Source organism: Myotis daubentonii, chromosome 2 (genome assembly GCF_963259705.1).
Source record: "Myotis daubentonii chromosome 2, mMyoDau2.1, whole genome shotgun sequence".
In the NCBI taxonomy this organism is placed as follows: domain Eukaryota; kingdom Metazoa; phylum Chordata; class Mammalia; order Chiroptera; family Vespertilionidae; genus Myotis; species Myotis daubentonii.
In genome coordinates this window covers 167,145,999-167,290,177 of record NC_081841.1, presented here as the reverse complement: position 1 = coordinate 167,290,177, position 144,179 = coordinate 167,145,999, and the positions used below count along the sequence as shown (strand labels likewise).

The window sequence follows — 144,179 nt, the reverse complement described above, 5'->3', positions numbered from 1 at the left end:
TGGTAGGCTTTTGACCTATATAGGTCCTAAAAGATAAAATTTTTAAACAAGTTTTATTATACATATTATACTATTCACCAATTTAAATATACAATTTAATATTTTTTAGTAACTTCACTAAGTGGTACAACCACCACCATAAATAAGTTTTAGAAAACATCCATCTCCCAATAAGATATCTCATTTATAATTACATGTCAATCTATTTACAATTAATCCTAATTCCAGCTCCAGCCCCAGTCCCAGGCAGCACTGTTCTGCTTTCTGTTTCTATAAATTTGCTTTTTCTCTACACTTCACATAAATGGAGTCATACAATACAAAATAAAAAGTGAATTTTATAACTGAGTTTTATAATAGGCACACAACATATTTTTCACTTATTTAGGTCTTTGATTTTTATCATCAATATTTTATATTATTCAACCTACAGATCCTGTGCATGTTTTGCTTGATTTCTTATGTGTGTGTGTGCATGCGTGTGTGCGTGTGTGTGTGTGTGTGCGCGTGCTTATTGATACTTTGTTTGCTTTAAGAGTTGCCTGAGATGCAACTACAGCAAGCGTTACCCAAGGCTCTAAGCATCTATGGACATGCAACAAATCTGAGCTTTAGAAATGGTGTTTTCATTCACATTCTCCAAATTTTTATGTGAAAAATTATTTGTAAAATAGTATTTCAATTTGGTTGAAAATGTAATTTTAAATAAGAACTGTACTGTATTTACAAGTGCTTGGGATGATGTGGAGAAAAGGTGCACTATTGGTGGAAATGAAGACTTGATGCAGCCACTGGAAAACATCATGGATTTAAAAATGAAATTGCCTTTTGTCCCAGCAATCCCACTTTTGTAAATACATTTTAAGAAACCCAAAATACTAATTCAAAAGAACATATGCACCCTTATGTTCATTGTAATGTTATTTACAGTAGCCAAGACCTGGAAACATACCAAGTGCCCATCAATAGGTGAGTGGATAAAAAAGCTGAGGTACATTTACACAATGGAATACTACTTGGCTGTAAAAAAAAAACCCAAACAAACAAACAAACAAAAACAAACAAAAAACAAACAAACACATGAATGAAATCTTACCTTTTGCAACAGCATGGATGGACCTGGAGATTATTATGCAAAGCTAAATAAGTCAGTCAGATAAAGACAGATACCATATGACCTCATGTACGTGTGGAATCTAACGAATAAAATTAACCGATGAACAAAATAGAAGCAGAGGCATGGATACATGGAACAGACTGACAGCTGTCAGAGGGAGGGGAGTTGGGTGACAGGATGAAGGGCTTAAGCCTAAGAACATACGTACATAACACACAAACACAGACAACAGTACGGTGATTGCCAGAGGAAAGGGGTTGTGGAGTAGATGGAAGTGGACAAAAGTGGGGGAAATGGAGATAGAACGAGAATTTGCTTGAGACGATGGGCACAGGATGCAATGTGCAGATGATGTTTGATTGAATTGTATGGTTTTTGCTAACAAATGTTAACCCAATAAATTTAATCTAAAAAAGGAAAAGATATTAAAAGTAAAATGATTATTATTTTTAAATATTAAAAAAATATATTCTTAATTACAAACTATAGAAATATATGTATGTGTGTGTATTTAGAAATGTTATATATACTTGGATAATATACTGTAATGTAGATATAAATAAAAACACTATATATATAGCCGGAACCGGTTTGGCTCAGTGGATAGAGCGTCAGCCTGCAGACTGAAAGATCCCAGGTTCGATTCCGGTCAAGGGCATGTACCTGGGTTGCGGGCACATCCCCAGTAGGAGATGTGCAGGAGGCGGCTGATTGATGTTTCTCTCTCATCGATGTTTCTAACTCTCTATCTCTCTCCCTTCCTCTCTGTAAAGAATCAATAAAATATATTAAAAAAACAAACAAACAAAAAAAACCACTATATATATATATGTGTGTGTGTATATATATATATATATATATATATATATATATAGATATATATATATATATATACTATAATATGTATGCACATATGCATATATGCCTTATGATTTCATGTAACATATCAGTACATTTAAACTAAACATATATATAATTAAAATTCTTGAATTAATATCTTATTGATGTATTTGATAGTTTCCTTTGGGCAATAGTTATGTGTTAATCTTTTTAAAAAATATATTGTTATCGATTTTAGAAAGGAAGGGAGAAAGAGTGAGAGATAAAAACATCAGTGATAAGAGAGAATCACTGATTGACTGCCTTCTGTACACCACACACTGGGGATCAAGCCCACAACCTCGGCATGTACCCTGACCGGGAATCGAACTGTGACCTCCTGGTTCAAACATAGGTCCACACTCAACCACTAAGCCAGGCCAGCCGGGCTGTTAATCCTTTTAAAAAATGTCAGGAATTATTTTTCTGTTTATATTTAAATTATGTTAAACTGCCTACTGTCAATTCCTCATTGGCAATAACAACAAAATGGTAAATTGACATGTTGCATAACTTTTATATTGAAATAATTTATGGTTATAATTCTAATTATTGAAATTACTCTTATGAATAGAAATTGCTGTCACCGTTCATCTCTCTATTCAATTTTTAAAAGAGCAAGCTTCTGTTTACAACTGTGTGCATGGTGGGTGAACAGAGTTTTACTTATGCTATTGTCCAAAGTACAAGAAGGATTTTTAATTGTATTAATATAAAACAATAAATAATGTTTTGCTGAAATAGATTAGCTCACTATGTAATTCAAAGAAATCTGTGCAGTCTTTAGATCACAATTAAAAAGTAAATAATAAAAAAATTCTCCAGCAAAAGAAAATTACCAAGAACAAAGACACTATGACTTATCCAGCTCATATTAATTTGGTTCCAAGATTGAACATAAAAATATACACAGTCATAAATTATGCACTAACTGAAAGTTTATTGTCAACATTTTTAATTAATAATACATTTATTATTTCTACTTCAGATACACACAAAATTTTTAACAGCTTGAAAATGTAATGCCAGAAAAATTCTCACACTATTTTACAATCATATATAATCATAGTAAATACTACAATAGCCCTTTTTACCTATATATTTTGACTGAAGTTGTAATGAGGTTTCTTGGCCAGAGTCTAGTGAAATTATCATGTTCTTCTTAGAACAATGATGGATTTTGAAAGTCAAGTAGTAAATTATAGTCTCAGGAAAACGCTAAAGAGAGAATCCTGCACAAATAATTTGCAACCTTTAGGTTCAATAAAGAACAATGTGAGAGTCTAAAAAAAGATTAAATGTCAAAATGATGGGTAAGCTCCCTGACACCTACACAATTTCTATTTTTAGGCACTCTTAAAGAGATAAAAGGCTGCTAAGATTAAGTTTCTTTTTTAGGCAGCTTTCTTTCCCTAAATTAGGGGGATATTGCAGATCCTTTTGTTCTTAGTGCAGCTTCCTTTGTGATGCAAATTTTTATGGTCCCAATAAGTTTTCATTAATTAGTTAATGATTAGGAAGATATTTCCAAGAGATACTTGGTGATTATATTAGTATAAGTCATTCAATTTATATTTTTAAAAGATATATCGGTGTGACATTGGTTAATAAAATTGTATAGGTTTCAAATGTACATTACCATAATACATCATCTGTATATTTCATTATGTGTTTACCACCCAAACTCAAATCTCTTTTATATATTTGGTAACTGGAGGGAAACGGGCATGGCAGGAAGATAGCAAAGGGTAAAGGAGGTCATATATTTGGTCTTTATTATTGACATCTGCCTCGTAGGCCTTGTGGTATATTTTCATTTCCATTGCTATTAACGTAATTGAAGAAAGAATTAAAGAGAAGCCAATAATAAACCACACTCTTTGGTAAATAACTTAGATTTCCTGTTCAATCTCATTTCAGTCTTTGTTCCTCTCGTACAATAGCATTCATTTAAAAAAAGAATGATCATAGTAATATTAGAATTTCTCATTTAATATTCTAAAGCCTCATAGCAAGTTTTAGAGACATGAACCAGATAAAACCCTTAGAATTAACACATGATAGTACTAGCAGTTGGATTCAGGTGCCTAATCCTAGATATGTAGAGAACATAAACCTGGAGATAAAGGTATTTAGCAAATTTTAGCCCTCGCAGATGGCAGCTTTATTATGTTAGTCTCACACCAGAGAAATATTTGCTCCCTTACATTTTCCTTAGCCCACATTTCAAAAAATAAAAATAAAAAAGTGAGAGAGCAAACATTTTTCACAGGTCAAAGGCCCACTTTTCTACATCTTTCTATAGTGTGCATTGACGAAATCCCTTCATCTTTTACAAGTTCCTAAACCACAGTTCCCTGCACTCCTGTTTATGGGAGGATCTTCATTGTCAGTATTCTCCACCTTGTTTTCTTTTCTTACTCCACTGCACTGCTTTTCTGGCTTTTATTTATTTATTTTTTTCCTTTTCTGTATTTTCCCCTTACTGGTAAAAGAAAACAAAGCAAGTAGCCTGAGAGAAAAATAAAACAATAATAATACTAATCAAGGTATAGTTTAACTTGAAGCAGCATTGCTTATATTGCTTACATAAATGCATTAAAATAACAGATATTTTATCTTTTGTGTTATATTATCCTGCTTGTTGGCCTGAGATGGCAGGAATTATTCCATGTATTAACCTATGTATAAATTCTTCAAACACTATAGGTGGCACACACACAAGGAGTCTAAAGTGGTAGTGAGAAGAGTGAATATGATGGTCATTATTTTATTATTGTTGTTACAAGTAGCATTATTATGATTATTATTACCTATTCGAACATTAACAACATCATACTGAGATTGATAATATAAAAGCTAGGAAATCTAAATTTCCTATGACATTCTTGAACAAGTAAAGCAAACAAAGAAATAAGAGAACAAAAAAGGTTATAAATCAAAGTGGAATATTACTGAAACATGAGCTAGTGGTCTAGTAGTCAGTTATTTAAACAATGAAAAAAAATGAGTATATTTAATTTTATGTTGTTTTATATTTACACTAGTGGCCTGATGCACAAAATTTGTGCATATTAAAAGGGAATTAATTAGAGGAAATATTTTAATATTACTATTTGCCCTTTCTTTATAATAGAAGTGTCAGAAATGAAAGAAAAATTAGCAAAATGTATATGAAAATCTCCCTCCTGTCAGAGTCTGGGGCACACCATGGGACCTAGAGTCAAGTCCCCGCCCATCACCCTCAAGTGCTTCAAAAACGCAGGAGGCCCAGACCCAGCTGGCCCCACCTCCATTGGGTGAGACTCAGACCTGGCCAGCCCCACCCCTGTCAAGACCCTCCGGGCGGGGGGGCCCCGCCTCAGGTTCCCCAGCTTGGTGCCAGGCGAGGGGCGCAGCCTAAGGTCACCCGGCCTGTCACCAGGCAGGGGACACAGTCTCAGGTCCCCTGTCAAACCCCGCAGGGCTGGGGGTGCAGCCTCAGGTCCCCCGGCCCAGCACTGGGGTGGGGGCCTGGCCTGAGGTCCCCCATCAAGCCCTGCCGGGCAAGGAGCACAGCCTGAGGTCCCTTGCCCCAGCCAGGCGCCATGCAGCCTCAGGTCCCTGCTGTTCGGTTGTGATGTTATGGTGTCTCGGCTATTTTGCATATTGCTGCATTATATAGATAGATGATATATATAGTTGTTTTGAGGCAAAAGGTAGATCAAAATTTTAATGAGTAAAGCATTTAAAAATTCTTTCTAAAAATTGAAGGCCTCTGGCAGAGGATGGAGGCAGGCTAGAAGGGTCAATGGGGGGAAAGGGGACATATGTAATACTTTTAACAATTTAATTTTTAAAAATTAAAAAATAAAAATGGAAGTTTCTGGAGAGCAGAAAAGCTTATTATTGCCATTATGATCTTGGAATACCAGTTTAAAAGTACGTGATGAGCTCTACATTTTCATTAATACAAATTGTAATTATGAAGTAAGAAAATGTAATATTTTTCCATAAGAAAATTTCTGGAAAGAGTTAATGAAGTTAATATTAGATCCTTAAGCATCAGCCAAAAGTGATTAAGAAAAATGTAGGAAAGAGTAAGATCAAACACACATCTAATAGTGGTTCAAAGAGTAATGAATTTATAGGATGAAAGTGAGTCACTTAAAAAGATAATGTACCTGGAAATTCAGATGAATCTTCAGAGTGAAGAAGCGTATCAAGCCCCAGACCTATACTTAGATAGACCATAAAAATTTCTCATAACCAAAATTGCACATAATATTTTTAGAGTTTTCCTCTCAAGTATTCTGAATTCTAATCAAAACGTATCAGCAGAGGTGATAGATACATGTGAGGTGCACCTGCTCCTTTTCTCGAGGCTCCAGTCATTTTGGCAGGTGAATCACCTGGTTTATGAAATGCATAATATTCCAACACTTTCTTTTATATCCAATTTTGCAACATTTCTTAAAGCACATAGAGCTATATTCAAAAACAGATATTAATGCGTGTTAAGTACTGATTGATAATGAACTGACAAACTGCAGATCACTACCACTATGAAACTGGTGTGAATTATATACCTTCGTGAATTAACAATAAAAGTTAGCTCTCAGTACTCATTGAGATTTTTGGAACGTCAGGTAATGCTCTCAGGACTTTGAAACCTCATTCACATTTTCCAATTTTTTTTTAAGTGAGGGAGACACGATGGAGGCAATTTAGGATAAAAAGGGAAAGAATTACAGGTGCAGTCATCCTTTGTTTAGAGGCTAATATTGAATCGAGAATTGGAGAGTATTATGCTAAGCGAAATAAGCCAGTCTAAGTATCATATGATCTCACTCATGTGGAATCTAATGAACAAAATAAACCGATGAACAAAATAGACCCCAGAGACATAGAAGCATGAAACAGACTGATGGATTTCAGAGGGAAGACTGGGGTGGCGGAGACAACTGTAATATTTTCAACAATAAAGATAATTTAAAAAAAAAAAGAACTGGCTTCACCAATGTTTTAAGACTTTCTAATATTTCTGCATTATCTTACAATGATACTTGCATATCAACTGTTTGGTTACTATTGCTATGTGACAAATTACTTTGGATGGTGTCTACAGATTCTTTTGGTTTGCTTGTTTTTTGGAAGGAATTGTTTATGGGGGAACCGGAGCAAAGACATATTTAGTGCGGACCGCCACATTATGGTAGAGACATGAAGTGCTTACCAAATATTTCAGTCCCCTTTACATTTCCCAGCATCCTTCACAATTAGTTTGAAGCCACCAAATTCATATGGCTAAAGGATGGTGAATGTGACACTTCCAAGCTGAGGCAGATAAAACCAGTGTGCCTGACCTCTCATTTCTCCTAACAGTGCCTATGGTGACCACCAGATGGTGGAACCATAATTGTGAAGTACTTTGAAAAAGCAATTACTGCATGGAATACAGGTGGTTTGTAACGTCACCTCCTAAACCAGCTTTCTCTGATGAGAAATATACTTTGATTTTGTTATGATACTGAAATATTAACATTTGTCTCTCTCTCTTTTTTAAAAATATATTTTATTGATTTTTTACAGAGAGGAAGGGAGAGGGATAGAGAGTTAGAAACATTGATCAGCTGCCTCCTGCACACCCGCAACTGGGGATGTGCCCACAACCAAGGTAGATGCCCTTGACCAGAATCAAACCCGGGACCCTTCAGTCCACAGGCGGATGTTCTATTCACTGAGTCAAACCGGCTAGGGCAACATTTGTCTCTTAAGGAAGTTAATGTTAATTATTCTGATTAATACAGACCTTTAAAGTAGTGAATCTAAAAAAATAGTCCCAAATTTGTCCACATTTATAAAAAAAAAAGGTGAACATTTGATTACAACTTAAAGTTACCAAAAGTGTTACCTTTATATAGTCTACATGTTCTTTCTAAAATTTCACATATTTACAAAGCTTTTACTGCATTTACAACAGCGGTTCTCAACCTGTGGGTCGCGACCCCTTTGGTGGTCGAACGACCCTTTCACAGGGGTCGCCTAAGACCATCCTGCATATCAGGTATTTACATTATGATTCATAACAGTAGCAACATTACAGTGAAGTAGCAATGAAAATAATTTTATGGTTCGGTCACAACATGAGGAACTGTATTTAAAGGGCCAGAAGGTTGAGAACCGCTTTACAATTATGAGTGTTCTTAAACTGTAAATACAAGAAAAAAATTAATGAAAAACAGATATACTTTGTCTTTTAAATGTCTTATTAAATGATGTTTTATTTTACACACAAAAGTATATAATCCATAAATTGTCTGCTTAATACATTTTCCCCACTGGGCACTGTCATGTCACAGCACTGTGGTCACCACCCAGAGCATCATTCAGCATCTCGGCGACCCCATGTGCTCCATGCCTGCCACTCACGGTCCCTAAAGGTAACACCTATGCTGGTGTCCTCACTGCAGTTTAGTTTTACTTGTTTTTATATTTGATATACATGAAATCATACAGTATGTACGCCTTGTGTTTAGCTGCTTTTCTTCACAGTTATATTTGAAAAATGCATCTGTATTTTTCCAGAAAACTGTAGTTTGTTCAATAACTAGATTTTTCTTATTTTATAACTACTTTTCTAGATTAGTCATAGGCACTTGGCTGAAACTAAAGAATGTCTGCAGTGGTGTGGAAAAGGACAATTTGTTTTCATGCCTTTTAAAAATCATAACTTTAATAATAACTACAAAAATAATCTAAAAATGTACTAAGTAGGACAAACTAAAAACTAAGTAGTTTTTCACAGTGCTATTAGTTTAACATTTCTAAAAAAGCTTTCTACATGTTGTAGAACAATGTTGGGGTAGTTTTTTCATTGTAGGAGAAGAGCGGCACAGCAATGGAATATGGGAAGGTTAGAAAGAAGCTGAGGTGTTATATTGGAAATCAGAGTTTCAGTATGAAGTCGTGATTTTAATATAGCCATATATATAAACATATATGCATTGCTTTTGTAAATATATGTGCATACATATGCATATATGCATGTATATTTCATAACTCTGCTGAAAAGGGTTAGAAACCATGCCTTCCAGTAATATTAATAGCAATGAGAATACCTAGACCCTGATTTGATTTCTAAATACCTTTATGTAATAAAAATAACCAAGCTACATACCTTGGAGAGATAGATGATGAGTTTAGATACCACACAGAGAAAGTATGAGCTGCAAATGCAATAGTCTGTTGTGCCAGAAAATAAGGGAGTTGTCAAAATGTATGTGCATTGTCAAAATGACACATGAGCTAGGTTAAAGGGGCTTCAGCTAGACAAATCTAGGACAAATTGAACATTAAAACAAATATCAGCAGTTTCAGATTCTAACCCACTGATTAAAAAATAAACCCATGAGTCCATCCCAATAATATATAAATGAAAGCAAATAAACGATAGATTAACATATACAGAAAAGCGAAAAAACAGCTTTCATTTAGAGTAGGATATCAACTATTAAATGACTAAAAAAGAATGATGTTAGATATAACATTTTTGAAACCATAGTAGTAATTTATTTACACATTAGTTATTTATAAATTTTAATTAAAACTTGTGGGCTGAAGAGTAACGAGAAGAATATTTACATAATTCCCAAGTGCATGCATATATATGTGTGGGGGTGTGTATATATATATATATATATATATATATATATATATATATATATATATATGGAGAGAGAGAGAGAGAGAGAGAGAGAGAGAGAGAGAGAGAGAGAATGATTAAGAAAACATCACAATTTAACAATTGGCTATGCTAATAAGGAGTAAATATTTTTGTATAATCTTGCAACTTTTTTAGGTTTAAACTGATGTCAAAATTAAAATTTTATAAAATCACTTTGTAAACTTTGCTATCTACATTTCACATTGCTTTACAACCCAGGTTCTAATTATTGAAAAAAGTAAACAGCACACAAAAACACATTTCTATCAAAGGCCAATGAGTTAGAGACAATCCAAATTAAAACACTAAATCAGGGATTGTGATTTGAAATATGCAAACACACAAGATGAATTTTTTGTTTATGCTCTTTAGATGATGAGGTAGGACAGTTTTTTAATAGGTGTAGGTTATATTGATGACTCGCTCCTTGAGAACAGCAGTGATTTTCTCACATTTGAATGATTAATATTTGCATTAACTACAGGTTCAATAACATACTCAGTTAATTTTGTGCTCCACAGGATTTTAGATTTACTTTACACTGTAGTTTCTTTGATTTATTTTCTATTAATAGCAGTTTGTGTCATCAAGTTTAATAAAATGGGTTAAGCTAGATATGCTCCTCCTCTAGAATATATAGTTTAGCAAAGATTTATAGGAAACCATGTCTGTCTTCAAACATATTTAAAATTCAGAATGTCATATAAAGAATTATTTATTGAAATTCTGTAATTCTTCAGAGGCTTATTTGATTGTGTATTTATTTTTTGGAAAAATATCTCATGCTCACAAATGTCACTTTTCCATTTATCTTTACTAATCCATTACTCTTTTATATACAAACTAAGTTCTATGCTATTTTCCCTTATGATTTTCAAAATTATTATACACCCCTATCATAATTAATAACCTAATAAAATACTTATATTGGATTGAAGTACGATAAGAACAACACAGTTATTTATAAATACTAGAGTCTAGGCATGTGAGAATTTTTAAAAAAATTCTCCTCCCTTTTTAACTCTTTTGAGCAGTCTAGAGATAGATCTGGTGTCCTTTAAACAATTTGTAATGATTATTTGAATTTAATTATGTAGACTATTAAGTTTATAGGTATATAAAGTTTATAGATAATTAACTAATAATTACTTGCATATTGACCTATTATTTTAGAGTCTACTAACTGTTACTCACATGCTCTGTTACTTAGTCCCCCCCAAATAACTTACGAATTTCTAATCTGTTCATCTGTCGTTCAGGAGCTGCTGGTCAGCCCTGGCAAATTATCTGTGTTTTTATATAAAAGTAAAGAAAGTGAGAAAAGTGAAAAGTAAAAAGTGCTACTTGTCCAATGACAAAGATGAGCTTGGACACAAGTTTTGCAAATGATAGCCTGTAGTGCAGTAAGCTCAGGACTTTGGATTCAGTTTCTTCAGGGACTTAATACTACATCGCTATCAAACAGACAAAACTCTTGCTATTACTTATTCTCGTCCATATTTCCTCCTTATATTTTCTGGGCTCTGTGTTGTCCAATAAAATGTTTATCTTTCTTTTTTTTTTTTAATATATTTTATTGATTTTTTACAGAGAGGAAGGGAGAGAGATAGAGAGTTAGAAACATCGATGAGAGAGAAACATCGATCAGCTGCCTCCTGCACATCTCCTACTGGGGACATGCCCGCAACCCAGGTACATGCCCTTGACCAGAATCGAACCTGGGACCTTTCAGTCCGCAGGCCGACGCTCTATCCACTGAGCCAAACCGGTTTCGGCAAAATGTTTATCTTTCTTCTTCCTGAATCTGCTTACTACATACGATTCCCGTTACATGGGTTTAACATTTTGTATGCACTCTCACTGAATATTCTTTTCAAATCTTATTTTGAAATCTGAGTCTTTATTGAGAAAGACATGTCCAGACAATTCAATTCATCTCATGGCTTTGAGCCATGTATTGGTCTCTAAAACTCTGCAATCAATGTTATATCACTGATTTCTTTAAAGATTGGATCTCCTACCCATAGTCTTCCTTAATATCCTGATTTGGATACTACTTTGAAATATTTGAAAATAAGGTGATTCATCTGGTTTTTTGTTTGTTTGTTTTACTTGAGGGCCATCTTTAAAGCAGCCAATGTAGCTGGAATGATTTAAAATAGCTATTTTTTCTGATTCTTGGCTGGGTATCATGAAGTTAGGAAATGGACATCCTGAAATAGCTAGCTCTATAGTGGATATTCTGATGAAAACTTAAACCATTAAAGAAAAGTCCTTGTCTTATTTTTACATTTCCAAACTTTGCAGACTCATCCTTCTTGCACCTTCCCCTCAGTAACTATAACAACTTGCCATTTTGGAAAGGATCTATTATCTGGAAAAATGATACATTCTATAAAATTCCCTAAAACATTATCCTTTATAAACACCCTCTAATTGTTAGCTATTGCTATTTAACAGACCATTCTCAAACTTTTAAATTAAAAATAGTAACCATTTGGTTTTCTTTCCCCCAAATCTGCCATTAGCCAAGCAGGTCTACTGATCTTGACAGGCTCATTTTTGAATATGCAACCAGAGATTGGGTGGTCCTGGGATCCTGGACTACAATGGCCTTGAAGGCTTTCTTCAACAAGGTCTTCAGGCAACAGCAGACTAGCACAGGCATTTTATTGTGGCATTGGCAGGGGTCCAAGGAAGGAAGCAAAAACATAAAACCAGTTTTGAAGCCTCTGTTTACACCAAATTTGCTACCTCCACCTGCCAAAGAATATCTCAAGGCTAAATCCATAAGCAGTATGGCAGGATACCACCAGAAGATAGAAATGCAGGGATGCATGAAAAATTGAGCCCACTCTTAAAATTAAAGTCCATCACTGTTAAGTTAGGTGGCTCAGGAGGCGGTGCAAGAAATAGAGAGTCCAGTGAATCAGAAAAGAAAGGAAAGGAAAAGGTTTATTTCTGCGTCCCTGGGAGACCCACGTACCCCAAAGACAGGGCACGTGGATTCACACCAACAGGGAGGGGGGCGCTTTTTTTTATACTGCGGTTGGGTGAGGGGCGGGGACATGAGGAAGTTTCAGCTGCAGGGGTCAGCCAGGTATTCAGGAATGAGTCAGTATCTGTGTGGGGGTCGTGGAGAAGCCAGTATCTGTGTCTGGCAAGTTGATCTGTGAGAAATGCCAGGGGAAGTCCATTGTCTCATCACATGTCTGCATGTATCTGATCCTGGGCTCTCTCCGACCTAACAATCACTAGACACATTTTTTTTTAAATTCTTACTAAATTTGTTAATACATTGTTAATAAATTTAGTTTGAATCACCAGACTTTGAGGATGAGGTTCCTTAACTTGACTATTATGACAGATTTGAATTGACTTAATTCAACCTGAAGAACTAGAATTTAGCTACTCAAGGTTATATGAGATCATGTAAATATTGTATCTCCAAACATATGAGTTGCTTCAAAATTTTCTATTGGACCACAAAGAGATAAAAAACCAGTTTGGGAGTAAGAATTTGGCCGCAGGAGGAGTCTGTAATTGACTCTATCTTGTATTACATCAACTAGCATAGCAAGTCAACAGGGAGACAATTGAGAACTAAGATTACAAAAATTAAAAAGAAGTAAACAAACAAGGAATGTAAGGAAAACTTTCCCCTTGTCTATAATACTTTGAATAAGAACCAGGACAAATTCCCTGTCTCAAACACTCAGTTCACCCCTGGTGAAGAGTAGAATGGCATGGCATTCCAACTTCCAGGAAGGCCAAGAGCAAGCTTTCTTCTTTCCGCATGTGTAACAGTGCTAAGTATTGGAAATGGGGTTTGAGGATACTATAGGCTATAACAACTATTACTGTTTTTATTGTAGAATTGTTACTTTTTATCTTTGTTTTGGTCCTGTAAGCACATTGTGACTGTCCACTACATATTTTGTTACTTGAAGCTATCCCCAAGAAAGTATCTTTATCTGAGATTTTTCCCAAGATACAGAAAACTTAAATGACAACTTAGGTAAAGATAAATAATTGTCAGAAAAAAAAAATTAAAGGTTTATTTAAGGTACCTGCGATAATATTAAGGCAGTGGAGTATAAAATCATCTATAATTGCTTAATTCTAGAATATCTTTAAATGCAATGGGATGAGGATCCCAGAATAAAAAAGCAATTCTAATTTTACCCACAATAAACATCATGCAAAATCTTAACTCTTAGTTTTTTAATTTTCTCATCTTTAATTTTCTTAAATTTCTAGAGTATATCAGTAAACCTAACTTGTGATGGTTGCTTAGACCTTATCATGAGAAGCAACTTATATACTAGTATTTATAAAATATTACATTAAACCTCTGTGGTCATTAAGCAAAACTTTCCATTGTTTCAAATTGTAAACTAAGTTATATCTACTAAATCTATTACTTGATCTTATCAAGTCATCTAATGCCCTTCTAGAACCCTCTCCATTACATCCCCATGTTCTTATCTCATCTGTCTCTACTTTTCTTCCCCAGTCTCTTGAGGTAATACAGTGCATCACTTACTCCACTCTTTTTAAAATTCTTACTGTTAATACATGTTTATAGTTTTCATCAAATCCCTTTACTATTGTGCCTGGTTTACATGCCTGGCAAAACTCCAATGCTGGCTCAATCCAGCCATTTGTTTTCCACACCTAAACCAAGGCTGCTTTCCACAACTGTAGAAAAATCACAAATCTATGAAGACAAATTCCTCTTAAAAAACACAAAACATAGTTTATAAACTCAGTTAAATACACAGTACAACCTAGCTAGTATTATTCTGCTAGATCACCTATGAGACAGTTATCTCAAAAATTTTCTTATTTTAATGTGTCTATGTATAACTTAAGTTTACTGAATCTTGTATTCCATATCTGTAGAACAGAGATAATAACACTGACATTAGTGTTAATTATAAGGAGGTATTCGCAAGATTTTATACATAATGACATTTTTAGGTGTGAGCTGAATTTATATCCAAGGTTAAACCTTAATAAATGTTAAGGTTTGAAGAGTGATGTGGGCTGTGAAAGAATTCACAACTAAGAGAAAAGATGCAGAGAGGAAATTTATTTTACTTTCCAAGGGAGGAAAGGGACAAGTATTGCTAGTTAATACGATAGGGCAGGGAACAAAGAGTAGCTTCCACTATTAAGCAGTTGCTGTTGCTAAGCAATAAGGAAGTGGGGATTGGGGTTGGGGGGGAGATTGTGTTGAAGTCTACCAAATACCCCAGACTGGGGGAGAGAGGGTGTTGTCTTGAAAAGTTATAGTTTATTTGCTTTCCGGGAGACAGTTCTACCAGTAAAGGTCCTAGGGAGGTGTCTTATCAGTATTTTCCCCAAGCCTGTAGAGCAAGTTTAGAGCAAAAATTATAAAAGGTTCAAAAGACTCCTTGGTGTGAATTATCCCAAAGTTGTTAAAGCAGCAGGGAGGAGGGGGATGCAAGAAGGCAACCTTGAGAGTCTAATCTTATCTTGTCCCTCTGTTTGAATAGAGGAGCAGCTTGAATCAGGGGAGTCAACAGTCTTCCCACTGAATTACCAGATCCTTCTCATAACTTGTGGAAGGCCACAGCAAAGAAAAGAAAAGGTCTGTTTTCTGTCCTTACAATAAATACATTGAAGATGAAGATGACACGCTATGGAGTTAGGGAAGATGCACTTAAGTTACACAAACATTGAGTTGCTTCTAATTAAGAAAACAATGGGAAATATGGATGGTGAGAGTGAAATAGAGAAGATGGATGTAAGCAAGGAGGAGCTAAGTATTACAAGAATAGCTGCAAAGGGTTTTTGTGATTGGGGGTTAAGAAAATATTAATAAAAACAATATATAATTTTTAATGTTTTGTGTGTCTATGTGCCTTGGAGATATTAAGCAATGTTTAAAGCAAAGTTGTGAAAATTTAGCATCAGAAAGTCCTATATTCCCAGACTGGCAACCTAAAAACATCATGATGAAAGGGTTAGCTAGCTAGCTTAATTAGGAAGGGTTAGGGAATAAAGAGGGTCCATGGGAGAGGAATGCATTGAAGATGCCAGCATGCTTATCTTACTTGTACAGAGGATAGAGAAATGCCACAGGCAGATGGAAACATTTCTGGCCTGAGCAATTAAAACAGCCATAAAAACCAAGGACAGAGTTATTTCTGGCCTGAGCAATTAAAGTGACCATAAGTTAGATCGAAAGTAGCCCTGACTTGAGCAGCTGGGAGAGCTATAAGATAAGACATCCCCAGGCCAGCACAATTGGGAGAATGCTATAAGGTAAAATCAAAAGTGACGGCCAACCTAAAAAGATAAGATGACCAAACAGAGGAAAAGTACAGATGTTGGGGGGTTCATGGGAGCTGATTACAAGGCTAAGGTCCCAAGGTAGAAAAAGGAGGGTCTCCAGCCTATTTAATGCCTCAAGAAAAAGAAAGCAGTGGTTACCCTTCTTAGGGGCTCCCCTGTCCCTCCAGGAGGAACAGAGCCTTAGGATTCGGAATTTACAGGACACCTTTCTTACATGGCTCCTCTGTCCCTCCGCACCAAAAGGGACAGAGTTTTAAGCTTAGAATTTAGAAGTAAGGTTTTAGAGGTAGCATTTGCTTGCAATAAACTTTCTGCATTTTTCATCTACCACCTTTTGTCCATGGCTTCATTCTTCGAATCCATCTGGACAAGAACTGGGGAAAAGAAATCACCCTTGCATCTTGCTCAATGAAACAGCTCAAATCAATGACCTCAGAACCAAATGACTTGAACTCTGAATTAAGGGAGTAAATGGAGTCAAATATACATTAAGTATTCTTAAAGTCCATGCATACATCTGGAAGACACATTCTTTGTTTAATGATTAGATAAACTTAGAAAAACACAACATATGTCAAAAAGCTCGTTGGTAAATGTATAAAATATTATTACAAAAGGATCAGAGAAATGACAGCAAAGCCAAAATAATTTGAAAATACAAATACTTTCCATTTTCACCCTTTCAACATGCCAGCATCAGCCTGCATGTTAAAGACCATCTGCTTAAAATTATCTTTTGTCACAACTAAACTACAGTCAGAATGTAGAAAAGCAACATGGTTATTCTCTTTTATGATATATATTAGTTGCAGAAAATTTTAGTGTCGATGTCTTTTTGTTTACTTGTCAAAATGACTCCCTCATGTACACAGATAGAATCTAATTTTATTTTTCAAAATACCAATTTATTTTCAAGCATAAGCTAGTCAGAGAAAGATAAGTACCATATGATTTCACTTTGTGGATAAAAAAAAAAAAAGAAGACCACATGATAAACTGACTAGCTCAGGGAAGGCCTGCATGGCGATTTTGCAAACTCAAAAACCTAAAGTAACCACAAAGGATGGTCTGAAGTTAAAAAAATTCAATTTAAAGCAGTTTATAGTAGGTAGTCATTTCCTAGGCCAGTATTTTCCCTGACAAAAATCAACTTCGATCTTTACTGAGCCTATTGTCTTTGTGCATCGAAGATAACATACCTGTGAGATGTCTGGGTAACTTGAACCTCCCTTTTTCAGGACCGCTCAGGGTGCAACAAATGGCACCAGGGTGGAAACCACAAATTTTTTCATTTTTATTGGTATCATGTTAATTGTCGACTGTTAACTATCCTGTACCCACCTATGGAAAAGAAGCATGTGTCCATCATTTCACTTTTTATCTAATCCCAGAGGTTTCCCCACTTTGCTTTCTCCCACCTCCCTAATTATCACCAATGGATTTCATGTAACCAATTTATGTCTCCTTCTTTGATGGTAATTTATAAAAACAAAGTAAAAAACAACAATACGCCATTCTCTGGAGCATTATCCCAAAACGTTGAGATTCTGCTTCCCAGTGATTGTCAATAGTTTGGCTCAAATAAACTCACAAAAATTCTTTACAGGTTTTAATGTTGTTGTTTTTTAAACATTTACATTACCATTACTTCGTATATGTGGAATCTAATGACAAAATAAACTGACAAAGTAGAGACAGACTCATGGTTTCAGAGAACAGACTGACAGCTATATGAGGGGGACGGGGGTTGGAGGTTGGGTAAGAAGGGTGAAGGGATTAGCAAAGAAAAAAAAAGCAAAGACTCATGGGCACAGACAACAGTACGATGATTGCCAGAGGGCAGGGGAGTGCTAGAAAAAGGCAAGAGAGGATAAATTGCAATGGAAGGAGACTTGACTTGGGGTGGTAAACAGACCATACAATGTGCAGATGCTATCTAGTAGAATTGCATACCTGAAATATGTATACTTTTATAAGCCAAATTCAATTGAAAAATGGTACCCTAGTTTCCTGTAAGAACTTTTTTTTTACCTTTTGTAGATATAAAAATGGCCTAGCAAGAAAGTGCATGAGCTCAGCTTGCCAAATTACTATATCAAATAATAATAATGAACATTTATTTGATCCCCCACAGTGAGGGACCTGTGCCAAAGAACAGCTGCATAAATGCATTTTCTTCATGGGGCTCAAATAAAAGAAAACTGATACCTGCAATTCCTCATCAGAAGACCACTGCTGACTAATCTGATGAAGGAGGAAGGTCTGTAGAGGAATGCTGATCGAAAAGGTAAAGTACTCACTAGGAGGGGTATACTGTTTCCTTTAAATGTGTGGGAAGAAACTTACACACTTATTTTTCTTGTGGACCAATATGAGAGAATTGGGGCAAGCAGTGTCTGATCTAGACATTTCATTTTTACCATAAAAATTGGAAGTTTGCTTGTTGCCCTGTTTCAGTGTAGTTATTTTGTTCTGAATGTTAAAATGCTGATATCTTGAAAAAGAGTGGTCCGGAGTAATTATAATGCATTAGTAACATTAGTAAACACTCTCACTTTATTCTATAGCATAAATTATAATGGAAAAAAAAACATAAAATAAAATGTTTGGCAGAAAAGGAATGGTTATAGTATAAAATAGTATAAGCTTAATATGGGGTATTATAAGCAATTAAAATAATAACTTGAGATGTTAATGTATTAAAATTTCTCACTTGATATTATGGTAAAAAACATATTTATATTGTTAAAGTGAAATAAAATGGAGACCAGGCTTGAAGATTCCCCACAGGTGAGCATCCTGTTATGTTTTATGATGAGCCCTGATTGCTGTTGGCCACATCAGTGGGAGGGATTTACCCTTGACTGATCAGCTGCAAGGACTGGCTGTGAGCAGGATGGAGGATCAGCTTTCCTGGGGCCTACCCCACAGACAGGACTTACTTCAGCAGGGCTCTGGTGTTTACTGAGCCCACCCGTGGGTTTGTTCCTCCTGGAAGTGGCTCTGGGGCCTCTTGAAAGATGTTGTTGAAGGTCGGTTGCCACCTGTGTCCTCCCCAGGGCCTGGCATGAGCTACAAAGTGATCTTCAGATGGCTGCTACTTCTGCTGGGCTTGGAGGTGTTCAGGAGAGGCCAAGCTACAAACCATGGCCAGCTCCTGCGAGTGCAGGGCCTGGGGTTGCTTAGCAAGAGGTATGCCATACCCAAGGCCAGATGCTGCTCTTTTGAGAGGCTTTAGGGGAGTCTAAAGCATTAGCCAAGACAGACCATTTTTACATAAAAAAACAATGGAAACAGCTTGGGTGGGCCCATAAGTTGGGTGGGGCAGGGTTTCAGGGAATCACCAGGACAGAGAAACAATGTTAGCTAGGTTGATAGAGATACAGATAAGACACCAACTTTTGCATTCTATGGGGAGAGGGCTCAGAAAAAGTATAATAATGCCTCTTCCAGCACTTCTGTTTGGGAGAAAGCTGACTCCAGATCTCACCCTGATGCCAGAAAACTCAGTCCCTCCTATGTGTCCCTGGTGCCTTTTGAGCTGCTGCCCCAGCGCTGGAGCTCAGAGTGAGTGAGTCCATGCACAGACCTTTAACAGGAATGCCTGGAACTCCAGAAGCCCTCTGTCTCACTCAGCCACAATCCCAGCTGTTTTCTATAGCCAGAAGTTATGGGGACTTTTCTTACTGGTATGGGAACCCTGGGCTTGGGGGCCTGGTGTGTGACTCGCATTTCTTAATTCTCAGGGGGGATCGCCACAGTGGAGATATCCCTCTTGATTTTTATCCACCACACATGGGTGTGGTACCAGCCCATTATGCATCTCCACCCCTGCTACCAGTCTGGATGTGGCTTATTCTCTATATCCTCAGTTGTAGGACTTCTGTTCAGGTAGATTTCAGGCAGTTCTGAATGATGGTTGTTCTGTGATTAGTTGTCATTTTTATGTGGCTCTATGAGGATTCCAGTGCTGCATTTACCTACACCACCATCTTGACTAGAACCAAAATAAAATTCCTATTATATAAAGTTAATTCATTATATATTAAACTAGAGGCCTGATGCACGAAAATTTGTGCAAGAGTAGGCCTTCCTTCCCCAGGCTGCCAGCAGTGGCTTCCCTCTGGCCCCAGCTTCCTCAGGAAGGACGTCTGGAATGATGTCCAGAAGATGTCTGGTCTAATTAGCATATTACCCTTTTATTATTATAGATGATTATTTCATATTCCTTGCTTCATGTTATTATGTAATAGAGTAAAATGGAAATGAAGAAACATTGGTGTTGTGCAATGTAGTAATACATGGGAGAGAAGCAGCAGTTTAAATGGGTGGGTAGAAGTAGAGGCTGCCCTGAGAGCCAGACAATACATCAGAGGTAGAGTTGAGGGTCCTTGATCCCATCCTGGAATCTGGCTCCAGATCTTTGAAATGCCCCAGCACCTCCTGGTGTGTCACAACTGTTTTTTGTTTTGAGCCAAATCTACTGAGATGCCCAGGTGTCTTTTCCAAATTGCCAAGGTTTTATTAGGGACACCTGGTAAGGTGAGCATCCTGTTATGCCTATTGTGTTTTATGATATTTTTCTTCAAATAACCTATAAAGAACAGAAGGCTTGTTTCTGAGTGTGTGTGTGTGTGTGTGTGTGTGTGTGTTTTGTTTTAATTCAAATGTGATAAAATCTTACTGCCAGAGCCTCTTAACCCTAAAAGGAATATTCTTGTTCAGACTTTCTCTTGCCCTAAATGTGTACCCCTCACTCCAGCTCTGACCATAATTGTTAAACCAGAGAGAATTTCCCCAAAGAGGGGAAGGAGATGTATGAGTCCTTAGATTCAGCAGCAATTAAATTTACCTAAACCCCCAGAGTCTATGTATGACACAATTGTTACACTGGCGCCTCTCTCTCTCTCTCTCTCTCTCTCTCTCTCTCTCTCTCTCTCTCTCTCTCTCTTTCTCCTTTCTCACACACAGAAAAGCCCTTCAGAAGTTATAAAGTTATAGAGTCTCTCCATGTCTCAGATGGGTGAACTTATCTCAAAGACCTTACCAATTTTATTTCCAGACTTTTTTTCTCACTATTACAGCCCCCACTACAAATAAGCTTCATAAGGAAAACAATTTTTATCTCTATTTTTTTATGCTGTCACTACAGAACTAAGGACCATATTTAATACATGATAGTTTCTTAATAGGTATTAGTTGAGTGGTTTGATGAAGAAATGTCTCCAAATTGAGTTAAAATGATGTATTCTTGGGGTGCAGAAGGAATATAGAGAGAGAATTCTATGACCTGGAAATCGGAGAACGTTTCAGAAAGCAGTTATTAGAGATTTGTTCGCCCCTTAACATATGTTTAATTTTAAAATTCATGTTAACCATTTTACAGTTACTTATATACCTTTATTCCACTCTTAACTATTGAAACCTACCTTACTACTTTTGTATGCATTTCTCAAATATAATGTCCATTAGAATATGCCACCAACACTTAATTTTTCTCAAAATATAATGTTCTTCAAAATTCTATTATATTCACACCTCACCTCCTCACTTATAATCCATATAAATTGCCCACTCATGGTTTCTGTATCTGGGTTCTTGCTAAATACATTGCAATCATTTAAGAGCTCCAGTTGTTGAATCTGAGAGCCTCTGAGCTTTCATTTGAACCTGGTCTGGATTCACAGAGGGCCTTAAACCTCCCAGCTCTGTGAGTGGGTGGATAATGACTTGTTAAACCCTATAAAATTGTAATTGCTGAAATTTTGCGTGATATTTTGGGACATATGGAAGAGAAGGGTAATCTTCAAAGATAATATATTCATTGTTATCATATTACCTATAAATTGAGGTCCCAAATATGTGTTTGTTTCAACTATCCCATCTAATAAAAGAATAATATGCAAATTAATGGTCACTCCCTCACACTGTCACTCCCTACTCTTTCACTCCCTCACTCTATCACAATATGGCAGCGGCCACAGAGCTGGAGCAAGCAGGAGGCTTGGGTTGCCCCAGCAATGTTGGAAGCCAAGATTCTTGCCTGCCCTGGCCAGCCCCAGGCTCCGCTCAAGGCTACAAAGTTTCAACAATAGAAGATAAATAAATCCCAGATACCTGCTTCTAGCCTGCGGGCATGGCCAACCTGAAAATGGCCATCAGCCCCTCACCCAGGCTGGCCATCCCGTAATGGGGTGAGGGTCCCCACTGGGGGGCTGGACCAGCCTGAAAACAGTCATCAGCCCCTCACCCAGGCTGGCCAGGTACCCCAGCGGGACCCCCATCCTGATCCAGGAAACCCTTCAGGGCAAACCAGCTGGCCCCCACCCGTGCACCAGGTCTCTATCCTATATAATAAAAGGGTAATATGCAAATTGACCCTAACAGCAGAACCACTGGGAATGGCTGGTCACTATGACACACACTGACCACCAGGGGGCAGACGCTCAATGCAGGAGCTGCCGCCTGGTGGTCAGTGCGCCCCCACAGGGGGAGCTCTGCTCATCCACAAGCCAGGCTGCTGGCTGCCGATACAGAGGTGGTGGTGGGAGCCTCTCCCGCCTCCTCAGCAGTGCTAAGTATGTTCGACTGCAACTTAGGCCTGCTCCCTGCTGGCAGGTGGACATCCCCCGAGGGCTCCCGGGCTGCCAGAGGGATATCTGACTGCCAGTTTAGGCCCAATCCCCCAGGGAGCAGGCCTAAGCCAGCAGGTGGACATCGCCCAAGGGGTCCCTGACTGCGAGAGGGCACCGGCCAGGCTGAGGGACCCCCCCCCCACGATTGCACAAATTTTTGTGCCCCGGGCCTCCAGTCTCCCTATAAGTCTTAATTACCATTCTATCTAATAAAGAGGGAATATGCTAATTGACTCCCACACTGTCGCAAAGATGGTGGTGCCCATAGCCAATAAAGAGAAAATATGCTAATTGACTGCTCTGCCTCAAAGACGGTGGCGCCCAGTCCCTCTGGAGTCCCCCAGTCCCCTCAGCCTCCCAGCCGCCCAGGGCCATCCTGAGGCACAGGCAAGCCTTGGATGGTGGCTGCCCAGATGCCCAGGGTCACCCGAAGCTCAGGTAATGAGGGCCAGCCAAGGCTTGTGCTGCCGGCAGTGGTAGCAGCAGAGGTGTGATGGGGCGTCGCCTTCCCCTGATCGCCGGGTCACCTCCCACCCCTGAGGGCTCCTGAACTGTAAGAGGGAGCAGGCGAGGCTGAGGGATCCCCTTCCAGTGCATGAATTTTCATGCACCAGGCCTCTAGTGTTATATAAAAGTTTCAATTTATCAGTAAAGACTCATGTTTATACTCATTCTAAATGCTTTTTTATTCATATACCTCCCAGATTTTAAAAATATAGAGACCATTAATCTACCCAAAAGCTTAATTACTGAGAGAGCCACATGAATACAGTAGTTCCCCTTTAATGACAGTTTTGCTTTTCCTGGTTTTAGTTGCCCACAGTGAACTACAGTCCAAAAATAGTAAATGGAAAATTCTAGAAACAAAGAATTTATAAGTTGTAAATTGTCCACCGTTCTGAGTAGCATGATGAAATTGCACAATTCTACCCTGCCCAGAGGATGAATCATACCTTTGTCCATGCTCTGTATGCTTCCTGTCCATTAGTCAAATAGTAGGCATTCTCATTATCATATCTGTTTTTTATGAATGTTCATAGCAGCTTTATTTGTTGTTGTTGTTCTTTACTTTTTATTGAATTTATTGTGGTGACACTGTTTAACAAAATGATATAGGTGAACACACAATACAGTGTACAGATGATGTGTTGTAGAATTGTGCACCTGAAAACTGTATAATTTTGTTATCAGATCTGTTATGAGAGAGAGAGTGAGACAGAGGGGGGGCGGAAGGGAGAGAGAGACTGCATTCACTTAACTTTTATGATAATATATTGCTGTAACTGTTTTATGTATTATTAATTGTTGTGATTTTCCTACTATGCCCTATTGTAAATTAAACTTTTTCATAGGTATCCATGTATAAGAAAAAACAAAACAAATATATATTGTGTTTGGTATGATGGGGTTTCAGGCCTTATCTGGGGTTCTGGAACATATCCCCTCAGATAAGGAGGACTATTATATACCTAAAATGATTCATACCTTTGTGAATTTTTAGTGAATAGTTTCTAATTTATGTCATGTCCTTCCCCTCAAGAAGAAGTGACTATGAAAAATGGAGTATAAATCCAAATATTGCACACACACCCACCACTTCTTTTTAGCCAATTTATCTGTCATTGTAGAGGTTAATTCTTAATGAGTTTTCCTACATTCACTCTCTTTTAGCCTTTTAAACTCTATTCAAAAGAGGACTAAAAGCCACCAAAAGTCAAAATTCATTTTATAGTCTTTAGATTTCAACTAGAAATCAACTTTAATATGCATTGGTTGTCAGTTTTAATCTGTACCTCGCCAGGTGTGAAGAAATAAAACTTATTGGAAACCAAATATTGCAAAGTATAATTTCAGTTGATTTTCAGTTCTTCCTTTTTGAAAGGATTTTGAAATGAGTTTGAGTTATAAAAAATGTTATATAACTAAGTGATTAACAGGTATTAAAAATAAAGCAAGCATTTTTAAGCAAATAAAAAGTGAACACATTTTACATAAAGCACTGTCTTTTAACTTGCTAAGTATGTGGTATTTCAGTTATCTGTGTTTAAAGCAGGTGAACAAACTAGAATTGTGCTTAACTAGAATTATGATTAAATATGTTCTACAAAGCCAAAAACTTATGTTTATGATAGTCTCAAATGGTTTTTCAAGGGGAAAAAGAAATGGCAAAGACTTGACTTTATTGGCTCTTGTCTTTATTGTAGACTAGAGACCCGGTGCACAAAATTTGTGCGGGATGTGGGGGTGGGGGTCCCCTCAGCCCAGCCTACACTCTCTCCAATCCAGGACCCTTTGGGGGATGTCTGACTGCCGGTTTAGGCCTGATCCCGGCAATCGGACATCCCTCTCACAATCCTGGACTGCTGGCTCCTAATAGCTCACCTGCCTGCCTAGTCACCCCTAACTGCCCCCCCTGCAAGCCTGATCACCCCTCACTGCTCCCCCTGCTGGCCTGGTCGCCCCTAACTGCCCCCTGCTGCAGGCCTGGTTGTCTCTTACTGCCCCCCCCCCCTGGTTGCCTGGTCACCCCCAACTCCCCACCACCACCAGCCTGGTCGCCCGACGCAGTCTGCTTGTTCAGTTGTTTGGTTGTCCCTCACTAACCCCTATGCTGGCCTGGTTGTCCCACATAGCCTGCTGTTCAGTCATTTGGTCATCCCTGACGAAACCCCCTGCCGGCCTGGTCGAAGGCAGCCATCTTGTGAGGGCGTGAGGATTAATTTGCATATTACCTCTTTATTATATAGGATAAGAAGATATTCTGACTTATTGAGATTCAGGTGATTTGAATTAACAACTTCCCCCATCCTCTGCTTACATCAACTTCCCTGTACACACTACCTACTAAATCCCTGCACTACATGTCTACTAACTACATACAAAAACCTTTGTAGAGTCAACTTTTAATGAACACTAAACTAAGCTTTATTACTGTTTCTTTGTTTACATAATTAAATTTGCCTATGCTCCATGGCTATTCCAAAATTATGAAGTGTATAATGAAAATGATCTGAATCTAGTGAATATGCAAACAATAATATTATGCTCTTTTCAAAACAGAGCTCTCCAAATTATTTTTCAAAATGGATAATAGTAAAATAAAGATTTTCTATGAAAATAAGTGTAAGGAATTGAGAGAACACTTGTTTAAATAGAAATAAAAAGGTAAAAATATTGTGAAGTTGTTATCCTTAACTCCATTAAGCACATAGCTTTCCTTTTCAAAATGGAATTTCATAATTAGTGCATAGTAATGAGATATATTTAAATTGTAATAGAATTTTACATTGATATTTTTGTAGTAATTTTATGTAACCCATGATTCCATTGATGATATTATTTTCCTTCAAATTATTAAGGTAATTTTCTAATAGAATTTTAAATGTTACTTTAGGTCAATTAATTAAATTATAATAACAAAGAAGTTGAAAGACGCCTGTGCATAACCAACCATACTTTCAAATTAGAACCTTAATTAAAATGTTATGGTTTATTAATTACAGTCTCATTAGTTAAATCCCCTGTAGTTTTTTATAATTGTTTTTTAAGTTATAATATTTATTTATGTACTTCCTATCTCCCACTCATGTCCTCCGCCTGTTGTGGAAAAATATAAGAACATTATGCTTCTATTGAATCACTGCCATGCCAGCATACAGCAGACATATTCACTGTGATATCTTTTCTCTTTCAGCAACAGAATTACTGAATCATTTAAAGAAATATCAACTAACTCTTTGGAAGAGGTCCTTCCAAACAGTTAAATTAATGAGTATCAAGATAGTTACCGCTGACTGGGAAGGAGATCGATAGATTAGCACTATTAAATAAGCACTAAAGGTTTGACTGCCTCCTCTACTATCTATCTATCTATCCATCATCTCTATCTCAACTTTTTGGTCTGAGTTATAGTAAATACTGGTGCTTGCTTCTAAATAAATTCAAGATGGGAACATTTAATTTATTCAATAGATTACTCGAATAGTAGGTGAAGCATCAAATTGATCCCTTATCCTGTATAGTCAGGAAATTTATCTGTTGGAATTGGTTGATTATTTAATTTTTAAAACAAAGGGAATTAAAACTACAATCAAATAAATTGAACAGAAAAAAATATTTAATAAGAAAATCACCTTTTTATAACTTCACAAAGTATCTTGGACTTGGGAAGAAAAGCCAGGTTTGTAGAATTTTGAAAATGACTTGGAACTCTTTGTCTTACGGAGGAGATAGAAAAAGAGGGTCAGGCAGTCAGGGACAGGGACCATGGGGTTGGGGTGAGGGGGTAGGGAGAGAAGTAGGCCTTTGAAGACATGGAGACAAAGGACCTAAACCCAACTAGGCAGGGACATTGATGTCACCTTGGACCTGAAGTGGCAGTCCTCAATCAGGTTCTTTGAGCTTTTAAATAATTGAATATTGCCAGAATTCTTTGAAGGGACTAACAGAAGCTAGCAGGGTATATAAATATTCCTAAACAAAGAGCTTAGCAATAACCTGCTTGGGCCTCCTTCCTGCTACCCTCTTGTAGCAGGAAGTCTGTCTATCCCCAAATAAACTTTGTTTCCGCCAACTGTTTTTGTTTGTGAATCCATTCTTCGGTTTTGTGAGACAAAGAACTTGGAACCGACCACCGCATTTTGGTTTCATTACTTTCTATGGCGCTGCCTATAAGGTTTCAATGCTCTGAGACATAGTTCTTTGCCTTACAGTGGAAACTGGCTAACCAATTAGTCCCTAGTTGAATCATGAACAGACGGAAAACAGAAAAAGTTTAGGGTTGAGGTTTGTGTGTACATGAGTGTATAGGAGAAAGAAGTTAATGTATTTTATTAGATAACTAGAGGCCTGGTGCACGTATTTGTGCACCAGAGGGGTTCCTCAGCCTGGCCTGCGCCCTCTTGCAATCTAGAACCCCTCAGGGGATGTCTGACTGCCAGGGATTGGGCCAAAACCGGCAGTCCGACATACCCTGAGAAATGTAGTAGTGCACGTAGCAGCAGGCAGCCGAGGAGGAGTCCAAGCCTAGGACGAGCACCATGCTACTCCCACTCATCCGGGCCCCACTTCACCTGCTGCCGCTGCCACTGCCGAGAGGCTCATGCTGCAGCAGTTCAGCTCGACAGCTGTGAGCCCGGCTTCTGGCTGAGCAGCGCTCCCACTGTGGCAGCACACTGACCACCAGGGAGTAACTCCTGGGTTGAGCGTCTGCCCCCTGGTGGTCAGTGTGCATCATAGCTACCGGTCAACTGTCACTTAGGCTTTTATATATATAGAGATGTTTTATTTGAGGGGCTTATGGAACATCCAAATGGCTATTGGGGTTCAATAAAATAAGATGGATTAGAGATTTGCATTTTAGAATAAATAGGCAAAGATTTAAACTGTGATTGAGTAATATTGTTAATACTAAATTCTGACTGAGTGTTATATACATATGTGTAATTTAATGAAAATAAGAATACTTGAGCCATACTACAGACCAATTAAATGAGAATATACATAATAATAAATCTTAAAATGGTTCTTATATGCCTCTGGTTGAGAACTACTGACAAAGAGACTAAGGATAAAATAAGTAATGCTAAGAATAACAATAGCAAAAATAATAGTAATATTTCAAGACTGAGAATGTAGCCTTAATCATTTCTAATAGGTCAGTAGTGGAAAAAATAATACAATACAATAAAGACACCAAAAATATATGTACAGAAATGTGAAAAGGGGAGAGAGGAGCAGAATTATAGCTCAAAAGAGTGTTTTAAAAGAGTGAAATAGCCAATATTTTTAATTATTGCAAATGTTTTAAATAATATAAGAATTGAGAGATATCCAATGGGTTTGTACACAGGAAACAATTTATTTAGTAGCTATTCAAAGACATAGAGGTGATGCCATTGTCATAACCTAGTTATTATTTAATAGGAAAGGAGTAAAACGGGAGACCAAATAATACAGGCATGCCATTCATACAGCTTTGCCAACAAGCTGTATTTAACGTTATCCAAGTCTGTCCCCTCCCTGACTGATGGGGGAAGGGACTGGACAAAGTCAGAGTCTCATGCCCTCTAAGGTCTGGGTTAAGTGGGAAGATGCTTGGCCATCCATCACACCTGAAAACCAGTCAGCGGCCAGGATGGGCGTGGCCACTGCAAGCCCTCAAACCTGAATACTTAAACTTCCAAACAATGGAAGCTTCTCTCTCTCTCTCTTTTCTCCCTCTTGGGACTCCTGTGGCAGGGGATGCTTTCCCTGTGCCCACATGGCACACGGCCATGTTGGACTCCACACATAGGCTAACGGACTTTAATCTGGCCTGAATGCTGAACCACACCCAGCTGCAACATGGAAGGGACATTCTGGAGCCTGGCCCTGTTTCTAGCTCTGTTGAACTTCCAACTGCACCTTTGCCAGTACTGGGTTGAGGGGCGAGGGACTTTACAACTTGAGGAATGCAACTCCACACCAATAAAATCTTCCACATCCCATCCTCCCATGCAAGTCTTAGAAAATCCATTTCCTGAAGATGTTGCAAGGACCTCATTCCTCCTTGTGTCTGGGAAATCTGGCCCATTAAATTCCCCCTGCATCAATGTCTACATAAATTTAACTTAAATAAATGTTAATAAAAAGATGATGTGGCAAGTGAATGTGAAGCATAAACTGTTCATTCAGAATGCCAGTAAACATTGTTAGCATATAAAACATAAGAAGGCTTTTTGAAGATCAAATTGAACCCAGTATCATTATGCTGTACTAGAATTGGCCACAGCTATTTTAAGAAAATATGAAGATAATAAAAGGACTAAATGGAGCAATAAAAATGAAATTTAAATTGTGCAAAGATGATCGTCTGCTTTTTAGAAAATGAATAAAATGGGGTACAAGTTGAAAAGGAAAATCATTTAAATTTTGAGAGGTAAAGTAGAGTGGCTGAATCAGAGTGGAGGCTATATCAAAAGAGAAATATAATATAAACAATGAATATTTTGGATATAAAATCAAGAAAGCTTATATTTGGATCTTGTAGAAATCTGCAGGTGGGTTATAGGCCAAAAATAACCTTTATTATTTTTTATTGAAAAACTAATGTGTAGATGGTGGAGCCATTCCCTGAGATCAAGAAGAGAACGCATGCAAGATAATGATATAAGTGTACAAACCAACTCTTTACTTAAACTTGCAGTTGAAGCAATCAATAGATTTTTAAAGAGAAAGGAATTGGCAATATCAACATAGTTTCAACCATTCTAGGTAATTCTCCATTTTCTGTAGTAAAAGAATAAAAATTCTCCAAGATATTACATGATCAAGTATGTAATAAAAGTGAGGACAAATTTAGGAGTTGTTGAAATTACAGCAATCTTCCTCATTTTGGAATATTGATGCTTTTGACTTCATGAATTGTCCATAAGTTTTCCTGGTCATCTGATAGCCCCAAGGCTAGACAAAAATGCCTTGCTATGATTTGTTATAATCAGTTACAACTTTATAAAGAGAATATAGTTATATTTTTTATCCACATTGCCAATCATGCTTTTGTTGATTTATTTAGATCATTTACATTAAAGGTATTTATTGATGTGTTAGAGCTAAAGCCTCATTTTATTACTATTTTTCTTTGTTTCCTCTGGTTCTCAATACTCTTTTTTACTCCTGTTGTTTTTTGGTGGATTACTTGAATATATATTTTAGTATTCCATTTTGATTTGTATATGGTGTTTTTGAGTACATCTCTATTTTTTTTATTAGTTGCTCTGGGTTTTAGAATATATACATGTGATTTATCTGAAATTCATGGGAATAAGATCTTCCATTGTGTGTGTGTGTGTATGTGTGTGTGTGTGTGTGTGTGTGTACGTCAAGTGTGGAAACCTTACTTCAGTTTAGTTCCTTTTGTAAATTTTTAAATATTTTTTATTGATTTCTGAGAGGAAGGGAGAGGGGGAGAGAGAGAGAGAGAAACATCAATGATGGTAATCATTGATTGGCCGCCTCCTGCAACCCCCTCCTTGGGACAGAGCCTGTAACCAGACATATGCCCTGACTGGGAACTGAACTGTGACCTCCTGGTTCATAAGTCCATTCCCAACCACTGAGCAACACTGGCCAGGCAGTTTAGTTACTTTTAACTTCCCCACTTGCAAATATCATGGTTTTGACAATAAGATATTATAATTTTAATTCAATCAACTATATAATTTATGAAACTTAAACCATATTTTTTGCTCTTTCTGTTGTTCTTTCTTCCTTTAATGCCACAAGCTGCCTGGCTCCATCATTTCCTTTTATTCAATGAATTTCCATTAGCCAATCTTTAGAGGAAGTTTTATTATCAAAAAAATATTGCAGTTTTGCTTGTGGGTATTTTTATTTGCCCTTCTTTTCTGAAGTGCAGTTCTGCTGGACACAGAATTTTAATTGCAAAATATTGTTCCACTTTCTGTTGGCCTCCATGGTTTCAGATAAGTAAAATGCTAGTATTTAACTAGGTGATTCCCTATAGGAAATAGTTTGTTTTTCTCAGTCTGCTTTCAAAGTTTTTGTTTGTTTTCTTTTTCTCTAATTTTCAGAAGTTTAATTATGATTTGTCCTTGTATGGTTCTACTTTCCAAATGAAATCTCAATCATTTAAGTGGTAAAATGTCTGTGTGTGTGCATGTTTCTTAGGGGGAAGATGGAGGGTGACCATTTTTTACAATAACAAAAGAAATTAGATACTTAGGAAAAATATAACCAAGATACATAGCAATTTTTTTTCTGAGTCATATATTTGATGAAAGACATTAGAAAATATATAAGTATCTTTAACATAAAATCAGTAGTGTTTATATCATAAATGATTCAATTTTCTTACATAATTCTATATAATAAATAAAGTTCTAGTCAAAAGAACGTAAGTTATTATAAACCCAAAGTGATTAAGACATCATGATCTGACTAACAGATTAGTGATGCAGAAAATAAAATCAGAATTAGATGCACTCACAGAAGTAAATTTGAAATATGACAGAATTGTCATTTTAGATTTTTTTAAATCCCCACCTGAGGATATTTTTTCCATTGACTTTTAGAGAAAGTGGAAGGAATTTGGGAGGGGAGAGAGAGAGAGAAAAACGTTGATGTAAGAGAGACACATAAACTGGTTGCCTCCCCCATGCACCCCTACTGGCCAGGGCAAGGGATCAAACCTGCCCCCCAGGTACACACCCTTGACCAGAAATCAAACCAGGGACCCTTCAGTGTGAAGTCCAATGCTCTAACCACTTAGCTTACTGCCCAGGACTGGAATTTTAGATGAATGTGTGTCTATTTAATAATATTACTGGTAAAATTGGCTATGAACAAAAATTGCTTATGTTACTACTTTATATTCAATTTTTAAAGTCAATTACAAAATATAGAATTTTTTAAAAATATATATTTATTGATTTCAGAGAGGAAGAGAGAGGGAGAGAGAGATATAAATATCAATGACGAGAGAGAATCCAAGTTATAGAATTTATAGAATGCAGTAATAAATACCAACCCAAAGGTTTATTAAGACTAGAATAAATGTATCCATGCTATAAATATCATGTTGCAATAATATTTTCATTAAGAAAAATGAGTCAAAATAATGTTGAATAAAGAACAAGTAAGTCATAGAAAAAAACAGTGAATATGATTCCATTTCTCAAGTTAAAAAAACATAAAATGCAAATATATGTCATATAACTACAAAGGAAACATTTTTCATGTGAAAGAAAGATAGGGATATGAGTGGGAAGCAGCATATAGGGAGCAACAACGATTCCAGTAATATTGTATTTACCCAATATTATAAAGTGTTAATGAAAATAAAGTTAAACAAACAAAAAAATCATGTTTGCATTTAGGGGAGAAGGATGTGGTGTAACTGGCAAAAATCACAAATGTACCAGTGACATTTTATTTTATGTTTATTTTACTTTATTTTCTAATTGAATTTATTGGGGTGACATTGGTTAGTAAAACTCTACAGGTTTCAAGTGTACAACTCTAAAACATCATCTGCTCACTGCATCGTGCACTCACCACCCAAAGTCGTCTTTTTTCATCACCATTTATGGCCCGCCCCTTTGCCCTCTCTCACCTCTTTTCCTCTGGCAACTGCCATTCTGTGGCCCTTGTCTTTTTTCTTTTTTTTCTTAATCCCTTTATCTTTTCACCCAGTCCTGCCACCCCCCTCCCATCTGACAGCTGTCAGTCTGTTCTATGTATCTATGCTTCTGTTCTATTTTGTTAAATTATTTTTGTTAAATTATCAGATTCCACATATAAGTAAGATCATATTTTAATTGTTTTTCTCTGACTGGCTTATTACACTTAGCATAACACTCTCCAGATCCATCCATGCCGTCACAAAAGGTAAGATTTTCTCCTGCCTGGGTCCCAGTAGTATTCCATTGTGTAAACGTACCATAGTTTTTAACTTGCTCATCTAATGATGGGAACTTGGGCTGCTTCCAAATCTTGGTTATCCTATCTAATAAAACAGAAACATGGTAATTAGCATACGACCGCTACCCTTCCCATTGGCTAATCAGGGCGATATGCAATTTAACTGCAGGCCAAGATGGCGGCCGGCAGCCAGGCAGCTTAAAACTAACATGAGGCTTGCTTGCTTCAGTGACGGAGGAAACCAATGTTCCCTGCCTGCCGCTGCAGGCCTCTGAGCCTGCAGTTTAAGAAACATTGTAACAAATATAGAAGCTAAACAAAACCCCAGAAACCTGCTTTCAGCGAGCCGGGATCTCAGAGCTGGAGTTGAAACAGTATTTCGATTATAGAACCCAAACAAACCAGATACCTGCTTTCAGCAGCAGAGGCCTCAGAGCTGGAGCCAGAGCTAAAGCTGGCCCAGAATAAAAAAAAAAAAAAAAAGGAGCATTTGGGAGCTTCAGCCCTCAGCTCCTCACCCAGACTGGCCAGGCACCCCAGTGGGGACCCCCACCCTGGAGGGTGTGTGATCAGCTGCAAACAGCCACCATCCCCTCACCCAGGCTGGCCAGCCACCCCAGTGGGGACCCCCACCCTGATCCAGGACACCCTTTAGGGCAAACCAGCCAGCCCCACCCATGCACCAGGCCTCTATCCTATAGAGTAAAAGGGTGCCTCCCAGCACTGGAATCAGCGGATCCGAGAGGCCTCCCAGCACCGTGATCAACGTGACAGGGGGCAGTGCCCAAACCCCCTGATCGCTCTGCAGCTCTGTGTGTGACAGGGGGTGGGACCACAATCTCCCTATCTGCCCTGCTCTGTTCGTGACAGGGGAAGGCGCCCTAACCCCCTGATCACCCTGAGGCTCTGTGTGTGACAGGGTGCGGCACCCCAACCACCTGATCGACCCTGCTCTGTTGGTGATAGAGGGTGGCCCCCCAACCCCCTGATCCGCCCTGCTTTGTGTGTGACCGGGGGCAGTGCCCCAACTCCCCTATCAGCCCTACTCTGTGAGTGACAGGGGGAGCTCCTCAACCCCCTGATGGGCCCTGCTCTGTGCGTCACAGGGGGGAGCTCCCCAACCCCCAGATCGACCCTGCTCTGTGCGTGACAGGGTAAGGAGCCCCAACCCCCCTGATGGGCCCTGCTCTGTGTGTGACAGGGGACAGCGCCCCAACCCCCGGATTGGCCCTGCTCTGTGCGTGACAGGGGGTGGCACTGCAACCTCCCCATCGACCCTGCCTTGAGTGTGACAGGGGGCGGTGCCCAACCCCCCAATTGGCCCTACCCTGAGTGTGACTGAGGGTGGCATCGCAACCTCCCAACCTGCCCTGCTCTTTGCATGAGAGGGGGCGGCGCCCCAACTCCCCAATCGGCCCTGCTCTGAGCCTGACCAGAGGCTGCACCTAGGGATTGGGCCTGCCCTCTGCCACCCGGGAGCAGGCCTAAGCTAGCAGGGCGTTATCTCCCGAGGGGTCCCAGATTGCGAGAGGGCACAGGCCAGGCTGAGGGACCCCTCCCTTCCCCCTGAGTGCACAAATTTTTGTGCACCAGGCCTCTAGTTGTAAATAACACTGTAAGGAACATAATGATGCATATAGTCTTTCAAATTAGTACTCCTGGTTTCTTTTGATATATTAACTAAAGTGGAATTGCTGGTATATTATATTTTTTAAGCTAAATTGGGAATTGGATTATTCATTTTATTTATAAATATCTTTTAATCTAATTGTAAAAAAAATTACTGTTAATACATTATGTAGGGATAAACTGCACCTTTCTTATTCAGAGAATTAAATTAGTTGTTTTTACAACCATGTTTAAAATAAAAATTTCTCACTGTATTCTCATTGGCTTTTCTCTGTATTCTCTCCATATTTATATATACAATGTCACACATACTTGCATGTTTTTAATATTACTTTTAAAACAAACAAACATAGATCTTTCTTCTGTTTTTAATTTAAAAATTTTGTGGAAAAATAATTTTTCCCCTCAAAATTGGTTCTTATGTGTGCCAAAATCAATTTTAAATTTGTCTGCAGTGTCTTAAAATGAAAATAAATTAGAAACACTCCATATGGTTGCATAATTATTTTTTACCTGTGTTAGAGCTAATATAATTCATATATATATATATATACACACACACACACACATATATATGTATATAAAATAAACTCAATTTATATGTGGCAAGAAGTAAAAGGCTATTATAGGCATAAGCATTAAAGTCTGATGTATTGACCTTTATGGGTCCATATACATTGAATTGAAATAAAATATTTGAATCTTGAATAGAGTATTAGAAATTTTAAGAAATGAGGCATTGGTATTTTATTAATTAATTAATTGACTTTTTGACTTAAAATCAGCCACACTGGAACTTCAAAATAAGGATGTTCCACTGCAAAAGACACAGTGAATAGGACAGTCTGAATTGTTTTGTGGCAAAATACTATATGTAGAAAGTGACTCTTTGTATTACTGAGCATGGATTAAATAAGAGAAATACAGATATCAAATATACAAAATTGACATCCAGAAAAGCAAACAGCTGTCCTGTGGATAACTGGAGATCTCTGAAAACTTGAGTCAACTTTTTAAAAAATATATATATTTGACAGAAGCAGAGCCCTTTCCATGTGGAGATAATGAAAGGATATGAAAAAAATATAAAGCCTCAAAATCCAAAACCTAAATCCTAGTTAAAAAATAAACTAGAATAAAACTGAATCCATGGGGAGATACCATAAGAAATCAACTGTCTCAAACAGTGAGTAGGTGGACAGTGGGGAAAAGCCAAATAAAACAAACCTTAGAAAATTCACAACCACAAACCACATGGGAGTTTGCTACTCGAATATAAAACAACTTCAGATCCAACAATCCTGGAGGCAAAGGGATGTTTTAAACCATTCTTGGATGTTAGTAAGTCCGGTACCTAGTAAAGCAAACAGAGCTCTCCCTAGAGGACGTTTCTTCCAGGAATTGACAGGGGTAAACTTAGATCACACAATAAAAAATCTCAAAATCCATGGGAAGACAAGGGTCCAACACAGAGTGCTGGCAGAAACAATAACCAGAAAAAAATAATTATGGAATCATCAGATATGAAATGTGACACACACAACACATAGCTGAAAAACTTTCACATGTGTGCCAACCAAAGTTACTTGGGGAAAGGTGTTTATAGCAGCAGAAAGACAATAGGAAATATGTCTCAAAGTGTAGCAACAACTTGTGACAGGGCTAATTCCTCTTCTTACCTGCAGCCACACATCTTTCCTCACTGAGCCCTCTCACCCATTCCTATTGTACCCCATCCCCACTGTGATTTCAAGAAAGGTCTGGTATAGAAAAACCTTGGAAAATGTGCAAACTGTGCCAAATCTTATTGCTTCATAATACCTCAAAAAACTGAAGAAAAAAATGTATTTTCTAATAGGCGGATGGCTGAGCACTTAGTTCAGGAAAACAAATGGTTCAGACTAATAGAATCGAAATAACTCAATGAATACTAGGTATGATATTGGGTTGCAAGGTTTGGTTTCCCGGCAGTATTATCAGACAGAAATCTATGTTTTATTATTACAACCTGACTTTACGGAAAGAGTAGATTACACAAAGCTGTGGGCAAGGATGAATAAGTGGGAAAGTAGTCTGATGTATGGCTTGTCATGTCATTTCAAGAAGTAAATTTTCTTCAGGAAATACTCTTCAGGAAAATGATTTTAGATCTCAAAGAAAAGGATTTCAGGATCAAAAATATTTGAATACATTAGATGTTTTACTCTGTTAGTGAGACTTCTTTAATTTTAAAAATTAGTAAACCAGGACAGTTTTCAAATCAGTGCATTTGATGTTCTTTCCTCTAAAGTTTAGTGAGAAAAATTTAGGTTACTCTCAGGGAGTTATTATTTTTAAATATATTTTTATATTTATGTTCTGCTTTTAAATTAAAGTGTTTTGATTGGAGATTATTATCAATGATTATTAAATTTCTCCTTAGGGATTTAAAAAAATTTTCTGGTATTTGTATATATATATAAATTATACATAAATATATATACTCTAATGCAGTGATTTTTTTATTCCTTACAGACTTTTATAAATATTTATCATCTTACTTTATGTGTGTATTTCTGTGTATCATGTGATCATGTGTGGTTGTGTGTCGTTTGGCCATGTGTGTGGTTTGTGTGTGTGTGTGTGTGCACTGCACATATACATGCATGTACATATGATATGTGTGAAATTTGTGTGTGTATATATTTCTATATATAAAAGGCTAAGTGACTATCCAAGCGTCCAACCATTTGACCAGTAGCTATGATGTGCAGTGACCACCAGGGGCAGATGATCCAACCAGAAGCTATAACCTGCACTGACCACCAGGGGGCAGACACTCAACGCAGGAGCTACTAAGTTGTGGTGACTTGGCAGTGGCAGTTCTCGGGTAGAACCTGAGAACCTCCCTCTCGCAATCAGGGACCCTTCAGGGGATGTCAGAGAGCCAGTTTTAGCCTGATCCCCGCAGGCCAGGCTGAGGGACCCCTCCTGCAGGGGGACCTGCTCACTCCGCAGAGGCCCTTCGAGCCATGGTGCTGCCCCAGGTGTGGCTGGCTGGAGAGGGGCTATGGGAGGTTGGCTCCACGGTGTGTCTGGCCTGTCTCACCCAGCCCCACCCTGCCAGCCACCTTCTAATTAATTTCCTTTCAAAGTACACGGATCCATGTACTGGGTCACTAGTATCCTATATAATAAAGAGGTAATATGCAAATTGACCATCACTCCAATACACAAGATGGCTGCCCTTATGTCATCAAAGATGGCCTCCCCCATGTGGACACATGATGGCCAACAGGGGAGGGAAAATGGGAAGGACCAGGCCTGCAAGGGAGGGCAGTTGGGAGGGACCAGGCTGGCAGGGGAGGGCAGTTAGGGGCAATCGGGCTAGTAGGGGAGCAGTTAGGTGTCGATCAGGCTGGCAGGGGAGTGGTTAGTGGGTGATCAGGCTGGCAGGCAGAGGCAGTTAGGGGCAATCAGGCAGGCAGGCAGGCCAGCGGTTGGGAGCCAGCAGTGCTGGATTGTGAGAGGGATGTCCGACTGCCCATTTAGGCCCAATCCCTGTGGGATATCCCCCGAGGGGTCCCAGATTAGAGAGGGTGCAGGCTGGACTGAGGGACACACCCACCCCCATGTATGAATTTCATGCACCAGGCATCTAGTGTGTATATATATAAGTGCATTTTTATACATGTGAGTTTGTACATGTGTGTAAGTTTGTGTGTGTGTGTGTATATATATGCACATGTGTTTATGAATAGGTAGTGTGTGTGCCATTGGATATTTATTAGTTGTTGTGTTTGTGTTTCTTTTCAGTTTTAAATTTTTGTTGAATATGATTCATGACATTCTTTTGGAATGAGCATGGGACTCAACTTTTAATTTGACAATTTTGCTTTTAAATAATGTTTAATGGTTTTTATTATAGATTTGTCCTTCCCTATAAAGGATAGCTCTACTTTCTCAGAAGAAGCCATTCTTTTTAATCTTTTTGAGGATATGAATCACACATTTTCTGTATTCCTTTTCTGCTCTGAACAATAAATCTAGTTCAAAGAAAGTTATTTCTTCAATCCTTTAGGGTAGCCTTCTTACATATCTTTCAATAGACCTTCACCCCCTCTCCTCCCCCATCCCCGCATTATGGCTCTGGCTTTCTGCTTGTTATATGCTTTTCTCTGCTATGTAAAAGCATCACCAGTTTTATTTTTTTCCTTCTTAATGGTCTCTGTGTAACCCTCTCAACTCACTAGTGTTAGCAGAGTTTTATTCCATTTCTAACAAACTTTTCTTCCAGATATGTTGCTCTCACTAAAAACAGTGTTGTTGTTCAGGTTTTTAGTTGATTTTTTAGTTAGGTCCACTCCAATTTTGGGCAGAAATTTAATAAGGATTTTGTCTTGTCAGTTTTTATTATAATTATAGAAGATAAAGAATTAGAAACTCTGTGGCTTTTATGATATCATATATGACTCACGTATTATCTTAGAAAAGATAAAGAATTTAACTTTAATATATAGGGAGAGGATAAGGTTTATACTTTATATAATCATGACTGAAATAATATTTTGTATTTGTAGAAAACATTTCTTCTTAAGTTCTAGTACAGAATATCACATAATGTTCCATACTTAAGGTATAAATAAACTTTCATGTCACTGTTACCCATTGCTTCAATTCTACCTCTAGAAAAACTTCTTTTTCTTTCTGGAACATTATGTAGATTCTTAGCAGGCATCTCTCTGTAGTCATCTCTATTTTATGTCAGCAATATCACCTTTTGTTACTGTCTGTGTTCCAGAAAACAGGAATGCAAATATCAAGACAGGGAAGAAGTTAATATAGACCAATGTTTGACCACAGAGAATATTATGAAAGTTCCAAAAAACAAAACAAAACAAAAAACAAACAAAAAAACAAAACACAAAACAACACTTATCTGAAAACCAAAAGACAGCCAATTTAAGAAGTGATTATAATATCAAAGCTGTTTAGAAATAGTGTCAGTTATTTACAGACACAAGAGGGGAAATAAGGATGTGGGAGAGAAGTGCTTTATTTCTATTTTGACATATTAATATGTTTGGGATACTGGTCGTACACACAACTGAAATTGTTTACCTGGTGGCTCCAAAAAGGCTGAACTGCTATTTAGTAACTCTGATTGGGTTAAGTACAGTTTTTAATTTCTGTGTCTCTTAAATAGTACCTCACTATATATCTTTTATGCAATTTTCAATATGACCTAGCAATTTGTAATGCAAGGAATATAGTATGTGGCCTTGCATTTAGCAATTAGTTAACATCCTAAAAATAATAAAAACCTGCAGAAGTGCAAAATATTCTATTAATAGCTTTCAAAATGCTGAGACTGGTTAATCATCTTTATCAGTGGCATTATCTAAAGATATTTTTGATTGTCACAACAGCAGATTTGCTCCTGGCATATAGTGAGTTGAGGTAAAAAAAAAAAATGATGCTAGACATTTTACAATGTGTAAATCAGCCCCCACAACAAAGAATTACACGTCCCAAATTTATTAGTGCAAAAGTTTATGGACTTTGATATATATTGACTTTTTTTTTAGGAATGACAAAGTGGATGATAAAGAAGAGGGAGGAGGAGAAGAAGCAGATGGGGAGTAGGAAAAGGAAGAGGAAGAGAAGAGGGAGGGGGAGGAAGAGAAAGAAGGAAAGATTAGGAAAGGGAAGAGAAAGAAGAAGAGAGGGATGAGGGAGAAATGAGACATTTTATTGATATATTAAGGAAGGAAGTAAAGGAATTTTCAGTTTGATTTCCAGGTTTCCTTCTTACATTGCAATATTTGGAAATATTCCAATCCAATCATAGAAGTACTTTATATGATTATGTTCAGATCTTTGACAATTAAGAAGAGAGTTTGCATATTTTCAGTGAACAGTCAGAGTTGACTTCTGCTATGGAGCATGCTTTTGAATACTAGTGAAACTCTAGCATTTTAATAAGTCTGAACTACCTTCCATTGAGTTAGTCACTTTTTAAAAATTGAATTTATATGAGTGACATTGGTTAATGAAATTATATAGGTTTCAGGGATATAATTCTACAATACATCATCTATATATCGAGCTTCTATATAAGGCCTTGCTCAATCTTTCTGAGTTAATAGATATTTGACAAATTATTTCTAAGCATTTGGATTTTATTCTATACATAGTAAAAATATCACCTGCCTGTGGGTTTGGTTTTTGCTGTTTCTTTTTCCTTATGGTTTTACTGATGATGTGTGGGTTTTAATGTCCATTTTTATCCTCTACATCACCAGCATTCTCTGGGCACTGTCAGTGAGAAGCTGTTTTAAAAATCCTTTTGGCAAAATGAGCTATTTTATTTTTTATGATTTAGCTCTCATCTGAAAACCTATCTGGCCATTTTGAAATATTACATTTTTCTTTCTTATTAATATTAAACATAATATGATGCTATACACAAGAATATTCCTATTTAACAGCTACACAATTCATGTCAAATTGGTTTTCCAATTAGGAGCTAAAAACAAATACTTAATTCTCAGTATTTTACCACATTGTTCAGTTTGTTAAATAGTTCTTCATAATTCTGGTATTGATTAAATGACTACTTTGCAAGTACATAGTACCAAATTTTTGAAAGATATCTTTGCCTTTAACTCCTATTTTATCCAAGCTGGTAAACTTATGGAACTGAGGCCATGAGTGATCTAAATGTTCCTAAATCCAATGGGCACAAGTCAGTCTTTATTGTGCTGGCTTTAGGAGCAATACACGCTCTTGATCATTCCCTCCTTTATGGAATATTATTCTCCCTTGACTTCATGGCATCTCATGTTTTCTTACTGTCACCGTGGCTACTTTTGATGATTTTTTGTGGTCTACATTTCCTCTAGCTGAGAGTAATCAAAATTAAGTTTTAGTCTTTTTTATTTCTATCTCTATAAACTTGCCAAATAGTATCATCTACTTCCAAATTATTGTGTATCCTGATTCATTGTCTACCTCACTGACATTAAAACCCAACATATTCATGATAATTTAATTATCTCTCTGGGAATATCTGTGCCTTGATACAACTTACTCTGGATAATTACTGTCATCATTCAGTAGCCCCAGATATCCATATACATGAGTTATTCATAGGGGCTCTCTCTTTCTCTCTCTCTCTCTTTCTCACCATCTCCACCAGATATGTTAATTTACCAACTGCTACACTTTCTTCCTCATAATTATGTTTTCAATATGTTAATCCTTTATATCAAAATCAGTAGTATCCACCACATCACTTCACCTATATTATAAAAGGCCTGTGGTCGTAACCCCATAACGACCAAAGACCAGTCACCAGGAAGTGCATTGATGGGTCCCGTGGCATCGGCGGGACTTGATGCTAAGTCCCGCGGTGCCGGTGTGACTTGACACTGCGTCCCACGGCATCCCGGGTCTGGATCTCGCACAATTTCGTGTTCTGGGCCTCTAGTTGTAATATGAAAATATCCTCTAAACTCTTCCACTTTTTCTTCTGGTCTACCCTTTCTTAAAACAAAATTTTTTTAAAAATATATTTTATTGATTTTTTACAGAGAGGAAGGGAGAGAGATAGAGAGTTAGAAACATCGATGAGAGAGAAACATCGATCAGCTGCCTCCTGCACATCTCCCTTTGGGGATGTGCCCTCAACCCAGGTACATGCCGGAATCGAACCTGGGACCTTTCAGTCCGCAGGCCGACGCTCTATCCACAGAGCCAAACTGGTTTTGGCCTTAAAACAAATTTTAAGTTCTCCGGAGATGTATATCATACCATATATCTTCTTTGAATTGTTCCATTTTTTTTCTTTTGCATTATGGGGAGTGACTAACATATTTGCTTAAAAGTCTTTCAACAAAACTACCCTGTCATCTTTTTTTGCATTGCCTCGCATCTTTGACTTCGCACACATGCTGCCTATAGCATATTTTCTAGCAGATGTCTTATTATAGTGTATTCTTTCTTAGATCCTAGATTTTAGACATTCTGTTCTCTCTTTTTGGACCCCTTCTCTACTATCTCCAGCTGACTAACTCATAATTATTTAGGTTTCAGTATGAGTATTCCTTTCTTGAAGAGGTTTTCCTTAAAGTCTAGGTGTATCAACTATAGACATATCCATAATGTGCAAGTATCCCATCATTATATTAATCAAACCAATTTTTAATTCCTGATTTGTCATCTTTAATTACCTGAGAACTATATGAGATCAGATACCATGACTGTGATTTTTAATACCAAAAAGTTCCTAGTAGATATATTAAAATTATATTATACTAGAAGCGCAGTGCATGAATTTGTGCACTGGTGGGGTCCCTTGGCCTGGCCTGCGGGATCAGGCTGAAATCGGCCTGGTGCACTGATTCGTCCAGGGTGTGTCCGGCTCTTCTTGCCCAGACCTAATTGGCCAGACCCCAGCAGCAAGCTAACTAACTGGTTGGAGTGTCTGACCCCAGGTGGTCAGTGTGCATCATAGCGACTCATCAAATGGTCAAACAAATGGTCGAACACTTAGTATATTTGGCTTTTATTATATAGAACTAGAGGCCAGGTGCACGAAATTCATGCACTGGGAGGGATATCCCCCAGCCCAGCCTGCACCCTCTCCAATCTGGGACCCCTTGGGGGATGTCCAACTGCCGGTTTAGTTGGACAGAAATTGGGCCTAAACCGGCAGTTGGAAATTCCTCTCACAATCTGGGACTGCTAGCTCCTAACCACTCGCCTTCCTTCCTGCCTGATTGCTCCAACCGCTTCTGCCTGCCAGCCTGATTGCCCCCTAACTAGTCCCCTGCCAGCCTGATCGATACCTAACTGCTCCCCTGCCAGCCGGATCGCCCCCAACTGCCCTCCCCTGCAGGCCTGGTCCCCCCAACTACCCTCCCCTGCTGGCCTGGTCACCCACAACTGCCCTCCCCTGCTGGCCATCTTGTGACCACATGGGGGCAGCCATCTTGTGCAAGGGTGTGATGGTCAATTTGCATATTACCTCTTTATTATATAGGATGTTATGCATTCAATAACAAAATATGTATTAACATACTACTTTTTAAAAATAGTATACATGTTTAAATCAACAAACGACAAGTGCTGGAGAGGATGTGGAGAAAAAGGAACACTTGTGCACTGCTGGTGGGAATGCAGACTGGTGCAGCCACTATGGAAGACAGTATGGAGTTTCCTTAAAAAACTGAAAATGGAACTCCCATTTGACCCTGTGATCCCACTTCTAGGAATATATCCCAAGAAACCAGAAACACCAATCAGAAAGGATATATGCACCCCTATGTTCATAGCAGCACAATTCACCATAGCTAAGATCTGGAAACAGCCTAAGTGCCCATCAGTAGATGAATGGATTAGAAAACTGTGGTACATCTACACGATGGAATACTATGCTGCTGTAAAAAGGAAGGAACTCTTACCATTTGCAACGTCATGGATGGAACTGGAGAGCATTATGCTAAGTGAAATAAGCCAGTCAATGAAGGAAAAATACCACATGATCTCACTCATTCATGGACAATAGAGACCATTATAAACTTTTGAACAATAATAGATACAGAGGCAGAGCTGCCTCAAACAGATTGTCAAACTGCAGCGGGAAGGCCGGGGAGGGTTGGGGGGCAGGAGGTAGGGGGGTAAGAGATCAACTAAAGGATTTGTATGCATGCATATAAGCATAACCAATGGACATAAGACACTGGGGGATAGGGGAGGCTAGGGGACTGTCTAGGGCGGGGGGATAAAATGGATACATATGTAATACCCTTTGTAATACTTTAAGCAATAAAATAAAAATAAATAAAAAATAAAAAAATAAAAATAGTATACATGTTTTGGAAGTAGAGATTTTTTTACTAAGTAATAATAAATAACAATATTCCCAATATATTGCATTAAAACTTGCTATTAGTTAATATGCAACTATATTTATATATTTATAATAAAACTAGAGGCCCGGTGCACAAAAATTTGTGCACTGGCGGGGGGGGTGTATCCCTCAGCCCCACTTGTGCCCTCTCACAGTCTGGGACACCTCGGGAGATAACGACCTGCTGGCTTAGGCCCACTCCCGGGTGGCAGAGGGCAGGCCCAATCCCTAGGTGCCTGCCCCACAGCCCCTGGTCGGGCTCAGAGCAGGGCCGATTAAGGAGTTGGGGCACCGCCCCCTGTCACACTCAAGGCAGGGTCAATGGGGAGGTTGCGGCTCCACCCGGTCACACACAGAGCAGGGCAGATCAGGGGGTTGGGGAGATGCCCCCTGCCATGCACAGAGCAGGGCGGATCAGGAAGTTGTGATGCCACCCTAAGTCACGCTCAGGGTAGGGCTGATTGGGGGGTTGGGGCACCGCCCCCTGTCACACTCAAGGTAGGGCCGATGGGGAGGTTGCGGCTCCACCCTGTCACACACAGAGCAGGGCCCATGATGGGGTTGGAGCGCTGCACCTTATCAGGCACAGAGCAGGGCCGATCAGGGTGTTGGGGAGCTCCCCCATATCAGGCACAGAGCAGGGCCTATCAGGGGGTTGGGGCACCTTCCCCTGTCATGAACAGAGCAGGGCGGATAGGGAGGTTGTGACCCCGCCCTCTGTCACACACAGAGACACAGGGCGATCAGGGGGTTTGGGTGCTTCCCCCTTGTCATGCTGCTCCAGGGGCCAGGAGGCCTCGCGGCTCCGCTGATCCCAGTGCTGGGAGGCCTCGCAGCTCCGTTTGAAACAGGGGCAGTGAGGCCTCGCTGCTCCACTAATCCCAGCGCTGGGAGGCCTCGCAGCTCCACTGATCCAGGTGCCGGGAGGCCTCGCACCTCCACTGATCCCAGTGCCGGGAGGCCTCGCAGCTCCATTGTTCCCGGGTTCAGGAGGCCTTGCGGCTCCGCTGATCCCGGTGCTGGGAGGCATATTACCCTTTTACTATATAGGATAGAGGCCTGGTGCACGGATGGGGGCCGGCTGGTTTGCCCTGAAGGGTGTCCTGGATCAGGGTGGGGGTCCCGCTTGGGTGCTTGGCCAGCCTGAATGAGGGGCTGATGGCTGTTTGCAGCTGGTCACACCCCCTTCAGGGTGGGGGTCCCCACTGGGGTGCCTGGCCAGCCTGGATGAGGGAATGATGGCTGTTTGTAGCTAGCCACACACCCTTCAGAGTGGGGGTCCCCACTGGGGTCCCTGGGTAAGGGGCTGAGGGCCATTTTCAGGCTGACGGGTGACTGAAGCTCCCAACGCCTCTTTTATTTCTTTTTTCTTTTTTATTCTGGGATTTATTCACCTTCTATGGCTGTCATTGGAGCTAAGAGCCGTCTTTAGCTCTGAGGCTCAGCTCCAGCTCTGAGATCCCGGCTGCTGAAAGAAGGTTTCTGGGCTTTGTTTACCTTCTGTATTTGAAACTTTGTTGTGACTCCAGCTCTGAGATCCCGGCTGACTGAAAGCAGGTTTCTGGGTTTTGTTTAGCTTCTATATTTTCAACATAGTTTCTTAGAGAGCAGCTGAGAGGCCGGCTTCCTCCGTCACTGGAGCAAGCAAGCCTCCCTGTTCACTTCAGCTGCCTAGCTGCTGGCCGCCATCTTGGTTGGCAGTTAATTTGCATATCTCATTGATTAGCCAATGGGAAGCATGCCGGAGCTAAGGTTAATTACCATGTTTCTCTTTTATTAGATAGGATAAAATATCAATTTCCTGATAAAAAACAACAACAGTCCTATCAGGTTTATTCTTAGTTTCATCACCAATGGAATAGTTTCTGTGTTTTTCATGTCATCTTAAAGTAGCATTAAACAAATCATTCCTTTCCTAAACTGCTAATGGTCATATTGAATATGAAGTGGTGTGTGTGTGTGTGTCTGTGTGTGTGTGCATCTCTGTGTGTGTGCATGCACACTCTTGGGGAGGTGGTTTGGTGGATGGAATTTAGAGGCATAGAGCTCTTTTAAGTTAACACTACTTAAAACCAAATCAGTTAATTTATTAAATAACTAATATCTAGTTTTAAGACCTATTATATTGACTGGTACTATTTCACACATATTAGCTCTCCCAGTCACTCTTCTCTATGCCCTATGAGAATGGCTACTAAGATTTGTTTTCTCTTTCTTTCTTAAAAACATGTTTCCTTTTACATTTTACATAGAAGAAACTGGAGTTTGGAGAGGTACTATGTACCACCTCATGGTCATACAGATAATAAATGACATGTTTTTAGAATGGCAGTTAACTCTGTTAAATATAAAATACCATGCTCTTAATTTTTTATTTAGATTTTTGACATGAAATAGCATTTTTCAAAATAAAAATATTCAGTTGCAGTAGAACTATTTTTTTTATTGCTTAAAGTATTACAAAGGGTATCACATATGTGTCCTTTTTGTCCTTTTTTTTTTTCCCCGCTCTTGACAATACCCTGGCCTCCCCTACCCCCCAGTGTCTTATGTCCATTGGTTATGCTTATATGCATGCCTACAAGTCCTTCGGTTGATCTCTTAACCCCCTCCCTCCTACCCCCCAACCCTCCCTGGCCTTCCTGCTGCAGTTTGACAATCTGTTTGAGGCAGCTCTGCCTCTGCATCTATTATTGTTCAAAAGTTTATAATGGTCTTTATTATCCATGAATGAGTGAGATCATGTGGTATTTTTCCCTCATTGACTGGCTTATTTCACTTAGCATAATGCTCTCCAGTTCCATCCATGCTGTTGCAAATGGTAAGAGTTCCTTCTTTTTTACAGCAGCATAGTATTTCATCGTGTAGATGTACCAAGAACTATTTTCTTAAGAAAAGCCAAGATTTTAAATTTACAGTAAACATCATTATAGGCTAAGCACAATTGTAAAATATTGGCACTATATTAATTTCTAATTCTGATAGGTAATTTCTTACAATAATTTACAATAAGAAGAATTTAGATTTTAAAGTTTTGTAAATTCATGAGTGCCTGGGTTATACATTTATTAACATAGTAGAGGCCCAGTGCACGAATTCATGCACTGGTGTCGTCCCTTGGCCTGGCCTGCGGGATTGGGCTGAAACCAGCTCTCTGACATCCCCCCAGGGGTATTGTATTGTGAGAGGACATGCCCAAATGGGGCCAGGGAGGGACACGAGAGGTTGGCCAGCCTGTGAGGGGCCGCGGGAGGGCTCCAGGGCATGTCTGGCCCATCTTGCTCAGTCCCGATCGGCTGGACCCCATCAGCAAGCTAACCTACCAGCCAGAGCGTCTGCCCCCTGGTGGTCAGTGCATGTCATAGCAACTAGTCGACCAGATGACTGTCTGCCCCCTGGTGGTCAGTGCACATCATAGCAAGCAGTTGAGTGGCCTTAGCATATCATTAGCATATTACACTTTGATTGGTTGAATGACCTACTGGTCAACTGCGCACCTCGCATATTAAAAATAGGGAAGGAAATGTGATATAAAATCTAATATATGTTAGCAATGAACTGTTAGATGACATTTAATGTGTATAATCATCTACAGATATTTGAACTTATTCTCTTTTCAAATGAAAGACATAAATTGTACATTATTTAAACAATAGATTCAAAATCACACACATAATATATTCCTCAAATTTGATCTTTAGGGTATGATATCCCCAAACTAGTGTCTTTCATTAACCCCAGCATCTTTAAACAAAATTGGTGGAGGTGATCATAAAAAATAATATATATATATTTTTTTATGCATAGTAAACTTTATTTTCAAACATTGTAAACAATACACATACAGGCATCCAAACAGAAGCATGTTCTAAAAGGTTGGCAATTTCACATAAGGTCAAAAATGAGTATGTGACATTTGCAGGTGATAGAGGGGGGACCTATAACCTGATAGATGAAGCACCTGAATCAACCTGAAAAAAATATATTTTAACTCTTAGAACACATATACTTATGTGAACAGGGGGTTAAGTTTTTCTTAAAAGTTTCCTCTTCAAGGCCTGTGTGAAGGGATTGGAGAGGTGACTCAGCTGTGAACCAAGCAAGCAGAACCCACAAGCATTGTCAGGCTGACCCACCAGGAGTCAAAACATCTCATCAATAGCATCTAATCACCTGATGACTAATTACAAGAGCTGAGTCTTCGGACCCCGCCCCCCCCCCCCCCCCCCCCGCCTGCATGTAGCTACATTCCTCACCCCAGCCCCTTCCCCTTTATAATCCTGTCCCCTGAATCTTGCTGGAAGGCAGGATTTGATGCTTGTAAGCACCCGGTCTTCTTGGTTGCCTAGCCTTTTCAATAAACACCTAATATGATGACTCAACCCTGCCTTCGTTATTGGACACAACAACAGGCAGCTGGAGCCCAACCAAGGGTTTCAATGTAACACAGGTCATACAGGGGTGGTAAAAGGTAGGTTTATAGCCCTGGCCAGGTGAATCAGTTTATTGAAAGTTGTCTCATATACCAAAGTGGTGCAGGTTCAATTCCCAGTCATGGCACATAGGTTTCATGTTCAATACCTGGTCGTGGCACCTATGGGAAGCAACCAATGGATGTTTCTCTCTCACATCAATGTTTCTCTCGCTGTCTCTCTCCCTCTCTGTGTGTCTCTCCATTCCTCTATATATTTATCAATAAATATATCATCAGTATATTTAAACAAAAGTATATTTACAGTTAGTACACAAAAGTTTATTCTGATATTATTTTTTATTAATTACTGTATTATTTGTAACACTACTGTCAACCTGCTTTTGCTCAGTCCTGTACATAAAAAGTTTATAAAACAGGAGACAAAAGCAAGACAAGAATTCCCAAAAAATTATATGGAAAATAATAAAAAGTAGAATATGTTTCTTATAGAAACTTCTGACTTAGGTCAGTTAAATCTATAACACAGACTCCATAGAACTCAGCAAATGCAGAACAAAGCTGAAAGGACACCCTTGCCTAGGGAACCAGAGTGTTACAACCCAAAGCCAGAGGAAACCTTGGTGGGGGGCTTCATATCTGAAAAATCCTGTTCACAATGCCAATGGTTATGACCAGATTGCATGGTCAGGGTGGAGCCATCCAAAATTGGTTTCAAATATTCAGACTGATGATGACTCACCACATACCAGGAGAGTATGAAAAGTTTATTACTCACAAGATGAGGTTTTTGGCGGTAAGTAAAGTGGGTCTCAGAGGAGGTCCCAAAATGACTGAGAGCACGGGAAAAGGATACTAGTTTATTGTTTATGGCGGTTACTGGGTGCTACATTGGTGAGAGCATACTGGCACTACAGGGGCTTGCTTCATTGCAACTTCCCACCTGCACCAAAGGCTTTCTCATTAGTTTTCCCAGGCATGAGGTAAAGGGAGAAGAGAAGGGTAAATACTGAATGCTTTCAAGAAACATCAAAACTGTAATCAGAATCTTTATACAAGCATTCCTTTCAATAACAAGGGAAGAAAATAACCACATACAAAATTTCCAAGTTGTTCATCATTCATCTCTGATAATGAATGTAAGAGATTTTGACGAAGGTGCACTAGAGAAATAAGGCATAAGTTTTTCTTTAAACTTACCACTGAATCCATACAAGTATGAACCGTTATTCAAATTATAAAATGAAACATCTCCCAACTCATAGTCCAGAAAAATACCAACCTGCATGATATGTCCTCTAGGGCATGTTCCACATATACTAGCACAAAGATCAATGTGCCTGCAGCTATTGCTTGGGGATGGTGATATCAGACTATTTATGAGGCAAGATTCTTTACACACACCTAAGGACCATTCACCTGTGCCTCTTACTTCTACCTGCCAAAAGTGCCTGCCAGCATCAAATCCCTCAGAACTCAGGACAGCTGGGTAAGAAGTAAGTGCCTGGGGATTAGGAAGACCATCTGGTGTCCTATATGTCACACTTTTTCTATCTCTTGAGATAATGAGATTTGGATGGGCAGTTTCAGGATCCAGTGTCAAATCTACCTGAAATGTGCTGATCATTTTATACAGGCCCAAATAATGTGGGGGGGAGATTGCAACTCTCCTTCTTTAATTTATATGAAAAGACTGCTGGGGTCTCTAGCTTTTCATACCTATTGTGGATATCTTCAATACCTGTGAGTAAATCCACATCTGCCTGTAAATACTTCTCTGCTATTTCACTTAAAAGATTATTTAGCATGAACATATGGTTTGAAATTTGCCTTCCATTTTCAGTTAGTTTTTCTTCAACATCCTTCTCTTCTATAAGTAGACCAGCATTAAATACATCATGCTCTATTTGTAAGGAACACTTCAGTTCTTTACATTCATACTGCAATTCTTTCCTCCATTTTTCCACCTTTTTCTGCACTTCAAATTCTTTTGCAACTTGGTTTTCATATTCCGTTTCAGCATCTTCAACCTCCACCAACATCGCCCCAATGTATCTTTTGAGCTTGTTCCTGCAACTCTTAGCAGCTTCCTCAATGGGTATCAGGGACTGATCCTGGTGGTCTAAGGGGACCTTGCAATGAGGACATAACATCTCCTCGGCGCTGTCACAAAAAAGTGTTAAAACTTCATTGTGCTTCCCACACAGGGGTTTTTCTTCCTGCAATTTCCTCTCGTTCCCTGTGGTGGGAATCTGCTTAACAACTTCAATAATGTGACAGAATTGGGTGTTCCTCTTTAAGTTCTTGTCAGGGCAGTGATAGAAGCAGACAGGACATGGAAAGGTGCCCGGTAGATCTTCCCAGCGCTGGTGGATGCAGAAATGACAGAAGGTGTGCCCACATTCAATGGTCACTGGGTCTCTCAGGTAATCCAGGCAGATGGGGCAGCTGGCCTCTGCCTGGAGCTCGGCCAGGGAGGCTGCAGACTCCATTGTGCAGTGAAGGTATCTGACCCAAGACACTCTCTTCAGTCAGGGTGATCCTCCAGATGTGAGGAAAAGTGAGAAGCTGAGGTCTGCTCTCTGTGCAATGGAGAAGAGTCCAAAAAGAGTCCCAGTTTTCAGCCGATGCCTAGACTTCCTGTCACTCTCGCCTGTATGTAATGCCTTTTCCCCCCAATTGAACATGGGCTGTGGAGTCCTTATGGTCAAAAACTCAGCACAATCTAAGTGATATGTGGTTTCCTCTCCGCTAGGTCTCTGCTCGGCGCTGAGCCGTCTCCGGCGGCCTAGTGTGGCGCTGTGAGCTCCTCTCCGCTCAGCACAGCCAGGATCTTCCACATCCGGGTCAAAGGGTCAAAGGGCACGAAACGACCCCAGTTTCCGTTCACTCTTGTGAACAGAATTTGAACGGGTCAGGGGTGGGGGTGGGCCCTAAGGAGTCCATGTGAGGAAAAATGGGACATATGTAATACTTTTCACAATAAACATTTTAAAAAAAGGGAAGAAAAGAAAAAGAAAGAGAGAAAGAGAGAAAGAGAGGAAGGAAGGAAGGAAGGAAGGAAGGAAGGAAGGAAGGAAGGAAGGAAGGAAGGAAGGACGGAAGGAAGGAAGGAAGGAAGGAAGGAAGGAAGGAAGGAAGGAAGGAAGGAGGAAGGAAGGAAGGATAAAAAATAATATTATCTTATAATGAAGCTTACACCAACATTAAGGAAATAGCAACTATTGCATAAATATCAATTATGATTGCCAATAAGTAGTTATGTGATCTCCAGAAATTTACTTTTTAGCTCTGGTTTCCATATCTGAAAAATGAGTTTATTGGCCTCTATTAGGAGTTCTACTCTGCCTCGAATGTCCTACTTTATAAGTCATCTAAATAATTATGAGTGAACTAGGGGCCCGGTGCACGAAATTCGTGCACTGGGTGTGTGTGTGGGGAGTGTCCCTCAGCCCAGCCTGCCCTCTCTCACATACTGGGAGCCCTCAGGCGTTGACCCCCATCACCCTCCAATCGCAGGATCGGCCCCTTGCCCAGGCCTGACACCTCTGGCCCAGGCGTCAGGCCTGGGCAGGGGACCCCCAGACCCCTCCGATTGCTGGCTCTGCCCCTTGCCCAGGCCTGACGCCTCCGCCAGAGGTGTCAGGCTTGGACAGGGGACCCCCAGCTCCCCGTGGTTGCAGGCTCCGCTCCACCCAGGCCTAATGCCTCTGGCCTAGGCGTCCAGCCTGGGCAGCGGGGACCCGCAGCTGCAGCGGCCCCATGATCGTGGGCTTCGCTTTAGGCCCAGGCAAGGGACCCCTAGCTCCTGGGACTGCCAGCTTCGACCGTGCCCAGCTCCAATCGCTGGCTCCACCCCTACATCCTGCTATCACTGGCCAGGGCGGCAAAAGTACCTGCCCCCCAGCTCTTAGCTCCCCCCTGGGTTTCCGATCACTGTCAGTGGCAGGGGGCTTCTTCCTGCTTTCCCTTTCACCTCCCTGCATTGTGCCTACATATGCAAATTAACCACCATCTTGTTGGCAGTTAACTGCCAATCTTTGTTGGCAGTTAACTGCCAATCTTAGTTGGCAGTTAATTTGCATATAGCCCTGATTAGCCAATGAAAAGGGTATCGCCATACGCCAATTACCATTTTTCTCTTTTATTAGTGTAGATAGTGACAATGAATATCTAGCTTACATATTTTTGAAGACTAAATTCTGTGGGAAACCATTTATTGTCTTCACTAGCTGATAAGCGTAGACAGAGAACCCCCCCCACCCCCTCAAGGCTGGGTGCCTTTGAAGCCCTAGCAAAGGTCAGAGCTAGGTGCCACCTCTGTTTGTCCAGACAGTGGTAGCTGAAGCAACTTCCCCATTTATTATTATGTAAATCCTTGCTGATGGGCTAGTCTGCCTGTTGCCAGGGGTCGCCTGCCTAAGGGCTATGCTGTGGGTGCATCCCAGATCAATAAAAGCTTGGTGAGGCCTGAGGACTGGAGGAAGTCCTTCCTCCTGAGTTGGACTTACTCGCCTGGTCCCCCAATATTTCCAAATTATCTCGTGTCTTTTCTCTGTCATTTGTGTGCGGCTCCGCTTCTAGTTCCTGACCCCTGATCCATGCGGGACGTGGGAAGGAAACACTCAACAAAATTCTAACTTCCAGTTTAAGAACAAGTCTTCTCGGATATGTTTCTATTGCAGTCCATTCCATGATTCTCTTTCTTTCTTTCTCTGGTTTTATGATTTTCTAATTTGCTCTCTTGTGCTATTGATATCTGACATCTGTATTGTAGTTATATTTTGACCTCCAGTCAGAAACTGTTCCCCTCAAAAACTATTGTTATGTCTATTTGGTGGGAACTTGACATTTTAATTTATCTAAATGTTGACTTCAATGTGTGTTGATAGAGGTCCAAAGGGGCCTCCATTATAACAATCAATCAACAAGGAAATGATATTACTGAGAGTCCACCAATCAATAAATCACATCCATCATGTGTTAGTGGGCATCCTCTACCTCTTACTTGGAGTTTAATAGAATTGTTCTACTTAGGGAAACTACGTTTTTGTTTTTTTTTTTGTTTTTTTTTATAATATGCATGGAGCTTAAAAAAACTTTACAAGTAAATGTATTCTTCACAAAGAATTGTTAAAATATAGCTCATGATAGGTGAATAATATTTTGTTTACCTTATATAGAACTAATTAACTGCACCAAATATATGCCTAATCATGATTATTTTTTTAGAAAATGTATTAAATTTAATTTGTGGCCCCACATTATTTTCAAATTCCATATTCAAAGTTTACATGTATATCATTATATAAATACTAGGGGCCCAGTGCACGAAATTCGTGCACTGGGTGTGTGTGTGGGGGGGAGGGAGTGTCCCTCAGCCCAGCCTGCCCCCTCTCACATACTGGGAAGCCCTCAGGCGTTGACCCCCATCACCCTCCAATCACAGGATCGGCCCCTTGCCCAGGCCTGACGCCTCTGGCCTAGGCGTCCGGCCCGGGCAGCGGGGACCTGCAGTGGCAGCGGGGGGTGCCGCGATCTCACGGGCTCCGCCCCTGCCCCTGCAGGAAGCCTCTGGCTGAGGCGTCCAGCCCGGGCAGCGGGGACCCACAGCTTTAGGCCCAGGCAAGGGACCCCTAGCTCCTGGGACTGCCAGCTTCGACCGTGCCCAGCTCCCATCGCTGGCTCCACCCCTACTTCCTGCTATCACTGGCCAGGGCGGAAAAGGCGCCTGATTCTCCCATCATGGCTGGGGGGCAGGGCAAAGGCGGCCCCAGGGCTGCCTTTGCCCTGCCCCCCAGCTCTTAGCTCCCCCCTGGGTTTCGGATCACTGTCAGTGGCAGGGGGCTTCTTCCTGCTTTCCCTTTCGCCTCCCTGCATTGTGCCTACATATGCAAATTAACCGCCATCTTGTTGGCAGTTAACTGCCAATCTTAGTTGGCAGTTAATTTGCATATAGCCCTGATTAGCCGATGAAAAGGGTATCGTCGTACACCAATTACCATTTTTCTCTTTTATTAGTATAGATAGACATTTTAACTATTACTTACTGTAATAAAACCAAATATTTTATTTTTTTTAATATTGAATCATTTATATAAATCCATGCAGCTAAAACAGAGTATTATGTGTAAGCTTTGATTTATTAGCAGACATTTATTTTTTATGTTTCTTGCTATCTTTTCTTTTTGCTTCACCAATGACATATGATGATGATGAGAGAACCCCATTTTATAAACCTATCTCAATATTGCTTAGAAAAATTTGTAACTGAATTTCTCAGAACTCTATTACTCTGGAAATTCTCTTGTTTTAAAAATCCCAAGTCATGCCAAATACAGCTATTCATCACATTTCCTATAAAGTGGAAGCAGAATTAGTAGTACTTTGTGGTATCAGGCACAAGCAATCTGAACACATTACCATTCTTATTTGCAGCAATGGATAGATAAATAAATTCATACCACTTTGCTGAAACAGTCTCTAGTCTCAATTGCTATAATGGTATATTTGTACTATACCCAGGAGTATTTTCCATATTTTCATATATATTAGTTTTTAAAAAGGAGTAAATAAGGAAAGTGGAATAAAAATGACATAAGAAAATATAGTGAAGAGCAGGTTAAGACTTTCCTGTTCTTTGAATCCATATGCTTTTACTGTGGTGTATTAACCTTATTCAGAGGGATTCTTACTTATATTCAGGTATTGAAATAGCAGGAGGAGACTTGTTTGGTTCATTAGCTTGTGTGTGTTTATTATATTTTTGAGAAATTAAAAACAATTTTCCATCAATCTCCAGTGTTATTAAGATGTCTGATTTTAATCCATCAGAGTCAACAGCTATTGTACCTGCAATAAGAGTATTCACACACACACACACGTGCAATAAAACCTTTTCTTCCAGCTTATTGTTTAGCAAGGGCATGTTTGAATTTATCTGTGTGCTTTTTTTAATGATTTTAAGTTTTTGTTGAAACCTGGACATGATATATTTGGCAAATTATTCTGACCTAATAGGCCTTTAGTGAAATTCTATGTTGATCGGGCTAGATGTTAAGTTGTGTTCCTGTCTGCCATAGCAGTGAGCATCAGTGGCTAAAATTCCCTCTAGTGCCCTTGTATTTCCTGTTGTCCTCAGGCTCTCTCAGGGACTCCTTCCTAAGAGAGGGTCAGAGCCTTGCAGATTTTTTAGCTACGACCTGCTGTTGTTACACAAAGGGCGGATTTGTAGGCAGGCACTGAAAATGTTCAATATTCTTATGATAAAGAATAGTACTCTTTCAGGAAGCCTGCCTCCTGGGCTATGATCTTCACAAGTGCTTCTCAACTTTCCCACCCTCCCATAGTGAGACAGGAAGACTAAGGAAGGACCTAGTTAGGTTTTCCTCTTCTTCACTTTAAAGGCTGCAGGGAGCTAGGATGGACTATTTTCCTACCTTTAAGTCAGTTAGAATCTGATAAAACTGACACCTATTATAGAAGTATTGAAAAAAAACAACAAATCTGTTAAAATAAGTTCCCTTAAGGTCAGGCCATTGTTAAGGGGAACAAATTTCTCTAGGTTTCTTTTAAAAACTGTTACTCCCTCCGCTTTTAGAAGAACTAGGGTTTTTTTCTTCATTCTTCACTCTGAGAACTTAGCAGTACTCCTGGGGGCAACACTCATAAAGTATGGAGTCTCTCCTAAGGCTGAGTCCCCAGAGATTTTAACTGTCAATCAAGTCTATTCTGATGCTCTGGCTACAAAATAAATTACAATTTAAATTCTCCCAGCAGTATTGGCTCCAGTGCTGGGCTTCTGCTATGGTTTTCTGCTCCTAGTAAACTGTGCTTTTTGGCATCTGCCTCTTTTTCATTTCTTTGGGGAAGTGTTTTGCTTTATATATCCGTTATCTCATGTATTAGAAGAGTTGTTTATTTTCAATGTATTTAACTATTTTTATTGTTGGAGTGACAACTTTCAAGCAACCAGAAATTACATTTGGATAGTTAAGCCTAGCATTAAGGGAAAATCACAGTTTATAGATTATGAATATAACCATGAGGCTTTATGGCATCAAAAATTCAGCAGAAAATAGAGAAGATGGAGAAGACTGGGAACTTAGCCTTAGGGCATGAGGAGTGATTAAGCAAAGAGGACTTAGGTGGAAATAGCAGTGAGATAGGGTGATAATCAAGAGAGTGAGTCCTGGAAACATTGTGAAAAAATATATTTCAAGGATTTGGGGGTTGACAGTATCAAATGCTACTGACAGGGCAACTAAAAGGATATTGGTGTTAAGTATTGTAACACCCATGTTAACCTTGAAAATTTCAGAGTCATGATGGTTTTAAATCATGAATGCTGTGAATGCAAGAGGAAATGAAGTAGAATTAAAGACAGGAAAATGATCTCCATTCAACCTTTAACAACCTTTTGACAGCCAAGCACTTTTGAAAATGAATAATATAGTAGTGCCAATTTGAAGGCGCTGGATGTTGTGGGTACATTTTTCTTGTGATTACTATTTGGGGCAAAAGAATATATGCTCATATTGAATTTTACAAATGTGGACCTAAAAAAAAATATTAGAAGTCTTCCATAAGAAAACTGGTAAAGATATGGGAGTATGTGACCCAAGAGGCATTATGGCTAAGCAAGAAATGATCAAGGAATGTCCCAAAGAGTGCAACTCGAGTGCAGTCTTTCAGAGAAGTTGTGGGTATAGTTGATCTATAGTTTATAGGTTCTCAAAATGTGATAAATTGTAGCAATCAGTGTAACAGAGGGAGTGAGCTATGACATAGTGATGGTTGAAGAATAGGATGCTTACAATGAGACTAGTGAGTCTTGTTATTGTAATAGCCAGGTCTAAGGTATGTTGGAACAAGTTATGGTGTGCATTATAGAGGTATAAGGAACAGTATTGGGAGAAGAGATACCATAGTGTTAGAAGAAACATCTACATCAATATTGATATAGCCAATAATCATGACAAATGTATGTATGGAAGAAAAAACTAGCCACCAATTGATGGGAATGCATGGGAAGCACTTCCCCCCCCCCCCCGCCCATCCCCCAAAGGAAGATTATTTTCAAATCAGCACCAGTGAAAGACACATTTAGGAAAAAAAGTTGTTAACACAGGTGATTTTGTTAAACTGTATGAAATAATTTCAAGGGCTGATGTTGATGAGAAATGGGATCAGAAAAGGTTTAGAGTTTGGAGCCCAAGGGATGAGCTGAAAGTCTTGGCTTCATGTGGTGACTGCCATACATAAGTATGATGGGCATAATATGATTTGTGACTCAAGCCAGGAATAGGATTTAAAGGGAGTTGGAATGTAACCAGGTGATAGCAAATATAATTTGAAATTAATCCTGAATTATTGTAAAAGCAATTTATACTAATTCTCACATGTAGTTACCTATAATACAACTTGGTTTATTGACAATTCTCTTAAAATAAAATTTCCTTTTTTATTTACAGTGAAGAGAAGGGAGTAAACCACTGTTATAATAAGATGAAGTTTTGATCTTCTTAGAAACTTTTATCATTTAAGGTGAGTCCCAAAAATATATTTAATAGACCCAAATATTGATGTTGAAAGTGAGGTTATTTTAAGAATTTAGTAGACTTATTATTTCTTCTCATTTTATTAACATTTTTGAAGTCATTCAAAATTAGAATAAAGTAAATCATTCATGGATTTTCATTTATTATAAATGATGTATTTGCTGTTAAGTATATAACTTAGCATCTTTTATTATAACTAATATTTCTGAAGCTATCATTTTATATAGAAGTATTAAATAAATCATTTTCAAGGGTGTCTTTTTAAAATAACAACCTAGAAACCAAATACATTTGCATAATATTTAATCTTGAGCAAAACAAATTGCTAAGAATTGGGATGTAAGTTCAAATAAATTACATACTGTGTTGAATATTACAACTGAAGACTCACACATGAAATGGTGTTAAATTGTATACATTTTCAGTAAGATATCACTTGACATTATAACTCATGTAAAACTATCAAGAATTTTCTGAAAATATTATGGTAAAGCTCAAGCATTTCTCATTTGAATGTACTCTTAAGTTAGTGTATTAATAATATTAGAAATGATACTTTTAGTTAAATTTTTGCAACTTTAATTCAATAGTATAATAATTAGTTTATTCAGTCAATTATACTACTTTTGATGGTTTATCTATTTAGAGGGGATTTTTTTTTTAGGAGTTTAGACTTGACTGCTATGTAAATTGTAAATATTATTGTCAAGAAACAGTCATTTTCATTTGTCTTCCATATGTCCTGCACACTTAACTTAAAATATTAGGGAATGTGCCCTGACTGGTTTGGCTCAGTGGATAGAGCGTCGGCCTGCAGACTGAAGGGTCCCAGGTTTGATTCCAGTAAAGGGCATGTACCTTGGTTGCTGGTACATCCCCAGTAGGGGGTGTGCAGGAGGCAGCTGATCGATGTTTCTCTCTCATTGATGTTTCTAACTCTCTATCCCTCTCCCTTCCTCTCTGTAAAAAAATCAATAAAATATATTAAAAAAAATATTAAGGAATGTAAGTGAGGCTTTGACTGAAAGAAAGAAGGAAAAGGAAGGAAGGAAGGAAGGAAGGAAGGAAGGAAGGAAGGAAGGAAGGAAGGAAGGAAGGAAGGACCAGTAGATCTTGGATATAAATTTGTGAATTCTGTATGGGGTAGCCAAACTAAACTTCATTAAAAAATTGGTATCTGAATGAATATTGAAGAAGAAGAAGAAAAAAATTGGAAATTTGTCAAGTGGATAATTGAATATCTGGAATTAGAAGCTCCCTAAATGAGGGACAGCTAAAGGGAAGGCTGTGGGGCAGGAATGTTTTTCACAGTTGAAGATTAGTAGGCCAGTACATCCAGAATGAAGTAAGCAAGCAAAAAAAAACCACAAAAAAAGTAGTAAAAGTAAATGACAAGTTATATAAAAGTTGTAGGCTATTTTATGGAATTATAATATTGTTTTCAGTAAAATGCAAAGGATTTTAGTTAGAAGAGATAAGATCTGATTTAGATTTTAAAAAGAATTCTGAGTGGTGTATGTAGTGTAGCAAGAGTATAATTCAGTGTATGTTCATTTAGTTAATAGTCAATAATAATAATAATTACTTGCACAATATACAAATTATTGATACATATCTCTGACACCTCTAGACTTATTGAGGTGAGCAGTTTGTAAGGTATAATCAATATGTGGTAAATCTGAAAGCAATAAAATTTGTATGTCAACTTTAATGAAAAAGTAAATTAAATGAATGAATGAATGCTGTACAATTTTGTTTCCTTTATAATTTTCCTTGGCCGTGATGCATGATATATCCCTTCTGTGCTACTACATATTATGTTCTTCATTCTCCCTAATGTAATATCCTTCATGGTTAAACTCCTTATTATTGAAAGCACCTACGTGGGTGATTACTGCATTGTTAAGTCAGTACACAATTGTAGTAAATATGCACACAACAATTATTTTAATTCAGCCATCCATGACACCTTTGGAACATTTAAACCTGGAAATTTTCTGTTCAAACAAGGCAATGGTACTATAGGTGCTTTCAATAATAAGGAGTTTAACCATGAAGGATATGACATTAGGGAGAATGAAGAACATGATATGTAGGATGGGGCAGATAACAGTAATCCAATCAGAGATTATGTTATTTCAATTCTGGAGATTACTATTTATGAGACCTGATCCATTTCCAGTTGCTATTATGTCTAACCCTTGGCCCTGCAGATCATAACTAGGAGAAAGCCTGGGAATTCTTCATGTTGGTGTGAGCTTTAATTTTTATCTCCTCTACAGAATCTCATATCTTAGAATGCTTATAATTTGCTTTGAGATGAAAAGTGGCTCTTAATTGAATGCTTACCTCTTTGTACTTTCACTCTCAAACCTGAGAAATTTTGATTGTATCTTCCAAATAACCCCAAACAAAATATTTTAGTATCTGGCCTAACATGTTTTCAGAAGGAAAGTTTGTCAAATACAAGGAATTCCCCATAGTGAGCAACAGAACTCTCTCCTGCCATTCTTGAATAAATACAAAAAACTATTATAGCTAATTTAAACTTCATAAATTTGCATTGTAAATATAATTTAATTTCAACTAAACAACAAAGTTAATTCCTCAAGCTTTCAAAATAAAAGTATATGGACACAAAAAGAACAGAATAAATGGTATTGAAGACTTTTTGTTTTACCTCACCAACATGACAGAAATTTTGGTTAGAATTTACATTATTTTTGCAACAAATTTTAACGTTTCTTTCAATTAGAGTTTATCTATTCTCCATACAAACACATGAACAAAAAATAATTCTAATTTAGTAAATTATAAGTATATTATTGATAGAAAAATTCTAAAATATTATTACTTTGGCATTTCTCAGTAAGTGACTTTTATTTTCTATGAAAAGTATGATTAGGAAACATACAAATGTATTTGAATCTTGGTCCCAAATGAAATGGAATTACAGAACTTTTAAGAAGCATTGAAATATGTTTAGTTTTGTCCCAGATATACTGTTGAAAATTATAAGAAGAAAAAAAAATATGTGTTACAAAAGAAATGTACTCTGCCACTTACATAATTGTCAAGCTCTTCCTAAAGAACTCTTTGGGGAAATTATGATTCTTACTCATATTGCCTAGATTTTATCACAGTTTTTGTTTACATTTGATAATTTGCAACTAGTGGTATTTGGCATTAATGCTATAGGTGAGGAATGAAGAATTCCAGGGCTGGATCATTGCTTTTCCATTTTTGAAGGAATAAGATTTAATTTATATGAATAGTTCAGTCTGATCTTATCAAAACAGGTCACAGAAACACCTTCAGCAATAGGTTATGTGCTTCCATTCTTTAGAGTGTTTTTTAAAAAGTTATTGATTATGGATATATATAATTGTTTAGGTCTTATTTAAAGAACTCCAAATCTTTTAGCAACCTTATTTCTCACAACAGTTCTAGAAAGTAAGTAATACTATCTTTGTTACAAATTTGAGAAAATTGAGTCACTGACAGGGAGGCTTAAGTCATACAGCTGGTAAATGATTAATCCACAATGCAAAATCAGAGTCTGGCTTCAGTCCCTGCTCTTAACTACCACATTAAACAGACTGCATGGATCACTTCCTAAATTGTCTAATTAACCATTTAGAATATAAAGTTAATGAGCAAAATAACCTATTAGTCTGTTTTGCCAGATGATAAACATCTCTATCTTATGGTGGATTAATTTGAATTCCTCAATGACAAGGAACAGAAATGCAGCCTATTAACATAAGAAAGTAATACATTTATTGAAAGGACATATAATAACTCAAAATTTTTCAGTATAATTTAAAGAACATGATATTAGAAATGGTAAGAACCAGAGCATCAGTATGATCTAATTAACAAGCACTAATGGAGAATTTCTTTAGAGTATACATAGCTATATACTTTCTATCTTTGTGTTATTGTTCAAAATTCAAATTGCAATATGAAATCGTATGACTAACCTATCTTGTGTCAAACAGAAGCAGGGAGGGAGTTAATTGTTGCAGTAACAAGACCGTGTTTGTGATAAGTCATGTTTTCCAAAGCAATGTTGTGATACTATTTCCCAAAAAAAAAAGGTGAAGAATAGATTCTGGGAAAGAATGGACTCTCATCTATACTGTATTCCATTGCTAGGAAAAGATTTCAAAAGAAATTATCCTTATTGTCCTTAGAAGACGGTAATATTTTTATAAGTCAGTGAAAGAGATTTGAAATAGAGGACAGTGAAAAGCAAAATACCTGAAAATAAAAAGAACATTAGCATATTCAGAGAACTGAAAGCATTAGCAGAGTTAAAAATAGTGACAGTAATAAAATTAGTATTAGAGAATAGAAGGAGCCTGATATAAGAAGCTGGTACCTAAGTATGGCTGCCTTAGACAGTTCTTCTGTCTCTTAATATTCATTTAGCAACTATCATGTTAGTAATATTCTTCATTTCTACCTGTATGTATCAATATACCAAGTAACATTTTAGAATACTTCTGCTATAGGATAAATAGATGTTCTATTTGGACATTTGATGTATATTACATATGTCAATATGTTAGCTGTTATCTATAAACATCATACAATGTTGGTGAATCTTTGAGTGGCTAAGTGGACTCACGTGTATCCTTGGTGAACTGATTTGGAGAAATGTTGGTGAAAAGTTTTAGAGAGTATCTATCTTGAAGTGCTAGGCAAAGATACTATTTGCATATTTGTTCTCCTCAGTCTCTTCTCACAGCTTGTAGTGGCAAGTCAATGGTTAAGTCAGTGGGAGGAAGGAAAGCACAAAGTGAATAAAAGGCATTTCAGAGAGGAGCTGGTGTCAATCCAAATTCACTTAAAAATTCTTATTTGAATTGGGTCCTTGATATCAGTAGTCTCCTAAGAATCCAGGAGTCAGAGGAAAAGTGAAAGAACACTTAGGATCAATATCAGTAGCTGCTCAGAGCCAAAGGAGAATGAATTACAATCCTATGTAATAAAAGGGTAATATGCAAATAGACCAAACAGCAGAACAACTGAATGACCAATCAAAGTGTAATGTGGTAATGATATGCTAAGGCTGCTCAACTGCTCACTATGATGTGCACTGATTACTGGGGGGCAGACAGTTGACCGGTCGACCAGTTATGATGTGCATTGACCACCAGGGGGAAGATGCTCCAACCGGTAAGTTAGCTTGCTGCTGGGGTCTGGCCAATTGGGACTGAGTGAGATGGGCCAGACATGCCCTGGAGCCCTCCCGCAGTCTCTCCCCATCCCAACCGTGCACTGGTAGGGTCCCTCAGCCTGGTCTGTGCCCTCTCACAATCCGGGATCCCTCGGGGGGATGTCAGAGATCCAGTTTCAGCCCAATCCCGCAGGCCACTCCCCTTGGGAGGGTGCCAGACATAGGGCTCATAGCTGATAAGCACTGCTGCTGCAGTGCAAGCATCTCCCAATTAGGACTGATTGAGTGTGAGCCTGCGGCAGGCACAGTGGGGCCAAGATGAGTGGGAGCGGCAGGTGGGAACTGCAGGAGGTGTTGGACTGCGGGTTTTGGCTCGATCCCTGCAGGCCATCCAGAGGGACCCCTCCCATGCATAAATTTGTGCACTGGGCCTCAATAATAATTTGGAATACATTTTAAATTTTAAATTGAGGGTAAATTATAGACAATCTTATTGAATCAATAGTTCATATTTTGAATAACTAACTATACTGTTTGGATTGAATTATTCCCCAAATCATCTATTCCACATACAGCACTAATGAATGCCTTTACAATAAAAGAAATATTGAACCTAGAATAAATAAAGGTGGATATTAGACAAAATTTGATTTTTATACCTAGAAAACCTCAAATTGTGCCTACAATGCCAGGACCCTTATCCCTTTAATATAGTTTGGTACTTGTATTGACTTCTCACTTTTCAAAAGCAATACATACTATTAAAGTCTTACTGTACTGTATTCTGTATCATTTCAAGCTCTCCCTCTATGACCAAACATATACATAAATTAAAGCTATATTTTTAATATTCCTAATGGCCTCTTTGCTTCCTTATGGAGACTATTTATGTGTAATTTGGATTTATTGGCCTTAACTTAAAGAAGTATTCAACTTATAAACTTCAGAAAATATATCAGTTGGTAACTTTAGGAGCATATCCTCAAATATTACAAAAAAGATGACTGACATGACTGACATCTCCTTGTAAAATCTATCCTTTAACATTGGACTTTCTCATTTGTAAGATAAGACTTTGTAAAGTATTTTCATGTTAGAAGTATCATAGGTTTCTTAACAGATATTCTATCTTCATGTCTATTTTATTTACTGAATTCATAATTATGTGAGAAGCACTGACCATTTAAAAGAGATTAGCTCCATCTCATGGCTGATGGATCTCTATCTACACAGTACGCATCTTATCTAACAAGCAAGGGAAAGAAGAGACCTAACATATGTGAGTGGGTACATCTCAGTAAATTATTTTAAAATTATTTTATAGTAAATTTTCTTTTATTTCTAAAAATCTTAGTCTTTATCTTTAATTGGTAATGAAAATAGTACCTTATAGGATAATTCACAAACTTTAACTCATAAACAAGAGATCTTCATTATACATTAATATTGTTCTGACAGATCCACAGGGCATCTTTTGTAGTTCTTATTCCAATTTATGTTTTATGGATAAATTAATATTATTATTTGTGCAAACTCTAATAATGGCATCAGTCCCTTCATAGTCCCATTTATGTTATGTAGGACTTCATCAAATAAAGGTCTTTAAATTAATTTTGATAATAGCTAATCATTTAGTCCAAGTAAGGCCATAATTGAGTTGATAATAAGGAACAAAATTTTATGTGCAAATGTTACATAAAAGAGCAATACAGTTACTCATTTTAATGAAAATTGGGAATAATAAAGTACTTTTAAAAAAAATCACTTTGCCTTAAACATGCCCAGCAAATAAAGGATTATGTTACAAAGAAGGAAGAGAGGAACAGATAATGGAGCAAACTTAGCCCTGCCACAATTGTAGTGCTATCAGACAACATAAATAGAATTATAAACTTACATGCTTCAACCAACAACACCGCACTGACTCTCACTTCTCTCTCATTTTCTGCCTGCCTGTCTCCTCTCGGCCTCTGTTTCTATCTCTGTCTGTCTCTCTATCTGTGTATCCATAACCATATAAGCACAATGTAACTGAACATATTAAAAATGCAAGAATTTGACAATGTTTGTTAACTGATGATTCAATACATCTGTTATTTGCTTTCCAGTCAGAGATCATTCTATTCGCTCCTTTATGCTTTAAAAGAAAAACAAAACAAAACAAAACAAACAAGAAAGTAGTGTCAATGCTCAGCCTAAAGGGACAAACCACAACTTACCTGAACTTTTCATGGCAAATGGCATCTCTTTTGCTTGACATTCAATTTCTCTATTTTCCTTCCAGTTAGAAGTGGCCAAATAACCTCACTCTAGTCTAGAAAACAGAACAAAGTATGATGCTGGCTTCTATTGAAAATATTTTTGGCCTAAAAGCAATTCAGTTCTTATTTTGGTGTATGGGATTAGATACTTTAGTTGTTTACCATAACATTTTAAAGTGATAAAATTGCACTTTTTTCTTACTTTTCTTTAAGTGCATTTAAGAGCTTTAGGCCCTTCAAACATTGGAGCTGTAATCTATAAAGCTGGTTGCAAAAAGATACTCAATGCTGCATTATTTTAAATTATTCAATAGGACATAAGAGGACAAAGTATATAGTAATAGCATTTGGGGGATAACAGAAGGAATGAAAATAAAGATAGAGAAAATAAAAATTACAAATTTTCAGTTATAGAATTTAGTTATATAATCTTGAATTTGTAAACAAATTAATATAAATCAGATATAATATATATGTGAAGCAGTTATAGCTAGAAAATTCTCAAATATTTTTCAACTTAAAAGCAATTTTCAAAAGTTGAGTTTTGCCCTGACCTGTTTGGCTCATCGGCCTGTGGACTGAAGAGTCCTGGGTTCAATTCCGGTCAAGGGCATGTACCTTGGTTGCGGGCACATCCCTGGTAAGGGGTGTGCAGGAAGCAGCTGATCGATGTTCCTCTCTCATCGATGTTTCTAACTCGCTATCCTTCTCCCTTCCTCTCTGTAAAAAATCAATAAAATATATTTTAAAAAAAGTTGAGTTTTAATCAGATATAGAAACACTAGAGGCCCGGTGCACAAAAATTTGTGCACTCAGGTGGGTCCCTCAGCCCACCCTGTGCCCTCTCGCAATCTGGAGCCCCTTGGGGGCCCCTTCCCCTGGCTGCTGGCACCAGTTTTCCTCTGGTGCCCGGAACCCAGGCCTTCGCTCTTCGCTGGGAGGGGCCCACACGGTGGGCAAGGGGCTTAGCTCTTTTAAAAATACTTCTGAATGTTTGGTAAATAACCCTGTAGGAATCTACTTTCTGAAACATGCTGGTTGTTAAGGGCTGATTTGGGTAATCAACAAAATGTATGTTAAAATCCTAATCCCCAGAACCTCAGAATGTACCTGTATATGGAGATAAGATCTTTAAAGAGGGGATTACATTAAATTGTGGCAGTTCCAGTGGGACCCTTAGCCCATCTCACTGAAGTCCTTATAAGAAGAGGAATGTTGGGGTCCAGCCCCAGCAGGTCCAGGGGTTCCCAAAGAAGGAATGACACAGAGGCAGCATTCAGGTTATCATCATAGCCAGGTTCTCTTTTTATTGTCCTGTTACATCTATATTTATACTATTTGATCCTATAAACATGCCTCTGTAAGCTTTTTTTTTTTTGCATCGGGTCCATTTATTGGGGGGTCAGTCAAAGGGGGAGCTGGCTAGGGTGGGGTAGGGCAGCAGCTTGTCTGGCCCCCGAGAAACCCAACTTAAGTCCAGAGCCTCGAGGGCTTAGAAGCCAAAGTCTTCCTCCACCTTTATCTGCACGGGGGCCAGCTCCGGAGTCAGTGGGACTCCTGCCCAGTGCCCTTCCTATGGCACTCGCCACCTCTTCCAACTGCTAGGCCCCTTGCCAGGGGCCGGGCTGCTGGCTTCTGTGGGCGCTGGCGTCCTCCTGGGCGGGGACAGCCCCTCTTTCTCTGGAGGCTCGTTCTCAGCGTTGCCTGGGTTGGGGGCGTCTCTGCCCTGGCTGCCCTCGTCCTCCAGTAAGATGGTGAACTGGCTGGCCCGGTAGTTGTCACAGTAGGAGTCCAGCACCTTCATGAGGAACCTCCGCTCCTGCTGGAGTCTCCATGTTATCCTCTATATCTGATGGAGCCTGTTCAGGACCCGCTCCTTCGCCTGCTCAATCTCTCTGCAGCGCTGATCCAGCGCCTGGTACTTCCTGCGATTGAGTTCCCGTTGGCGCCGCCCTTGCTGGCCTCAGGCTGCCTCCTCCTCTTCGTCTCGCTCCTGGAGGCTGGAGCTGCCCAGACCCCCAGACACGAACTCCACTTCGGTCTCAAGCTCGCTCTCCAGGATGTGACCACCTTCAGCGGAGGCAGCGCCAGCTCCCAGCCGGGAGGTGCTGAGAACTCCTCAAAGCCCACAGCTGCCATGGACCCCTCTCTCTGCTCCAGCTCCATTTCTCCCTGGCTCCCGATGCAGAACTTCCAACCTTGCAAGCCTCTAGTTTAAAGTGGCTTGCGAAACTACAGCCCATCCGATTTCACAGCCAGGCACCCAGGCCCTGGCCGCTAAGCCTCCTGGGAGTTGTAGTTCTCTATTTCCGGCTTGCCTCCCTCGCCCCACCCCCACCCCAGTCCCAACTGAAAGGCCCTGCTGGCTGGTCTAACCCTGTGGCCAGGCATCTGAGTCACCTCGGGTCTTTATTCCTGTCCCGACACCACGCCATCTGACCATGGAGACTCTCCTCTTGCGAGGCCCCTGGGTCTCCTTCTGGGTCTCCTCAGCCCAGGTACTGGATCGCGTGCCCCAGCTGCAACTCAGCCCCTGGCCCTGGGTCTCCTTCTGGGGCCTGGCTGCGTCGCCCCTGGGGTCCAGATGGTGTCCCCAGGCAGCTATGCAGCCTGGCCTCTGGCCCCGCCTCTGGGTGTTCTCCCATCACTGGTGATCAGTGATCTGAGAAGCCAGGCAGACATCCGCCTCTTCCCTGCCCAACCCAGCTTCTCCCATTACTGGCCCAGGGCTGGCAAAGGTGGCCAGGTTCTCTTATCACAGAAGCCGGCAAAGGAGGCCTGGCTTCTCTGAGCAAAGGCAGCTCGGTTCTCTGGCTCTTGGCTGCCGCATGGGTTTCCGATTGCAGTCAGCGGCAGGCAACTTCTTCCCTCCTTCCCCTTTCGCCTCCCAGCATTGCGCCTATGTTGGCAGTTAACTGCCAGTCTTAGTTGGCAGTTAATTTGCATATAGCCCTGATTAGCCAATGAAAAGGGTATCGTCGTACGCCAATTACCATTTTTCTCTTTTATTAGATAGGATTAGAGTCGATTAGAAGAGTATCAAGAAATAATAAAAAATGAAACTGGTTTTCTAATTTAAAAAAATGGTGGCTCAAAATCTCTAGTTTACTTAAATAATGTAAACATTAGAAGCACATTCACACACACACACACACACACACTCACACACACACACACAAAATAAACGGCTAAGCTTCCCATCCCCACTTAATCTCTCTTTTCTGTGTAACAGGTTGTGTTCACCTGCCTCTTAGTTTCTCTTCAGTTACTGTACTTTTTCTTGTGTCCATCTTTCATGCATCTGTATAAAGCTACTTATGAAATCTTCCATTTCTCCATAGTTTACTTAATATTCTCAAAATATTCCCCAAAGTGGTTGTATGCTCCATGCCCTTAGCTGAAGAAATAATATTTACAGTGTCAAAGTTAAGGAAAAAAGGAAATGAGCTAGTTTTTGTTCACCTAACTCCCAACTTTGATTAAAGTACATAAGCTGAAGAGGAGTTCTCTATACATTTATTAATTAACTAAAGGCCTGGTGCACAAATCTGTGCACAGGTGGGGTCTCTCAGCGTGGCCTGTGGAGATCAGACTTCAGCTCATGCCCCCAGCCCTGCCACTCCCGCTTACACCCAGAGCCTTGCATTTCCACAGTCCCGCCTGGCACCATGCCTTGGCCTGGTGCCACCCTCTTACCTGCTCCACCATCCCACCTGTGGGACGATTGATCTGGGCTGGCCCCCACCATCCAGATTCCTCAGCACCTGGGATCTGGGAAGCAGCCCCACCCCACACTATGGCCTCTAGTAGCTGTCTACAGGGCAATCAGTGGGGCAATTGGGCCCCCACTCACATTTGCCTCGGCCTGGCACCACCTGCTCACCTCATCTACCATCCCGCCGCGGTCCCGCTCTCGTTGGGGCCCATTGGGGCTGGCAGCACCTCCACTGCTGCCAGTTGCCAGCACCACATCACTGACGCTCACCATGTTCCACACCACCCCCTGGTGGTCAGCGCACATCATAGTGAGTGATCGAACTCCCGGTCTCCCAGTCGAACTCTCGGTCGAATGACCGCCCGAGGGGACAATTTGCATATTAGGCCTTTATTACATAGGATATCTTTCTTTAAACTATGAAATGTATAATGCAATTATATATCTACTAGAGGCATGGTGCACGGATTTGTGCACCGGTGGGGTCCCTCACACCAGTACACGATCAGGGGTAAGGAGGGACCACAGGAGGGCTCCAGGGAGTGTCCAGTCCATCTTGCCCAGTCCTGATTGGGCTGATCAGGGCTGGCTGGCCAAGGAGGGAATGTAGGAGGTTGGCCGGCTGGGGAGGGACCTCAGGAGAGCTCCAGGGCATGACCGATCCATCTGGCCCAGTTTTGATTGGTCGGACCCCAGCAGTAAGCTAACCTACTGGTCAGAGCGTCTGCCCCCTAGTGGTCAGTGTGCGTGATAGCAACTGGTCGAATGGTCAAAGGAACAGTCAGACACTTAGCATATAAGGCTTTTATTATCCTATACTAATAAAAGAGAAAAATGGTAATTGGCGTACAACCGATACCTTTTTCATTGGCTAATCAGCGAGATATGCAAATTAACTGTCAGCCAAGATGGCGGCTGGCAGCCAGGCAGCTGAGAATAGGAGGCTTGGTTGCCCCAGCGATGGAGAAAGTCAAGGATCCCCGCAGCTGCAGGGCTCTGAGCTCCTGAAGCAACAACTCCAAAAGATACAATGTTTCAATTATAGAAGCTAAAAGATGGCGGTTAATTTGCATACTCAGGCTCCAAGCAGAGCGAAGCCAAACAGCCCTGAAGCAGCAGGGCAGAGAGGCCTCAGGGCCTGGGATCAGCGGAGCCGAGAGGCCTCCCGGCCCGAAATCAGCGGAGCCGAGAGGCCTCCCGGCCCCGGTGATCAGCGGAGTCAAGAGGCCTCCTAACCCCGGTGATGAGCGGAGCCGAGAGGCCTCCCAGCCCCTGTGATCAGCGGAGTCCAGAGGCCTCCCGGCCCAGTGATCAGCCGAGAGGCCTCCTGGCCCCGGTGATCAGCGGAGCCGAGAGGCCTCCTGGCCCCGGTGATCAGCGGAGTCGAGAGGCCTCCCGGCCCCGGTGATCAGCGGAGTAGGAGGCCTCCCGGCCCAGTGATCAGCCGAGAGGCCTCCTGGCCCCGGTGATCAGCGGAGCCGAGAGGCCTCCTGGCCCCGGTGATCAGCGGAGTCGGAGGCCCCGCGATCAGCGGAGCCGAGAGGCCTCCCGGCCCCAGTGATCAGTGGAGTCGAGAGGCCTCCCGGCCCCGGTGATCAGCGGAGCCGAGAGGCCTCCCGGCCCCCCGGCCCCGGTGATCAGCAGAGCCGAGAAGAGGCTCCCGGCCCCGGTGATCAGCGGAGTCCAGAGGCCTCCCGGCCCGGTGATCAGCCGAGAGGCCTCCCAGCCCCGGTGATCAGCGGATCCGAGAGGCCTCCGGCCCCGGTGATCAGCGGATCCGAGAGGCCTCCGGCCCCGCGTTCAGCGGAGCCGAGAGGCCTCCGGGCCAGGGATCAGGGGAGCCGAGAGGCGTCCTGGCCCTGGGATCAGCGGAGCAGCGAGGCTCCCCAGCACCGGGATCAGTGTGACAGGGTGCGGAGCCCCAACCCTCTGATCGGCCCTGCTCTGTGCATGACAGGAGTGGCGCTGCAACCTCCCTATGGACCCTGCCTTGAGTGTGACAGGGGGTGGTGCCCCAACCCCCCAATCGGCCCTACCCTGAGCATGACTGAGGGTGGCATCGCAACCTCCCAATCCGCCCTGCTCTGTGCATGACAGGAGGCGGGGCCCCAACTCCCCAATGGGCCCTGCTCTGAGCCAGACCAGGGGTTACACCTAGGATTAGGCCTGCCCTCTGCCACCCGGGAGCAGGCCTAAACCAGCAGGTCCTTATCTCCTGATGGGTCCCAGACTGTGAGAGGGCACAGGCCAGGCTGAGGGACCTCCTCTCCCAACCCCGAGTGCACAAATTTTTGTGCACTGGGCCTCTAGTATATAATAATATAAGAGTCAATAATTTAACTGCTTTAGAATTAGTAAGAAGATTATCAAAAAACATTTTCTTATAATTTAGCATAATAAACAGAAACATGTGGATACTACCCCTCCACTCATTGTTCCTATATTCTGATCTTATTTTAAAAGTAAGTGCCATTATCTATTTGATAAATACTAACCTATTATATTCACTTACTAGAGACCTGGTGCATGAATTTCGTGCGCGGGGGGGGGGGGTGTCCCTCAGCCCAGCCTGCACCCTCTCCAATCTGGGACCCCTCAAGGGATGTCCGACTGCCTGTTTAGGCCCGATCCCCATGGAACTGCTGGCTCCCAACCACTCGTCTGCCTGCCTACCTAATTGCCCCTAACCACATCTGCCTGCCAGCCTGATCACCCCCCAACCACTCCCTTGCCAGCCTGATCAATGCATAACTGCTCCTCTGTCAGCCTGATTGCCCCTAACTGCCCTCCCCTGCTGGCCTGGTTCCTCCCAACAGCCCTCCCCTGCAGGCCATCTTGTGTGTTGGAGTGATGGTCAATTTGCATATTACCTCTTTATTATATAGGATTTTTTATTTTGTTCATTAGGTCTCTCTTTACCTCTAACCTATCAAATGATTTAAGATTTTTGTTTGGTTCAATACTCTGTCTGCCACACCCTGAATATTTAATCCATATAGCTGGAGATCATAAATAATGGGTAAATAAATATTAAATAAAAGTATCCCAAATTTGATTTTGCAAATGAAGAATAAAAGACCATAGACTTTTCCCAAAGATATAAAGCTATGAAGACAGATTATATATTTGAAATCATGTCTCCTGTTTCTAAATCCAGAACCCTTCTAATAAATTTAATTACCCATCTGTTCATATTTTCCTTTTTCATTTTAATGGTTAAAAATGTATTTAACAAGAATGTGAAAGGATTATCTAGTTAATAAAAGCATTCAAAAGAAAAAGGAAAATTATTTTGTGGGTTTGTTTGTCTTGTTTTTTATTGCTAGAGCAGATTCCATAGTTACTGAAAACTCTAGTCACTTCAAGAAATAGTCCTAAATTAAATTATATAACATTCAAATGTTGAAGAAGAGAAACACTTAAATTTTGTTGAAGTGACAGATGGGACATAATTTTCAGCAATGGATTGTTAGTTCCCCATAAGTGCAAAGTCTTTCTGTTTTATAAGTGGTAAATTGCTACAGAGGCACTTGTAATATAAAACTCAAATAAGGAAAGAATTTGATAAATGAGCTGTAATTTTTGTAGAGTTTAAAGTGAATTGGATGTATTTTAAACATTTTATAAACAATGAAAAGGAAGAATTATGTACATAGTGCATTTTGCTATGAAAGTTTTAAACAATGTGACTAAATTATATGTAAAATGAACATATTTTGAAAGAAAATAATAGATGCCATTCAGATACTTTCAGCATTTAACTTCAAAGAGAGCATCCAACTCTTATTTTGGGAAAAATATCTCTATAGGTTTTCATTAAATGGATCCTTTACAACCTGCTGAGTTAAACATTACCATCTTATTTGACTATTTGAGACAGTGACAGACAAAATCATTAAAAGCAAAGCTAATATTCAATAATCATTTCCTTCTTCACTGAAATTTCTACATACTAATTTTTTAAATATATTTTTTATTGATAAAGATATTACATGTGTCTTTATCCCCATGTTATCCCCTCCTCCCCCCTCCCCCCGCTCATGCCCTCAACCCCCTGTTGTCCGTGTCCATTGGTTAGGCCTATATGCTTGCATATAAGTCCTTTGGTTGATCTCTCCCCCTTACCCCCACCCTCCCCTACCTTCCCTCCAAGGCCCAACAGTTCAATCAATGCCTCTCCGTCTCTGGATCAGTCCTTGTTCATCAATTTATGTTGTTCATTATATACATAATAATTTTTATAAAAATATGTTTGTAATTATTATCATTTTGAGATGCAATTTAGAAATTACCTCTAAGTATAGATAATCTATTGCCTATCACAGTGATAGCAAACCTATGACACGCATGTCAGAGGTGACATGCGAACTCATTTTTTTGGTTGATTTTTCTTTGTTAAATGGCATTTAAATATATAAAATAAATATCAAAAATATAAGTCTTTGTTTTACCATGGTTGCAAATATCAAAAAAATTTATATATGTCACACGTCACCAGAGTTAAGTTAGGGTTTTTCAAAATGCTGACACGTTGAGTTCAAAAGGTTCGCCATCACTGGCCTATAAGAACATTTATTGTTTTAAATTATCATCAGTCTTGTGGGTGAATAGAAATTTATTTAAATCAGAATTTCAAATCTTAGATAATGAAGAATATAAAATATCATGATCAAATTTATATTTAAAGCTAAGTTTTCATAATTTTTGGAATAGCATTATGATATTTTAAACTGAATTAATTATGACTGCATTAAAAACAGGTTTTTTTAAATGTTGGTAAAAAAGAATTTTGCTATTCTCAGTATAGTTGACTAAAAAATATTTTTTGTGATTTAATTATTCAATAGAAATTCCTGTAGTTAGAAACTATGAAAATAAATAAATAAAATAATACCTTCCATCTTTGGTGATAGGTCATTGAAGCATGTTTTGCTTAGTCTTCAGTGTGGGGATAAAGGAAGGAGAATGAATTTTAATAGGCAGAGAAAATTTTTTGTCATGTTGAGATTACATGCAAAGGGAAAAGCAAATATTACATATATGAAATTTTTTTGCACTATGACTCTTTCTCTTTCAAATAACACCTAAAATTAACAATCTTTATGATTTCATCAAAATGAATTTGGCTTTGAGTGTACCTTCAGGACATAGCCACTTTATTTGGCTCTGTTACTTTTTTGTAGGGAATAATTTTGATAGCTAAGATTTATTGAATTGCTACTGTGTCTCTGGCTTTTTTCTCATATTTTCACATAGCTGAAAGCATTTAAACAATAAGTCAGCCATAGTAAAGGGTAGTGATTTATTTTCCTACTTTCCCCAGTTTTCTCTAGATCACACTGATAGCATTGGAGAGTGAAGTCAGGAATCATTATTAGGGATTTCAGAGCCAATGCATTAAAGAACTCCATGTTAAAATACATCAAACCATCAAGACAGATATTCCTATAATTAATGGCTTTAAGCAAAGTTAATTAAAATATTATATGAGTATTTAAAATATGCATTTCTCAGGGAACCATCATACATTTCTAGTACCTTACTTTGAAGCCAGAAATTGTAATATGTTATCATATTTTGAAACAGTATTATTGTCTCTGGCACATTTAAAAATATTTTCAACTTTATTCAGTTATGTTACTTCTCCAAAAATATCAGACTGAATTCTCTTCATACAAATTAAAACATCTATGCTAATAAAAAGGTAATATGCTACTTAGACCTGGAGACCTTCCAGGAGACCTTCTGGACGTCCTCCTGGACAAAGCCATAGTGGTGGGGCTCGGCAGAGGTGGTTAGGGGTGATCAGGCCTGCAAGGAGGGGCAGTTGGGGGAGAGCAGGCTGGCAGCGGGGGGGCAGTTTGGGGCAAGCAGGCCAGGGGCGGGGGGCGCAAGTTGGGGGTGATCAGGCCTGTAGGGATGTAGTTGGGGGGGATTAAGCCAGTGGGGAGAGGGTCAGTTGGGGGTGATCAGTCTAGCAGGCAGAGTGGTTAGTGGTGATCAGGCAGGAAGGCAGGTGAGTGGTTAGGAACCAGCGGTCCCGGATTGCAAGAGGGATGTCCGATTGCTGGTTTAGGCCCACAGGGATCAGGGCCGGACATCCTCCGAGGGGTCCCATATTGGAGAGGGTGCAGGCCAGGCTGAAGGACACCCCTGCCCGCCCCTCCCCCCCCCCGTGCACAAATTGCATGCACTGGGCCACTAGTCTATACTAATAAAAGAGAAATTTTTGTGCACTGGGCCTCTAGTTATTTTATAAGTGTTACACTTTTCTCCTTTTTGTCTCTAATTAACATATATGTTTTACTGCTTCAGTGAGAAATTCAAGCAATTACTATTACAGCCTTGCTAAACTGTTTATCACTGGTGTATAGAGCTTGTTATAAGGCTAGTGGTTTAAAACTACTGAAAGGTATGGAAATCTCCAATGTGAACAGGTGGCTTAGAAATATGCAATTCTTCACCTTCAGTATCTTTTTCTTAAACCAGTACTTCCTATATTGATGACTACTTTAATACAACAAACCATTTGTCAGGAATTCAAACCACCCTGACGGGAGACAGAATGTTCAGATGTCTAAATTTCAGCTAAATGAACTGCTGCCTTCTCTTCTCGCATTTGAGAACCTGGGAACAAGAACCTCAGGCTTCCACAGCTACAAACAAAGATGCTTGGATTCATAAGGCATGCTTCTTCCTCTAATTTTTAAACAGTTAACTGGAATGAAAGTGATACTGGGGAAGGGCATGTAATAAGAATAGAGCCATCGTTGTTTAATAAGTATTTACTTTACTAACTATAGATAAGAAGTTTTCTTACAAACCCTGGGGAACTGGAGGATGAAACAAAGCTGTAAAAAGATAAGATGCCTCAATGGATCTATTACTCAGGAAAGAAACACATTTTGAGAACAAACCAAGGACAAGACACGCTTTGATTTGGTTGCTGTGCCTGGACCCTGACCCCTTCTGGGAGTTTGCTTCAGGAATGCTGACCATTCTCAGGTTCCAGCAACAGGCTGAGCTGTTTGCAACATCATAGATCAGCCACCTGGTTATTTGACTTTGAGCTCTGAAGGCCAGACTACAGACCCTCCCCTCCCCTTTCCCTGTTACACTTGCAGCTCACAGCTGCATATGGTTATCTTCTCCCTGGTGCCTATATAATCAGCCAACTGGCGAGGTGAGGTAGAGCAGAATTTCCAGTGATCGACTGTTCTCCCCATACCGCTGGCATTGTTAGGGAATAAATGCTCATATATGATTCAACCCTGCTTAATTTGGCTCAAGTAGTGACAGGCAGCCTTGGACCCATTGTGTCTGGTTTCAAAAGGATATGTAATAATGATCAACTTGTGCTGACGAATCAAATGTACTTAGAAGTGAATGCTATTTATACAGAATTTTTAATAAGGAAATTTGTATATTTAAAATGTTTCAAGTCTTGAAAATAATCCAGCTATACAATTTTGCTTAAAATCATGTGATGAAAATATTTTTATTTATTTTATTTTATTAAAAGTATTTTTATTGATTTCAGAAAGGAGAGGGGAGGGAGAGAGAGAGATAGAAACATCAATAATGAGAATCATTGGTCAGCGGCCTCCTGCATGCTCCCTACTGGGGATTGAGCCAGCAAACCCGGGCATGTGCTCTGACTAGGAATTGAACCTTGACCTCCTGGTTCATAGGTCAATGCTCAACCACTGAACAACACCGATCGGGGCTGAAAATCTTTTATGAAAGTTTTCTTTCCATCAGTGGAAACTGAGGCAGATGAATCCAGTTCCTTCTTTTCCTTACCTCAGGGACAGCAATGCTAATGAGATTATCGATGCAAGGTGAGAATCATTAGATGAGACTTATTGAGTGAGCTGTCTGAACATTGATAACAAAAAGAGAGAAACTTTAAAATAAAGAAAATTTTATTTAATGATTATTATTTTGAAACCTAATCAAAATATTAAAATGTGATCAGCTTTGAATATTAATTTGTGATACTTAAAATAAAAGGAAAATTAAACTTTAAACCTTAAAAATAGAATAACTCTAACATTTTAGAGGATACTTGGCAAATTCTTGTAGAATAGCTTTGGAAAATTGTTTTATCTTTTAAAAACATTTTAAATAAATTATTTTGATTACCTCATTTTGCAAAACTCTAGTGAGCACAAATAATAAAATTCAATGACAGGCAATCTGAGATCAATGCCACAGAGAAGTGTGTGTTCCATGCTCAGAAATAAATGCCTGAGTGAGGCATTTCTTGACTAATATTAGTTCAGAATTAGTGTGCTCAGCCTGATCAATCAGCTCCGTACCTTCCCTCGCCATTGCTTCCTAAGCTTACCTATCGTATAGTGAAAGTATCCACATCCAGGAATAATGAACCTGAAAGTAGGTCATGTTTCCAATATTACATGTAACATTACATTTCAATGAGTTTTTCTATATTATATCAAAACTAGGGGCCCAGTGCACGAAATTCGTGCACTGGGTTTGTGGGGGGCGGGGGGAGTGTCCCTCAGCCTAGCCTGCCCCCTCTCACATACTGGGAACCCTCAGGCGTTGACCCCCATCACCCTCCAGTCGCAGGATAGGCCCCTTGCCCAGGCCTGACGCCTCTGGCCTAGGCGTCCGGCCCGGGCAGCAGGGACCTACAGTGGCAGGGGGGGTGCTGTGATCGCGTGGGCTCCGCCCCTGCCCCTGCAGGAAGCCTCTGGCTGAGGCATCTGGCCCGGGCAGTGGGGACCTGCAGTGGTAGCGGCCCCACGATCGTGGGCTTCGCTTTAGGCCCAGGCAAGGGACCCTAGCTCCCGGGACTGCCAGCTTCGACCGTGCCCAGCTCCCATCGCTGGCTCCACCCCTACTTCCTGCTATCACTGGCCAGGGCAGCAAAGGCGCCTTTGCCCTGCCCCCCAGCTCTTAGCTCCCCCCTGGGTTTCCGATCACTGTCAGTGGCAGGGTGCTTCTTCCTGCTTTCCCTTTCGCCTCCCTGCATTGTGCCTACATATGCAAATTAACCGCCATCTTGTTGGCAGTTAACTGCTAATCTTAGTTGGCAGTTAATTTGCATATAGCCCTGATTAGCCAATGAAAAGGGTATCGTCGTATGCCAATTACCATTTTTCTCTTTTATTAGTATAGATGAATTGTCTGTGTCTGTGTGTATGTGCACATGCATGTGTGTGTTTAACTATCTGGCCTTTTTTTCCCCCCAACAATTCCAAACAGTAATTTGTTGTTTGTGGAAAGGGGGAAGTAGACTGAATGTTCATTTACATTAGATTGCAGTAACCCAGGTTTAATGTATTACCAATTCAATACAGTGATACCAAGTACCTGTTATAGAAAGAGCTTATGGGAGCATTGTGAACAGCCAAATAGAAATGAAATGTCCATGTTTTTGGTGCCAATTGTATAATAATTTTGCCTAAATTATTTCAAAATTCTCAAATTTGTTATATTCTACAGATAGTGATTTTAAAGTTTTCATATTTTTAATGTGTGATTTTCAAACTTTTATCTATGTTATCCTTTTTTGAAGATGCATTAAAAAATTCTGATGTTTAAGTACATATAAACCTTAGTTTCTCTGTATAAATAAAAACTATATACTGATGAATGTTCCAACTGAAGATTAATATGCTAAGTTATATTCAAGGGTAGCCATGTTGTGAGTGAATGAAGTAATATAGGAATGTGAAAAGCTATTTGTATTTATTTGTATTTTTCAAAATGGAATTCCCAAGAATGTTTTTAAAAATATTTTGGAATTAAAACTAGAATTTGGCTAACAACAGATTAGAACCTAGATGTTTCCAAAATTTATTAGCAGTTCACTTTTGTTGAAACAGTAATTCTTAAAAATGATTGATCGCAACTAAGTAGCTTTATCTCTATTTTGGGGGGTAAGGAGTGAGGGGAAAACAGGAAAAGATTAATCTTATGCTTAAATGTGCTCAACACATACCGTTTCTTGTTTGATCTCAAAATTATTTTGCTTATGTATTTATTTTTTATTATTCACACCAAGTCTTTAACTTTAATAAACAATCCTAGATCTAGAGTCATTGATTCTGGAGAGTTTCCTCTGTATCTACTACTTGCTATGAAGACAATTATCATACCAGCATGTTAGAGACATGGTGCTGAACCCGTTCTTCCATTTCAGAGCCTCACTCCACTGGAGTTCATTACTTCTAGGAATTGATTGGTATTTTTCTATACTCAAATCTCTGGTGAGAGTATCTCAAATTTCAAGAATATTTTAATAGTTTCAAACTTAGAAAAGGTTGTCAAATGTTTTTCTCTTTTAGGAACTTGCTTTTATAGGATGCATATCAGCCCCTCTGCTTCAGCTTAGAGATGTACCTTCCACATGTAAAGGAGTAGGGTAAAATTTACAAAGCAAAAACATATTTTACATGTTTTTAAATATAATTTAAATAAATTATTAACTATCTAAACTTTGTTCTCTTTGGATTTATTTAGAACTTTTAAATAACAGAAATATAGAAGACTTTGTTGATATCCTGTTTTTGTTTTTTCCCCCCCAAAATGCATATAAATTATAAATAATCTGTAAGATTAAAAAAATGGATTAGGTATGTGGCGCATAAAAGTACAATGAGAAAAGCCAGAGGTAGTGTTAATATGCAAATAGAATAGTCATGAAACACTGTAACATTGGCTAAAATGGACCACACAGTTGATTGTAAAATCCTGTCAAAGCCAAGACCTGTATAGAGATTTAGAATGTCCCTATGGGCTAACAACCAGCAGCTCCTCAAGAAAAGCGCAGCTCTCCTGATACTAAGACTGAAATAAATTTCTCCTGTGGGCCTCATAATAGAAGGATCTTAGAAGTGGTGGAGTTATTAGTCTTCAGCCAGCCTATTCAGTTTCTGTGTTCCTTCTACTCCAGCCTTTCTAAAAGACCATAGCTCTACTTGAATGGGTTCATTGGCAGAAAGCACAGCACTAATGAGGCATTTCATTATTTAGCAGACAATTTCTAGTTTTTAAAAATGTATTTCTTTTGTTTGTCTTCCTTCTATGTGTAATCCTTTAGTCATAACTTTAATTCTCTGGAGCAAAAGAGAACAAGACTACTCCATATTCTGCTTTTAAATATTTTAAGAATAGCATCCACTGTTCCATTATTCATGCATACATTCATTTAAAAATATGCATTGTGGTTCTAAATTTTACTGTGCAAAGGTTGCTGTATATAAGTACAAACAGTAAAAAAACAACATATCTCTTACTACCATTAGGTTTACAAAAGACAAAAGTATGTTCGGCAGCCTGAGTTGAATGGAATATGTCAATGGGCTCTTTGCCTTTGGAATTCTAGGGGGGATGGGATTCAGACAGTGGTGAAGAATAATGGAGGTAGAGAGGACTGAGGTCAGTTATTTACTCCTTCAGTCAATTCCCACTGAGGACACCATTAACTGGCTTTATCAACCAAAGGCCACAGCTTCTGTAAGGGCGCTTTGTTTCCAGTGTTTACCAATCTTTCCACTCCTCTGTTTGCCTAGGGTCCCCTGCTCTTCCTAGCTCAATGCCACTCAGCTTTCTCTTGTGGTTTTCCTATACTCTGAATATATTTTAAAAATCTTTATCTCTCTCCTAAAATTATGGACTTATTTTGTTTGTTTCCTTCTAGAACTGTGATGGAGGTAATTTACAATACCAGAAATAATGCCTAGCATATAGAAAAACATCTAGTAGATGCTGGATAAAGAATTTAGCAAAACCCTGAAACCCAAGAGTACAGATTTTCGTGTATTCTAGGTCTCCTCCTCTTTACTAGTTTCCCCTGTTTCCCCGCTACCCTATTAATTTGGAAGTATACAATACATCAAAAAGGGAATTAGTATTGTGTACACTTTCAAATATAAGTAGTAAGAGTGCAAAATAAAACAAATAATTTTGCTCAGAAATTGATATCTCATTTAAAAGAGAATGCCAGTGTTTTGTTCTCGAATCCAGTTAGAGGTAAACAGGAATTATGGTTGTATGGCAAGTTTTATCAGTTTCAAAAACCTACCATTCTCTATTTTTCCATAGAACATCCCAAACCTGAGAGCATGTTTTTTTTTTTTATTATTATTATCTAGTTTACAGAAGAGATGAATAACTGGGCAAGCTGTGGCCCTTTCTGACATAGCTTATGATGGTTGCATAACCAAGTATGAAAAAAGGCATAACATTGTCCTTATCGAGTAAAGCAGACTGAGGCATTGGAGAATGGCAAATGACAGAATCATTGAGAGAGAAACATAGCACTAATTGCCTCTTAAGCCTTAATCAAACATGATCAAAGGCCACAACTTTAGCACTTACTATGCTTATTTTAAAATTAAATGAGTGATTAACTTTACCCAAACATCATAGCTTCTACAAAACGGGAATTTCTTGAGTTAAGGGGAAGTGGTTCATTTTGGGTCAAATCAGCCTTTATCTCTATTGTATCTATACCTCTATTTCATCCAATACATCCATCATTCTCACTAAAGTAAAACCTATTCATCTCTTCCCCTCAAAAAACAGTCCAACATTCCTACTGGAGAATATTAACCTTTTCTTTCAGTTCTAGATACATCACTTTATGGTACTGCTATGACTGAATAGTGTATTTTGAATATGCAAAATATATAATGTTGGCTAGAAAGAGGGGTTACTACAATAAAAATTATCATTTAGAGAAAGGAAGATCAGAAAAATATATATATATATTAAATATATATATTAAAATGTATCACTATGCATAGGAAAGAGTAGCCATCCAGGTGATGATCTGATCTGATTGGTTAGCCAAACTATATTCTCAGATATCCCCTCCATGAAGTTCTCATATGTTCAGTGTTCTCCATTATCTCCTTTTGGCCATTTGGAAGCGTCTACCTGATACTATGCGGTCAGATTCACAGGTCATTTTGTGGGCTCATATAAATTTATCAGCCAAATCCATGTTGATTGTAAGTCATGTGTTCTGTTTCCTTAACATGTTAGTGGGCTTTTACTAGTATATCCATAATTCAACAAGGTCTTTAGAATAGAAGTAGGCATAGATTTTTATTCTTTTGCATTTGGAATTGGTCTCAATGCTTTAGACATTTCCATATCACTCAGAAAAAATATATTTATATTTTGTTCAAATTCAATTTGCCTTGCTGTGTGAGGACAAAGTCATAGAATTTATTATTTCTCTTAAAAATATAAGTACGATTTTGGGTGATAATATTTAATATGAGTTGCTTCTGAAAGCCTTGGCATGTCAGGATTCTCCTGAGTCTAATCTGCTAAAATTCTCACCTCCGTGTCTCAGCTGGCAGTAACTTCACATTTCACAGTGCTTTCTCTCATCGGGATGAGCCCAATGTGGCGGAGCTCCACATACCAGTTGAAAAAGTGTGTTAGGTACTAATAGTACATGTATTTGGCTTTATATAGATAATTCTTGAAAATCATTCATGTTCTAAAGCCCACTTACGAAAATCAATATATGTGTTCTAAGTACTATGTGAAAGACAGTGTTATTTTGGGAGAAGGACTGTTCTACAATAACTTGAAATCATACTAGTTTTCAAAACTTATTATGCCACTTCATAAGTTCAACGCTGTTATACAAAGAGAACTACTTTTGAAGTGGGTGAAATTATACTTTCCAACTTTAGATAAGACCAAAAATTTAAGAATCTAAAGAGAGCTATTTTATGAACAGCTATTTTATGTCATAGATTTGGCTTTGGAATGACAGGTGCATGAATGTGGAGAGAGAAGTTCACTCACGAAGAGTAATTTCTGTGGGTAATTTCTCACTGGAGTGGCCACTGTACTAAAAGATTCAACCAGAGGGGATACTGAATCTCTCTCTCTCTTTTTTAAAAAAAATGTATTTTTTATTGTTGATAGTGAAAGGGTTAGCTAGCTAGTTTAATTAGGCAGGTTTAGAAAGTTTTAGGAATGAAAAGGGTCTATAGGGAAGGAATACAAAATGGAGACTTGAAGATGCCAGGGTGTTTATCTTACTTGTACAGAGAGTAGAGAAATGGAATAGGCTAATAGAAATCTATTTGGCCCGTGCACTAAAAGACAGCCATAAACCATGGCTATCTTGGGCCTGAGCAATAAGGTGACCATAAGTTAGGCCAAAAGTAGCCCTGACCTGAGTAGCTGGGAGGGCCATAAGATTCTGCCTTCTCTGCTAACACAACTGGGAGAACTACAAGATAAATCAACAGCGACTCCCACCAACAAGATAAGGGGGAGAAAAGGTGGGGACACCACGTGGGCTTTGAGCTTTGAAAACTAACTCTATGTAGCAAAATGACCAATTAGAAAGGGTCAGGTTCAGACAAAAAACGGCAGCCTGTTTAATGCCTCAAAACAAAGAAGCAGCGGCCACCCTTCTCAGGGGCCTCTCTGTCCGTCCAGGAGGGGCAGTCCTAGGCGTCGAATTTAGAATTCGGTTTTAGAGGTAGTGTCTGCTTGCAATAAAGTTTCTGTACTTTTCACCTATACCTTTCGTCCATAGCTTCATTCTTCAAAACCATCGAGACAAGAACCCGGGAATTCAGGGCATTCCAGTTCAATTTTCACATTTTAATAGCATTACAGATCTCTCTCCCCCCTCCCTTCTTCCCCTTCCTCGTAGCCCTCCCATCCACTCCTCAGGTGGCCATTACCCTATTGCCCGTGTCCATGGGCTATGTATATAAGTATGTAAGTTCTTTGGTTTGCCTGTTTTTGTCCCCCCAACCCCACATCAGTGTATGTCAGTCTGTTCCATGCCTCCCTACTTCAGATCTTATTTTGTTGGCCAGTTCATTTTGTTCATTAGATTTCAAAAATAAGTGAGATCATGTGATTTTTGTCTTTCTCAGTTTGGCTTATTTCACTTAAGGCCAGTGTGTTGAGACTAATGCCACCTTGTGAATTAAACCTTCACCATTATAGTAGACAGTTATTTCCATTTTTACTGTCAGCTTTACTTACTATTTAGTTTTGCACTCTGGTCTTTTTTTTTTAAGTATATTTTTATTGATTTCAGAGAGGAATGCAGAGGGAGAGAGAGAGATAGAAACATCAATGATGAGAGAGAATTATTGATTGGCTGCCTCCTGCATGACCCCTGCTAGGGATTGAGCCCACAACCTGGGCACGTGCCCTTGACCTGAATCGAACCCAGGACCCTTCAGAATCACAATCATAGTAGACAGTATTTCTATTTCACTGTCAGCTTTACCTACTATTTCTTTTTTTCACTCTGTTCTTAATATGAGAGAGCAGAAAACATCCTTGTTTTGGTAATCAGACATCTCAAACTTTCCTTTTAACTGCAATCTTATCATGGAGAGTTCTCATAAGCAAAACAGCCCATTTGTGGAAAATTACTTCACTTCCCAACTATAACATACTCTGAAGCATAAGAGCCCTAATTGTTTTCTGTAGGGCACTAAGTAAATTATAAGATTTTGCATTGTCCCATTTTTTCCCCTTTGGGCACCAGGTATTTTATGATAATATTTGGTAAGAGAAAAGTAAGGCCTTTGTAGATAATACATCAATTCTTAACAAGTAGAACAATAACATCATCCTATATAATAAACTGCTAATATGCAAATAGACCAAAAGGTGGAACAACCAACCAGACACTATGACGTGCGCTGGCCACCAGGGGGCGTGTGTGGAACATGGCGGGCATTGGCCACAGAGGGATGGTGGAGCAGGTGAGTGGGGGCGCCAGACCAAGGCGGAGCGCTGGTGGCTGTAATCAGGGCAAGCCTCTGATGGTTACTGAAAATTCTTTGTTCCCTTGCACCAAGCTCCCTCCTGGCACTCACACCTGCTATCGGCGCCAGTCCTGCTCACACCCACTGCCAGTGCGCAGAGCTGGTCTTGATCACTGGGTGCCATCAGCATGTGCAAGCCCTGATGACCCCTGAGGGCTTCTCCACTTTCCCCTGATCCTGAGGGGCAATTGGGGCAGCAGCTGCCACTCTCACCTACTGCTGGTGCCAGCCCCAATCACTCTGTGCTGTCAGCGGGTGCAAGCGGGGCTGGTGCCATCAATGCATGGGAGTGGTGGCAGCAGGAGCGGGGCTGCCAGAAGACAGGGGATCAGGAGCCTTGGCAGGAGGGGCTGGGCAGAGGCATGAAGGGTGGGCCAAGACCCACCCCTGTGCCTACTGCAGCCTCTGGGCCCAAAGTTCCTTTCAAGGTGCACAAATTCGTGCACTGGGCCCCTAGTCTACTATAAGTAGCTGATGAGTATTGAAGGTAGCTGAACAACCTATTCAGAGTTGTGCTTTCAGGAATGACTCCCAGAGCCATAATACAGTTTAGTCACAGAGATGCTGCTCCCTCTCCTATAACCAGAAAGCCCCAAGATAATATCCACACTAAGTGCTGTAATAAGAAGCTAAGATATATAAGGTGGCCAGTTCCTAGTTAAAAATCTATGCCCTAAGCAGTTTGGCTCAATGGATAGAGCATTGGCCTGTGGAATGAAGGCTCCCAGGTTCCATTCCGGTCAAGGGCATGTACCTTGGTTGCAGGCACATCCCCATTGGGCGGGGGGAGTGCAGGAGGCAGATGTTCGGTGTTTCTCTTCTCATTGATGTTTCTAACACTCTATCCTTCTCCCTTCCTCTCTGTAAAAAATCAATAAAAATATACTTTTGAAAAATCTAAATGTGATTTTTCATTCCTGACAGTAGACAATTACAAGGTCTCATGGAGGAAAGCTGCGGTCCCCACACAGGCTTGGCATACCGTCAATGCATTGCAGTCTCAGAAGGGAGTGACAGTCAAGGGCATAGAGCCCCCTGGCCAGTCATTCTGTTTTGCTAATTATTTCCCTAGCACAGGAAACTGCATTCCAAGGTCTCTGAACATGACTCCATGGGCCAGCACCCTCTTCAGGTACCTCTGCAAAGACCTCCTTATGGGGCAGGAGGGAGAAACCTTGAAGACACTTTCCCACTCTACTCAATACCAGTACTTTTACACTCAAAGTCCTTCTCCTTGCATCAGCCCAACCCCAGGCGAGATAAAACTGCCAGTCTTTTGTTCTGGGCTTTTTCAAGAGACGAAGGACCCATATACCTGTGCTGACTCATCTGACCTTTGACCTGTACACTATTTTATGGGGAGAAATGGAACAGGGGAAATCAGCACTTTCTCCAGTTTTAAACTTGCTTATATCATCTTGGTAAGTAGTTAGAGGCTTAACTCTTTAATTTCTGTTTGTGGTTTTAATTGACTACTTCAAACCTGACAGCTCAGCTCACTCTTCTGGCTCAGCTGAGCTCCTGACAATATGAAAATCAATGGAAAAAGGAAGTAGTTAGTGCAGAACTGTACATCCCTAGCCTTGATCTGTTATAAGCACATTGGTAGGCCAAATCTAGATTCTGAACACTGATGGAACAGGTGTCTGAACATTGAGGCATCCACATATTGCTGATGCTGAAACTCCTAAAATATGAATACTGCTGGGGGATGAACAGAAGCAGCTGTGGAGGCCTGACTTCAGCCTCATGTCTGCTTTAGGAACCTTGAAATGCATCTCATTGGCTGAGCCACAAACACACCAGAATCCTAACTCCAAAGTAGTCCTGGAATTGTAGTTTGTTGTTGTTTTGTTAATCCTCACCTGAGGATATTTTTCAACCGATTTTTTTTTTTTTTTTTTTTTTTTAGAGAGAGAGGGAAAGGGAGAAAGACACACAGAGAGAAACGATTGTTGCCTTTGTACACGACCTGACAAAGGCCGGGGATGGAGCCTGCAAAACCACGTACATGCTCTTGACCAGAATTGAACCCGGGACCCTTCAGTCCGCAGGTCCAAGCTCTTTTCCCCTGAGCCAAACTGGCTAGGGCTGGAATTTTAGTTTTTACCTTCCTAAGCATTAATTTACAGGAAGAAACATTAGTAAGAGAATCAAAAAGATACTATGCAAATTTCCCCACAGTCCAAATGTTTTGCTCACAACAGCTATGTAAGATCATTTTTCATATTTAAATCTCAAAATGATATCATCTGACTAAAAACTGGAACTATAAGAAATTAAATTGCACTCAACATTTCAACCCTGAGTGATGATTATTTCTCACTAATTTAGTCAAAATCCCATCTAGACATAAATTGTACAATAGATCATTTATAAAGTAGAAACCTACAACACAGCATATTCTGTACAACATAGTAATGGAAAATAAGGGGGAAATTAAAGGAAAAAGTATAAATTCCCAGACAGCTAATTCACTTCTCATTTATGCATCTGAATATATATCCAAAATGGGCAATATTGGTTTTTATAGTTTTTTTTCTTTTTTCCATTAATTTGATGTGCTACTTTCCCTCAGTCAGTACACTCAGGAGCTGATAGTCATCGGAAAGGGTGACGAAGACTTTGGCCTTTAGTGGTCTTCTAAAATTTAATTTGGTACTTTTAGTTAGCATTTTCCTTACTGGGACAAGGCAGCATCTTATATTATGAGTTCTTTTAAGACATATACCTCACCCAGTAGGATGGTATCCCAAATACATGGGGTGTGGTCTTTCTCACCTGCAACCACACATGACCTTCATGAGGCTTCTTTGTTATGTTTCAAACTGTCTCCTTACAGACCATGGTTGATGTAGTAAGAACAGTGAATTGCATGGTTCAAGCCCATGGTTGTACTTTATTTACCATAAATGTGTACTTTAGTAAGAGGGGGGGGGATATAATATAAGGTGTGTGTGTGTGTGTGTGTGTGTGTGTGTGTGTGTCTGTGTGTGTGCGCACACACATGTAATTTGCCAATTCAGTCAAGTTATTGGCCACTTTATAACAAGGACACCTTTCCTCCCATTCCTATTAACATGTTCCTCATTTCCATTTGAGACTTCACCACAAGCACCTTTAGCGTTCATATTTATTCTGTTCATGATGACCTATCTAAAAGCTTTCTCCACAATGAGCCTCTTTTCTTTTTTAGTCCTCACCAGAATCTCCTTAACATTTTTATTTTTGTGAGCAATCTCTTCAAGGCAATCTAGGATTTTTATATCAAGCACCTCAACATTATTCTAGTCTCTACTATTTACCCAACTCCAAAGGCACTTTCACACGTTTAGTTATTTGTTGCAACAGCAACTACTTGCAGGTACCAAAATATGTATTAGTTCACCAGGGCTTCTGGCTTCTGTAACATAGTATCACAAATCTGTTTTATTAAAGAAAGAAATGTATCATCTCACAATTCTGGAGGTTTGATGTCTGAAATCAAGGTGTTGGCAGGATTGGTTCTTTCTGAGGGCTGTGAGGGAAGGATCTATTCCAGGCCAGTTTCTCTGCCTTGTAGACAGTCTTGTTCGCTGTCTCTGCACATTATCTCTCCACTATGCATGCCCATCTCTGTGTTCTAATGGCCCCTTTTCTAAGCATGAGTTATCAAGTGAAATTGGATTAAGGCCCACCCTAAAGACCTCATTTTTACTTTATTGCCTCTGTAAAGATTCTATCTCCAAACAACGTCAAATTCTGAAGTCTAACATTGAAGAGGTCAATATTTAAGTTTGAGAGGAGGGGATAGAATTCACATATAACATTTGCCAAAATGAAAGCACTCCCATTTCTTCCAAAAATGTGTAGGAAAAGTGAGCAATGCATAAGCACGGTTGACAGTACTTGCTTTTTGATTCAGAACATTTTGTTAAGATGATGTTTATAAAACTTGTACAAATGTAAATATAGCACATTTTACTGATATGTTCTATTGCTGATGGGCATGTGGATATTTTCCACTTTCCCATGAAATAGATGAAATTATGAATGGGTCTGAAATGATCACCTTCATGCAATGGAATTAATGGATCGTAGGTTATGCATATACAGATACAGTAGATACTACTGAACAGTTTTCCAAAGTAGTTGTAAATATTTGGTTCCCCCAAAGTAGTGTATAAAGATTCTGCTTGCACCACATACATGCCAACACTTGCTACACTTAACTCTAGTTATCCATTTTCCTATTGATGAACATGGGCTTTTCTATGTACTTTTTTTGTCAAAAAGTTTTTTTTTTTATTTGCACTCATACTTTCTTCTAGCCTATGTTCAGTCATAATTTATATCCTCATTTCCCTTCATGTGACATGTTTTCTTTGCTGTGCCCCCAATTGCTTTGAAAACGTTTCTCTTTATATTTTCGGTTGACTTAAGTGTGTTGAAGTATAGTTTTCTGTAGATTTATCATACTTGGTGTCCATTGAGATTCTTAGACCTGAGGATTTAATTTATAAACAAATTTGAAAAAAAATGTTGGCTAGTACTCTTCAAATACATGATCTCTCTTTTTCTTCTTGGATTGTAACTACATTTAGGTTTAATATAAGTCCACATAAAAGTTCTGCTTTTTTGGTACAAATCGTCTTTTTCTCTCTGAGAAATTCTATTGATGTATCTGTCCTCAGAGTCGCTAATATTGATGTTCCTGTCTTCAAGGTCAAGGATCTTTTTATTTCTACAAAGTAGCTAATAAATTTTTCACTTTAGTTTCTATGTATTTTGGCCAGTATGAGTATTTCTATGCGGTCCTTTTGCAGTTTTTGTGTCTCTCCTGAAATTCTCCAACTCTTTACCATCTTCAACTGAGACATTTTAAACATATCTTAGGAACTATTTTTTGTTAACAAAGTAATTTTTGTTGCTAATTTTAAATATTATTCGGTCTACTATTGTCTATGTTTCTCTTTTTATCATGGGTCATATTTATTACTTTTGGGGAATCATATATACATTTTTAATCTTTTATAATATTATGATATGTAGTTAAAAGTTCTGGATTCTGTTATTTTGTGTTGAAAAATATTGAGTTTGTTAGGCAGGCTGCTAAATTTCTAGTATATTATTTTGATGTGAGGCCTTTGTTTTAGGCATCGTCCAATAGTATATCGATTTTGATTTTGCCCTTAGTCCAAGGGTACACCTTCATTCTATGATGTGTTTCTAACTATTAAGGTCAGATTTTCTGGAGTTTTAATAAATCTAAGGTGTTCATCAAAGCCCTCTAAATTGGTGGCAATTGAAATCTTAATTCTGTCTCGCCAGCTTTGGGAAGCTACTTAATTTATCCATATCCCTTTCATTCCTCAGTGTGTTGATTTCTGCTATATTCCTTAGTGTCTCGCTTTGTAAATATGTGGTTTAAAAATCAGCAAATTGTTTGAAATAAGTGTGACGCATTTTCGGCTCTAATTGGCTTCCTCCTTTCTCAAATCTCCTCTTTGAAACCCAGCTGCTTTGCCAGCTCTGATTCCAACCTCTGAGTCTTCAATCCAGTGAAACTGCATCTTTTCTCTCACACTCTACATCCTGAGTTCCGCGTGAACTGGGGAGTACCCTGAGGTAACATGCCTATTAAATGTGGAGTCGACCTAGTTTTCTCCCCCCCATTTTAAATCATAGAACCACTCCAGTTTCTACTTGGTTTTCTTTGCTTTCCTATCCCTTAAACCATTTATTTTATTTATATTTAGCCCAGAGCTTATAATTGTTGTCAGCAGCCGAAATAGTTTGATGTAATCATTTATTCTCCCTCTATTTCCAAAAGGAAACAAATCTTTATCTTTTAATAACACTGGAAGTCTCTCAATGATGATATATGTCAATATTTCAGCTCTTATATGTGTATGTACATACACATATACATATACATATAATATTGTTATATATTAGCTTTACATGAAAAAAGATAAAGAAGGTAGAATAAAGTGGAAGTGGATAAAATAGATGAAACCATAAGGTGTCTGTTTCAGATTTCTGAATTCTAAATTTTACCCTCACTATTCTACCACCTTTAAGAGTTAGAAACTATACTCTGATTTGTATGAAAATTAAGTATTCATTTGCTCACCTAAAATATGTACATATATATGTATATGAGTGATTTTCATTTATAATAATAAATGTTGTTTTTTTCAAAAGGGAAGCATTCCAGTATGAATAAAATTGTATAAACATTTTAAAATGGCAAAAATATACTAATATATTGGATGCAGCAAGTCAGAGAGGTAAATAGATTTGTTGTTACCCTCATTAGATGTGAAAGCATTCTCTAATGATCCTACTCACTGACTTTTATTTTTTTCTTCTTTAAAATGGAGATTTCTTTTGGATTGTTGTGACTCTGTACTACAATATTAAGTACTTTTTATGCTCAGCACAAAGTACATCATATATTAGTATGTAGTAACTCTTCCACAATTACCTTTGAATCTTCTATAGGAATATACAAAATTATATACCATGATTAAAAATGCAAATATTTATGTATATTTTAAAATAATCATTCTGTAATTATATATATACTAGAGGCCCGGTGCACAAAAATTTGTGCACAAGGGAGGAGGGGATCCCTCAGCCCGGCCAGTGCCCTCTCGCAGTCTGGGACCCCTCGGGAGATAGCGACCTGCTGGCTTAGGACTGCTCCCGGGTGGCAGAGGGAAGGCCCAATCCCTAGGTGCAGCCCCTAGTCAGGCTCAGAGCAGGGCTGACTGGGGAGTTGGGGCACCACCCCCTATCATTCACAGAGCAGGGCGGATCAGGAGGTTGCGATGCCACCCTCAGTCACGCTCAAGGTAGGGCCGATTGGGGGTTTGGGGGACCGCACACTGTCACACTCAAGGCAGGGTCAATGGGGAGGTTGCGGTGCCACCCCTTGTCACGCACAGAGCAGGGCCCATCGGGGGGTTGGGGCTCCGTACCCTGTCACACACAGAGCAGGGTCGATCAGGGGATTGGGGAGCTCCCCTCTGTCACTCACAGAGCAGGGTCGATCAGGGAGTTGGGGAGCTCCCCCCCGTCATGCACAGAGCAGGGCCGATCAGGGAGTTGGGGCGCTGCACCCTGTCACACACAGAGCAGGGCCGATCTGGGGGTTGGGGTACCGCACCCTGTCACACACAGAGCCACAGGGCAATCAGGGGGTTGGGGAGCTCCCCCCTATCAGGCACAGAGCAGGGTTGATCCCGGGGTTGGGGCACCTTCCCCTGTCACGAACAGAGCAGGGCAGATAGGGAGGTTGTGGCCCTGCCCCCTGTCACACACAGAGCCGCAGGGCGATCAGGGGGTTTGGGCACTGCCTCCTGTCACGCTGATCCCTGTGCTGGGAGGCATATTACCCTTTTACTATATAGGATAGAGACCTGGTGCACAGGTAGGGGCCGGCTGGTTTGCCCTGAAGGGTGTCCTGGATCAGGGTGGGGGTCCCCACTAGGGTAGCTGGCCAGCCTGGGTGAGGGGATGATGGCTATTTGCAGCTGGTCACACACCCTTCAGGGTGGGGGTCCCCACTGGGGTGCCTGGCCAGTCTGGGTGAGGGGCTGAGGGCTGTTTTCAGGCTGGCGGGTGACTGAAGCTCCCAACCGCTTTTTTTTCTTTTTTTTTTTTTTATTCTGGGCCAGCTTTAGCTCTGAGGCTTGGCTCCAGCTCTAAAGTGTCCTCTGCTAAAAGCAGGTATCTGGTTTGTTTGGGTTCTATAATCGAAACATTGCTTCAACTCCAGCTCTGAGATCCCGGCTGGCTGAAAGCAGGTTTCTGGAGTTTGTTTAGATTCTATATTTGTAACAATGTTTCAAACTGCAAGCTCAGAGGCCGGCAGCAGCAGGCAGGGAATGTTGGAGTCCTCCGTCACTGAAGCAAGCAAGCCTCGTGTTCACTTCAAGCTGCCTGGCTGCTGGCCGCGATCTTGGCTGGCAGTTAATTTGCATATCGCCCTGATTAGCCAATGGGAAGGGTAGCAGATGTATGACTAATTACCATGTTTCTCTTTTATTAGATAGGATATATATAAAGTTCAGAGAGGAAGGGAGAGGGAGAGAAAGATAGAAACATCAATGCTAAGAGAGAATCATTGATTGGCTGCCTCCTGCATGCCCCCTACTGGGGATTGAGCCTGCAACCTGGACATGTGCCCTGACTGGGAATAGAACCATGACCTCCTGGTTTGTAGGTTGATGCTCAACTACTGAGCCATGCCAGCCAGGCTCACTCTAATTCTTGCTTGAGTTTTTAAAACTGTATTTTCCATTGTTCAACCCTCAATAATTATTTGAGTTTTAATTTTGTTTTCAGAATAATATTGTGTACCTGACTAATGCAATATATAAACTGATGTCATCCAGATTTTTAAAAATTGATAATTTAAGAATTATTTTTATTGTAACATTCTTTATGAAAAGTGCATTTATTAGTAATTAAAATAACTGACAGTTAATAAATGTGCTCCTATTGTTTTAATTTATCACAAAGCTTTGATTTATTTTATTATCTATATATATATTTAAAGTTCACCCTGGCCAGTGTGGCTCAGTTGACTGAGCATTGCCCCCATCATCAAAAGGTCACCGGTTTGATTCCAGGTCAAGACACATGCACAAGTTTCTGGGTTGGTACCCCTGTAAGGTGCGTGCGGGAGGCAAACAATGTTTTTCTCTCTGTCTCTCGAGTCAATAATTTAAAAATATTAAATATTTAAATTTCAAGTGACCTCTTTCTTCCAAAGATTCATTGTTCACACATCATAAAGTTGTTCTATTATCTATCATGATGCAATAAATATGCATACGTATTTCAGGAGTTAACTGAGAATAAGCTTGTACCGATCAATAATCATCATATTTGTCATTGTCAAAAAGAGCAATTCAGGGGAGTGTGATTTATTTGAAAGATCCTATACATATGAATTAACTAGCATGTATTTCCTTGATTTTACTGCCAATTCAATATAAAATATGAAATTTATCAAAACCTTTTCTAAAAGGTAAGAAAACCTATACTTAGAAAAATTGTGTGATTTGTCCAATTTCCTAATGGAAGTTGTGGAACCAGGATTTAAATCTAAACCTGTCTGACCATAAAATCTGATTTAAAAATGTCTTTTAAAGGACATATAATAAAGCCCAAACATAAAAATAAAAACTTCCTTTGCTCATGCATTAATCTAATTATTACTCAAACTTGCTAAGCCACGAATATTGAAGAGGTCTAACCTTCATTTCCTCTTGTACTATCCACTTATTCACATCCCAGTAAGGTCTCCAGAATTCCAATCTCTTCAGTTTTCATTGTTAATCCATATGTAACACTTTAGATTATTTTTGTAACAAAAAAACAAACAAAACATGGCTCACTGTGGTTCATACTAATCACTAATTCTTTGTATTATTTAAATTTTAGACGTTTCCTTTTTATTTTCTACTCTCTCTCCACTCCCCAGCTCCACTTAACAAGGGATCTGGAGATAGGCAGCTGCTGTTACAAGTGAAGTAACACAACCATATAAGAACTGGGTTCTGTCAATATCTTGTCTTGTTCTCTCAGATCAAATGCTGGCTGTGCAGTTCCAGGTATCATATCAATATTTAACTCCAGAAAGAGTCACATGAAGTCTTTATATTATTTCTTTATTCAAGAATGAAAAATCTCTCCCGTGGATACATGAACACTCCCCAAACAATATTCTTATATATCTCATTTACCAAGGCTGTTTTACACTGTCACATATTGCTTGAATGGAAAAGAATAAGATTCTAATTTTTTCCTACATCATTAAACTGACATTTCCTCAGAAAAAAAAGGGGGTGGGCAACACTATAAGTCAGACACATAACAGAGCCTTCCCCACCATAAGGTTATTTCCAACTTTATCTTGCTGATTTTGTTTAGCTCATTGAAATTCTCTCATTTTATATTCTGTGGTTATGATGCTCTTTCCTCCCACTTCTCTGGTTGTTCTTCATAATATGTATTGGACTATTAATTCCTTCCAAAATTAATATGTGTCCTACCCCTCAAAAATACAAACCTCATGCTATTCATGTGTAATGGCTTGAGTCCCAAAGCTTTAGTTGCACATGCTAATTTTCTGATATTTATTATTTCCAGTTGATTTTCTTTCATTCATTATTTACTTCCTTTAGACTTTGTCAAGAGCATCTGCTGACCTGCTGGCATGGGCTCCAAGCTAAATAGAACTTCTCTCTCTTCCTCACACACACACAAACACACACACCACCACCACCACCACCACCACCACCACCACCATCACCACACACAGACACAGAGTTAGGAGTAAAAGTAAAGATAACAAAACATTTCTTTACATTGCTTGCCTTAAGCTCTAGAAGCAAATGCTGAAGAACGCTTGAAGAGAATTAGGGTGTTCCACTGTCAATATTGGAGAGAAATACTGCTTCAGAGTTTAGGGAGAATTTAATTGGCACTTTATTTTTCTTTTAAAATATTTTTTTTCTAAGAGTGCATGAATTCTATGATTCTTGCATAGCAAAATATTATTTTCCAATAATTCTAAGTATCAATTTTATTGCTTCTCTGTGTTCTACATCTTGGTTCCAGAGGCATTCAATTAGCATGGCATTTTCAACCATTGAACATGATGGCTAAGAAAGATTTTGAAATATCAAATAATATTGGCATAACTAGCTAGATAGATTTAATATATGTGATGGGTGATACAAAATTTTTTCTTTGACAATCAGATGACATTGAATACTAACATTATAAATAATTTTATATTCAATAACTAATACAATAAACACATTTTTCAAATAATTAACTAGAATTTTAGTATTATTTAATTTACTTTTAAAAGATTGTTTTTGGCATTATGTTCATGACTTTAAGAGTGATGGTGATAAAAAATTAGTTTTTCATTTGCAGCCAAATATTGGCTAAAAGTCCAGAATGATTTTTTAATTGATAGCACATAATTTTTATTTGTCACCATGAGCCACAGTATCAACAAATTGCCATTATAGTTTTTACATCAGTTCAAAGATTTGCATAGGATATGTTCTTGACTTGTTCATATTTCAAATATCTTTATGGCTACATTATATCTTAAACATAGCCCTTCTCAAACACTAACTGAGGATGCTGATTAACTATTGTTGAAGATGGGGTTGGCAGGGGAGGGCAGTTGGGGATGCCCTCCAACAGGCCAGCAGGGAAGCACTTAGGTGTCATTCAGGCTGACAGGCAGAAGCGGTTAGGGGAAATCAGGCAGGCAGGCAGGCGAGTGGTAAGGAGCCAGCAGTCCCAGGTTGTGAGAGGGATGTCTGACTGCCAGTTTAGGCCCGATGCCACAAGGATCGGGCCTAAAGCGGCAGTCGGACATCCCCTGAGGGATCCCAGATTGGAAAGGGTGCAGGCTGGGCTGAGAGACAACCCCGCCCCCCAGTGCATGAATTTTGTGCACTGGGCCTCTAGTATGTAAATAATCCACAGTCTAATGTCTCTATTCTGATCATTATAGATCCAGGTAATAATCTTAATTGAACGTCTTGGTTTCAGAGGCATTCAAACATATTTCACTAAGTAGAGGAGTGTTTAAATAAATTGAGCAACACTGCTAGGCTTGCTTCTTTTCTACTAGAAAAATAATTAAAATTTATAGAAGATAAATGTATGGGATTATATATATTCATGTAATAGAAATATATAAGATGAAATTGAAACAAAATTTCTGTAACATAATTATTTAATATGTGTTCCCATCACAATGCTCATAGGCCAATGGAATGGAATTGAGAGCCCAGAAATAGACCTATGCATATATTTTTAAGGGAATCAAGAATACTCCATGGGGAAGGATAGTCTTCAATAAATGTGGTTAGGAAAACTGGATATTCACATGCAAAAGAATAAAACTGGGCCACTATCTTACACCACTCATAAAAATTAACTCAAAATGGGTCAAAGGCTTAAATGTGAGACCTGAAAACTCCTAGAAGAAAACAGAGGAAAAGCTCCTTGGCAATGTTTTGTTTCAGGTGTGACACCAGAAGCAAAAATTAAAACGGGATTCCATTGAACTAAACAGCTGCTGCACAGCAAAAGAAACAATTAACAAAATGAAAAGCAAGCTACAAAGTGGAATAAATTATTTTCAAACCATCTATCTGATAAGGGGGTCACTATCCAATATATGTAAGTAACTAATAAAACTGAATCACACAACAAATAAACAAAAAACATAACCCAGTTAAAAATGGGCAAAAAAATGGATAGAATTTTTTTCTAAAAAATCATATACAAACAATGAACAGGTCCGTGTAAAAGTTCTTAACACCACTAATCATCAGTACTAATCTTCAGTACCACACAAATAAAAAATACAATATGCATATACATACAATGGAATCCCATAAGAAGGAAAAAAAAATCTGACTATTTGCAGCAAAATGAATGGTACTACTTGAGGGAATTATTCTAAGTAAAATAAGTCAGATAGAGAAATACAAATGCTGCATGGTCTCACTTATTTATGGAATCTAAATAGCTGATCTCATAAAAACAGAGTAGATTGGTGGTTAAAGGTGTCCAGAAGGTACAAACTTCCCCTTATAAGATGAATAAATACTGTGGATCTAATGTATACATGGTGACTATAGTTAACAACACTGGCATGTATATTTGAATGTCACTAACAGATTAGATTTTAAATAATATAAAAAATGGTAATTATGTGACAAAGGTGGATGTGTTAACTGACCTTATTGGGTACGTATTTCACAATATAAATGTGTATCAAATCCTCCTCCTCTATACTTTAAACTTATTATATGCCAATTTTTTATTAATGAAGTTTGAAAAAAATATTTTTGCTTTCACAATTTTGCCATCTTTTGGTTATGTAACAAAAAATCAGAATATATGCTTTCTGGTTTTTGTTGTGAATGTATGGTTTACAAGGTAAGAGGACAGAACATATATTATTGTTTGTTAGTTCAAACTGTAAACATTAAGTAGTTAGCACGTTATATTAGGACCTTAATTTGTACTCTTCTCTTCCCCAGATAAAAATGCACATATAGAGATTTCCTAAAGAATGTCCCTTTTTCAGCCTGGCTAGCACCGCTCAATGGTTGAGCTTTGACCTATGACCCAGGAGGTCATGGTTCCATTCCAGGTCAGGCCATATGCCAGGGTTGCAGGTTTGATCCCCAGTGTGGGGCATGCAGGAGGCAGCCAATCAATGATTCTCTCTTATCATTGATGTTTCTATCTCTCCCTCTCCCTTCCTCTCTGAAATCAATAAAAGTATCTATACTAATATAGAGCTAATATGCTGATGGTTGATACACCGCAATGGTAACGACCAGGTCATTAGCATATTAGCTGGGGTGTTGCTCTGGAGACCCGGCAGAAGTGGGTAGGCTCCAAAGGAGCCGGGACCATCCCCTGCCGAGGAGAGCAGGAGTGAGAGCCCATAGCCCGCCCCCACCAGTCCTCCGCCAGCCACCGCTCACACTCTGAGTGCCCCGCGGCCCACCTGCCAGGGGAAGGAGCACAGCACAGCAGGTGGGAGGCTCCCACGCTCTCTCCTCTGGCACCATGATGGGGCGGAGCCACTGCATTGCTCCGGAGACGGGGCGGAAGGGGGGAGGCACCCAGAGAACACGGGACCAGCCCGAGGCGACTCCAGGGACTGAGGGTGGGGCTTGAAGCGGCCGGAGAAGGCCAGAGGGGTTGGGGGCTGGGCCAGGCGCACTGTAGCTCTGCCTGGACAGTTTCGGGTGTCAGGGCAGGGCTGCAGGTGGGTGGGCCGCACTGAGCAGTTTCTAATTGCACGCTGGGCTCCTAGTATTAAGTAAAAAAGAATGTCCCTCTTATAACACCCATAAAAGTGAGTTTATGTTCTTCCTTTCCAAACTTGCTTTTCCTCCCATGTATCTTCTGGAAATGGGGACATGATTCACCTCGTTGATTGAGCCTCAAGCACGGAGTTATTTGACGGGCGCACTATATATCATGCCCTTTCGCTGGTTCAAAGTCATTGCTCCAACAGGTTTTCCTTCTCACTCTCCTGTATCTTAATTTTTTTTATTATCCACTTTATCACTCCGATTGGTACAGAAGCATGGTATTTTTCTCAATCTTTTACTGAAAAGGAGTCTTTCTCTCAACTGCACTTCCTTTTTTTAGACATAACTCCATTACTTTGCTCCCCATTGCAATAAATCCTCTTGAAAGAATCATTTATTTTTCTTGACACAAAGTCTTCGCCTACCGACACCCTTTAAACTTATCACCGTTTACTTGTTCTTGGTTTTTGTTTCTGTACTCCTTATTACTTTAAAATATGCTATTGACAACTATCTATTATTTCCCTGATAAAGTATAATTCCATGATATCAGAGGCATTTTCTCTGTTGTTCACTGATGGTCTATAAACTTGACCAGCATAAGTAGGCTCTTAATATATATTTGTTGGAGGAATTGATGAAGGAATTGTTGACATTAACTTTCCCTCCACAACCTCATGTACGTAATAATCAATATATACTTTATATCTCTAGGTTCATTCCATTTTTCTCAATTTTCAGTGAAAATACTGTCCCTAAACCAAAACCATACTTTGCCTAGTTTATTTTAACGGCCTCTTTACTGCATTAGCTATCTGATATTAACATTTTACTCACTGTATCTCAACACTGGAATATGAATGATTTTTTAAAAACACATATATTTCATAATATTCATTCATAAATATAAAACACCTTACCCTATCCATATAATAAAAGTCCTTGCCATGATATACAAGGAACTTCTTGACATGGATCCTATTATTCTCTCCAGTCTTATCTGTCACAACTCTCCATTTTGCAATTTAGACTCTAGCTATACTAAAAGGGTTATAGTTACCTGCATGCATTGTACCCATTACAGATTCTTTGCATATGAAGTTATTTCTATGAGAATCACTTCTCCTTACAATTGCAGATAGAATTTCCAAACTTAATTTAGACATTTGGCTCTTTATTATCAAAATAGAAGCACGGTGCACAAAATTCGTGCACTGGGTGTGTGTGTGGGGGGGGGGCGTTGTCCCTCAGCCCAGCCTGCACCCTCTACAATCTAGGACCCCTTGGGGGATGTCTGACTGCCAGTTTAGGCCTTATTCCACAGGGGTCGGGCCTAAATCGGTAGTCAGACAGCCCTCTCACAATCTGGGACTGCTGCCTGCCTGCCTAATATCCCCTAACTGTTTCTGCCTGCCAGCCTGATCACCCCCTAACCACTCCCCTGCCAACCTGATTGATGCCTAACTGCTCCCCTGCTGGCCTGGTTGGCCCTAACTGCCCTCCCCTTCTGGACTGATCACCCACAATTGCCCTCCCCTGCTGGCCATTTTGTGCTAGCCATATTTGACCACCTGGGGGTGGCACTCTTGTGTAATGGTATGATGGTCAATTTGCATATTATCTGTTTATTATATAAAAAGTGATTCTTTGCTCATTTCTATTTCAGTGCCATAATTATTTCTTTAATTCTCTCCTAATACTACTAAGTGACAACTTATTTAAAGTTAAAAAAAAAAAAAAAAACTGCGTATATTTCATCACCTTCCTTTCGGGATAGCCAATTGCATCAACTACATTGTTTTTCTCTGCATCATTAGAGGAAGGAGTTTCATCTGTTTCTATTGTTAATGTGCCCACATCTCGAAGTGTGCCTGTCACATGGTAGATACCCAATAATTTATTTTGAAAATTGAACATTATCTATTAGTATTAGATACTTATTAAGTAATAAGTAAGAATAGTTATTAATTTTATTAAGTGTGATAATGGTATTATTATTATTAGATGTATTTTCAGGTATTTTTAATTTTTCTGAAAAAGCTGAATAGAATGCTTATTACATGGAAACTTTTATGCCTCCACATCTGTCTTTTCTAAAAAAGCAAGTTTTATTTCTAAGCAGCAGCAAAAGAACAGTAAAATGGACCACAACACACCAGTAGAAGGAAGCACACAGTCACATGTCCATTTGGGAATCTCTCAAACATGAGTTCCACCAATTCCTGCCTGTTGCTCAACACTTATTCAATTTCATTTTCAGGTTGAAAATGACAATTTCTTATGAAAAGATAAATATTTGCAAAAAGAACATCCTGTTTGAGAAATCCTCTATCCAATGCCTTGGAATGTGCAAAGCCAAAATATTTCCCATTAGTTACAAGTTTTCTGAAGGGCATATTTCCCATCCACTCTGTGTTAAACATTGTTTTCTAAGTACTCAAAGAAACCATATCCTTAGAAAAAGTTAACCTCAGCTTCCCAAACAATTATCATCTTTCATATAAACATTTTCCCATAACCCCAGCATCTCAATGACTTAGGTTAACAGTTACTGCTGAATTATGCAAAAAGAGAAAAGAGGAAAAATATTATCACACAGCATTCAAGGTCATAATGATGTACACAATACATGGGGTTAGAAAGTCCAGACTTGGTTTTTGCATTGGCAAGATATACTTCCAAATCTTGCACCTCTTCCCAACACACACCTTAGGCCCAAAGTTCACATGTGTGAATCCATAAACGGTAATTTTGTTAAAAAGCATTTTCCCCTTCCTAATTTAGAACATGGGTAAAAAAATAAAATTGTTGCCTTAAATATAATTAATAATGAAAATTCCAGTGCTGTTTTTTATACCTTCCCTAATTTTAAAAATTTTTTCTCAAAGATATTGAAACTCAAGGTAAATTTTATTATTTTATTAATTGCAGAATAAATAAAATAATAATTATAGTAATCAATGACACACAAACATATTATTTGAGATTTTAAGGCAAGCAGATATGTTTAAATATTAATTATTTTTCTCTGGATGCTAAGATGTTATTTCTATTATATTTTAGTATAACCTGTTTGAAAATGAACAGTAAATTTTCAAACATCTTCATTACCATGTGCATTAATAGAGTCTCACTGTATTTTAGCTGTTATGTAGCTATATTAGTGATGAAGATATTTATTTACATGTTTCATTGCATGCTTTATTTTTTTTCTTTTACTTTTTACAAAAAGTAAATTTTGTAACTCAACATTAATTCAAATGCTGACGGTTGAACACCATTCAGTATTAGATGAGATTCATTTTTATGATTAGTTTTACTAGAGGCCTTGTTACTTGAAAATTCATGCATTGGAAGGGGGTCTCTCAGCCCGGCCTGCCCCCTCTCACAGTCCGGGAGCCCTGAGGGGCAGGAGGCAACCCAGCGATCAGGGGAAGGCGACGCCCGCATCACATCTCTGCTGCTGCCACTGCCAGTAGTGCAAGCCTCGGCTGGCTCTGGTTACCTGAGCCTAGGGCAGTCCTGGGCAGCTGGCCACCCACCATCCAAGGCTTGCCTGTGCCTCAGGCCTGCCCTGGGTGCCTGGGGGCCTGAGGGGACTGGGGGACTCCAGCAGGGCTGAGGGGACCTGGCGCTACCATCTTGTGGCTGTGGGCATCACCATCTTTGAGGGTGTGGTAGTCAATTTAGCATATTCCCTTCTTATTGGCTATGGGTGCTGCCATCTTTTCAATGGCATGAGGGTCAATTAGCATATTCCCTCTTTATTAGATAGGATTATGTATGATCATGTTATTTTTAGTACATGAGGGGAAAAAAGGCCTTCAACCATTAGTGATAAATGTTGTCATGCAGAAATTTTGAGTGTGATATATATTAAAAAGCCTATAAAAAAGAAGCTTGAAGAGAAAGAAGTACTTAAAACAAAAATGGGAAAATATTGATAATATTTCTCTAATCCTATACTAATAAAAGAGAAAAATGGTAATTGGCGTACGACCGATACCTTTTTCATTGGCTAATCAGTGAGATATGCCAATTAACTGCCAACTAAGATGGCAGTTAACCGCCAAAAAAGATGGCGGCTAATATGCATATTGCAGGCAGGATGGTACAGCGCCATCAGAGAGCGGGTTGGGGGTGTGAGTGCCAGCAGTTGCCCGAGACCTGATCCCGCCGGCAAACCCAGACGCGAGCTGGCGGGGCTGCTGCGGCAGTCGCCCAGGACCCGATCCAGCCGGCAGACTTGGACGCGAGCTGGTGGGGCGGCTGCAGCATCAGCCTGCACTCACGCCCTCAATCCGCGAGAGCAGGTTGAGGGCGTGAGTGCCAGTGGTCGCCCGGGACCCGATCACGCGGGCCTGCAGGGCGGCTGCAGGGGTCACCAGGGACCCGATCCAGCCGGCAGACTTGGACGCGAGCTGGCGGGGCGGCCGCGGCGTCTGCCCGCACTCAAGCCACCAACCCGCAAGAGCGGGTTGGCGGCGTGAGTGCCAGTGGTCGCCCAGGACCTGATCCGGCCGGCAAACCGGGACGCGAGCCACTGGGGCGGCTGCGGCGTCTGCCTGCACTCACGCCCTCAACCCGGGAGAGCGGGTTGGGGGTGTGAGTGCCGGTGGTCGCCCGGGACCCGATCACACGGGCTGGCAGGGCGACTCGCCCCCAACCCGCTCTCCCACCCAGCAGGGGACCCTCATTTCCCTCCATCACTGGTTCTGCCCCCAGCCCAGGCCTGACGCCTCTGTCAGAGGCGTCAGGCCTGGGCTGGGGTCAACGCCTGAGGGCTCCCAGTATGTGAGAGGGGGCAGGCTTGGCTGAGGGACACTCCCCCCCCCACACACACACCCAGTGCACGAATTTCTTGCACCGGGCCCCTAGTTGGATAATATTTACTTAAGGTTTATAACAGACTTCCCTCTCCTTTTGTGTATATTTGAAATTTTCCATAATAAAAATGAGTTAAGAAGTTGTTATTATTATTAAACATACTTAATCTACAGAAAAATAGAAGTTTCATGGCCAAAATAAGATTTATCTTATTATTATTTAAATGGTAAGAGGTTCTCTGCATTCCCATTCATAGAGGCACTGTAAGAGATATTGTAATAGATATTATCTTTAGTGGCCAGCTAATTTAATGAAATCACACATTTAAAATGTAATGTCTATTTATAAAACATTAATACAGGTAAACAGAATTCCTTCAAAAATTGAATTTAGTAAATATCACAAATTTCTGACTGTCTAAGTCATCCCAGACTGCTATAACAAAAAGCCACAGTCTGGACACCTTATGAACAACAAAAATTTGCTCTCACAGTTCTAGAGGCTGAAAGTCTGAGGTCAGAGTGCCAGCATGGTTGGGTTCTGGTGAGGGCCTTCCTCTAGGCTGCAGTTGTTGAGTTTTCTCTCTATGCTCACAGGGCAGAGGGAAGCAAGCCCTGAAAGGGACTCTGACAACCATGCTAGTCCCATTCATGAGAGCACCATCCTTCTCATGCCTTCATCTAATCCTTATTACTTTCCAGAAGCCCCACTTCCTAAAGTTTAAAACCATAACATGGGGGAGTAGGGTTCACCATATTAATTTTGGGGAGACACAAACATTTAGTTCATGACACCAACTGCATTTATTACAATGTCAGGATAAAGTAAGCATCTACTTAGAGGTATAAATTATCATCTCTATGGAAAAGGATAATCTATTGGCAATCAATATTTCTTATCATCTTATCAATTACAACTTAGGTCATATTTTTCCTGCCTTAAAATAATAACATCTTGTGGAAAAAATTAAATGCAAAACAAAGAGAAATATGTCATACATAATATCAAAGATATAAAAATGTATTGATAGAGCACTATAATAAAGAAACCATACACCTTTCACAAAAATTAAATTAAAGTGTACCATGCTTATTGTAAAATATAAAATTACTAGTGGCCCGGTGCACAAAAATTTGTGCACGCAGGGGCGGGAGGAGTATTCCTCAGCCCGGCCTGCACCCTCTCTAATCTGGGACTCCTGGAAGGATGTCCTACTGCCGGTTTACAGGGATCAGTCCTAGGTCCTAAACTGGCAGTCAGGCATCCCTCTCACAATCTGGGACTGCTGGCTCCTAACCACTCACCTGCCTGCCTGCCTGATGGCTCCTAACCACTCTCCCTGCCAGCCTGCTTGCCCCCAACTTCCCCCTGCCACCAGTCTACTCGCCCCCAAATGCCCCCTTGCCAGCCTGACCACCTCCAACTGCCCCTGTACCAGTGTGCTCACCCCAACCACCCCCCCCTGCTGGCCTGCTTGCCGCTAACTGCCCCCCTGCTGGCCTGCTCACTCCAAATGACTCCATCTTCTATTCTATTTGTGTCCTTTCCACCCCTAAGTTAATGTTGTGTCCTTAGTATGTGGTTATGAGATGTCTCTGTGACTGAGCTGGGAAACCTTTCACTTTCCTTTCCTTTCATCTCAGGATAACTGAGCTCTGCAGTTTGTGTGGGACCAAAGGCCCTGGGAATACAATGCTGAGCCCTCTGAACTCATTTTATTCTTTATTGTATTATTTGATTCCTGGGGCTGAATTAAACATGAAAGCAGAAGAAAATATACCCTTAGATATAGAATCTGAGTCATTACCTGGAGATTTCTGCAGGAGTTGACACTGAGGCATGAGACACATGTGTTTATTGCTCAGTTTCCTCAACTATGGAACAAAGGTTGATCCTGCCCCTCGGATCCTATGGAGGTTGGATATGATGCATCCAGAGGGATTAACTGGCAGCTCTGAGAGTAAGATCAGAAATCCACAGACACTTGTTTCCTTTACCCAGACAGAGTTAGAAGAACACAACTCCTTTTATCATAACAACAGCCAGGGCCATGCCTGTGGGAGGAGGAGCAGGGAACCAGGGCTTCCCCCTTGCTCCTTCCCCGCCCTCTGTCCTACCATGCCTGCACTGGTCCAGCTGCTATCACTATCCTAGAACCTCTCAACTCAGGCTCTGGCCCCGCCCATGTCACAGGGAGGAGCATGCCCAGTTTCTTGCAGACACAGAAGCAGCTGTGGAGTAGGGAGCTGGTGGTTAGTCCCCTGAGCAGGCTCTGAAGTCCTTGTTGAAGTCTTCACTCTAGAGCCTGCAAGTTCGAGTCCTGGGAGGCTGCACAGTAGAGGCGCCACATTCCTTTCAATAAAAACTGAAGATTGATAGGAGCCTGCCGGCTGTGGGGAAGGACCAGGAAGTCTGCCTTCAGCCCATTTGGCAATCCCCAGCCCCGCTTTGCTGATCACACCCGTTTGCCCCCCGTGATCACTGCTGCCCCTCCTGAGCCCCGAGCTGGGGCCACTGTCCCACCCTGCCCACATTATGCAAATTAGCCGCCATCTTTGTTGGTGGTTAATTTGCATATAGCTCTGATTAGCCAATGGGATGCATAGTGAAGGTATGGTCAATTACCATATTTGTCTATTATTAGATGTCTAGAAACACCCATAGGAGAAAATCTAGGTGGTTGTGGGTTTAGCAATAAGTTTTTAGCAACCAAAGGCATAACAAAAATTATATAAAAATTGGGCTGCAAAAACATTTACTCTGCAAAAGAAATACCATTAAGAAAATCAAAAGATAAGTCACAGATGGGAGAGAATATTTGCAAAATTTATATCTGGTACAGAAAAATTATACAAAATTTAAAAACAATCCTTAAAACGCAACAGTATTTTAAAAAATTAGCAAACGATATAAACAGCCCATTAAAGAAGATATAATGATTAAAAATAAGCATATGAGAAGGTGCTTAACATAATTAGTTATTCAAAATAGAAAATTATAACACCGACGAGATACTACTAAGCAGTTGTTATAATGGCTAACACTGAAAAAGAAAAGAAAAAGGAAGACCTGACAATGCTGATTGCTGTAAAGGATTCAGAGTAACAGGAACACTGATAAGTTGCTAATGGCACAAAGGTATAGCTACTTTGGAAGACAGTGTGGCAGCTTCTTAAAAAGCTAATCATACTGTGATAAAGTGGGTCAAATATATGGTGACAGAAGATGAATTGACTTTGAGTAGTGGGCACACAACCCAGTATATAGAGGATGTGTCATAGAATTGTACACTGGAAACCTGTATGATTTTAATAATGAATGTCACCCCAATTAATTTAATTAAAAATTCTAATTATAGTATGGACATACAGACCAACATTGATCTCACAGTTATTTATTCAAATGATTTGAAAACTTATACCCACCAAAAATCTGCAAAAGAATCTTTAGCAGTGTTATTTATAGTCACCCAAAACTGTGAGCAACCAAGATATTCTTGAATAGATGAAGAGATCAACAAACCAGTACTCCTCACAACAGAATATTATTAATTCATAAAAATAAATAAGCTACCAAATTATGAACTTTTTGGAAATAGAATAGTAGTATACCTATTATTAATTCTATGTGCTACATGTGCTACTTTTTTTTAGCATTGTGGGCACTGACTGGAGAGATATTTTCAAACACTTTAGTAAGGACTATAATTTTGATTAAAGACCAAATTAAAATTTGATTATTAGGCAGGACATATTTGGCCAGATGATGTATTCATATATCAATTTGGGTTATGTTCTTTTATTTTCTCCTTACATTCTGGACACAGGAAAGATTTTTCTTAGTGGTTGGAAATTAGAAGTCCCTCAAAACAAGCTTACTTTATTTTCTTTGTTTATTCTTCTTATTCACTTGTCATATTTTTTGGATTATTTTTGTTTGATTTTTGTGTTTTGTTGGGGTTTTGTGTTTTTTTTTTTTGTTGTGTTGTTTTTTTTTTTTTTTTGAGGGTTTTGGGGAAGATTAAGTTCTTTTCTAAAGGGGGGAAGCACTATTTGGTAAACTCCTCAGAATAATAATTGTATTCATGCCCAAGAAGATTAGATGCTGGACCCCTTTCCTAATGGCTATACAATAAAATAAAAAACAATGATAGAAATGGCAGGGATATGGGGCATATAGAAGGGATGGACTGCAGTTAGAAGTAAAAATTTAGGAAGTTTAAGTATGTCATACAATTAGAGCAACCTGGCTTTAAGATGCAAGCTAGACCACAGAGATAATAGCAGTGCTGATAATGAAATGATTACCTCTGTTTTTTAGGCATTGTCTAAGTCTCTGATGGATTCTTGTTTAATTCTGAGCAGGAAAACCCCATCAACCTGTCACAAAAGACCAATATTGAATTTCTTTAAAGAACAAATACTTCTAGTCTTATTTAATTAATAGATAATGATGGGAAAACTTATTTCACATCTGTGTTTGTGAAGTAAGATTAATACCAGTGCACTAGGAAAACAGGATACATGCCTTATTGCCTCCTTTCTAGGTATCCTCCAACTGCTAGATCCATCTGATCAACAATGCATAGGGACGTTTCTTTTCATAGTCATGTTAACAACTTAAAATTTGAAGTAGATATCATTACAATTAATTAAAAATTTATTTTAAAACTAAGCATAACTTATATAAATGTATTAAGATGATAATAACCTTTTCCTGGCAACAGTTACAATTTTTTTGGTCTTTTTTTTTTTTTTTACTTGACTTTTCACTCCCAATCTCTTTCCCATTATTTATCCCACCAACACATCTTGACAAGTAACAACCTCTATGTATTTCCCACTATCAAGTAATTATTTACAAACATTTATATGCAAACTTAGATTGTTTTTACTAAAATGTAATTCTTACATATGCATATTTTTTATTTGCTTCTCTCTTTCAACAATTGTTTCTGCATATTTTTCAGATACATTTCAAATTCATTTGATTAAATAAAGTTTATTAATTGGTCTATATAATAATTCTATAATTTTTTCTATTGATACACTTTTTGCAACTGTGAATAATGTGGCATGTGTGTGCACCCCCCCCCCCACACACATGTTTATGTAGATACTAGAGGCCCAGTGCACAAAAATTTGTGCACTCGGGGGTGTAGGGGGGGTCCCTCAGCCTGGCCTGTGCCCTCTAGCAGTCTGGGACCCCTCGGGAGATAACGCCCTGCTGGCTTAGGCTTGCTCCCGGGTGGCAGAGGGCAGGCCCAATCCCTAGGTGCAGCCCCTGGTCGGGCTCAGAGCAGGGCCGATTGGGGAGTTGGGGTGCTGCCCCCTGTCACACTCAAGGCAGGGTCGATGGGGAGGTTGTGGAGCAACCCCCTGTCACACACAGAGCAGGGCCCATCAGGGGGGTTGGGGCTCTGTACCCTGTCACGCACAGAGCAGGGCCCATCAGGGGGTTGGGGTGCTGCCCTCTATCACCCACAGAGCAGGGCGGATCAGGGGGTTGGGGCGCCACCACTCTCACACTCAGGGCAGGGCCGAGGGGGAGGTTATGGCTCTACCCCGTCACACACAGAGCAGGGCCCGTGGGGGGGGGAGCTCCCCCCTATCAGGCACAGAGCAGGGTGGATAGGGAGGTTGTGGCCCCGCCCCCTGTCACACACAGAGCCGCAGGGCGATCAGGGGGTTTGGGTGCTGCCCCCTGTCATGCTGATTCCAGTGCCGGGAGGCCTCACGGCTCCGCTGATCCCGGTTCTGGGAGGCATATTACCCTTTTACTATATAGCATAGAGGCCTGGTGCACGGGTGGGGCTGGCTGGTTTGCCCTGAAGGGTGTTCTGGATCAGGGTGGGGGTCCCCACTGGGGTGCCTGGCCAGTCTGGGTGAGGAGCTGAGGGCTGTTTTCAGGCTGGGGGTGACTGAACTCCCAAACGCTCCTTTTTTCCTTTTTTTTTTTTTTTTTTTTTTTTTTTTTTAAATTCTGGGCCAGCTTTAGCTTGAGGCTTGGCTCCAGCTCTTAGGCCTCCGGCTGAAAGTAGGTTTCTGGCCTTTGCTTACAATGTTGCAAATCTGCTGGCTGAAGTTGGGCGTATTTGTTACAATGTTTCGTAAACTGCCCGCTCAGAGGCCTGCAGCCGCAGGCGGGAACGTTGGAAACCAACGATTCTCTGTCACTGAGGCAACCAAGCCTCATGTTAGTTTCAAGCTGCCTGGCTGCCGGCCGCCATCTTGGCTGACAGTTAATTTGCATAACTTGCTGATTAGCCAATGAAAAGGGTATCGGTTGTACGCCAATTACCATGTTTCTCTTTTATTAGATAGGATTTTTAGATTTTTGTAATCCTATCTAATAAAAGAGTAACATGCAAATTAACTGTCACTCCGTCACTCCACGACAAAGATGGCGGCGCCCGTAGCGGCCAGGGCAGGAAGCTGGTGGCGTCACCCCAGCAATGTGAGCCCAGCAGGAAAGCGCGGCCCGCAGGCAGCACTTAGCAGGGCCTGCTTGGCCGTCGCTGTGGTGTGGAGCAGGCAGGCCCCACGGAGAGCAGAGAACCATGGAAAGCGGGCCCAAGCCTTCAGTAGGACATCCCCTGAGGGCTCCCAGATTGGAGAGGGTTCAGGTTGCGCTGAGCCCCCTGCCCCACCCCATGCACGAATTTCATGCACCCATTCTCTAGTTCTATTTATAAGACCTTAATTTCCAGAAATGTGCAGTTGGATTAAAAAGGTCTTGTTAAATTTACTGTGGAAACATTGTTTATTTTTATGATTCATATGTAATTATTTAGATTTATACATTAAGTTATTCTTATTAGCTTACTAGTAAACTCATTAATATAATTGCCATAGCTTGCATATCAGAGATGTTTTTGAAATACACCAGTTAATTCTATAATAACTTCATTATCAAATTGCATTTTCAAAATCACTTTCTAAATGGCATATTTTTACTTTACCTTAACATTCTATATCACTTCTAAAAGTAGACTTGCATACCACCTACTCCAAATTAGTATTATACTAAATCTTAAAAAAAAAAAAAGACTTTCATGGGCTCATTTTTTAATAGTAATTATTGTAAATGCTAAAATGGTTTCAGTCAGTGAAACCTACATCTATCTTTTCATAATTAAATTCAGCTGCTTTGACTCTTCAATAAGGATTGATTTTTTAAAATATAATGACTCTTCTGATACAGAATTCAAGTTATTAGGTCACCTGCCCCCAGTCTTCTCTCAAGCTTACTTCATTATCATTCCTTTAAGCTTTATTCATCATATATTTCCAATATTTGAATCATCCATTTTTCTCCCTTATGCACTCATTGCATGTTTTTCTACATCCTTTTTGGCCTTCAGACTTTCTGTGAAAGTTATTATTCCAAGGTGTTGCATAAGCTACTTTTATGTTTCTCAATTTTCTGGTTTTAGTACTCAAAATAATTTGTTCTATTAACTTGAAGAAGATTACTCATTTTTAATAAGTATGTACCTTATTTCCATGAATTATTGCTCAATGGAATAAGTAGAAAGGTTTCTTCCAACAAATCAATACCATTATGTCTAGAAATTTCTGTGCAAATAATTGAAGTCAGGAACATTAAGAAGAGGATGACAATGTTCTTCCGCCTCTCTCGCAGCATTGTAGTGCCTCAGACATAACTCCTGCCTGTCCTTCTCCCTCTACACACTGTCCTTGGATGTGCATGTTTTCATTGTTGTGATTACCATGGGGATGCTCATGACTTCTTGATAGCTACCATTGGCTGCTGTACAAATATGACTTCACCCTCATTCATCTGACCCCACAAATCACCCGAAAGAAAAGAATCTCTTACTCTTGCAGATCCTTAAACATATTAGTCATTATTAAAGCTGCTATCATGTATTCAGTCACCCAGGTCTCTAACGTTGAAGTTAATGATACTGTTCATATTTTCTCAACAACTCTTTACCATGATAACCACTCCCAATCTTCTAAATCAGTTTTTGTTTTGACTATTTTATGACTTATCAAGTGACTCTTTCTTTTCTGCCTTTGCATTCCAACTTCTAATATGCCTTTTCTACTAATCCACTCCTGCATTATTTATTACTGAGAATCCTATCTAATAAAGAGAGAATATGCTAATTGACCCTCACACCATTGGAAAGATGGTGGAGCCCACAGCCAATAAAGAGGGAATATGCTAATTGACTGCCACTCCTATAGCCACAAGATGGCAGCGCCTAGTCCCCCCAACCCCCTTGGGGCAGCAGGCCTGCCTCTGGATTCCCCCAGTCTTCTCAGCCCCCCAGTTGCCCAGGGCAAGCCCGAGGTGCAGGCAAGCCTTGGATGGTGGCTGCTCAGCTGCCCAGGCCTGGCCCAAGGAGCAGGCAACCAGGCCTGGCTGAGGCTTGGGCTGCTGGCTGTGGCAGCAGCAGAGGTGTGATGGGGCATCGCCTTCCCCTGATTGCTGGGTCGCCTCCTGCCCCTGAGGGCTCCCGGACTGTGAGAGGGGCCAGGCTGGGCTGAGGGACCCCCCTCCAGTGCATGAATTTTCATGGATCGGGCCTCTAGTATTGAAATAATCTACTGTCTTTTCTGAAATGAGTTTTACCCCTTTAAAAGTCTTCTGCCTTCCACATTTCAGATAGCATAAGACAGTCACAATGCAAATCCTATCTAATAAAAGAGAAAAATGGTAATTGGCGTACGACGATACCCTTTTCATTGGCTAATCAGGGCTATATGCAAATTAACTGCCAACTAAGATTGGCAGTTAACTGCCAACAAGATGGCGGTTAATTTGCATATGTAGGCACAATGCAGGGAGGCGAAAGGGAAAGCAGGAAGAAGCCCCCTGCCACTGACAGTGATCGGAAACCCAGGGGGGAGCTAAGAGCTGGGGGGCAGGGCAAAGGCGGCCCTGGGGCCGCCTTTGCCCTGCCCCCAAGCCATGATCAGAGAATCAGGTGCCTTTGCCGCCCTGGCCAGTGATAGCAGGAAGTAGGGGTGGAGCCAGCGATGGGAGCTGGGCACGGTCGAAGCTGGCAGTCCCGGGAGCTAGGGGTCCCTTGCCTGGGCCTAAAGCGGAGCCCACAATCGCGGGGCCGCTGTAGCTGCGGGTCCCCGCTGCCCGGGCCGGACGCCTCAGCCAGAGGCCTCAGGCCTGGTCAAGGGGCCAATCCGGTGATTGGTGATCGGAGGGTGATGAGGGTCAACTCCTCTGGCCGAGGCATCAGGCCTGGGTGGGGGGCGGAGCTGGGGATTGGGGGGATATGATGGTCCCCTTGCCCAGGCCTGAAGCCTGGGTCAGAGGCGTCAGGCTTGGGTGGGGGGTGGAGCAAGCGATCAGAGGGAGATGGGGGTCCCCTGCCCAGGCATGATTCCTGGGCCAGAGGCCTCAGGCCTGGGCGGGGGCCAGAGCCAGTGATCAGGGGGATATGGGGGTCCTCTGTCCAAGCCTGACACCTCTGTCAAAGGCGTCAGGCCTGGGCAAGGGGCCGATCCTGCGATCGGAGGGTGATGGGGGTCAACGCCTGAGGGCTCCCAGTATGTGAGAGGGGGCAGGCTGGGCTGAGGGACACTCCCCCCCACACACACCCAGTGCACGAATTTCGTGCACCGGGCCCCTAGTGTTATAATAATGTTCAGCCGTGTACACCATATTGTTAAAATTGTGGGGTTTTGTTTTTAATGTTATTGTAAATTTCACTCCCCAATTTCCAAGATATTTTTTTTCTTATAGAGCTACAACATTTTATACCTCAGCATCTATTTTTCTAAATATAATATTCATTACAATTTTGAATCCATGTTTGATGACTCTAAAATCTAGATCATTTATGAGTCAATTTTGATTGCTACTATTTTTCATTTGGTCTAGCTATTATATATTTGAGAGAATATATGAACTAGTATATAAAAGTTGTAGGGTCTATGGAAAATAGATTTTAAGTAGTTACATTTAATTATCAGAAAGATAATTAATGAACCTCAATCTAAATACCAGTTTTCAGATTTTTGGGATGTTTATCTCCTTTGCTCTTAACTCGGAATTAGCTTACCAAAGACTAATTGAGAGTATGGTATGTTAAACTATACTCTTATCTCTCCCCATCCCCCACCCCCTGTGGTTCTGTATTTTTTAATTTCAATTTCTAAATAGTTTAATTTTTTTAAATTTAAAAATGTTATTGTCGACACTATTGCAGATGTCCCCCTTTCCCTTCCCCTTTGTCTCCCTCCACCCAGACCCTGGACCCCCCTCCCTTGGCCCTCACCACACTATTGTCTCTGTCCAAGGGCTATGCATATATGTTCCTTATCTAATCTTGTTTCTTCATACTTCCTTGTTGCCATGTAATCCAAGGTTCTTTTCTCTGGCCGTGTAAAATACTGAAATCTCTGACAGCCTTAGATATTCCTCAGGTTTCTGCTAGGATTTTCAGTCTTTCGCCCCATGCTGCATATCAGCAAATGTATTTATGGAAAAGCAGGGAAAGAGGATAGACTCACCACAGTGATGTCTTCTTCTCTTTATGACCTTGTTCCCTTTATTCCTAGCTATATGTATGGTTCTGTAATGCATTTAAACTAATTTTTTAACCTATTATACTATTTTGGGGGGGTGAGTTTTGATCTGCCGCAAATTAGACTATTTTATCTGGAAAGAGTTGGCACTATTTTTTATAAATAGAAAATGAATTTCAAATGGAAATTATATTAATAATCAATTATTTACTTTTAGAATATATTTTTTCCAAAACTATATTATATTTTCCTGCCCATTGATTATCATGACAAATGTGTTTTATAACTCTAGGGTAATTATGACCTAATTTTATCTCCCATCTAGCCATCTAATTTACAGCATGCATACATCATTTGATTATATAGAAATATGTGATATATCTATTTCTTGAAGTATAAATGGATAAAAAATTAATAGGATGTAAGAAAGCAATTTTCTTTTCATTATTCAAAGTTGTGTCCAATAATTTTATATGAATGGAATAAAAATAAATTATTTCATGTTTCTAGGCACTTCTTTCTATTAATATTTATAATATTAACACTACATTTTGTTTTTGTAAAAGCTATATTTATTTCTTTCAGAGAGGGAGAGAGTGGGAGGTAGAGAAAAATATATTTTTTCTTTTTACCAGGAACACTTATGAGTCATATATATGTATTATTTCACATAATCTTTGTAATGCAATGTGTTAGGTACTATTATTGCTTCCATTTTATAGAGAAGAACATGAAGACATAGAAAGGTTAAATAAATGTCAATTCCTCAAAATGACACGTAAGTGGTAAAAATTAAATGTCAACCCACAACATTACATTTTAAAATCACTAACTATAACATCATAGCAATGTACAAATTTATAGCTGCATGCACATATACATATATATGTATATACATATTTATAGTTGTAAAATAAGGAAGATATACAAATGATATAATATATGCATAAAACCATTCATGTTTCATAGAAAATGTAAATTTTAGCAAGAAACAATTTAAAAAAACACAAAAAACTTCTGTAATCACAAATAAAATTTTCCTATTAAAATCTTGATAACATAGAATTTGAGAAAAATGCCTTTATCACATTAAGAATAAATTGAAAAATTTATAATCATACTTTTCAACATTTTGTTCTGTTGATTTGAACATATTTTTTGAAATTCAAGTATTTTTAATACCTGAAACAACCACTTTAAAAATATTCTATTTTTATCTGGGTTATTGAAAGGGCTCCTGGGAAAGGTTTCACTATAAAATCATTTATAAAGGTGATCATCTTTATATTCAGCCTAACTGTTCAATGCTAATCTCTTTCAGAGACACCCTCACAGATACATGCAGAAATAATTTTTTTACCAGCTACCTGAGCATCCGTTATCCCAGCCGCATTGACACATAAAATTAATCATCACATATTCTTTGACTTGAATGTCCAAAATTGAATTACTAGAATAAGAATAAGAAATTAATCATCTATTCATAATTAAACCATAAAACACATATTCAATAGTATAATTTGAGATTTCAGGAAAATTGGTAAATATAAACTGAAAAATAATAGAATTAAACTGTTAGGGTCATAATCTTTGACATAGTACCATTTCCTAGGACAAGTAGGATTATATAGGGCAAGAAGAAGAAAACATGATGATAATAGAAAACTATAATAAACAAGAATTTTAGGTATATTTTTTGGGCAAAAGACTACTTTTGAGTTACAGAAGTTTTATAAAAATATGCAATAAAGTTACATTTTAATACACATATATATTTTTAAATGAATCAATTAATGGCATTTGAAAATAAGATGACTTTTATATAAAATCTGAATCCCCAAACTCACAAGCTTTTCAACACTGGGACTATATTTCTGCATGGGTGGGTGTATGATTTTCAATTCCTCACAGTCAATATCTTCATGGCTTCTCATACATAGCTAACTTCTACATGTTACCTGTACAGCCAAGTGAAAAAAATTGAGTGTAATATACATGTAATAATGTGTAAAATCCATGTTTTTGTTATTAGAATTTACTTACATTTAAAGAAAATTTAAGAAGTCATGTTCCATATACCTCACTCAGTTTTCTCTGTTACTGACATCTAATATTAGTAAGATACATTTGTTAAAATTCATGAGCAAGTATTAATGCATTCTTATTAAATGAAGTTCATAATTCTTTACATTTCCTTAGTTTGTACCTAGTGTTCCTTTTCTGTTTCTGAATCTCATCCACATTATATTTAGTTGCCATGTCTTCTAAAGCTCCTCTTGTATGTGAAATTTTCACAGACATAGCTTGTTTTTTTATGAGATTGACCATTTTAAAGGTATTGTTCACGATTTTGTAGAATTCAGAGCTCTAGAACTTGCTTGATATTTTTCCCATGATTTGACTAGGATTGTAGGTTATTAGGAAAAAGACTATTGAGATGAAATGTAATTTCATCACATTCTATCAAGTGTACATACTGTCAATATTATTTATAACAGTTCTTGATAGTCTGGGGTAGTATTTATCAGGTTTCTCCACTGTCAAGGGTCCCAGTTCCACCCACTTTCCATATTGTACACATTTGAAATAAGTCACCTGTGAAGTCCACACCTGTGGAACAGATAGCTAGGATCCATCTCTTTGAAGGGAGAGTATTTGTATAAATTATTTGGAAATATTCTGCATGGGAGATTTCTCTTTTCTCTTTCAGTTTTAATTTATTGAAACATTTAGTTATATCTGTATGAACTAAACATTCATATTATGCTCTAGGTTATAATCCAGTAGTATTTTTGTGTGTCCACACCAGCAATTTTATTAGCTCAGTAAGTAAAGGCCTAGTCCCTTTGAACCCCCAAACCCATGGTGTGGATAAGAATAAATCTTGGAGCAGAAATCTCCCCTGTCCCTCAATATAGAATTATGAAGGGAAAAAGAAGGTCTGTGCAAATAGGTGGGAGAGAGGAGCATATTAAGCCAGGATGGCAGTGAGAAGGAAGAGCAGAAAGGAGAGGGTGAAGGATCTATTGAAGGCTCATGAAAAACAAGGTGGGGGAGGTGCGGATAGGGAGCCAAAGAGGTGAGATAGTGTAGGTCTGATGGGTAAGAATCTTTTTTTGAATTGCTCTTTGGTCAGTTGGTCCCCCTGGAAACATTTATGGTGCTGAATACAAAATAATGTTACTGCTCCCGGTGCCCAAATCAGCAGTCCACAGTCCCTGTGATAGGAATGGGGTGGTAGTCCAAGGGGAAGCTGTTGTCTGGGACCAGAAGCACCTGAACTCTTTTTTTGAAGACCAATAAAGCAAACAGCTTTCAGAATTCCTCTCCACAATATGCACACATAGGATCCAGATCTGCTGCTGGATTTGCTCTCAAATTATACACCATCTTCAGTTCATCGGAATTCATATTGTGTACTACAGTTGCACCATATCCAGCCTTCTCAGCATAGAGGAACTTGATTGGATTCAAAGTTGCAGTTGAATCTTTCAAGCAGTGCAATAAAGATGACCTATTGACCAGGATGGAGGTACTAAGGCAATGTGCTATAGTCATTGGCTGGGTTGGCCACTACAGGGACCCTTAAAACACTCTTGGTTCAAGATACCCCTCAAAGACCTTTATCTTGGTTCTTTACCATGAAAACTGTGTGGAGATCAAACCCATGCAGATATGGGGTCCTTTTATGCCTGTGGCCACCAGGAATTTCTCACTCTCATGCTTGTCTATACACTGCCCCCAACAATTTGTCAAAGTTACATTTAAGTGTTCTATCAGGTCCAGTAGCTTCTATTCTCTACAAGGTGACTCTGTCTATGATCCTCTGCATTAGCCTCCCTAGATTTTCAGGTGGTGCTTTTCCTTGTGACTTCAATTGTCTGATGGGTTCATAACAATCTTTGATTTTTACAGGCATTTTCCTTTATTCTTGTTAAATGGACAAGAATGGTGACTTCCACGCTCTTTACATGGCAGAGCTGACACCAGAAATTTCCCAAAGTCACTTTTCTCATTTCAGCTTGAGGCTCTAATATTTGTTCACCAACATAGATATAACATCAGTCTTCCTAAAAATTTACCAGTATACTTTCATTCAGAATTCAACATATCAATGCATATAAAACAGTATTATTTTCGGAATTCAAATTTTCTGTAGTGTTATAGAGCTTCTATAAAAATCAGAGAAAATCAACTAATATATATGCAGGAAAACAGAGAACACGTAAGAGAAATGCATGTTACATCAGTCTGAATTCAGGTATAAAATAACAAAAACTGAGCAGACTAGTGTGATTCAATAAAATAAGGAAAATAGCATAGATATAATAGCACAGATAAAAAACAAACAAACAAAAAAAAAACACACACAAAAAAACTTTGGCCCTAGCCAGTTTGGCTCAGTGTATAGAGTGTTGGCTTGTGGACCAAAGGGTCCCAGGTTCGATTCTGGTCAAAGGCATATGCCCAGGTTGTGGGCCTGATCCCCAGTAGGGGGCAGGAGGCAGCCGATCAATGATTCTCATCATTGATGTTTCTATATCTCTTTCCCTCTGTCTTTGTCTCTGAAATAAATAAAAATATAAATAAATAAAAACCTTTGAATAAAAACAATAAAAAAAAACAAAAAAACAAAAAAATAAGGTGTATTTATTTGGTATTTATTTTGGAGTTTAAACACATCCTATTAATAAAACCTATGTGGTCATCACACCTTCAAGCCATGATGCCCTCACACCTCAACAAGTGATCACCAGGAGGCAGCGTGCGCAGTGGGCACGCGTGCGCAGTGGGCACCGGGGTCTTGACGCTGCCTGTGCAGCCTGGAGGCAGGTCCCGGGGCTCCACGCAGCAAGGTCGGGGGTCCCGCGGCTTCGTGCGGTGCAGAGGCTGGACCCCCGGCTCCGGCCTACCTCTTTGGGGCAATCCATTGAGGAGCCTCAGATGGGTGGGCGGGGCCTACTTCTTTGGGGCGATTGACGGCAGGGCTCCTGCACTGTGAGAGGGCACAGGCCAGCCTGGGGGACCCTCTCCTGAGTGCATGAATTTCGTGCACCGACCTCTAGTATATAATAAGTAAGTACAAAATCAATTTAAATCTTCTGTCAAACTTTTCTTCAAATAAATTCTCTATATAACAAAGTATGATGACAAGAGTAATTTAAAATTAACAGTACAACTATTGATTTTCAATTTTAAATAATTTTTGTTTCTTTCACCTGATGAATCACCTTTGATATAAAAATGAAAATTAAATGCAAACAATAATACATTTTATTAAGTTAAATACATATTTGTTTTATTTTTTTATGTTCCCCAAAACATTTGGTAAGCTAACAATGAAGCACAAAAACTCTGACACATTTTTCTTTACCTACTAGTATACTCCTGATTTAGCACTTGACTTAACAGTAATCACAGGTAATTTTAGAACAATAAGAATATCTCCCAGTTGTCACAGGATTGATATTTTAAACAAATATAGTACTTAGGGAACTCCAAAGCTATCAGGGTTTAATACACAGTGTATAAAAAGTAGAGTATTAAGTGAAATGAAATATTCATAAACTATCCAGAAAATGACACCTGCTACTAAGCTTTAGGTAATTGCTATTATAATTGCTTTTAAATATATGCCCCCAAAGTAACCTAGATTTTTGGTTTTAGCTGCTGGATCAATGTCTTTAGCACAATATAAAGAACACAAATTATACCCTACTAGGGTCCTGGTGCATGAAATTCATGCGGGGGGGTGGGAGGGTGGAAAGGGGGAGGCCCCTCAGCCTGGCCTGCACTGTCTCCAATCTGAGACCCCCTCGGGGGATGTCCAACTGCTGGTTTAGGCCCGATCCCTGTGGGCAATCCAGGACCACTGGCTCCTAACTGCTTGCCTGCCTGCCTACCTAATCTCCCCTAACCACCTCTGCCAGCCTGCATGATTGCCCCTAACTGCTCCCCTGCTGGCCTGATCACCCCTAACTGCTCCCCTACTGGCCTGATCGCCCCTAACTGCCTCTGCTTCAGCCCTGCACCTAGGATCCAGGATTCCCTCCTCCAGCCAGCCGCAGCTTTGCCCAGGCCAGCCACAGCTGCAGGGGACCGTGGGCGGGTGGCTTTGCCTGGGCCCGGCTTTGTCAGGAAGGATGTCTTAATGGTTGTCTGGAAGATTTCTGGTCTAATTTGCATATTACCCTTTTATTAATATAGATTTGTTGAATGGGGATCCAAGCAAAAATTTTTTAAATTCAGAGTACATAGTCCTGATAGTTAATGATAAATCATAAATATTAGGCTTCTTGGAAGCAAAAGTAATGTACGTGGTCACAGGATCATGGATCATATGCAAGTCCAGCAAACCCAGAAATGATGCTGATGTCTGAACTTGGCTAGTCATCCTTTCAAAGATGAAGGCTGAAGATGAAGTTGAAGAATATATTTTGACCAGATGCTAAGGCCAAAGCCAAATTTTGGTCCATCCTTACTAAACTGTATCCCTCCTGTAGGAGAGACATACAAGCTGTTCATTAAAAATAATTTTGGGCCCTGACCGGTTTGGCTCAGTGGATAGAGCGTCGGCCTGCGGACTGAAGGGTCCCAGGTTCGATTCTGGTCAAGGGCATGTACCTTGGTTGCGGGCACATCCCCAGTGGGGAGTGTGCAGGAGGCAGCTGAATTGATGTTTTAACTCTCTATCCCTCTCCTTCTCCCTTCCTCTCTGTAAATAAAATCAATAAAATATGTTTAAAAAAATTTTTGGTGAAATACAGTTATTAACATGGGAGGATTGTCTTACTGTTATAAAATTTAAACACTGGTTATAAAAGAGTATGAAGATGTGATGCCAAATTTGTCATTAAGGGTGGAACTCTGAATAGATAAAAGACTGAAAGACACATACAAAATGTTATTGATGTATTCTGGGTTTCAGATGAAAGGATTTCTGCTTTATTTTTAATTACATGTTTTTGTATTTTATAAAACATGTTATTCATATGGTTTTTAAAACTAAAAGGTGCAAAATTGTTATATATACACATGAATAAGATATAACTTCTCAAAAGACATTTTGGGGGTAGAATTATTTGCAAGTCAAGATAAAAAATCCATATAGTAATCATTCCAACTGTGATAGATATTACTGATATTTACTTATATATCCTTTTCTTTGTGAGTATGCAGAAATCCTCTTTTCCAAAACTCTTTATATTGAAAAAAATTGCCATATGAGTAGCCATTGTTAGTGAAACATAACTGGAAGATATGTATATTGTGTATGGCCTGAGACCATGAATGTTCCTAAGTAAATCACCAGTTGCTTTTCACCCACCAGTGATACTGTAGAATGCCCATGTTAAGATAATGGAGCAGCAGGATTGAAATACTTCAATTTGACCTCTACAGAGTTGCCAAAAACTATAGAAGACTTCGGATGAGCAAGAAATTAGCATATGTTCTGTAAAGCCACCGATAATATAAGCTTGCTTATCATTATAGTATAAGCTACCCTAACCTGAAAAATAGAGTAACAAAAAACCTGTGAAATTTATAAGACAGTTATTTGACTGTTTCACCCACTGAGTGTCCTCTAAGATATTAGTGTTAAGAATAAAAAGGAAGATATTCATCACTAAAGAGTCTACATATAAAAAAGATAAAATAATTTTATGAGCTGTAATTTTCATAATTTGGGTAACACAACATAATATATTTGAAAGAAGAAATGAAGGCAAATTTGAAAAATCCTCTTTAAAGAAATGTTAAGTCTAGGAGGTTTCACTGGTGAAATATTTTTGAAATTGAAGGCTTCACTAATTTTTTTCTAAAATTGATTTCCCATAATTTGCAAATTCCTCCAGGTAATTGAAATAACAACTATTTATTAATTCTTATCATAAAACTATAATTAACTCAGTACAACACTTGACTGGGCATTACAAGAAAGACAAAATTAAAACCAACATTTTTAGCATCTGAATGCAAAAAGTTCTTGTGTGATATTATTAAGTCAAATCCAGTGATACATTATATAGAATAATACATTACAGACAAGTAGTATTTAATTCAGAAAGGCAAGAAATATTTAACTTTTGAAAATCACTCAAGTCAAATAATTCAATCTATTAAGAAAAAGAAGGGGAAAATCATAGATGATCATAGATGCAAAATTGATAGATACAGGGGAAAAGTTACAACAGTCAACACAATTATGTATATACTTTTAAAACACAGTAAACTATAAATAAAACTTTCTTAAAGAGATAAAAGAAATCTATAAGAAAACCAAGGTATGTTATACTCAATGGTGAAATAGTTAACTCACATCCCCTCCTAAGATCAATAAGAAGATTAGGATGCCCAAAATTATCACTCTTCTTTAACATTGTGATGTAGGTACTAGTCAGTGTATATATAACTAAGCACCAAGCATGAGACTTGAAAGAAGAAGTAAGCCTTTCTTGTTTACATAACACATTATTGTGTAGTAAGAGGACCCAAAATAATATACATATAACAAAATCTAAATTAATAAGTGAAGATAGCTAAGTCATTCCATAAGATATTAATACACAAAATTTAATTTTATTTGTGTATGCTGGCCTGAGACAAGAGAAAATGAAATTAAAGTTACTATTTACACTAGCAGGGAAACATAAAATTTATTGTAAAAAATCTAATTAAAAGTAATGAACATTCTCTTCACTGAAAATTACAAAATGTTGTTGAGAAAAATAAAGCAAGACTGAGATAATTGGAGCAATATTCTAGCATCATGAATTGGCAAACTTAATACTCTACAGTTGTCAATTGTTCAAAGATAGCTTCTAATATAGAGGGTGGGGCAAAAGGAGGTTTACAGTTGTGAGTATGTCAGAGTTTATTCTTGTATTATTATTTATTAATTACTAGAGGCCCAGTGCATGGCATTTGTGCACTGGGGTGGAGGGCCCCTCAGCACAGCCTGTGCGCTCTTACAGTCTGGGACACCTCCGGGGGATGTCCATACCCCGAGGGGTCCTTAGCACTGCCGTGGAGGTGGGAGAGGCTCTCCCACCTCCACTGTGCTCGCCAGCTGTGAGCCAGGCTTATGGCTGAGCTGTGCTCCCCCTATGGGAGCTCACTGACCACCAGGGGGCAACTCCTCCATTGAGTGTCTGCCCCCTGGTGGTCAGTGCACATCATAGCGACCAGCCATTCTGCCTTACTGTTAATTTGCATATTAGCCTTTTATTATATAAGATTAGAGGTACACAAAAATTTGTGCACTCGGGGGGGGGGGAGAGGGGGGTCCCTCAGCCCGGCCTGTGCCCTCACACAGTATGGGACCCCTCGGGAGATAACGAACTGCTGGCTTAGGCGTGCTCACAGGTGGCAGAAGGAAGGCCCAATCCCTAGGTGCAGCCCCTGGTCGGGCTCAGAGCAGGGCTGATTGGGGAGTTGGGGCGCCACCCCCTGTCATGCGCAGAGCAGGGTGGATCGGGAGGTTGCGATGCCACCCTCAGTCACGCTCAGGGTAGGGCCGATTGGGGGGTTGGGGCACTGCCCCCTGTCACACTCAAGGCAGGGTCGATGGGGAGGTTGTGGCACCACCCTCTGTCACGCACATAGCAGGACCAATCAGGGGGTTGGGGCTCCATACCCTGTCATGCACAGAGCAGGGTCGATCAGGGGGTTGGGGAGCTCCCCCTGTCACTCACAGAGTAGGGCCGATAGGGGAGTTGGGGCACCGCTCCCTGTCACACACAGAGCAGGGCGGATCAGGGTATTGGGGTGCCGCACCCTGTCACACTCAGGGCAGGGCTGATGGGGAGGTTATGGCTCTACCCCGTCACACACAGAGCAGGGCCCGTGCGGGGGGGGGGGATTAGGGCGCTGCACCCTGTCACATACAGAGCAGGGCTGATCAGGGGGTTGGGGCACCGCACCCTGTCACACACAGAGCCGCAGGGCGATCAGGGGGTTGGGGAGCTCCCCCCTATCAGGCACAGAGCAGGGCTGATCAGGGGGTTGGGGCACCTTCCCCTGTCACAAACAGAGCAGGGCAGATAGGGAGGTTGTGCCCGCCCCCTGTCACACACAGAGCCGCTGGGCGATCTGGGGGTTTGAGCCCTACCTCCTGTCACACTGATCCCGGTGGTGGGAAGCCTCACGGCTCCGCTGATCCCAGTGCTGGGAGGCATATTACCCTTTTACTATATAGTATAGAGGCCTGGTGCATGGGTGGGGGCCTGCTGGTTTGCCCTTAAGGGTGTCCTGGATCAGGGTGGGGGTCCCCACTGGGGTGCCTGTCCAGCCTGGGTGAGGGGCTGATGGCTGTTTGCAGCTGGTCACACCCCCTTCAGGGTGGGGGTCCTCACTGGGGTGCCTGGCCAGTCTGGGTGAGGGGCTGAAGGCTGTTTTCAGGCTGGCAGGTGACTGAAGCTCCCAACCACTCCTTTTTTTTATTTTTTTTTTTATTCTGGGCCAGCTTTAGCTATGGCTCCAGCTCTGAGACCTCTGCTGCTGAAAGCAGGTATCTGGTTTGTTTGGGTTCTATAATCAAAACTCTGTATCAACTCCAGCTCTGAGATCCTGGCTGGCTGAAAGCAGGTTTCTGGGGTTTTGTTTAGCTTCTATATTTGTAACAATGTTTAAAACTGCAAGCTCAGAGGCTGGCAGCGGCAGGCGGGGAACGTTGGCTTCCTCTGTCACTGAAGCAAGCAAGCCTCCTGTTCGCTTCAGCTGCCTGGCTGCCGGCCGCCATCTTGGCTGGCAGTTAATTTGCACATCGCCCTGATTAGCCAAAGGGAAGGGTAGCAGAGGTACAGCTAATTACCATGTTTCTCTTTTATTAGATAGGGTTGTATAATTTTCCATGCAAACAACTGTAAACCTCCTTTTGCCCCACCTTCTGTAGCCCCTCACATTTTTGCTGAGGCTAAATCTGTCCTCTAAAACAGAGTGCAATAGCCTGGGTGACTTATAAACAACCTAAAGTTATTTCTCACAGTCTTGGAGGTTGGAAGTCCAATTTCAGATGCCAGCATATTTGGGTGAGGTCCTTCTTGCAGGTTCTAGACTTCACATTTTATCCTCACAGGTGGCTAGGGAGCTCCCTCTGGGCTCCTTTCAAAGAGAATTAACCACATTCATTAGGTACTTCCTCCTAATACCACCACATTAGTATAGGGTTTCAACATATATGAATTTGGGGCATACACAGACATTCAGCCTATATCACCAACACACTGGTTTTTCTCAATCATTACCTCCAGGATTCCATGCTTTATGAGGGGTGGAAAAAAATCATTGAGTCTACCTTAGGAAACTAGGAGGCTTTCTTATTATAGCTCTGTTTTGACCTTTTTATTTGCTCCAAGGCAATATTCCAAATACATCAACATTTATTACTGATTGCGCCAACTCTGCCTTGGCCTGCAAGGGGGAATTCTAGGGTAAGGCTATCATCTATAACCATTCTGGCCAGTGAATGAGTCTGAGCTGAATGCTTTCCAAGGCCAAGGTGTTGTCATTGATAATGTAAGCTTACATCATGGAAAAATTCTCCCTACTTTTTCTAACTGGATGATCCTAACACAGCAATAAATTCCCACAGAATGTGCATAAATAATGAGTCATTTATCACTGTGGGAAAGTTTTCCCAAGTAACTAAGGGTCACCTCATGTTGGAGAGATTTGTGGAGTTGTCTGAGGGCTACATACATATGGGGATTCCTTAAAAATGTGAAAGTCTCTTATGACCACAGTAATGTGCAAAGTATCATGACTTTCAGAGCCAATAAGTTTGTGCCTGGCATAAGAAGTATACACTAGAAGTATAGTCCAAGTGGTACACATGGTGCCTCCAAAAACAAAGTAAGGTTATAGTTATTGGGGTTTCCTTAACAGGAATTTCTTCAGTTGGCTTGATTCCAGTTGGTCCCATCAGAAAACAAGTCCTTACCTTGGGCATCTGCAGTTGTGTTCCAGACTTTCTGATTGGCAGGGGAGATTTTTTCCCTACCGTTTATAGCCTCAAAGAGCAGTGTCCCTAATCTGCCAGCGTGTAGTCTCCCACATGGCAAACCAGACAACTAGGCTACAGGCAACAACCCAGAATATAACAAAAATATCCCAAAGTTCATCAAGGGAAGTATTGGCCTATCTATAAGCGCTGATTTGATGTCTGCCAACTGAGAGGAGAGACCATATTGGCTTTTGGGTTATTTGTGGTGGGTGCTGATTTTACACAGATGGTTTTCCATAGCAGTACAATGCACACCCTCATGTTTCAATATAGATGAGCAGTCAGTGAACCAGGCCCAAACAGTTAGGGAAATTTCTGTGAATGGAAAGCCCCAGGGAGCCAGCAGTTTTGCTTAAGGCAGTGAAATGAGAGAGAAGAATTTCTTCAAAGGAGCAGCTCTCACTTTTTTACTTACATTTAAGATGCTTCCAGGTCAAGTCGGCTGCTCTCTGGAAAACACATTTTCTATTTGACAAGAAAGACTTTTAAGGTCCTTCCCACCTTGTTATTTGTTGAGTCTAAGTGACCCACCACATAATGTGGATGTCAGGTTGGATACCCACAGGGTCTGCATGCGGCCTGCATTCAGCTAGTTCAAAAGACATTTACTTGGTGTTTGCATTAGAAAGGTGACACTTAGCCCTGGCCTGTGTGGCTCAGTTGGTAGAGCATTGTCCAACGCACCAAAAGGTCACCAGTTTGATTCCTAGTCAGGACACATACTCAGGCTGCTATCCCCAGCAGGAGATAGCAACCTGCTATCGATGTTCTCCTCTCATATCAATGTTCTATCGCTCCCTTCCTCTCTCCCTGAAATCCTTTCTCCACTGCATGCAATGTCCCTTTTGTCATAAAACAAGTACTTTATGTACAAAGCTATTACTGGGCTTTCTATTCTATTCCACTGCTTAGTTTTTCTATTGTTGCATGGTCACCTTTCTAGCTTAATTATCTTAACTTATAATAGGTATTAATATCTTCTGTATTACTCCTTTAGCTAGGCTTTTTTAAAAGTTTGCTTTATTTGTTCTTAGCCCAGACTTTGTATTTTCATATAAATTTAAGAATCCGCTTTTAATTTAATTATATGCATACACACACACACACACACACACACACACACACACACACACACACTTAGTTCTTGGAGTCCTGTTGATAGGAGCTCTAACTAGATCTTAAAATAAGACAATTTGAAAGGATTTGATTCCAGTCTCTGTTGGTCAGAAAAACCTTAGTTGTCCACAGAGTAACATACTAAAGTGAAAATATTCCAGAGGTTAACACGGTGTCTGACTCAGGGTGAGAAGTTGGGAGGAAGTCCACCAGGAACTTCTTGTGTTCATATAGGTTTGCTGTGTATATTGAGATTATACAGCCCTTACTCCTTTGTAATTTGGGCCATTTTTCCAGATTATTATACAGCTCAGGTTTTGGAAAGTTAAAGTAATGTCTCTCTGCAGAAAGAGTAGGCTCGCTTCCTGCTTGTCATAACATCAGGGTTTCTGATGCTCAGAATCCCTTTCCTTTGGGGCAGCCCAGTCCATGTACCAACTTCAGTGGTCCCTCCACATTGCTCTGTGGAACTTAGAGTTTAGGGGTCCAGGATAATTATGCTGATATGATGACTTTATATTTTACTCCAGGTATCTGTCATCTTCTATCAGCATCCATGTAACTGTGGCTGGCTCGTATAGTAGCATTTAAATAAAGCACAATAAATTCCCTTGCACACAGGTGTTTTCAGTTTGAAACCATCAATCTCTGCTCTTGGAGTTCTTTCATATTTATATAAATTCATATAAAACAACAATTTTAAAGATTTAAGCCTAAATCAATTATATAGAGAAATTTCTTAAGGTGAAATGAGAGGTAATTGATTACATAAATTATATGACCAGTTCAGTGGTTTTGTTTCCATAGGTTATGTTTTTGTTTGTTGATGATTTCCTTCACTATCTACGTTTCTTTCTAGGAGTTTTATGTTTTTAGGCCTTACTTTTACATTTTAAATCAATTTTGAGTTTATTTTTGTATATGGTAAGAGAGTGGCCCAGTCTCTTATTTATTTATTTATTTATTTATTTATTTATTTATTTATTTATTTATTTACTTGCATATGTCTGTCTATGACACCACTTATTGAAGAGATTATAGTTTCTCCATTGTATAGCCTTGCTTCTTTTATCTTGGAATAGTTAACCATATAAGTGATAATTTCTTTCTGGGCTCTCTATTCTGTTCCATTGATCTATGTGGTTTTTTTTGTTTTGTTTTGTTTTTTTGGTTGCTATTACATTGTTTTGATTATTATAGCTTTGTAATATAGTTTAAATTCAGGAAGTAGAGTATGATAACTTCAACTTTCGTTGTCAAGATTTCTTTGGTGATTCATGATCTTTGTGGTTATATATAAATTTTAGAATTATGTGTTCTAGTTCTCAGACTTTCATTAGTATTCTGATAGGGGTCACATTGAATTCATGGAATTCTTTAGGTTGTATTGTCATTTTAACAATTTTAATCCTTCCAATCTATGTGCACAGTGTATGCTTCCATTTATTTGTGTCCTCTTTAATTTCTTTCTTTAGTGTCTTATAGTTTTCAGAGAACAAGCCTTTCATTTTGGGATTAAATTTATTTCTAGGTATTTTATTATTTTTTTATGTAATTATAAATAAGATTATTTTCTTAACTTCTAATCATTATTATTATATAGGAATGTAATAAATTTCTGTATAGTAATTTTATATCCAGTTATTTTATTAATTATATTAATCAATTCCTTTAGTAATTATATTATTTTTCTGCGTTAGTTTTGGAAGGTTGTATGTTTCTAGAAATATATCCCTTATTTCCTAGATTGTCTAACTTGTTGACATATAATTGTGCATTCTTTAATGATCCTTTGTAATTTTATGATTGTTGGTTGTAATCTTGCCCTTTTCATTTCCAATTTTATTTCCTTGTATTCTCTCTTTTTTGCTTAATGAGACTTTCTAAACGCTTGTCAACTTTATCATTTCAAAGAACTGTCTCTTAGTTTTATTGATTTTTTTATTGTGTTTTTATTTTTTCCATTTTGTTTATTTCACTGCTGGTATTTATTTCCTTCCTTCTATTTTACTTTTGGTTTAGTTGTTTTGTTTGTTTTCTTTTTCTAGTTCCCTTAAGCGTCAATTTAGATAGTTTATATGAGTTTTTTTTTTTTTTTTGGGGGGGGGGTCACAGGGGTTGCTTTTTAAGGTAGGCCGATATATATCTATATACTTTTCTCTTAGGACTGCTTTTGCTGCATTCCATGCATTTTGTAAGATTGTGTGTTTATTTTCATTAATCTCATAGTAGTTTTTGATATGCTATTGGATTTTCTGTTTTGATCTATTGATTCTTTATAAGCATGTTGTTTAATCTCCATTTGTGTTTTTTCCAGTTTTCTTCCTAAGGCTGATATCAAGTTTCATGCCACCATAGTAAAAAATAAATATGCTTGATAAAATTTCAGTCTTCTTGTTTTGTGAACTAGTATGTGATCTATCCTGGAAAGGGTTTCCTGTGTACTTGACAGAAATGTGTAGTATGCACTTTTTGGATGAAATACTCTATAAATATCTATTAACTCAAATTGCTCTAATGTGGCATTTAAGGCCATTATTTCCTTAATTTCTGCCTGTATCTAATCATTGAGGTAAGTGAAGTTTTAAAGTCACTAACTATTATTATATTATCCTTAATTTCTGCCTTTGTATCAGTTATATTTGCTTTATATCCATGAGTGCTCCTAAGTTGGGTGTGCAGCTAATTATAATTATAATATCCTCCTCTTGGGTTGAGCCCTTTAAAATTCTGTAATGTCCTTCTTTGGCCCTTTTTTACGTTCTCTGTTTTAAAGTCTATTTTGTCTGATATGAGTATTGCTATTCAAGATTTTTTTTTAATTTCTACTTATAATACATTTTTCTATTCCTTTACTTTTGATCTGTGTGTGACTTTTGATGCAATGTGAGTCTCTTGTAAAAAGCATATAGAGGAGTCATGTTTGTTTACTTATTTCTTTATTCTGACACTTTATGTCTTTTGATTGGAGCTTTTAGTCCTTTTAAGTTAAAGAAATTATTGATAAGTATGTGCTTATTGCCATTTTATTAATTGTTTTTAGTTGTTTATTGTTGTTCTTTCCTTTCTTCTTTGCTTGCTCTGTTTTCTTTTTTGTTGGTTTTCTTTAGTGCTTTGATGAGATTTATTTTTCTTTTCTGTAAAGTTTCATTTATTTTTGGTTTATGATTACCATGATGTTCATATACAGTATATATATCTATATCTGTAGCAATCTGTTTTAAGCTATTAGGTATTTAAGTTCAATCACATTCTAAAAGTACTACATTTTTATGCCCCCCCCCCCATACATACTCTATGATTTTGACATTATGCTTTATATATTTTTGTTTTATGTATCTCAAATAGTTACTTTTACTACTATTATAGTTACTTTCACTACTATTGTCTTTTAACTTTTATATTAGCTTAAGTGGTTGATTCACTGTGATTATTGTACATTTGCCTTTACAAGTGAGATTTTTTTTTCTTCCTGATTTTTTCTATTTAAGGCCTTTTGTGCATATAGAAGACCCTTTCATTGTCTGGTGGGAGGGGGACAGGGAGACTGGGTGAAAAAGGTAAAGGGATTTAGAAGCACAAATTGGCAGAAATAAAATAGTCATTATGATGTAAAGTACAGCATAGGAAATGTAGGCAACCTTTTGTGCAAGGACAATGCTCAACCAACTGAGCAACATCAGCCTGGGCTACGGAATTTTATTTAGGAGAAACTCATGAAGTCTTAATTTCCAATTCCCTTGATTCATTTTGTTCACAAATTGTCTCCCTGTAACAAATACATCCATCATTATGATTAATATAGTTGCCTTAACTTTTAGCATCCTTCTTGATAAACACATCTGGATGAAGAAACACTGAGAAAGGTACACCTTTGCCTGGAATAGTATTACTTGAGAAGTTTGTCTCTAAATTGACATTGATATATTTTCCTTTACCCACTTTTCAAGGGCTGACTGTCTACTGCTTGATGAGTCTTGAATTTCTATTAAAATTGAATTTAGTTGCTTTTTAATCAGGTCCTTGAATCTGTGACTGTAGAATGATGCTGAGTGATTTTGTTTATTCATACTGTCATGCTCCTTCTTGCAATACTATATAATAAAAGCCTAATAAGCTAAGTATCTGGTCATCTGTTCAACCAATCAAAGAGTAATATGCTAATGATATGCTAAGGCTGCTGAACTGCTCCCTATGACGTGCACTGACCACCAGGGACAGAAAGTCGACCAGTGGACCAATCGCTATGAGGTGCACTGGCCATCAGGGAGCAGATACTCTGACTGGTAGGTTAGCTTGCTGCTGGGGTCCGTCTGATCGGGACTGAGTGAGACAGATTGGACATACCATGAAGCCCTCCCACAGTCCCTCCCTGGCTGGCCAATATCCCATGTCCTTCCCTGGCCCCAATTGTGCATCAGTGAGGTCTTTCAACCTGGCCTGCACCCCTCACAATCTGGGACCCCTCGGGATGTGTTGGAGAGCCAGTTTTGGCCAGATCCCACAGGCCAGGCTGAGGGATCCCACTGGTGTATGAATTTGTGTACTGGGTCTCTAGTTAGATAATAAATATCACAGCCTATCATCATATAACATTTTCTTGTGATGTTAATCAAACATCAGTTGGTAATTTATATACTCTTTTTTAAAATAAATTTTTTCCTGATTTATTGATGTTAGACAGAGAATCAAATGATAAATTTAAAGCTAAGGTCCAAAATTTAGTATAACAATTTAAATAAAAGGTAGCTCACAAGATAAAGTTAGAAGGAAATCTCTCAGAATAGCCTTCATAATGAAAGGTAAATATCAAAGAAACAAATCAATTCCTCTGTGATAGTACAAGTGACTATGTATTTTAATTGAGTTGCAACAAGAAGGGGATTCTGAAATGTGGAAATGTTTGAGGAGTTTTCTCTATCTTCTATATGCTTTTAGTATTCTATTCAGTATTTTGGCCTTCGTAGTAAGGGTCTTTATATATTTATTATTTTTACCAACTGGCACTAAAGGTATTAACACATTAACAAATGTCTATATCTATATCTTATTTTATACTATATTAACAAGCTCAAATAACTTGGCTTTTTAAAGTTTGATCATAGAACAACAAATATATGCTTCTCTGTTTTACTAAAGAGAAAATTAAAAACAAGTTATCAAATAAAGGTTAGCCAGATGACTCATGAACAGTAATAGGATTTGTGAAAATAAATACTTAATGCACCATTTTAAAATCTGAAAATGTTATGGAAAAACCTATAGTCCATACTTACTTATCTAAGATGAGTAAAATGAAAATTATGTATTTTGAAAATGTTTAGAAATTAGAATCTAATCTGTATTATATTCTAGTATGTTTATGTATTGAGTTTTAGAGAATTCCTTGAATATTAATCATTCTTCTCTAATCACCCCTTGAGTTAGACTACGGAAGTGAGTGTTGTTGACCCCAGGTAAAATGTGCACTGGGCCACAAAATAAATTCTAGAATCCACACCCTAAAGGAAGACTGTAGTCAATATTTGAGTATAGATGTTCTATCCTCATTTTTTCTCACTTCCTGTTCAGCACAAAGTAGATTGCTACTCTTTGCTGTATTTTATTGAGTGTTTGTTTTACTAAGCATCAAATAGAGCAATGAAGGCGATGGACAAACCATAATTTTTTGAGATTTACATTTGGAGAGGAGATGGTGATAAGAAAATATTACTGATGTTATGAATGTTTAGAAAGGAGGAGGAGAGGTTTCCATGGGAGCATATAATGTACAGAACATAAAATGGGAGTGGCTTTCCTGAAAAAAATTACACATTAGACATTTATTTACTTATTTGTTTTTCCAGCACTATATATATCCCCTCTCTTCCCTCTTCCACCTCCACCCCACCCCCTTCTAGCACCATGCTATTGTTCATGTCTATGTGTTCTCTCTCTCTTTTTTCTTTTTTGCTCAATACCTCCCTATACCACCACCCTCAGAGCTGTCTGCCTGCTCTCTGTCTATAAGTCTGTCTCTATTTGTTTGGTAGTTCAGTGTGTGCATTAAATTCCACACAGGAGTGAAATCATATGGTAGTTGTCTTTCTCTGACTGGCTTATTTCACTTGGTATAATTTACACCAGGTCCATCCATGCTGTCACAAAGGGTAAAATTGATTTTTCTGAGATGGAAATATTCTTTGTTGCTGTGTTTGTTTGTATAAATAAATAAATAGTATGATTATCATGTTGCCTGGCCTGCCTCACCATGTATTTTGGTGAACCAAGTACAGAGTGGTTTCCATGATCTCCATCCCAGGAGAGTTGAAACCAAGGTTTCTTCTTTGGAATAGCCAGAGAAGCTGTAGGCCAGTTACTATAATGAATTTACAAGTTGTGTAGGTAAAAGTTCCAGTGCTTAACATGAAGAATAAAAATAAGACTTGCATTTTTCAGCAGGAGCTGCCATGTCACTTCTGTCTCTCAAGAGGCTGTCCTAACAGGCAGGTCTCAGAAGGCCAGCACCTCTCAGAACTTCAGTAGGACTCCCAGGAAGAGCTGGGAGCTGGGCTGAGAGTGTGGTGAGGGGTGCAGCAGCACTTTGGGGGGAGTAGAGGGAGAAGAGGAACGTAGGAGCCTGGGTTACTCATGCCCTTCTCTACTTGAGAGAGACAGGACACTGAGTCACAGGATTCGTTTCTGAGTCCTGGGAAAAGCCAGAAGACTAGGAGCTGGACGAGCTGTCCAAGACAACTGGGGGTGGCAGCACCTTCCCAGGTACTCCACACAGTGCATGCCATGTGTGCTGATCTCCACAACCTCAGCAAGGCCTGGGGTGAGGTGAGGGAACTGGATGAGATGCTCTGGACAGTGGAAACCACAGAAGCATGGAGGTGTGAACACCCTGGGAATGAACCGTAGTCCTGAGGGCACTGGGACAGCTAGCAGGAGGGGATGAAACCCTGGAAGGAAGCAGGGGCCAGCTCCAGGTGGAGGCGAGAGTTTGGTTTTCTGGAACCCCAGGTCTTGGGGAGTCATGCCTGTGTTGTTAACTAGGGAGGATGAATGGGGTTAGACTAGGATCTGAGGATGTGCTTTAAGGATGCCCGGTGAGTTCAAATGGAAAACAGAGACCAGCAAATAGCAGAATGTTTGTCGAGGAAAGGCCATTCTGCTGGTCAGTCCCCAGGTGCTCTGGGCAAAGTGGGAATAGAAGTGAGGCCAGTTGCCTGTGAGCCAACCAGCTCCAGTCGAGACAAGAAGTTTGTAGAGCAGCTCTACAAATTCAGCTTGAGGATTTAAAATGTAACATGCGTTTGGTGCACATCAAGGTTACTGTGTTCATGTTCTTTTCTGTCAGTTTTTGAATAAAAACAAAATAAAGTTATATTTTGCATCATACAATTAATAATGATTATGCACTGATACTTGAATTTGCCTGTTTTTAATTTACTTGATATTTTAAGAATCATTATTATTTTAGCATTTAAGCCTTTGCTTTGTAGGATGTGACATCATGAAGTTTAGTCACTGCAGTTTACTTAAATAACACCAGTTTACTAATAACACAGTTCAAATGAAAGTTAAATGAGTACATCAACTGTGAGTTCTTACATCAAGTACAAGCTCGCTGCTAGCTCTTCCCTCCGCGATTCACTACATAAAGAACAGGTGCACGTCATGTTCAGACACCAATTACATTACTTTCTTGCAGAGTCTGTCAGGTTGGTCACTGCACAGCTATTATTTAATTAACAGAAAAAACAGGTACTTGTACTGACATCTTGTCTCTCAGGAATAAACATAAGTGATATTTTTTAAATGGATAATCAAAAGAAAGAATAGACCAGCAAAGCTGAAGGCGCAGCAACAAAACAAGTGATTAACACTGGTAATGAAACTGGAGGTGATTAGAACTGGAGGTGAAGATAAGCAACAAGGAAACAGTGAAGGTGAACTTAGCATAAATGAGGGAGGTGGTTGTGATAAAATGTCCCGAGGAAGTGATACTAGAAAATAAATTTCATGTTAATGGAAATGTCAGAGATGTTTCCCAATATTGAAAACACAAAGGATAAAACACTGAAAGCTGGCCCAAACTTAGAAGGAATATGACAATTCATTCACTAAGGTATAAAATTCAATATTGTTCTATATTATAAGTTATAAAAGGAGTTGGAGAGGGAAGTATTTTTCAAACTACTTTTTATGAGTTTATTTACAAAGACATAAAACATTTTGTCAATGTTTAGAATGTTTTAACATAGTGTATACTATATAAATATTAGTTTTATAATTCTTCATCCTATATAATAAAAGCCTAATATGCAAATAGACTTAACAGTGGAATGATTGGTCAGCAGGGGGTGGGGCCGGTGAGTGGGCAGTGTCAGGCCAGCCAAGGTGGGTGCCAGCAGGCAAAGGGAGGGGACAGCGATCAAGGGGCATCAGTGACCAGCAGTGGCGGCGGGGTTATGGGGGACATGGCTGGCCACTTGCTGACCAGCGCTGTCCACCAATCAGCCCGCCAGTTGCCTCCTGCAAGAGGAAGGCCACCAGCAGCAGCAGTGGTGGGGCGATGGGGGGGCGGGGCCAGAGCTGCCCCATGGTGGTCGGTGCGCTCCCACAGGGGAGCTGATGGCTGGCGAGCACAGTGGTGCACCAGCGCTAAGGATGTCCAACTGTGGCTTAGGCCCGCTCCCCATGGAGGGCTCCCAGACTGCAAGAGGGTGCAGGTCAGGCTGAGGGGCCCTCCCCACCAAGTGCATGAATTTTTGTGCACCGGACCTCTAGTAGAATATAAAATGGAATTCTAATCCAAAGACTCATACTCAAAGAAAAGGCTTTGTCCCTACATAAAAGACTGGTACATAAAATATAATTAATTAAATTAAAATGAAATATTTATTTTTAATATTTTATCATTTTCTACTTTGACTTTTGTTTTTATAAGCTATCCTATATAATAAAAGGCAAATATGCAAATTGTCCCCTCAGGAGTTTGACCAACCAGGAGTTCAACTGCTCACCATGATATGTGCTGACCACCAGGCTGGCAGCGCAGAACGAAGGGAAGCCCTGGCCAGTATCCAGAAGGCCCCAATGAGCCCTGATTGCCAGCCAGGCCTAGGGACCCTATCCATGCATGAATTTCATGCACCGGGCCTCTATTTCTTCTATAATTATGTGACAGACAATAATATTTCCAAAAGTTTTTAACGATCACAGACCATCGTAATTTTTCCCGTTGAATGTTAAGGTGGTTTTTCTGGTTTTTGCCTACACCATCAATTTTACAATCCCTAGTGAGGAATGCCAATATGTTCAATTACAAAAGAGGAACTACTCATCTATTCAATTCAATTAAAAAACTCAGAACTGCAGTAATAAATCAAATACGAATAAATTGCAGCACTTGACTTATATTTACTATTGTCTATCCTGATGCTCAGTGTTTTTGACAATCTGTCTACAAAGGAGTAGACCCACTTCTCTCAAATTCTATTCATCAGATCAACTAGAAGGCTCAGGATATCTCATCTATAGCAATAGAAGGGTAATATGCTAATTAGACCAGGTCGACTGGACGTCTTCTGGATGTCCGACTTCCTTCCGGACAATTAGTGGGCAACAAGGCCAGCAGAGAACCATTTAGGGGGTGATCAGGCTGGCAGAGGGCAATTAGGGGTGGCCTGGCTGACAGGAGAACAGTTGGGGGAGACCAAACAAGCAGGGGGGAGTTAGGGGGCAACCAGGCCAGCAGGGACCATTTAGGGGGTGACCAGGCCGGCAGGGGGGCAGTTAGGGGGTGACCAGGCTGGCAGGGGCCAAGTTAGGGGAGATCAGGCAGGCAGGATAGTGGTTAGGGGTGATCAGGCAGGCAGGCAGGCGAGCGGTTAGGAGCCAGCAGTCCCAGATTGTGAGAGGGATATCTGACTGCCGGTTTAGGCCCCATCCCTAAACCGGCAGTTGGACATTCCACGCGGGGTGCCAGATTGAAGAGGGTACAGGCCTGGCTGAGGGAACCCTCCCCTGCCTGCACGAATTTCATGCACCAGGCCTCTAGTATGTATATAATTTAAAATCCAGAATATTTCTCCCATTTAACCATAATAGTCATAATAACATCATATTATCTAGGAGCTTTCTAGACTGGCCTTCCTCTTATCAAATGATATGCTACTCAGTTCTCCTTCCATAGGGTTGATTTTCCATCTCTATATAGCACATGGTGGAGCATTAATCATGTAATAAGTCTGAGCTCCTTACATTCTGTTCCTCTTCTAATTCATTTGTGTCTCCCTCCATCACCTGTAAAGATCACAGTGGTAACATCTAATAATATTCAGTCTGTTTTGTTTTTCCTTAAAGTTTTTTATTTTTTGGCTATTTTTTTTCCTCTCTGCAGGAAACATATTTTTACCTTTTGAGTTACACAGTTGAGTCATATGTTTATTGAGGTGCAACTTCATGTTGCTGCTACTTATATAGATCCTTTTTCATATTGTAAGTGATAGAAAAAAAGATTGGTTTATATATGCATCTATGCTCCTTGGCAAAATGTCAGGAAAATTAGATTTGATGCTATTGACTAATTTAGGAGATATGTAAAAAGTAAATTAGTAAATTTATAGCAATATAAAATCTATTACTTTCATAATTGCCTTAGACCACTCATATGTTGTATGATAAACAATTAATAATATATGTCTCAAATATTTGCATATGAGAAATTCTAAATTATTTCTGGAATAATTAACTACTCTCTACTCATAAAATATCTTTACCCAAAATTCATTTAAAATCTTCTATTTACTAAATAGACACAAGGGATTTATGGCAAAAAGGAAAATGTGCATTTATATATTAAATATGGTTTTGAGTTGCTGGGAATATAATAATAGATTATTAGTTTTTACAGTAAACATAAAAAAGAAGAAAAAAGCTTTTTACAGATTGAGTGAGATTCTGCAATGAAAACCCACTAAAATGTTAGGGACTTAATTTTGAGAGAAAATAAATTAGGCATTGAGCTTCAAATTGAACAATAACAACATTAAATTTTCTTAGCTGACTATAACCATATAAGCGATATTTAGTTTATTAATTATTTATTTCATTGCTCCAGAGATTATTAGTGTATTGCAAATGTCAATCTTGATGACAATATTCTATTTAGATATTTACAAATTATGAGACAATATATTGTGTCAAAGTAGTGGGATGATAGAATTTCAGCAAAACATACATGTATCAGTTTTCTATGATTTCTCTTCAAATTTCCCTCCACCTTAGTGACTTAAATCAACAAAAATTTATTCTATTAAAGTTTTAGAAGCAGAAGTACAAAAGTAGTTTGACTGAATCATCTGTGGAACAACGCTACCTCTGAAGTTCTAAAGAATTCCTTTTGTTGCTTCTTCCAGTTGCTCTCGGCTTGCGGTTAGATTCCTATCTCTGCTTCCATGGTCACAGTTTTTTCCTCTTTTGTCTGTAAGTTCCCTCTGCTTTTCTCTTATACGGACACTGTGATTTCATTTATTGCTCACAATGATGAAAATCCAGAATAACCTCCCCATCTCACAATCCTTAGTTTAATCATATATGCATATAATCACATGCCATATAAAGTAACATTTGCAGGTTCCAGGGATTAGAATGTAGGTATCTTTTGGAGAACCATTATTTAGGTATCACAATACTATATACCAGTTTTTCACAGGAGTCAGTGAATTGTTCTACTATTTGCATTGAAACAACACAAATCAATATGAAAAAAAAAATTGCTTTGATACCCTGTGAACTGGCAGGTGAATTAGACTACATTTAAATAATTATAATTGAATATTCATTAATATCTGGAGATAGCCTATGACAGTTTTATTGTGGTTAGAAAACCTTGTAAAAATCTTTATCAAAACCCTATTGTCTCTGTAACCTCCATTGTCATTGAGTAAAATGAATTGGCTTAATCATCATCACACAAATCATTGCATCTAAAATATGCGTGTGTCTAGAAAGGCAAAGGGGTTATTTTTAAAAGTTAATAGTTATATTTGAGGAGCATGAGATGAATATATATGATATTACTTTTATACTTCTTGAATATTACATTTCTCTTTTTCATATAAGGGAGCCAATTTTCTATTCTATTTTTGTTTGCAACAGGATCAAATATGTTGCATGTCGTTTTCTTTTCTAGTCTTTTTTTGTTCTTATTGTTATTTTGATATTGTCATCTAGAGTAAAATGTCTGAGTTTTCAGATTTGGAAATTCACACACCTATTGCAAAAGAATCATTTTCTTATAAAGGGTGTCCCAAAATTCAAGCAAGAAGTAATTTTGATAGAAAACACAGGTTTATAATTAAAAATTGTAAATCTTTTATTGATTCATAAAGTATACAGTATAGGGTTATGTATGGAATAGCATATTGGGTAAATGTCCTCCACGGCTTTCCTGGCACATATGCACATGGATTATGGAAAAACAAGTGGATGCTGATTTTTTGAACAAAATCATCTTCAGCAATGAGGATGATTTTCATCTTGATGGTTTGGTTAATTGACAAAATTGTCGCATTTGGGGTTCAGAAAATCCGTGAGTGATTGTTGAGAAACAAATGCATCCACAGCGTGTCACTGTTTGGGCTGGAGGCATCACCGGACCATTCTTCTTTGAAAATGTGGCTGCTCAGGCAACAACAGTTCATGGTGCTTGCTATCGAGACATGATAATCCATTTACCTGATATGCTATTCCATACATAACCTTATACTGTATACTTTATGAATCAATAAAAAATTTACAAATTTTAATTATAAACCTGTGTTTTCTATCAAAATTACTTCTTGCGTGAATTTGGGACACCCTTTATATACTGTTTCCATTGACATTAAGCTTTGTTTGTTTGTTTTGCTCATGGCTGGGCTGATGGTACTCATTTTTCAAGCCCTATTAGTAGCAAAAAAAAAAAAGAAAAAAAGAAAGAAAGAAACCCAGATGTCCTATCCTATGGTTCAGACACTCACATAACCATACTCTTTAAGCTCCATGCTGCCTCAAGAGTTTCAGTCCCTATGTTCATCTATTATCCCTAGGTCTGAAACATCTCTGGAATTTTATTCTGAGAACTAGGGGCCCGGTGCACGAAATTCGTGCACTGGGTGTCGGGGGGGGGAGTGTCCTTCAGCCCAGCCTGCCCCCTCTCACATACTGGGAGCCCTCAGGCGTTGACCCCCATCACCCTCCAATTGCAGGATCGGCCCCTTGCCCAGGCCTGATGCCTCTGACAGAGGCGTAGACCCCCATCACCCTCTGATCACCTGATCGGCCCCTTGCCCAGGCCTGACGCCTCCGCCAGAGGTGTCAGGCTTGGACAGGGGACCCCCAGCTCCCCCCGATCACTGGCTCTGGCCCCCCCCAGGCCTGATGCCTTGGCCAGAGGAGTTGACCCTCATCACCCTCCGATCACCAATCACCGGATCGGCCCCTTGACCAGGCCTGAGGCCTCCGGCAGAGGTGTCAGGCCTGGGCAGGGGACCCCCAGCTCCCCGCGGTTGCAGGCTCCACCCCTGCCCAGGCCTAATGCCTCTGGCTGAGGCATCTGGCTCGGGCAGCGGGGACCCGTAGCTGCAGCAGCCCCGCGATCGTGGGCTCCGCTTTAGGCCCAGGCAAGGGACCCCTAGCTCCCGGGACTGCCAGCTTCGACCGTGTCCAGCTCCCATCGCTGGCTCCACCCTTACTTCCTGCTATCACTGGCCAGGGCAGCAAAGGCACCTGATTCTCTGATCATGGCCTGGGTTTCTGATCACTGTCAGTGGCAGGGGGCTTCTTCCTGCTTTCCCTTTTGCCTCCCTGCATTGTGCCTACATATGCAAATTAACCGCCATCTTGTTGGCAGTTAACTGCCAATCTTAGTTGGCAGTTAATTTGCATATAGCCCTGATTAGCCAATGAAAAGGGTATCGTCGTATGCCAATTACCATTTTTCTCTTTTATTAGTGTTGATAACTTTTAATCTCTTAGAGAAGTTTTGAATGTTGATAGATGGCACTGGCTCTGCAGGGTGAAAGATGATATCTGAGGATACAAATGCTCCATATATTATTTTCAATCAGTATTCTTGATTTTTGTCTTGAATTTAATCACCACCTTTCTTGGTGCTCACTGCTTCCAAATCTTGAAACTTTGAGGCTCAAGAAAGAAGTCAATTTCCCTCCATCATTATCTTCCAATGTAGGCATTTAGTTTATAGTTTACTTTTAGTAAACAAGTTACCCTCCTCTTCCAATTATAATTTTCTTCAAAAGTTTGTTGAATCCTTTGGGAAAAAAAAATGTGATCTGTTGTCCCATTCTCTTTGCCTTGATGGGCTTAGACCAGTATATTTTATTTTATTTTATATTTTATTTTATTATTTTTTTACCTTCTGCTAACTAGTGCTTCCAGGGTAAGAGATTCACTCCACTATGTTTAAGCAGAAATTTATACATCTTCCCCTTTTTACATATGCTTTTTTTGATTCCTAATTGTATCTCCATGTCTTATTCAGGTATTTGGAGGAAAGGTTAATGTAACCAGAACCCAAGTTCAGTTGCCTGTCTCCATGAAAGCCAAACTCATAAGCCAGATGCCAGTGAAAAAGGAAAGAGGTTTATTCATATGCTCATTTCCCGAGTAGCTAGAGAACTGTTGTCACAAAGCCCATCTCAGTGCAGGCAGAGTTTTTGTTATAAGTAGGGAGAGGAAAAGCAGAACAAAGAAGTCAAGGAGAAAGGGTTGAACAGTTCTCTTCTTGCAGGCCAGGACAGTCCATTCTGATAAGGATCTTGAAACTGGTCAAGTGATAATCTGGTGCGTCTCATCTTGGTCTCTGTCATGCTAGTTCTATATAATCCTAATTCTATAGTTGAAGGTCAGCAAAACACCCAGAACTAGTATGACTGAAGGTTAGAGTCTTTATCTTCTGAAGTTAGTTCCTCAGATTCGTATAAAAATTCTAGAGGCCCAGTGCACAGATTTGTGCACTGGTGGGGTTCCTAGGCCTGGCCTGTGGGGATCGGGCTGAAATCGGCTCTCCAACATCCTCCAAGGGACCCCGGATTGCAAGAGGGTGGTTCTCGGAAGATGCATCCCAGAATCACACTCCCTCCTCCCTGGCTCCCGGTGTGTCACCTAAGAACCACAGCTGTCAAGTCACCACAGCTCAGCAGCTCCTGTGTTGAGCATCTGCCCTCTGGTGGTCATTGCACATCACAGCTACCAGTCGGATGGTCAAATGGTTGGATGGTTGCTTAGGCTTTTATATGTATATATATATATATATATGTATAGATACTGTTTATCTATAAGCTATGTATTAGTCAGAGTCAACACTTACAGAGAAAATGTAAGAAGAATGATGGAGTGGATTACAATTTCCCACTGTTACATTAATACTATCAATGAAGGCAAAGCAAGAGGAATAAAGATCAGAGAAATTTCAAGGAATTCAAAGACAAATACAGGTCCCTTTCAAGGTACGTTAAGTCATTGCATTCATTCAGTAGCAAGGAAAGATACCAAGTAACCAGGTATTTCATGGACTTTGCAATCACTCCTGAAGTTATTTAGTTATGAGCAACAGCACAATACTGTGTGGGGCAAATTATGTGTTTGTGTGTGTGTATGTGGGTGGACACATGCATATGAGTGTACACGTGTTTTAAGGAAGAACCAAGAGAGGGCTTTCAGACATGATAGTGTTTAATCAAATTGCCTTTTTCATGTAATTTTTTTTGAGGAGCTGAAATAGTATGCACTATTAATTTCTGTGATCATTGACCTCATGATGTCATCATCATTGTGTTTTGTCTTAGATTGTTAAGGACAAGAAGAGGATGTATCATTTTGTAACACTATTTTGATTTAATGAATTCTCTTTGTTTTTACATTGTTTTAAAACTACTTTATCACTGAAAACATTTTCTCCAAATCATTTTTTGAATCAACTATTTAATTAACTTGACATTTTTAACATAATCATATCATGTTTTATCATGATATTCATGGTCGACATATTCAACAAAACTTCTATAATCAATTTTGAGCAATATATTTTTTATCATGCTATGGGCCTTTAGATTTTATTTTTTATTCATTATTATTTTATAACTTATTTGTTGCTTGTACTATCTAATTTATTTTATTATAAATGAGTGTAGACTATAAAGTGTATCATTTTTTTAAACTTAAGCATCATTTCTCTGTTGTGTTTCAAGGTATACATCTTCAGATGGTAATAAGTTTCATGAAA

At 39.5% G+C, this 144,179-nt stretch overlaps 1 protein-coding gene across 1 annotated transcript; it reads right to left on the bottom strand.

Annotated features, from left to right (window-relative positions):
* Positions 1-49,574: 49,574 nt before the first annotated feature.
* Positions 49,575-51,656, bottom strand: LOC132226384 (tripartite motif-containing protein 60-like). Its single transcript, XM_059681081.1, is given in 2 exon segments — positions 49,575-50,692; positions 50,694-51,656. Coding segments are annotated over 2 exon segments (1,374 nt in total). The 5' UTR covers positions 51,531-51,656; the 3' UTR covers positions 49,575-50,155.
* Between the last annotated feature and the right edge of the window lie 92,523 nt (positions 51,657-144,179).